Below are 144,179 nucleotides of genomic sequence, written 5' to 3'. Positions count from 1 at the left end.
ACCAGTGAGGCCAAATTAGGAGTTTACGCCCTTAATTTACAAGTGCTTGGAGAAAAAGAAATCTGCACACAGATTGTGAGCAAGTCACTTTATCTGACGTAATGAAACACAAGGCAATCTTTTATACCATTTACAACAATATGTAATTCTATGGAGCTGATGTGGCCTCCACCGTTTACCCGGGGTCATACCTTGTTTACCATGTACCCAGAACACATTGAGGCTGACTATTGAGAACATATATGATAAGAAGCATATTTTCCTCGAAGACGAGACAGGCAAAACTGCTGTGTCATAAGAATAAATTCTTTCAATGAAAGGCAAAAGGCAATTGAAGAATTAAAGGCAGTTAAAGGCATTTAAAGGCAAACCATTAACCCGTCTATATCAGAGTAAATATTAAAATTAATCCTGTTGTTTGCAGCTCTGTATTCTGGCTTATATATGGGGCTTCAGAGCAGGTAGCCCCCTCTCCAACATTTACATTTCCTGATTTTCCTGTTTTATTGTTCTCAAGTAATTTTGGTTGAACGGATTTCCTAAGTAAGACAGCAACAAGCCAAAGCTAACTCAATCAAATGCCAAGTTATTTTCATTATCAGCAAAAGGTCAGAAGTTTCCCAAAGGTTCATTAATCACTTATCTGTTGGGTAAAGGTTCATTAAAAGCATGCAATGGAGTTGGGAAAAGGTTGTAAGATATGAGTGTCTTTGCTATCATATCTCAAATTCTTGTAAGTGCAATAAAACTAAAAGACAATTTCTTCTAAGTGAAATTACATATTTCTTTCAAGTTACAGGAAAATATAGAACAGTTGTACATTGCAGCGATCTACTGTTACTCTGTTCTGATCCTAAGACCCCCCCAGGACTTGGTTGTCTACCTTGTCATTGTCACAACATCATCTCACTTTAACACCCCATGTCTTATTCTGTCCATCATAAATCCTAAAAGTTACAGGCATCCAAGAAATGTATGTATTTATGTCTTTACATGTACGGAGAAGAATCCCTTGCAGTACTACTGCCCCCAGTCATAGATAATACCGAAATAGAATACACACTGCCGACTGTATACCGGCAAAATGCTGACATTATATTAATATTGTAACACATACAGTGGGGCAAAAAAGTATTTAGTCAGTCAGCAATAGTGCAAGTTCCACCACTTAAAAAGATGAGAGGCGTCTGTAATTTACATCATAGGTAGACCTCAACTATGGGAGACAAACTGAGAAAAAAAAATCCAGAAAATCACATTGTCTGTTTTTTTTTCATTTTATTTGCATATTATGGTGGAAAATAAGTATTTGGTCAGAAACAAGCAATCAAGATTTCTGGCTCTCACAGACCTGTAACTTCTTCTTTAAGAGTCTCCTCTTTCCTCCACTCATTACCTGTAGTAATGGCACCTGTTTAAACTTGTTATCAGTATAAAAAGACACCTGTGCACAACCTCAAACAGTCTGACTCCAAACTCCACTATGGTGAAGACCAAAGAGCTGTCAAAGGACACCAGAAACAAAATTGTAGCCCTGCACCAGGCTGGGAAGACTGAATCTGCAATAGCCAACCAGCTTGGAGTGAAGAAATCAACTGTGGGAGCAATAATTAGAAAATGGAAGACATACAAGACCACTGATAATCTCCCTCGATCTGGTGCTCCACGCAAAATCCCACCCCGTGGGGTCAGAATGATCACAAGAACGGTGAGAAAAAATCCCAGAACCACGTGGGGGGGACCTAGTGAATGAACTGCAGAGAGCTGGGACCAATGTAACAAGGCCTACCATAAGTAACACACTACGCCACCATGGACTCAGATCCTGCAGTGCCAGACGTGTCCCACTGCTTAAGCCTGTACATGTCCGGGCCCGTCTGAAGTTTGCTAGAGAGCATTTGGATGATCCAGAGGAGTTTTGGGAGAATGTCCTATGGTCTGATGAAACCAAACTGGAACTGTTTGGTAGAAACACAACTTGTTGTGTTTGGAGGAAAAAGTATACTGAGTTGCATCCATCAAACACCATATCTACTGTAAAGCATGGTGGTGGAAACATCATGCTTTGGGGCTGTTTCTCTGCAAAGGGGCCAGGACGACTGATCCGGGTACATGAAAGAATGAATGGGGCCATGTATCGTGAGATTTTGAGTGCAAACCTCCTTCCATCAGCAAGGGCATTGAAGATGAAACGTGGCTGGGTCTTTCAACATGACAATGATCCAAAGCACACCGCCAGGGCAACGAAGGAGTGGCTTCGTAAGAAGCATTTCAAGGTCCTGGAGTGGCCTAGCCAGTCTCCAGATCTCAACCCTATAGAAAACCTTTGGAGGGAGTTGAAAGTCCGTGTTGCCAAGCGAAAAGCCAAAAACATCACTGCTCTAGAGGAGATCTGCATGGAGGAATGGGCCAACATACCAACAACAGTGTGTGGCAACCTTGTGAAGACTTACAGAAAACGTTTGACCTCTGTCATTGCCAACAAAGGATATATCACAAAGTATTGAGATGAAATTTTGTTTCTGACCAAATACTTATTTTCCACCATAATATGCAAATAAAATGAAAAAAAAAAACAGACAATGTGATTTTCTGGATTTTTTTTTCTCAGTTTGTCTCCCATAGTTGAGGTCTACCTATGATGTAAATTACAGACGCCTCTCATCTTTTTAAGTGGTGGAACTTGCACTATTGCTGACTGACTAAATACTTTTTTGCCCCACTGTATACAGCACCGAAAGTGCCAGTGAGCCAGAAGGACCTATACTACTATTCACTAGGAAGTGGATGCATATTAGGCATATCCAAAATTGGACCAAAAAAGATTTTTTTGCATATGTTCAATATTAGCAAGATCCACAAATAATGAAAACATGCCCACAGCAACCTAAACCACATATTATAAGAACACGAAGATTTCGTGTCAATACAAGGCAGAGTAGAACATGGTGGGAAGGCCTTACTACACATTGCAATACATTTATCAATGCATTTAATACGTCACTTTGTCAAGTAACGTATAAGTAATTGCTGCTGTAAGCAATAGCAGCAAATCACTATGAAATGTAATACAAACCTGGAGAGCACTGAGATTGATTACTGCTAACTGACAGGGCCAAACACAGAGAAAAGGGCCATTAACACAGCACACACAAAAGACGAGTCATTCTAGCACAGCTCACATATCAGAGTTGTCACTCTGGCACAGTGCACATGTAAGGGTCGGCCAGGACCGTAGTCGTAGCCGAGGACACCGGGGCTCTGTTGTCCTGGCCTCCCCTCACAGAAAAATCACATTCACTATTCAGCATACCTGTGTCTCCTGCTTCAGCTCCTTCAGGGTCCTCCCTCTGCCTTGGGAGACCGTGCCTGGATAAATCCCCATTAACTGAGACACACACTTTCTTAACTTTCACAAGAACGTCTTTACTTGGTTCGTTACACAGCACTTACAAAGACTTCACAACGTTTACAGCAGGTTTCACATTGCAAGGCTCTTTCCCTGCTCTTCCTTTACGGTTACGCAGCATGGGCCCAGGCCGGACTGTCCCTGACTGTTTCTCAGTTTTCTCTCCTTTTAGCTCCACTACGGTAAAGCATCCCTCGGTCTGTTTCGCCCCAGACTCAAGATCATTGGTAGCTGCAGTCAGTAGCCTCTGAGAGTGTGACCTGTTCTGATGTACTGTCCCCTGTGCTGGCACCGCATCTTCAATATCTGTACTCACTGCTTCCATGAGTTTCCATGGCCGTTCTGCCCCGGTAATAAGGGTTTGTGCCCAAGTGAACAGTTGCCACATTCTGGAACCACTGTTGGCCCCTAGCTTCACTGGTCTGCTGCTGTATTGTGCTATGCTATGACCTCTCGCTTAGAACGTTTCCTGACTGCTGCAGCATACTGGGCCTAAAGCCCATGTGGACCCTTCGGGCACCTCTGGCCCTCTGCCTAAACCTAACACTGTGCACTCTCTTACTATGTAGCAGCCCCTCCTACAATTAACCATGTATCCATGTATTTAATAACTATGAACCGTGTGAACTAGGATGTCCCCCATCTAGTGGCAAAACCTATGAACTGCACTTTCCCTATCATAACAGCACATAAATATATACATTACATATAATACAGTAAAGGTAGTACATCCAATGATGTAGCAGTACTAAGACGACATAGCTAAGAGTAATATACATGGTTATGGAGCAGTACCAATAACATATGCATAAATACAAGAGAAAAGACATGCAATAGAACATCAACATTCCTCTAACCCCTTACACACACAACACATGTCACATAAAATTTGTGAAAAATTGGTAAACACTTGTAACTCATTATTAACAATTTCAGCAATGTATTTCGCTAAAACTGAAAAATGGATGTCTAAAAAAAATTGGCACACTTTACTTAACCCCTTAAGCCCCAAGGGTGGTTTGCACGTTAATGACCAGGCCAATTTTTACAATTCTGACCACTGTCCCTTTATGAGGCAATAACTCTGAAACGCTTCCAAGGATCCTGGTGATTCTGACTTTGTTTTCTCGTGACATATTGTACTTCATGTTAGTGGTAAAATTTCATTTAAATAACTTGCGTTTATTTGTGAAAAAAACAGAAATTTGGTGAAAATTTTGAAAATTTCGCAATTTTCCAACTTTGAATTTTTATGCCCTTAAATCACAGAGATACGGCACACAAAAAACTTGATAAGTAACATTTCCCACATGTTTACTTTACATCAGCATTATTTTGAAACCAAAATTTTTTTTTATTAGGAAGTTATAAGGGTTAAAAATTGACCAGCGATTTCTCATTTTTGCAACACCATTTTATTTTTACGGACCACATCACATTTGAAGCCACTTTGAGGCGTCTATATGATAAAAAATACCCAAAAATGACACCATTCTAAAAACTGCACCCCTTAAGGTGCTCAAAACCACATTCAAGAAGTTTATTAACCCTTTAGGTGCGTCACAGGAATTTTTTTAATATTTAAAAAAAAATGAACATTTAACTTTTTTTTCACTAAAAAAATTCTTCAGGTTCAATTTATTTTATTTTACCAAGGGTAACAGGAGAAATTGGACTGCAAAAGTTATTGTTCAATTTGTCCTGAGTACGCTGATACCTGATATGTGGGGGGGAACCACTGTTTCGGCGCATGGCAGAGCTCAGCAGGGAAGGAGCGCCGTTTGACTTTTTCAATGCAAAATTGGCTGGAATTCAGATTGGACGCCATGTCGCGTTTGGAGAGCCCCTGATGTACCTAAACAGTGGAAACCCCCCAAAGTGACCCCATTTTGGAAACTAGACCCCCCAAGGAACTCATCTAGCTATGTGGTGAGAACTTTGAACCCACAAGGGCTTCACAGAAGTTTATAACGTACAGCGGTACAATTAAAAAATCATATTTTTTCCAAAAAAATGATCTTTTCACCCCCAATTTTTATTTTCCCAAGGATAACAGGTCCCTAAAAGTTATTGTGCAATTTGTCCTGAGTACACTGATTCCCCATATGTAGGTGTAAATGACTATTTGGGCGCATGGCAGAGCTCGGAAGGGAAGCAGCGCCATTTGACGTTTTTGGCTGGAATTGAGATCGGACACCATGTCGCGTTTGGAAAGCCCCTGATGTACCAAACAGTAGAAACCCCCCACAAATGACATCATTTTGGAAACTAGACCCCCTAAGGAACTTATCTAGATGTGTGGTGACCACTTTGAACCCCCCAGTGCTTCACAGAAGTTTATAACGACCGGGCGTGAAAATAAAAATATTGTATTTTTTCAACAAACATCATCTTAAAGTCCCCATTTTTTTTATTTTCCCAAGGGTAACAGGAGAAATTGGACTCCAAAAGTTGTTGTCCAATTTGTCCTGAGTACGCTGATACCTCATATGTGGGAGAAAACTACTGTATGGGCACACGTCGGGGCTCGGAAGTGAAGTAGTGACGTTTTGGAATGCAGACTTTGATTGAATGGTCTGCGGGTGTCATTTTGCTTTTGGAGAGCCCCTGATGTACCTAAACAGTGGAAACCCCCCACAAGTGACCCTATTTTAGAAACTAGACCCCCTATGGAACTTATCTAGATATGTGGTGAGCACTTTGAACCCCCCAGTGCTTCACAGAAGTTTATAACGACCGGGCGTGAAAATAAAAATATCGTATTTTTTCAACAAATATCATCTTTTAGTCCCCATTTTTTTTTATTTTCCCAAGGGTAACAGGAGAAATTGGACCCCAAAAGTTGTTGTCCAATTTGTCCTGAGTACGCTGACACCCCATATGTGGGAGAAAACTACTGTATGGGGACACGTCGGGGCTCGGAAGGGAAGTAGTGACGTTTTGGAATGCAGACATTGATCGAATGGTCTGCGGGTGTCATGTTGCCTTTGGAGAGCCCCTAATGTACCTAAACAGTGGAAACCCCCCACAAATAACCCCATTTTGGAAACTAGACCCCCTAAGGAACTTATCTAGATGTGTGGTGAGCACTTTGAACCCCCAAGGGCTTCACAGAAGTTTATAATGCCCAGGCATGAAAATAAAAAAATCGTATTTTTTCCACAAACATGATCAATTAGTCTCCAATTTTTTTATTTTCCCAAGGGTAACAGGAGAAATTGGACCCCAAAAGTTGTTGTCCAATTTGTCCTGAGTATGCTGATAACTCATATGTGGGAGAAAACTACTGTATGGGCACACGTCGGGGCTCGGAAGGGAAGTAGTGACGTTTTGGAATGCAGACTTTGATGGATTGGTCTGCAGGTGTCATGTGCGTTTGGAGAGCCCCTGATGTACCTAAACTATTGAAACTCCCCACAAGTGACCCCATTTTGGAAACTAGACCCCCCACGCAACTTATCTAGATGTGTGGTGAGCACTTTGAACCACCAAGTGCTTCACAGAAGTTTATAACGCCTGGGCGTGAAAATAAAAAAATCATTTTTTTCCACAAAAATGATATTTTTGCCCCCAATTTTATATTTTCCTAAGGGTAACAGGAGAAATTAGACCCAAAAGTTGTTTTGCAATTTGTCCTGAGTATGCTGATACCCTATATATGGGGGTAAAACACTGTTTGGGCGCATGGCAGAGCTTGGAAGGGAAGGCGCACCATTTGACTTTTTCAACGCAGAATTGGCTGGAATTGAAATCAGACGCCATGTTGCATTTGGAGAGCACCTGATGTGCCCAAACAGTGGAAACTCCCCAATTATAACTCCAACCCTAACCCCAACACACCCCTAACCCTAATCTGAGCCCTAACCGTAGCCCTAACCTTAGCGCTAACCCTAACCCTAGCCTTAACCCTAGCCCTAACCCTAGCCCTAACCCTAATGGGAAAATGGAAATAAATACATTTTTTTATTTTATTATTTTTCCCTAACTAAGGGGGTGATATGGGGGGTTTGATTTACTATTTATGGCGGTTTTTATTTTTGGCAGCTGTCACACGCTAAAAGACGCTTTTTATTGTAAAAATAGTTTTTGCATCACCACATTTTGAGAGCTATAATTTTTCCGTATTTTGACCCACTGAGTCATGTGAGGTCTTATTTTTTGCGGGACGAGTTGATGTTTTTATTGATACCATTTTCGGGCACGTGACAATTTTTGATCGCTTTTTATTCCGATTTTTGGGACGCAGAATGAACAAAAACCAGCGTTTCATGAATTTCTTTTGGGGGGGTGCGTTTACACCGTTCCGCGTGCGGTAAAATTGATAAAGTGGTTTTATTCTTCGGGTCGGTATGGTTACAGCGATACCTCATTTAGGTCGTTTTTTTATGTTCTGTTGGTTTTTTGCAATGAAAACAATTTTATATAAAAAAATAATTATTTTTGCATCGCTTTATTCTGCGAGCTATAACTTTTATTTTTTCGCTGATGATGCTGTGTGGCGGCTCGTTTTTTGCGGGACAAGATGACGTTTTCAGCGGTACCATGGATATTTATATGCATCTTTTTGATCGCGCGTTATTGCACTTTTTGTTCGGTGGTATGATAATAAATCATTATTTTTTGCTTCGTTTTTTACAGTATTTTTATTTTTTAAGGCGTTCGCTAAAGGGGTTATCTAATGGGACAGTTTTATAGGGGCGGGTCGCTACGGACGCGGCGATACCAAATATGTGTACTTTTATTTATTTATTTTTTTTATCTTCAAAAAATGAATTTATTGGGGAATATTTTTTTTTTTTACTAATTTATTGAGCGATTTTTTCAAAATTATTTTTACACTTTTTTTTTTTTTTACTTTATTACATAGTCCTAGGTGGGACATCACTGTCCTGTGACAGATCGCTGATCTGTCACATCACAGATCACTGTGACAGATCAGCAATCTGTCACAGGCAGTTCTGCAGACTTCCTCATGCCTGCGCTTTGCAGGCAGTGAGGAAGTCAGCTCCCTACAGGCCCCCGAAGGCCCCCGTCGCCATCTTGGATTCGGGGGCCTGTAGGGAAGGAGTCCACCGCAGCAGCGCTGCACATTGAGCTGCCGTGGGGGGCTCAGGGAAGCACGGAGGGAGCCCCCTCCCGCCGATGCTTCCCTTTAACCCCCGGTACACCGCAATCGTGTTTGATCGCGGTGTACAAGGGGTTAACGTGTCGGGGGCGGTCCGTGACTGCCCCTGACACATTGTGCCGGGTGTCAGCTGTGATAATCAGCTGACACCTGGCCGCGATCAGCGGCGCTCACCAAGTGGGCGCCGCTGATCGCATTAGACGTACTATCCCGTCCTTGGGAATTAAGTCCCAGGGCACATGAACGGGATAGTACGTCTAATGGCAGAAAGGGGTTAAATTCCAAGCTGTAAATGCTGGCCCAAACCCTGATACCCCATGTATGGCCCATGGCTGACTGCTGATGTGTAATAATCACAATTCTACTGTGGGTGAATTGTTGCCACTTTTCCAAATTTGAGCTTTTGGGGCAGCTTTTTACCCCCCCCGAAGGTGCTGTCTATGCGTTTGGTTTTGCCTCCGATTTAATTCAATGAGGTTCAGATATTTTCTATGAACTGTTCAGCGAACATCTGTCCGTTCGCCGAATCTGAACAGAACCTTGAAAGGTTTCGCACATCTCTACTCTTTAGTATTATCATGGGTTCCCATTGCTGTAAATACAAGTGTAAGGTATTGATCTAGCTCAAAGAACCTAAACCACCAATAATGAAAAAATGGAATACATGGAAAAAGGGTGCCATTCAAAAAGGAGTATGTAAATCTATAAATACATATAAGGTGCATGTGCTTTTTGTATCTATGTCTTACAGAGCTCCATTACTTTGATTAGAAATGCATATCAAATGTCAATAGTGCAAAGAGAGTCACGCAAGGAGAAGATACATGGTCTCCATACAGTGCACAGAAGGTATGCTCACGTATACTGCACTTTTCATCAAAGTTTAAAAGAGGTATTGCACGGTATTAGTGAGGATCCGTCTGCCTTGTAAGTAGTGTATATACCGTACACTGTAGGATTAATGCAATGTTCACAAGGACAGTTTTTCAGATTATGTTTCTGATCTATTTCTTTCTTTATCATTCCCCTGTTATTTCCATTTGACACTTATGTGAAGGGGTTTTCATATTTGGAAGTTCAGGTAAAATAATTAGAAGTTGAATACCAACATTTACCATATGCCAAACTATGTAATAGAGAAAGACATATATATACCTATAATGAAGAAGCACACACACAGGTTGTGTGCCCACCATATGAAATAACAATCTAAAGTTATTAGTATACCAAACTACACTTAGAAAAAATATTTGGAAGCTTTGCAATCTGATACTAAAAGGGAAAGATTTAAAAGAACTTTCTGTAATGCCTGCTGCAGCGCAGTAGCACACAACCCCCACCAGGGGGTGCGGGGGGAAGGAAAATAGGTACACTCACCGAGAAACCACAGAGCACCAGGCAGGAGCCACTAGGTGGCGGAAGAGTAGTCAGAAAAGCCAGGTCAGCAACAGTGAGGGAATGAAGTACCAGAGGTCACAGAGTCAAATACCAAGAGGTCACAACACAGAAAGTGAGTACAAGTGAAGTCATAGGGGGAAACAGGAACGGGACCTAGAAAAAAGGACAAAGGACAAATCAGGGTATAACAGGGTCAGCTGCTCAAGCCAGAGACTGGATCTATAACTGACAAAGCCTGGAGGTAACAGCGGACTTAAATAGCCAGGCAGACACCAAAACGAGGCAGGGAAGATTAACCCCCACATGACCATCCTGGGGGGAGAATAATCAGAAACAAACCCCGGACTGGATCATGACACTTTCCATCTTCCAATATAAATATATAATAAATTCCATTCTATAATTAAGAGTACAGTAGTTTGAACTTTACCCAGATGTCATCTGCCTTGGTTTTTGCACCATTACCCAATACCATGAAATATTCCATGTTATACAATGATATATTTATGTTGTAACTGTACATGGAATTTGACCATTGCTCACATGACTAACAAATAGGAATATTATTTTTACAGACTTCTCAATACTGTGTGTCTGGAAGAAGGGGAGGACAAATGTCTCAGGAACTGGTGAGTTATTTTACATTGTAGTATTTTTTCCCCATAAAAGAGTCAAGCGTATTTTTTTTTACAATAGAATAATACATTTTAATAGAAATTAGTTTAACATTTTTTCCATAATTACTTTTATTTAAAAAAAAATGACAATGCACCATTATTCATGCCAAAAACATGGTTTACATGTAAAAGTGAGCCATTTCCAATCTAAAAAAAATAGCTATAGTAGGTGCCAAAAACTATTTTTGGTTGATTTATATGGTTTTGAACCTATTGGAGATTGGAGCTGACTTTTATTGTCCTGTTGGGTCAGTAGTGGTGACCGCCTTGGGGTTCATGCATGGAGACCTTCAGTGTTTAGTAAGCACCTTCTTTTGTAAACTGAAACCTCGGGTCCTGCTGACACCAAATCTGCTACAAGTCTTTTGCAGTCCCTTGAGAGTTTTTGACCTCCAGATTCTTGAGGAGGAAGGTGGCAGCTGGTGATGGCTTCCTCTTTTTGCCACATCCATGTAGTGTAACCAGTGTTCTTATAACTTTGAACTTACAACTAGGTTTCAAAATTTATCTCTACGAATACTCAGTGTCCTTTTCTTTCTTTGTGCGAAGCAATGATCTCTTCTCTCACTTTTGTGGACCATTTTCTTGACACTCAAGAATATTAGTGAACTGGAGGTCATTGCCCATGAGTAATGAGTTAAGATTCTTCAGGAACTCTGTCTGTAGCTGGTCGTTCACTATGCATCATATTTGCCGGAGGTCATAACAGTCAGAGGTGCTCAACTAAGTACTAAAGATGCTGGTCATCGAGTAGTTGGATAATTCTGACACCTTGATGTGCCCAATTGCGGGAAGATGGAGCCCCTGATATGAATTCTGGAGTACGAAAGGGAAGCACTGCTGTAACTAGTATTAAAAAAGAGCAGATGTGATTATCAGGGAATAAGAGAAAGTTACTACTGCAACTACTTGGTGAAAAGTGGGATGAGGTCCCGCTTCGATAGCTGGCAACATGTGAAGAACCTTATAATTACAAACGGAAAGAGATATAATAAATATTGATGATAGAACACCGCTAAAATTATGATGGCAGCCTAGAAGGTAAGGGAGCCACTTTTGAGGAGGAGCATAACATTTCATGCTCTTTGGGTCCTGATTTGATGTCTTGAAGTGAGAGAAGGTAACTAGTTAATGATGGAAGGGAGAAGAGAAAACACTTGATGGAAGAATAGACACAGCTGTGACAATATGAGACCCAACTACCCGGACTATCGACATAGGAGCGAAGCTGCGTGGTGCTTCTGAATGAGGATGGAAATGATTTTATAAATTAAGTTTCAGTAATCTCGTTACCCTTCTAGGAAATTCTCGTAGAGTTATTTTCACAGATTCTCTGCTCCTTATTAAAAATGCAGGTGTTTCTTTAAAAAAAAAATAAAAATTAGAGGAATGAAAAATACCATTCTCTGCCTTCAGGCTCCTGAGATATAAGTCCTGCAATGGTCACAATTATTATTTAAAAATTGGTATCTAATATTTGAAAATACATTAATAATTACTATTTTTTTTAATTAAAGTCTCTTTGGAAAAATTATTTTAAACATCTGTTGGAAAAATGTTTATCGAGAGTGGCTATAGGTATTGGAAATCAATGATCCACATATTTTGTTACTTAACTAAACTTTATGTTTTTTTAATAGTTGGCAGGCACTTTAATTGCTTGCAGATTGGTGGGGATACGGGTTGTAAAACCCCTATTGATCACTAAATCAATAATGTGCAAACAGGAGTGCACACACAGAGTACAGGTATGGACTCAGTAGTTGGCAACTAAGCCTATACTTTAGATTACACCCATACTCTGCTTTGTGTGCACTCAGACAGTGGGTTTCAGGGTCTATTGAACAATCGGTGGGGGATCTCAGGACTCAGACACTCATTGATCTCTAACAGACAATTAACCCCTTCACCCCCAAGGGTGGTTTGCACGTTCATGACCGAGCCAATTTTTACAATTCTGACCACTGTCCCTTTATGAGGTTATAACTCTGGAATGCTTCAACGGATCTAGGCGATTCTGAGATTGTTTTCTCGTGACATATTGTACTTCACTTTAGTGGTAAAAATTTTTCGCTATAACTTGCGTTTATTTATGAAAAAAACAGAAATATGGCAAAAATTTTGAAAATGTTGCAATTTTCAAACTTTGAATTTGTATGCCCTTAAAACAGAGAAAGATGTGACACAAAATAGTTACTAAATAACATTTCCCACATGTCTACTTTACATCAGCACAATTTTGGAAACAAAATTTTTTTTTATTAGAAAGTTATAAGGGTTAAAAGTTGACCAGCGATTTCTCATTTTTACAACAAAACTTACAAAACCATTTTTTTTAGGGACCACCTCACATTTGAAGTCACTTTGAAGGGTCTATATGGCAGAAAATACCCAAAAGTGACACCATTCTAAAAACTGCACCCCTCAAGCTACTCAAAACTACATTCAAGAAGATTATTAACCCTTCAGGTGCTTCACAGGAGCAGAAGCAACGTGGAAGGAAAAAATGAACATTTAACTTTTTAGTCACAAAAATAATATTTTAGCAACAATTTTTTTATTTTCCCAAGGGTAACAGGAGAAATTGGACCCCAAAAGTTGTTGTCAAATTTATCCTGAGTACGCTGATACCCAATATATGGGGGGAACCACTGTTTGGGCACATGGCAGGACTCAGAAGGGAAGGAGCCCCGTTTGACTTTTTCAACCTAAAATTGGCTGGAATTGAGATCGGACACCATGTCGCGTTTGACGAGTGTCTGATGTGGCTAAACAGTGGAAACCCCCCACAAGTGACCCCATTTTGGAAACTAGACCCCCTAAGGAACTTCTCTAGATGTGTGGTGACCACTTTGAACCCCCAAGGGCTTCACAGAAGTTTATAACGCCCGGGCGTGAAAATAAAAAATCATATTTTTTCCACAAACATGATCATTTAGTCCCCAATATTTTGTTTTCCCAAGGGTAACAGGAGAAATTGGACCCCAATGGTTGTTGTCAAATTTGTCCTGAGTACACTGATACCCAATATGTGGGGGGGAACCATTGTTTGGGCACATGGCAGGACTCAGAAGGGAAGGAGCCCCGTTTGACTTTTTCAACCTAAAATTGGCTGGAATTGAGATCGGACGTCATGTCGCGTTTGACGAGCATCTGATGTGCCTAAACAGTGGAAACCCCCCACAAGTGACCCCATTTTGGAAACTAGACCCCCTAAGGAACTTATCTAGATGTGTGGTGAGCACTTTGAACCCCCAAGGGCTTCACAGAAGTTTATAACACTCGGGCGTGAAAATAAAAAATCATATTTTTTCCACAAACATGATTATTTAGTCCCCAATATTTTGTTTTCCCAAGGGTAACAGGAGAAATTGGACTCCAAAGGTTGTTGTCAAATTTGTCCTGAGTACGCTGATACCCAATATGTGGGGGTAAAACACTGTTTAGGCACATGGCAGGGCTCAGAAGGGAAGGAGCCCCGTTTGACTTTTTCAACCTAAAATTGGCTGGAATTGAGATCGGACGCCATGTCACGTTTGATGAGTGTCTGATGTGCCTAAACAGTGGAAACCCCCCACAAGTGACCCCATTTTGGAAACTAGACCCCCTAAGGAACTTATCTAGATGTGTGGTGACCACTTTGAACCCCCAAGGGCTTCACAGAAGTTTATAACACCCGGGCGCGAAAATAAAAAATCATATTTTTTCCACAAACATGATCATTTAGTCCCCAATATTTTGTTTTCCCAAGGGTAACAGGAGAAATTGGACCCCAAAAGTTGTTGTCAAATTTGTCCTGAGTACGCTGATACCCAATATATGGGGGGGAACCACTGTTTGGGCACATGGCAGGGCTCAGAAGGGAAGGAGCCCCGTTTGACTTTTTCAACCTAAAATTGGCTGGAATTGAGATCGGACACCATGTCGCGTTTGACGAGTGTCTGATGTGGCTAAACAGTGGAAACCCCCCACAAGTGACCCCATTTTGGAAACTAGACCCCCTAAGGAACTTCTCTAGATGTGTGGTGACCACTTTGAACCCCCAAGGGCTTCACAGAAGTTTATAACGCCCGGGCGTGAAAATAAAAAATCATATTTTTTCCACAAACATGATCATTTAGTCCCCAATATTTTGTTTTCCCAAGGGTAACAGGAGAAATTGGACCCCAATGGTTGTTGTCAAATTTGTCCTGAGTACACTGATACCCAATATGTGGGGGGGAACCATTGTTTGGGCACATGGCAGGACTCAGAAGGGAAGGAGCCCCGTTTGACTTTTTCAACCTAAAATTGGCTGGAATTGAGATCGGACGTCATGTCGCGTTTGACGAGCGTCTGATGTGCCTAAACAGTGGAAACCCCCCACAAGTGACCCCATTTTGGAAACTAGACCCCCTAAGGAACTTATCTAGATGTGTGGTGACCACTTTGAACCCCCAAGGGCTTCACAGAAGTTTATAACACTCGGGCGTGAAAATAAAAAATCATATTTTTTCCACAAACATGATCATTTAGTCCCCAATATTTTGTTTTCCCAAGGGTAACAGGAGAAATTGGACTCCAAAGGTTGTTGTCAAATTTGTCCTGAGTACGCTGATACCCAATATGTGGGGGGGAACCACTGTTTAGGCACATGGCAGGGCTCTGAAGGGAAGGAGCCCCGTTTGACTTTTTCAACCTAAAATTGGCTGGAATTGAGATTGGACGCCATGTCGCGTTTGACGAGTGTCTGATGTGCCTAAACAGTGGAAACCACCCACAAGTGACCCCATTTTGGAAACTAGACCCCCTAAGGAACTTATCTAGATGTGTGGTGACCACTTTGGACCCCCAAGGGCTTCACAGAAGTTTATAACACCCGGGCGTGAAAATAAAAAATCATATTTTTTCCACAAACATGATAATTTAGTGCCCAATATTTTGTTTTCCCAAGGGTAACAGGAGAAATTGGACTCCAAAGGTTGTTGTCAAATTTGTCCTGAGTACGCTGATACCCAATATGTGGGGGGGAACCACTGTTTAGGCACATGGCAGGGCTCTGAAGGGAAGGAGCCCCGTTTGACTTTTTCAACCTAAAATTGGCTGGAATTGAGATCGGATGCCATGTCGCGTTTGACGAGCGTCTGATGTGCCTAAACAGTGGAAACCCCCCACAAGTGACCCCATTTTGGAAACTAGACCCCCTAAGGAACTTATCTAGATGTGTGGTGACCACTTTGAACCCCCAAGGGCTTCACAGAAGTTTATAACACTCGGGCGTGAAAATAAAAAATCATATTTTTTCCACAAACATGATCATTTAGTCCCCAATATTTTGTTTTCCCAAGGGTAACAGGAGAAATTGGACTCCAAAGGTTGTTGTCAAATTTGTCCTGAGTACGCTGATACCCAATATGTGGGGGGAACCACTGTTTAGGCACATGGCAGGGCTCTGAAGGGAAGGAGCCCCGTTTGACTTTTTCAACCTAAAATTGGCTGGAATTGAGATTGGACGCCATGTCGCGTTTGACGAGTGTCTGATGTGCCTAAACAGTGGAAACCACCCACAAGTGACCCCATTTTGGAAACTAGACCCCCTAAGGAACTTATCTAGATGTGTGGTGACCACTTTGAACCCCCAAGGGCTTCACAGAAGTTTATAACACCCGGGCGTGAAAATAAAAAATCATATTTTTTCCACAAACATGATAATTTAGTGCCCAATATTTTGTTTTCCCAAGGGTAACAGGAGAAATTGGACCCCAAAGGTTGTTGTCAAATTTGTCCTGAGTACGCTGATACCCAATATGTGGGGGGGAACCACTGTTTAGGCACATGGCAGGGCTCTGAAGGGAAGGAGCCCCATTTGACTTTTTCAACCTAAAATTGGCTGGAATTGAGATCGGACGCCATATCGCGTTTGACGAGCGTCTGATGTGCCTAAACAGTGGAAACCCCCCACAATTGACCCCATTTTGGAAACTAGATCCCCTAAGGAACTTATCTAGATGTGTGGTGACCACTTTGAACCCCCAAGTGTTTCACTAAAGATTATAATGCCCAGGCGTGAAAATATAAAATCCTGTTTTGTTTCCACATAAATGATCATTTAGTCCCCAATTTTTAATTTTCCCAAGAGTAACAGGAGAAATTGGACCCCAAAAGTTGTTGTCCAATTTGTCCTGAGTACCCTGATACCCCACATGTGGGAGAAAACTACTGTTTGGGCACACGTCAGGGCTCGAAAGGGAAGTAATGACGTTTTGGAAAGCAGACTTTGATGGAATGGTCTGCGGGCGTCATGTTCCATTTGCAGAGCCCTTGATGTTCCTAAACAGTAGAAACCCCCCATAAGTGACCCCATTTTGTAAACTAGACCCCCTAAGGAACTTATCTAGATGTGTGGTGACCACTTTGAACCCCCAAGTGTTTCACTAAAGATTATAATGCCCAGGCGTGAAAATATAAAATCCTGTTTTGTTCCCACATAAATGATCATTTAGTCCCCAATTTTTAATTTTCCCAAGAGTAACAGGAGAAATTGGACCCCAAAAGTTGTTGTCCAATTTGTCCTGAGTACCCTGATACCCCACATGTGGGAGAAAACTGCTGTTTGGGCACACGTCAGGGCTCGAAAGGGAAGTAATGACGTTTTGGAAAGCAGACTTTGATGGAATGGTCTGCGGGCGTCATGTTCCATTTGCAGAGCCCTTGATGTTCCTAATCAGTAGAAACTCCCCATAAGTGACCCCATTTTGGAAACTAAACCCCCTAAGGAACTTATCTAGATGTGTGGTGACCACTTTGAACCCCCAAGTGTTTCACTAAAGATTATAATGCCCAGGCGTGAAAATATAAAATCCTGTTTTGTTCCCACATAAATGATCATTTAGTCCCCAATTTTTAATTTTCCCAAGAGTAACAGGAGAAATTGGACCCCAATAGTTGTTGTCCAATTTGTCCTGAGTACCCTGATACCCCACATGTGGGAGAAAACTACTGTTTGGGCACACGTCAGGGCTCGAAAGGAAAGTAATGACGTTTTGGAAAGCAGACTGATGGAATGGTCTGCGGGCGTCATGTTCCATTTGCAGAGCCCTTGATGTTCCTAAACAGTAGAAACCCCCCATAAGTGACCCCATTTTGGAAACTAGACCCCCTAAGGAACTTATCTAGATGTGTGGTGACCACTTTGAACCCCCAAGTGTTTCACTAAAGATTATAATGCCCAGGCGTGAAAATATAAAATCCTGTTTTGTTCCCACATAAATGATCATTTAATCCCCAATTTTTAATTTTCCCAAGAGTAACAGGAGAAATTGGACCCCAAAAGTCGTTGTCCAATTTGTCCTGGGTACTCTGGTACCCCACATGTGGGAAAAAACTGTTTAGGCACACGTCGGGGCTCGAAAGGGAAGTAGTGTTGTTTTGGAATGCAGACTTTGATGGTCTGCTGGCGTCATGTTCCATTTGCAGAGTCCCTGATGTGCCTAAACAGGAAAAAAACCCACATATGACATCATTTTGGATACTAGACCCCCAAAGAACAAATCTAGATGTGCCCCCAACTACTCTAATGTAAATTAGTGGTGCATGGAGGTGTGGTACAATTTGAAGCAATCCTTCATGCACAGGCCAGGTTTTTCGGGGCAGGTGTCGCATTGATAAGTGGTGTCCCTGCGTATTCCTTTTTTGTAACACACTTGACACCTTTTTTGCGGCTTACCTTTTTTTGGGGTTCGCGGGACCACCCCCGGAAAATGCTGACCTGGTACAATATGAGCACCTTCAGTTCCTGAAGTACTGGGGCCCGCTCCTTCCTGAGCTCCAAACATCATGGCCTTAACCACCACCTCCTGGAAATGAAGGTACGACGTATCGCTGGGGCATGCACATTGTGACAGCAGGAATGCGTTGAGCATTGCCATTTGGACGATGTGCTCGGCCAGCTTTTTGTACCACACCTTGGCCTTCCTCAATGCATTGTACGGTTGGAGGAGTTGATCGGAGAGATCAACTCCCCCCAGGTTTTTGTTGTACCCCAGTACACATGTCGGTTTGCGGACTTGTGTAGAGGTACCCCGTACAGTGCAGAGGGTACTGCCATCACCGTGTATGGTGGTCAAGAGATGGACATCTCTCTTGTCCTTGTACTTGACCACCAGCAGGTGGTCGCTACATTGGGCTCTGCTCTCACCTTTTCGGAGCATCTGCCCAAGTAGCGTCTTTGGGAGGCCTCTGATTTTTGCGGACAGTACCGCAGGCTGCGGTACGTCGCTCAGAGAGGGATTTGTAGAGTGGGATGCTGGTATAAAAGTTATCAGTGTAGAGGTGATAACCTTTATCCAGCAGTGGGTGCACCAAATCCCACACAATTTTACCACTCACTCCGAGGAAAGGAGGACACTCAGGGGGTTCAATCCGGGTGTCCTTCCCTTCGTAAACTCTAAACTTGTGGGTGTACCCTGAGGTACTCTCACACAACTTATAGAGTTTGATTCCGTACCTGGCCCTCTTACTGGGCAGGTATTGACGGAATCGCAGCCTTCCCTTGAAGTGAACCAAGGACTCATCCACGCAGATGTCCCTTTGGGGCACGTACACTTCAGCAAACTTTTTGTTGAAGTGTTCGATGACCGGCCGAACTTTGAACAGACGGTCAAAGTTGGGGTCATCTCGTGCGGGACACTCTGCATTATCAGTATAATGCAGAAACTTGTGGATGGCCTCAAAACGCGTCCGGGCCATGACCATTCGGAACACTGGAGTGTTGTATAAAATATCAACACTCCAATATTGCCGAATTTCCGGCTTCTTCAGTATCCCCATATGGAGGACCAGGCCCAAAAACTGCGTCATTTCAACTGCGTCTACAGGAGACCAGTTTGAAAATGTTGAACGCGGGTTTTACTCCAAAAATTGACGAGCATACAAATTAGTTTGCTCCACCATGAGGTTAACAAAATCCTCAGAGAAAAAGACTTTGAAAAAGTCAATTTCTGTGAGGCCGGTGGTGTCAAACTTGATTCCTGATTCTGCCACAAAATCAGGAATCAGTGGCTCGTAATTTTCAGGGGGCGAGGTCCATACGGGGAGCACTGGGTCAGCTGCGGGCATGGTGGGCGCTGCCTCATCTTCTGTCCTGGAGCGTCTGCGTGGCGGTTCCGCAGGACCCGAGGAGGAAGATGAGGAGGGGGAAGAGGAAGAAAAAGAGGATGAAGAATCCGAAAAATAAAGAAAAGTCGGATCGTCATCCAAATCGCTATCAGTGTCGGAGGCAAGTATAGCATATGCCTCCTCCATTGTATAGCGCTGTTGGGATGAATTTGATGACATTTTCGTGTAAATATGGTGCTTGGGTGTACACTTTATTGAAAACTGTATGTGTACGTGAGGGGGGGAGTGATTGGTGTAAACTTTCTGTAAAGAAAAAGCTGTGGAAAAAAGTCTAAAACAGCAGGCCCTAGCTGATAAGTGTCACTTATCAAAACTAGGCTGCTGGATGTGCGCACGGGGTGGCGCAAGGGGGGGGTGGAAAAAAAAAAAAGGAAAACGGCAGGCACAAACTCTGATAAGTGAACTGTGTCACTTATCCAAGTTTCGCAGCTGCGGGATGTGTGTACGGAGGGGCTAAGGAAAAAAAAGCGAGCTCGAGTGTTGATCGATGAACTGCGTCACCGATCAACGCTCGCTGGCTGCGCACGGAGGTGGCGCAAAAGTGGGGTGGAGGGGGGTAAAAGGGGGGTGAAGGGGAGTAAGAGGGGGGGTGGAGGGGGGATGGGGGGATGATGTCAAAAAATTTATCTCTTCAATATGACCCTTCCTACAGCTATTTTGTGTATCGAGATTGTATAGTTGCCTGATAGACTCTATGTACATTTCGGCATTAGGCGTGGCTTAAGTGCCTAAATCCATTAGTTAGATGAGATGTCACATACTTTTGACTACGTATAGCATGTGTCGTAGTCATGGGCCCACGCCAGCATACTGCAAACCCCGGGAAAGTGTCAGGACTTACCATTCTTGGTGGACCTGTTACACTGTAGGTATGAATTGAGCTCAGCAACTGAGCCAACTGCATACAGTGCAGTCACCAGCTGTGTCGTACAGAGGGCACTTGAGTCTAAAAGCTACAATTTAAAGGAAAACAATGGGAGGTATCACTCATGCATTGCTGAAATGGAATCCTTAAAATAAAGACATTTATTAGAACAGGTTTACAAGTCAACGCATTTCGAGGTCTCACTGGACCTCTTCATCAGGACAAACCTGATCAAGGAAAATGGTAAATCATAAAAAAGAATGTATACAAGATTTGAACTAATGAATGAACAATATGCTATACTGACTGACCATCAGGAGAACATGCTGCGATCCACTGCAGTGCATTGAAAACGATAAGTAAATGAACTGTTATGTGGATCCAGTTTAGCAGTATAAATAAGTAAAACTGTAATACAATTGAATATCCTATGGAGCTTAATTCATAAAAATAATAAAAGATAGTAAAAACTCTAGGACTCATAACAATTATCAATCCTATATGTGCTGGCTGGGAGTACTAAAATAATAAAATAAAATGTATGTAAAACTGTGAAGATTTATGAAAAAGTATAAAACATTTTTTCAAAAATTGTGGTTGTATGAATGTATGAGAAATATATTACTGAGGAAGATGCAGGAAGTAAAATATGAATATACGCAACCCAGTCTGGATTTATCATTTAAGTCCAGAAAACTAGGAAATCAAGTACCGTATATACTCGTGTCTAAGCCGACCCGAGTATAAGCCGACCCCCCTAATTTTGCCACAAAAAATTGGGAAAACTTATTGACTCACGTATAAGCCGAGGGTAGAAAATGCAGCAGCTACTGGTAAATTTCAAAAACAAAAATAGATACCAATAAAAGTAAAAATTGAGACATATAATGCTGCACAAAGGTTAATAATGGCCCCATAAAATGCTCAATAGGATATGCCCCATATGCTGCTCCATAAAGGTTATGGCCCCATAAGATGTTCCATAGATTATGCCCCATATGCTGCTCCAAATGATGCTCCATAGTTTTTGCCCCCATAAGATGCCCCATAAAATGCTCCATAGATTATGCCCAAATAAGATGCCCCATAAAATGCTCCATAGATTATGCCCCCCTAAGATGCTCCATAAGATGCTCCATAGATTATGCCCCCCATAAGATTCTCCATAAGGTGCTCCATAGATTATGCCCCTATAAGATGCTCCATAGATTATGCCCCCATCTGCTACCGCCGCTGCAAGTGAAAAAAGAAATGACATACTCACCTCTCGTCACTGGGTGCCAGGTGCCAGTTTGCTGAGCATGCGAGGACACTTGCGCGCTATTGGGGGACAGGTGCCACCGGTGTATTCCGGTGTCACCACTGGCTCAGGGCCCCAGCACCTGAGATATTCACCTGTCCCCGGTCCACCCCTGCGTGCCGCTCTGTCTTCTGGGTCCTCTGTCAGTTACTGTTCAGGCGCGGCGCGCACTAACCACGTCATTGCGCCTTCTGACCTGAACATCACAGCCAGAGGACGCGGAGGACAGAGCGTCTTGCAGCGATGGACCGGGGACAGGTGAATATCGCTATACTTACCCCCTATTGGCGCAGTCTCTGCAGCCACGCTTTTCCCATGGTCTCCCTTCCTTCAGCGGTCACGTGGTACCGCTCATTAAAGTCATGAATATGATCGGTACCACGTGACCGCTGAAGGAAGGCACCTGACACCATGGGAAAAACAGGGGGCTGCAGAGACGCACTGGGGGGGGTAAGTATGACTCGCGTATAAGCCAAGAGGGGGACTTTCAGACCAAAAAAATGGGCTGAAAATCTTGGCTTATACGTGAGTATATATGGTAGTTATTTTTGTGAGGCCTTCTAAAAAGATTACTGAAAAATTAATTATACGTGTATGGAGATATAAGAAGTATAATATATATATATATGAAATTTTTGGGAATCTGTGGCCCAGGGGTCTGTATAATCCTGGAGCTGCTCATGGTTGCAGCTACAGTCCATAATCCTTTTTATTCCTCACATTAGATTCCCTCTGAGTGAGAATCTCAGCATTTTTTGGTGACATTCACACATAATGACTTTTTAATTTAAATAGTTATATTGTAATGACTGACACGAAACAAACAGAACCTAGACTAAACTCTGCGCTTTCACTCTAACAGATCAATTCTCTGAACGCTGGAGACATTATTGAGATTCTCCAACCTGGTCATCATCACTGGGCGATATACGTAGGAGATGGGAATATTGTTCATATAACAGGTAATATCTGAATTGTGGGACAATGTTGTCCTGAGGATAACACCTCAACCACCGAACCCGGATTAGTAGAAAGATGGCGGTGGAGACTTCCAAAAAAAGTGTAGTTAATAGCATTGATCAAATTCATTATGTGATGGACACCATTACTCTTATTTAGATGTAAGGCCGGCGAAGAACAGATTATGCCCATATTATCACAGCCGGCATCATCAACGGGTCTCCTGACCTGAGCAAATTGCTTCATATACATGTCTGTGAGTTAGTTAGCTCAAGGCTGAGAGTTGATATTCATGTTTCACGATGGTTGAAGTCATCCTACGGCTGTGTAGACACAGTTTTTCGAGGAGTTTTGGACCAAAAATTCTCCAAATCCTGCTACAACTCAAAAATATTGAGTTTTTGCTCATTTTCTTCTCCAAAAACTCTGTAAAAAACTCAGTGTGCAGAAATCCTAAGGATATTTTTCACATAGTGCTTTTTTTGCATTGGGGTTCCCCTCCTCCATGAAAAATCCAGAGTTTTGGTGTACATCACATTTCTGGTGTCTTTTTCAAAAATTCAATTGACTGTATTGAAGGAATTGACAAGCTGCGATTTAAATAAGAACAAAAAAAAGTATTTTGTCTCAAAACATGCAACCCAACCCGCAACATGTGAATAAGATTTTAGAAATCTTATTTATTTTGCTGCCACTGTAAGGTGTTTTAGCTTTTTTTCCACATGAAAAAAATGCATGGAAAAAAGCTTTGTGTAAATGAGCACTAATAATTTTCATATATATCCAGAAAAAAGTGCCGTGGCTAAGATCAGGCAAAACATTGATGTAGAGTACACCAAATATGAGGTAGAATAAAACAAGTGTACCACATAGTAGGTTGTACCAATTTATTCACCTGGTGCTGTTTTGTTTCACTTTTTCCCCCCCTGCACAAATCTATACACCTATACAATATTGATAGATCTCCCCCCACTGTTGGAAAAAATTAAAGAACGTTTCTGGTGGGATAACTCTATCTGAAACAAAGAAAAAATAATTGTGAAACTTACTTTAAGGGTGCAGTCAGACGGCAACGATCGCATCTCAGTGCACGGACTGGCCAGCAGCTCCCCTGACCCGAGTGTGACAGCTGCATATAAATTCATGCTGTCATGTTTGGGTGAGGAGGGCCGGCAGCCAGTCCGAGCATTGAAATGAGATCTTTGTCCGTGTTATATGGCCGTCTGACTGCGCCTTATGGGTGGATTTGGGGCACTTAAAATGCCATAGTTCTGGGCAGCACAAGTCCTGTGTATACATGAAGATGCACTGCCGAGGACAATGAACGTATATGCTGCAGAAAAGATCATTTCACCCAATGAACGACTGCTTTGCTCGTTCTTGTGATCGCCAGCCTGTTTAGGGTGGTTTCACATTTGCGTTTAAGGCCGCGGCGTCGGCCTGCACACGGACGCCGCTAAGCCCCGCCCCTGCCGTGCCTCCGCCAGTAGCTCCGCCTACGGGCGCATGATGCTGCATGCATCCTGCGTCCCCTATCTTTAGCACTGGGGATGCAGGCCGTGTGCAGGTATGCGTTTGGCGGCGCATGCGTCCTTTTGATGCTGCGCCGACCGCACCAAATTGCAACAGGTTGCGTTTGGCGCTGATCGGCGCAGCGTCAAAAGAATGCATGCGCCGCCAAACGCATACCTGCGCACAGCCTGCGTCCCCAGTGCTAAAGATAGGGGACGCAGAATGCATGCAGCGTCATGCGCCCATAGGCGGAGCTACTGGTGGAGGCACGGCAGGGGGCGGGGCTTAGCGGCGACCGTGCGCAGGCCGACGCTGTGGCCTTAAACGCAAATGTGGAACCACCCTTACACGGCAAGATAACGTGAAATGTGTGTTTTTAACAACGTTCGTTCACGATTATCTTGTAGTGTAAATGCCCTTTAAAACTTTTTCTAGAGCTAACACGAAGATCACTGTAATGATGTAAGCAGGTCATTTTGTGGCAGGGTTGAAATTCATTGGAAATGTCTTTTTTTTGTGATTAATATTCATGGCAAGGAAGGACTTTGCTCCAAATCTAGATTGTTTTCAGGTGTAATCAGATGAACGGCAAAAAAATGCAAATATCCAAGATAAAAATGAAAGCATCAAACTTTGCCAGTCTCAAAACTTTTGTCCACAAGTGTACAGAAATGAAGAATTTGGTTGATACTAGCAGCTATTGTTCCCAGCGAGCTGTACTGACTTTCGGTTTTCGGAGGATATTCCGTGACCGTTACTACAATATATATGTCAGCAAATGTTTAACCACATGGTTTACCCTCGGTGTATCGTCTAGGACGTGATCATAAGCAGTCAATGTGAAATTTCTTTCACTTTCAGAAGTAATGATTTCACCTTCATGTAAAAGGCTGTTTGGTGTCAATATAGAAATCAAACTATATACGGAGGGTCAAATAAGTATTGAACACGTCACTAATTTTCTATGTAATTATAGAATTGACTTAGAAAATTGGTTACATAATCAATACTTATTTCACCCTCTGTATAAATATATTTCTTTGTACTTTGCCGTTCATCTACACAACAATAAAAAAATAACTAATATACACTGCTCAAAAAAATAAAGGGAACACTCAAATACCACATCCTAGATCTGAATGAATAAAATATTCTCTTTGAGTACTTTGTTCTGTACAAAGTTGAATGTGCTGTCAACAAAATCACACAAAAATCATCAATGGAAATCAAATTTATTAACCCATGGATGACTGGATTTGGAGTCCCACACAAAATTAAAGTGGAATGTTGAGAGTGTGTGGACCCCACCTGGAATGTAATGCCCTTAAAACAAGTCAAAATGATGTTCAATAGTGTGTGTGGCCTCCACGTACCTGTATGACCTCCCTACAATGCCTGGGCATGCTTTTGATGAGGTGACGGATGGCCTCCTGAGGGATCTCCTCCCAGACCTGGACTAAAGCATCCGCCAACTCCTGGACAGCCTGTGGTGCAACGTGACGTTGGTGGATGGAGCGAGACATGATGTCCCAGATGTGCTCAATCGGATCCAGGTCTGTGGAACGGGCGGGCCAGTCCATAGCTTCAATGCCTTCATCTTGCAGGAACTGCTGACACACTCCAGCCACATCAGGTCTGGCATTGTCCTGCATTAGAAGGAACCCAGGGCCAACCGCACCAGCATATGGTTTCACAAGGGGTCTGAGGATCTCATCTCGGTACCTAAAGGCAGTCAGGCTACCTCTGGCGTGCCCATGAAGGGCTGTGCGGCTCTCCAAAGAAATGCCACCCCACACCATTACTGACCCACTGCCAAACCGGTCATGCTGAAGGATGTTGCAGGCAGCAGATCGCTCTCCACGGCATCTCCAGACTGTCACGTCTGTCACATGTGCTCAGTGTGAACTTGCTTTCATCTGTGAAGAACACAGGTAATTTTACAGGGCTCTGACAGTGCTCCTCCTGTTCCTCCTTGCACAAAGGCTGAGGTAGTTGCTGCCCTCCTACGGCCCCCTCCACGTCTCCTGGTGTACTGGCCTGTCTCCTGGTAGAGCCTCCAGCCTCTGGACACTACGCTGACAGACACAGCAAACCTTCTTGCCACAGCTCGCATTGATGTGCCATCCTGGATGAGCTGCACTACCATAGCCACTTGTGTGGGTTGTAGAGTCCATCTCATGCTACCACAAATGTGAAAGCACAACCAACATTCAAAAGTGACCAAAACATCAGCCAGAAAGCATTGGTACTGAGATGTGGTCTCTGGTCCCCACCTGCAGAACTACTCCTTTATTGAGGGTGTCTTGATAATTGCCAATAATTTCCATCTGTTGTCTATTCCATTTCCACAACAGCATGTGAAATTGATGGTCAATCAGTGTTGCTTCCTAAGTGGACAGTTTGATTTCACAGAAGTTTGATTTATTTGGAGTTATATTCTGTTGTTTAAGTGTTCCCTTTATTTTTTGAGCAGTGTATATATATAGTGGTGCAGTGACCACTGTGACAGCTAGGGGGCGCTGTATGGGTCATGCACACACGCATATCCATTGTGGTAATGGAGATAGGATGAACAGCAGGATGCCAAATGACCGTTATGTATCCCAGGGGGGTGGCCCTGGGATGGAAGCTTGAACAAGTGTTGATCAGCAGAGGTACTGCTGAGGTTTTTGTTACAATGTATCAGGGAGAGCTTTCAGGTGGCTGGTGAGACGGGTGGGACCAGTCACCTACAAACCCACCCAGGGGCGTGTGTATGAAGTAAGTCCTATATGTGTGGTTGTGAGTCTGAAGGACCTGCAATGAGGTCATAGCTATGTGATGCTGTGGGTGTGGCTACGTACCATATAAGGTGACCAGGGTAGGTCACATGAGTGAGTGCCTGGATCCAATTGGTCCATGTGGAAAGGTCCCGGAAGGTTGTCGTACTGGAAGGTGTGCTACCTTCCTGAAGCGCACATGTGGACGCCGCTGAATGTGTGTGGCCTGTGTGTAATAGCTTGTGAGTACTGGACAATCCCTAGGAGGGAAGGGAAGTCAGGACTGAGAAGCAGCTAAGAGGTAACCCGGTCAGGGGGAATTAACTGAGACTGTAAAGCCTGGTTGCTGGACAAAGCACAGCCTGTGTGACCACAGGGCTAAGGGAGCGGTGCTCCACTATGAATCTTCATTTGGTCTGATGTAAGACTGTTGCTGCTATATGGTTTATGCTGCACAATAAACCAGATGGACTGATTTATGTGAACAACCCGTGCCTGACGTGATTAATCCGCTGCCGAATGAGTGTCTCCCAACATGAACAATAGGCGCTACCTTACAATATGTACCCACACAGTTGTGTGAAAAAGTGTTAGCCACCTTCCTGATTTCCTATTGTTTTACATGTTTGTCGCACTTAAATGTTTCAGATCATCAAACAAATTTAGATAATAGACAAAGATAACACAAGTAAGCACAAAATGCAGTTTTTAAATGAAGGTCTTTATTATTAAGGGACAAAGAAATCCAAACCTACAGGGCCCTGTGTAGATAATAAAAACTCTCAGCAATAGAATTATTGGAGTAAATCTTTGTAGAAGCGAGGTGTGGATGGTCTTCTGTGGTTGATTATTAGTGATACCTAAACTTTATTATTTGGTCTCGAATCTATACCTGAGTTAATGTGTGATTAACCTATTACAATTCATACAACCCGGTCACATTGCCATTTATGTCTACAGTATGTTAAATCTGTAACTTTTGTTCCAGTGACTTATTTCTGGTAAATATTTTAATCCACAAAAATATGACGATAAGACACCTTTTACTATAACATGGATTGAATCCTCAGGGACGATTGTGGGTGTTGGCGATGACAGTGTCCATGGAAATTCTGTTATGGTTGAAAAAAGTACATTGGAGGCTGAAGCAAAATGTGATGGATTCAAAGTGAACAATCTTTACAATGGAGATGTGATGCCCATACCCAAAGATGAAGTGGTCAGTTCAGCATTGCAAATTGTGGGTGAAAGTAAACCGTATGGCACCTGCTGCCGAAATTTTGTCCTTAAATTGAAATATGGAAGTGCAAACCTGGACATTGTAAGTATGTAGGAAGTATTGCCAAGCTAAACAGTCAGAAAATTATTCCACCAGCTGATTTTTTTTGGAATAAGAAGGGGTTCAATTATTTGAAATATCAAACTCTCTCAGTGAGATTGGATGTAGAGCGTCTGTGAACAGTAATTTTCAAGTCTTGCCACAGACTCTCAAAGGCATTTACAGTGGCTTGCGAAAGTATTTCGTGCCTCTTGGCATTTTTCGTATTTTGCTACCTCACAACTTGGAATGTCACTGTTTTTTTTTTTTTGAGGGTTTGCATGTATTGAACATGCCTACAACTGTGTTGTGTCCTGTCAGAAAAGGTGTACATGTACTGACAGACCATGTGACACTTAGATTGCATACATGTGGACGTCCTTCCACTAAATATGTAACTTATGGAAGTAACTGTTTGCAACAGAATTTTAAGGAGCTGGACACATATGCACATGACAATTTTTAGGTATTTGAATCCATAAATTTAATTTATGCCTATATTTTTCGCACTTCACCAACTAATACTATTTAGTGTTGATGTATCACACACAAATCGGATTTAAAAAATGTTTAAACATAGGTTGTAATGTAACATAATAGGTAAAAAGGCAAGGAGGTGAATACTTTTGCAATCCACTGTATATCTAGACTGTGAGAGGGCTGTTTATTCACATGAATATGCTTTGATGTAAGCGATTTCAGTGCAGTTCTGGCAGTATGTTTAGAGTTGCTATCTTTCTGGAAGGTGAACCTATGCCCCAGTCTCAAGTCTTTTTCAGCCTCTAACAGGTTTTCCTCCTGGATTGCTCCATCCATCTTCCCATCAAATGCAACCAGCTTAATTGTCTCTGCTGAAGAAAAGCCTCACGACAGCATGATGGTGCCTTTACCATGTTTGACGGTGGGGATGGTGTTTTCAGGGTGATGTACAGTGTTAGTTTTCCGTCACTCTTACCATTTTGCATCTAGGCTAAAAAGTTCTACTTTGTTTGGTCTCATCTGACCAAAGCACCTTCTTCCACATGACATATAAGGGACACGACTAGAATGTGGAAGAAATTGCTCTGGTCAGATGAAACCAAAGTAGACATTTTTGGGTTAAATGCAAAACGCTAAGTGTAGTGGAAATCTATTATACTGCACATCCCCCTGAAAACACCATCCCCTATATCAAACATTTTTTGGGAAATTACAGTAGAAGCTTTCCAGCACTGCTATTCATTGCAAGTTTATTTTCCATAAATTTGGGGAAAATTCCAAACAATTCTCTCATCTCTTGTGAACATTCAATTTAACGTTCTCCTATGTATAATTTTGTTGACCCTTCATGTTTATTCACCTTAAGCAAGAATAGGGGTAAAACAAAATTAAAAAAATCTGAAAATAAAACAGTTTCAAACCTAAAAGAGACTAATTTTATAGGTCAGACCTTTACTTACACCAAAAAGAATTTGGTTATTTTTCTACTCGACACCAATACAAGTGTATTTGGTCCCTATAGACTGGAAGTTGGGTTCACTGATCAGTATTTCATGATGTAATCTACTGACTGTAGGTTATTAATTATTCAACTAAATATGTTAATGATCATTTTTTTCTCATTTACAGATAATAAGGAACTTGATGCCAATTCCAGGAGAACTCACAGTTGCTGCAGCTAAAGGGGTCAAAATATTAGGTTCAACTGTTAGCTCCAATTCTGATATTGTGGGTTCAATTGCAGCCAAAGGAGTTGATCTTGCAGGTCAGGGACTGACAGCAGTGTCAGATGCGGTAGGCACAGCTGCCGGAAAGGGTGTAGCAGCTATTGGGAATATGCTTTCCATTGGTGCACAAACACTTGCTCCAGTAATTGCAGCTAAAGTGGATGCAATATCTGCTGGGTCAGGCAGCATGGTGTTGGCTGCAGCTGAATCTTTAGTGCCATTAGGAGAGTCATTAGCTGCACAATCTGGGGATGCAGAAGAAGCCGCAGCTCGTAATATTACACAGTTAGGATCCTCTGTTTCATCCAGTTCAACTGCTGTAGGGTCGGCAGTGGCTACAGGGTTGTCTTGGTTAGGGTCAGCATCAGCTGCAGGAGCCTCCAGTCTTATGGGATATTTCAGGTCACCTGCTGAGTTGTCAAATCAACCTGATAAATCAAGTAATCCTGAAGATTGCAATGAACAGAAACAATGAGATGTGATGTTCCATTTTTTATTCTGTAGCTTCAGTTTATTAATTTCACTTGTTAGTTTATAGCGCTAATGAGAAACCAGAGCTGGACCTGCGCTAACAGTAGATGAAGAACTACAAGTACAAAAAAATACGATTATGGGAATTTCAAGCTATGTTTTTGTGGTCATAATAAAATATTGGCAACTTAGTTTCTTTAATTGAAACATTTTGTTATCTCTTAAACCCAATCTGCTTCATTCTTATTAAAATATTAAACAATATGATGATTGAGTTTGGTTGGGATTGTAGTGGGGTCCTTCGGACTTCCAAAGTTTTGAACACTGTAAGTTGGTTTTAACCATTTTGTACCAAATAAAACATGATATTAAATATAATGCAACATTTTGAAAAAAACCTTAATTTATCTTTTCCAACTATATGACGACTTGCATTTCCTTATTTGATAATCCAAATTTTGTGACCTCTGAAAGAATTGAGTGTGAAGGCCAAAATTTCATCTATGCATGATTAGCTTTAGTTTATCGATGACTTATTATTTATTGTTAAAGCACCATAAATTCCTTGGAACTGTACGTGAGAAGAGGGTTTGCATACACACACACGGTTGCAATTTTAAATGGAGTCTGTCAGCACAGAATGACTGTTTAAACTAAAGGTACCGTTACACATAGCGACGCTCCAGCGATCCCGGCAACGATACGACCTGGTAAGGATCGCTGGTGCGCCGCTACATGGTCCCTTGTAAGCTGTCAAACAGGCAGATCTACTCAACGACGCAGCAACGATCCGGCGATCCATATAACGACCTCGGTGGTCGTTGGGACCTTGTCACACAGCAGCTTTTCTGACGACTCACGCCTGCGTCCCTGAGTTCTGAGTCGCCAACGAGGTCGCTCGTCGGCGTCAAACAAAACGATGCGCGCTGGCCAGCGGGACACCAACGATCAAAAAATGGCCCAGGACATTTGAGCATGATCAGTGACATTGCAGCGGGGGCCGGTCGCCACTATGTGTCACACGTAGTGAGATCGCTGGCGAGGTTGCTGTTGCGTCACAAAAATCAGTGACGTTTCAGCGATCTCGCTATGTGAGATGGGGCCTTAAGACAGGTGCTCGGTGCACCCTTGGTGTGGCCAAACAGTTCAGCAGTTGTGTCAGGAGTCAAAAAATAGAATGATAAATATAAGGACAAGAGACTTCCTGTTTCTACATAGAACAGGGAAAAAAAAATTAGCTTGGTAGAAAGGCAAAATGAAAAATTATAAGTACACAGTGCTATATAATATGATGACTGCAATACATTAATCCATTAATGACCGCCAATACGCATTAAAGCAGCGTCCGTTAAGGGGACTTAATCCTGATCGCCGTTTGAATGGTGGGTGGGAATAAGTGAAAAGCGTCCCACCGTGTGCGCAATTCCCACGAGTAACAGCTGTACATGACAGCTGACACCCTGTGGCATCAGCAGCCGATTGGGGCCGATTAACCCCTTTTAACACCTTATCTTAATCTTATCTAAGTGGTTAAAATGAGGTAAAAGACGCCCTATTGTAGAATCAACCTCCTGCAATCATAAAAATTATTTTTGCCATGGTACCATGAGGTCATCTTATGATCCTAGGGTACGGTGGTCTGTGAGATCCAGCTATAAGCCGGATCTCACAGGTACAGTCATTCAGTCATTTTGTCACTGACAGGTCTCATGCACTGCAGTACATGAGTATTGCAGTGCATGAGATCAGCAATCAAAGTAAAAATTATGTAAAAATTATACCTGTCCCACAGTGGGACTTAATGAAAAAGTGAAAAGGATAATATAAATGTGACTAAAAAACACAAAAAGTACACAAAAATCATGAAAAGCCATCTCACCAGTAAAATCACAGTCTTTGCGATAAAACAAAGATAAACAAATAAATAGTACACATAATTGGTAACGCCGAGTCCAGAACGATCCGATATATGAAACTGCCATGTTATTTATTCCGTATGGCGAACACTGTAAAAAAAAAAAAAAAAAGAAAAACACCAAAAATGTTCCTTTTTCATCACGCACACACAAAAAAAATGGTATAAATAAGAACGCTAAATCGTCACGCATAAAATAAGCTCTAATATGGCTCATTTGGGAAAAAATTAAAAATTTACAGCTCTCAGGATATGGTGATGGAAAAACAAATTCTTGATTGGAAAATGATGCTTTTAGTCTGTAAAAGCAGCAAAGAATAAAAAAGCAATATAAATCTAGTATCACTGTAATCGTACTGATCCGACAAACAAATTGGTCTTATAATTTTTACCAAACAGTGAACGGCGCAAAAAGAAAAGATAAAAACAATAACGGAACTGCTGGTTTTTGTTCATTCTGTGTCTGAAAAATCTGAATAACAAGCGATCAAATAATATTATGTACCGTATTTTTTGCTTTATAAGACGCACCTGATTATAAGAAGCACCTCCAAATTTGGTGAATAAAAAGAGAAAAAATGTTTTTTTATGTTAAATGGAGGTGTGTCTTATAATGCCAGTGTCCGTCTTTCAAATCAAATACCGTATATGTCCCTCATCCTGGTATCTATATAACCCCTATCCTGGCACATTGCCCCCTTGTGCTGGCACATAGCCCCCCCATCCCATCCTGGATATGGCCCCCAGTCACTATATGCCCCCCTGCTGGCACTCACATGGCCCCCCCCCCTCTATATGCCCCCCTGCTGGTACACACACGGCCCCCGCGTCCCTATATTCCCCCCTGCTGGCATTCACATGGCCCCCCGTCCCTATATTCTCCCTGCTGGCACCCATTGTCCCCCCTGTCCCTATATTCTCCCCTGCTGGCACAAATTGTCCCCGTCCATATATTCCCCCCTGCTGGCACACATTGTCCCCCCCGTCCCTATATTCCCCCCTGCTGACACACATGGCCCCTCATTCATATATTCCCCCCTGCTGACACACATTGTCCCCCCTCCCTATATTCTCCCCTGCTGGCACATATTGTCCCCCCATCCCTATATTCCCCCCTGCTGACACACATGGACCCTCGTTCATATATTCCCCCTTGCTGTCACACATGGCCCCCGTCCCTATATTTCCCCCCTGCTGGCAAGCACATGCTAAAATAATAAACAGATAACTCACCTACCGATGATCGCCCCTGCTCCCAGATCCCCCAGTGGCTTTCCTGTGTCTGCTGATATCCTCCTCCTGCAGGGCGCGCGCAGCTGCTGCTCATTCAGGCAGCTCATTGCAGCTACAGGACCTTCCATGATGTGACCAATAGGAACTGCAGTCACGTGACTCGCAGTGCACACTGGGAGTCACGTGACCGCAGGTACTATTGGTCACATCATTGAAGGTCCTGGAGCGATGAACTGTATGAATGAGCAGCTGCTGCCACGTTCCCGGCAGGAGGAGGATCTCAGCAGACACAGGAAAGCCAAGGGGGGAGATGGGAGCAGGAGCGATCATCGGTAGGTGACTATAGTGACGGTGGAGGGGGGGGGGTGGGGGAGTGCAGGCACATGTAATATGCACCGCTCCCCTGTCTACCAACTCGGCGCTGCTTCAGCACCGAGGTGATGGACAGCGGGTGCAGTGAATATTACAGGAGCCTAATGAGCGGGAGCACAGGACCTCCCGCTGTCTCTGCAGCCCGCAGCCAGCCCACCCCAGGCCCCTGACACAACGCCAGAGCCGCCCCCCCACTCTATTGCACAGCAGCACACAGATTCGCATTATAAGACGCACCCCCCACTTTACACCAAAATTTGGGGGAACAAAAGTGCATCTTATAAAGCAAAAAATGCGGTACTTCAAAATGGTATCAAAAAATTTCCAACAAAATAATTCCTCATACAACAATGTTTGCCAAAAAATAAAAAAGTTACTGCTCTTCAAATATGGAGAAGAAAAGATTTTTTTTTAATAAAAAAGCATTTCTACTGAGTGATAGCAGTAAAAAAAGAAAACGATATTAATCTGGTGTCACTGTAATCGCACCAACAATAAATATGCCTTATCAATTATACGGCATGGTGAAATGTGCAAAAATAAGAACTATTCTTGTACTGCTGTCTATTTGTTCATTCTGCCTCCCAAAAATCGGAACAAGGCTCGGCTCACATTTATCCTGTGCTCTCCTCTGAGCGCTTACGCAGGGGTTCCAGTGTAAATCCCCAAAAACACGATTCCTGACAAAAGCACTGATGGAACCACTCATTTACTAGGCAGATGGTGTCCCTTTGGACTCTGATTAGTCTCTGTTCTGGCAGTGTCCCATCAGTTTAGGCGTCTTTTTAGTGAATAAGTGAGGACAACCAGTTGTGTGAATGCCTAAAAAGATGGATACCACCGGAGGAGGCACTAAACGGTGTCCAAAGTGTCACCATCTGCCTCATTGTAGTGGGTGGTTCCATCGGGGGGACTGAATCACATTTTTGTGGGATTTACACGGAAGCTCTGACTTAAGTGCTCAGTGTAGCGCACAAGAATGTTATTGTCATGGGAAGCCTAGGTAACTTTAGGCAGAAACCCCGGGGCCCCTGCGGTGTCCCTCAGACTAGGGGAAACCCTGTCTGTCCCTCAACCCAGGGTTTACACTGAAGGTGTGCCTGCCTGGGCCTCCACCCTGTCCTTGTCTCCTGTCCAGCCCTAAGCTGAACCCACCACCCTCCACCCAGTGAGGAGACCAAACACCAGACCCCACAAATAAGTATGGACAGGGATAACGGAAATGCACCACACCGCGTACACACAGGGGAATACAGTAATGTGCAAGGGCAACCAAGTAATACAACACAGGGAGGCAAAATGGCAACAATGGAATATACTACACCAGCAACCGTATGCTCCTTAGACCACCACTCCAGACCGGTATCGCTTAGCACAAGGCAAGAGCTATAGTCGGCGACGCCCATAGTCACACAGGGCAATTTAAAGACAGAGGGCGTGGCTAAGCCCTCAGCCAGAATAACCTCCTGGTTAACCCAATCCAAGCCGGATCAGAAGAGCAACCAGCGCCGCTGAGAACCATGTGGTAGGATGGGGTATTACCGCTGTCTGCCGGACACCCTGGTGCGAACAGTGTCCGACATGACAGTACCCCGCCTTCTACGAGGGACCCCAGGAACCTCACAATGTCGAGGACCCGGCTTGTCCGGATGGCGGAGATGAAACACTGTAATCAGTCGGTCCGCATGTATGTCCGAGGCCGGCACCCAAGTCCTCTCCTCAGGACCATAGCCACGCCAGTGGACCAGGTACTGTAGAGTGCGACGCACTACCCGAGAGTCAACCACCTTGGACACCTCAAACTCCAACGTGCCATCCACCAAGACGGGAGGTGGTGGCACGGGAGAAACATCAACAGCACCCACGACTTTCTTAAGTAACGCCTTGTGAAACACATTATGTATCTTGTATACGGCAGGTAACGAAATGCCACAGGGTTGATAATTGCGGAGATCCTAAATGGACCAATGAACCTGGGCCCCAACTTAAGCGATGGTATTTTGAGCTTGATGTTCCTTGTAGACAACCACACCCAATCACACACACAGGTCCGGACCAGCACACGTCTACCGTCAGCCACACGTTTATACCTAGAACCTACATTCAGCAAGCGCTGCTTTACTCTCCTCCAAACGGATGACAATTGTGCTCCCAACTGGTCCTCCTCAGGGACGCCCGCAGAGCTCCCTTGGCGCAAGGTACAGAATTGGGGATGTTGACCATAAACACAAAAGAAAGGAGATTCCCCAGACGATTCCTGAAAATGATTGTTTATCGCGAATTTAGCCAGAGGAAGAAACGCCGACCACTCTTCCTGATTGTCAGACACAAAACAGCGTAAGTATGGTTCCAGGTTTTGGTTCATACAAAAAGCTCTCCAAAATTTTGCCACAAATTGTGTACCTCTATCAGATACAATGTCAGACGGGACACCATGAAGTCTGACCACCTCGCGAATAAATACCTGAGCAAGGGTCTTCGCATTGGGCAAAGATGGCAAAGCAACAAAATGTGTCATCTTAGAGAACCGATCAACTATTACCAGAATGACCGTGTTCCCAGCCGAGGAGGGCAAATCCGTAATGAAATCCATGGAAATCTCAGTCCATGGCTTACTGGGCACACAGAGAGGATGCAATGTGCCAACAGGACGGGAGCGTGGTGTCTTGGCCCTTGCGCACGTGGTACAGGCTGACACATATGAGGCCACGTCCTGCCGGATTTTGGGCCACCAAAAACGACGTGATACAAGTTCCAGAGTGCCCTTAACTCCTGGGTGACCCGCCAGGACAGTATCGTGATGTTCCCCTAACACTTTTAAGCATAGGTGTAGTGGCACAAACGATTTATTAGGAGGCAGATCCGGCGGTACCTCCTCCTGAGCATCAGCAATCTCTGCCTCAACCTCTGTCGTGAGAGCCGAGACCACAACTCCCTTTTGGAGAATAGGCACCGGATCCTCACGTGGCTCTCCACCCGGAAAACATCTGGACAAGGCGTCCGCCTTAGTATTCTTAGAACCTGGTCGGTATGTCACAAAAAAATTGAACCGGGTGAAGAATAACGCCCAGCGAGCCTGTCTGGGGGACAGGCGTTTAGCAGACTCTATATAAAGCAGATTCTTATGGTCTGTTATGACAGTAATCTGATGGACAGCCCCCTCCAAGAAGTGTCGCCATTCCTCAAATGCCAACTTGATGGCCAACAATTCCCTGTTACCAATATCGTAATTACGCTCGGCCGGCGACAGTTTCTTGGAGAAGTAGGCACACGGATGCAATTCGCCCAAGTATGGACCCTGAGACAGTACTGCCCCCACTCCAACCTCAGATGCATCCACCTCCACCGTAAAAGGTAGGGAGACATCAGGCTGAACCAGGATGGGAGCTGAAGCAAAACTGTTTTTGAGGAATTCAAACGTGCGCACAGCAGCCTCAGACCAGTCAGAAAAATTGGTACCTTTTTTAGTCATGTCGGTGAGCGGCTTAGCAATCATAGAAAAATTCTTAATAAATTTCCTATAATAGTTTGAAAAGCCCAGAAATCGCTGAAGCGCCTTGAGATTATCAGGCCGATCCCACTGCAGCACCGCTTGCACCTTAGCGGTGTCCATTTTAAACCCTGAGGCGGAAATTACATAACCCAAAAAAGGTAATTCTTGGACGACAAATACACATTTCTCAAGCTTGGCATAGAGCTTGTTTTCCCTGAGCAACTGCAACACCTGCCTAAGATGCTCTATGTGTGCATCACGGTCGCGTGAGTACAGTAAATAAGAATGTCATCAAGGTATATAATAACAAATTTCCCCAAGAGATGAGAAAAGACATCATTTATGAAATGTTGAAATACTGCTGGCGCTCTCGTCAACCCAAATGGCATCACCAAATTCTCAAAATGACCCTCAGGGGTATTAACTCTTATGAGATTGTACGCCACCCTGAGGTCAAGCTTGGAAAACCATTTGGAACCAGACACCTGGTTGAATAAATCGGGTATCAGTGGCATCGGGTAGGGGTCACGAACCGTAATCTGGTTGAGTTCCCTGAAATCCAGACACGGGCGTAATCCGCCATCTTTCTTCTTGACAGAAAAGAACCCCGCCGCCAATGGAGATGATGAAGGCCTGATGTGCCCTTTGCTTAGACTTTCTGCAATGTATTCTTTGAGAGCTTGCCTCTCAGGACCTGAGATATTAAACATCCTGGCTTTTGGTAACTTGGCCCCCGGTTTTAACCTAATAGCACAGTCATAGGGTCGGTGCGGTGGCAGCTCTGAACAACCTCTTTCAGAAAATACATCAGCAAAGTCCAGCAGTGGCTCCGGGATGCTGGGAGTAACAGCGGAGATACACGTGGCCAGACAACTCTCCTGGCAGTATCTGCTCCACTGAATTATGTCCTGGGTTTTCCAATCAATCACCGGATTGTGCATAGACAACCATGGAAACCCCAGAACTACCTGAGCAGGTAAATTACTGAGCACCTTACATGTTACCCGCTCAGAGTGTAGGACCCCAATGTGGAGTTTTACATCAGCCACAAGCTCTTTAATCTCCCCCTGTGAGAGAGGGGAGGCATTGATGGTAACCACCCGGATATGATTAGGCAGCGTCTCCACCTTAAATCCCGCAGTACGCGCAAACTTTTCATCAATGAGATTAGCGGCTGAACCACTTTCTACAAATACAGTTATTGACAGCTCTTGGCCCCCGATAACTACCTTGGCAGGAAGCATACACTGGGAGACCACCACGGAGGATATGCAAAGGCTCAGACTAGACTCCTCCAAACCCTCTGAGCCTAGCAGTTTTCCACTGGCATGTCTTTCTTAGGTACCAGGGGGCAAGCATTAATAAAATGTCCTTTTTTGCCACAAAAAACAGAACCCTTGCTTTCTGGGCAAGGGACATTTATGCTTGTTATTATGTGTATGTGATATACCAGCGATCTGCATAGGTTCCACGGATTCACCTGAGGCGACCTCATCAGAGACTGCCCCTCCCCCCACAGGCAATGTCTCCTGCGACCTCTGATGAAAGCGGCGATCAATGCGTACTACAAGCGCCATAGCAGCCTCCAGAGAGGCGGGAGTCTCATACATTAGCAGAGCTTGTTTAACCCTTCCAGAAACCCCATGCAAAAATTGACTCCTTAGTGCAGGGTCATTCCATTGCGTGTCCACAGCCCAGCGACGAAATTCCGTACAATAATCCTCCGCCAGTCGCTCACCCTGGAGTAGAGAGCGTATTTTAGACTCTGCTAACGCCAGTCTGTCAGGATCATCATAGATTAACCCCAGAGCAGAAAAAAAAAGGTCTACGGACTCAAATGCAGGTGAATCAGAAGGTAGTGAAAACGCCCATGCTTGTGGGTCACCACCCAGCAAGGAAACTACCAAGCCCACACGCTGAGCCTCATTTCCTGAGGAGAGAGGACGCATGCGAAAATACAATTTGCAGGATTCACGAAATACAACGAACTTACAGCGATCACCAGAAAATCGTTCAGGGAGAGGTAACTTAGGTTCAGCTGCCCTGACTGCTGCCTCAGTTTGCACAGCAGGAACTGAGAGGCCTTGTTGCTGGACCGCCCCCCTCAGTTCAGTGACCTGTATGGACAGAGCCTCCAGCTGCTTGGTTATGGAGACTATAGGATCCATGGTAAATAATTCCGATTTTTTTTTTTCTCTTTTTGGGCCGATTATAATGTCATGGGAAGCCTAGGTAACTAGGCTCAACCTAGGGTTTACACTGAAGGTGTGCCTGCCTGGGCCTCCACCCTGTCCTTGTCTCCTGTCCAGCCCTAAGCTGAACCCACCACCCTCCACCCAGTGAGGAGACCAAACACCAGACCCCACAAATAAGTATGGACAGGGATAACGGAAATGCACCACACCGCATACACACAGGGGAATACAGAAATGTGCAAGGGCAACCAAATAATACAACACAGGGAGGCAAAATGGAAACAATGGAATATACTACACCAGCAACCATATGCTCCTTTGACCACCACTCCAGACCGGTATCGCTTAGCACAAGGCAAGAGCTATAGTCGGCGACGCCCATAGTCACACAGGGCAATTTAAAGACAGAGGGCGTGGCTAAGCCCTCAGCCAGAATAACCTCCTGGTTAACCCAATCCAAGCCGGATCAGAAGAGCAACCTGCGCCGCTGAGAACCATGTGGTAGAATGGGGTATTACCGCTGTCTGCCGGACACCCTGGTGCGAACAGTGTCCGACATGACAGTTATACCAGCCTTATACTGAAAGCGATAAAAAACTGTTATGTAGGCCAAAATGTTACCCTTAAAAATCAAACTCATCCCGCACAAAACCAGCTCCCACTCAGGTCCGTCACCTGTCACTGGAATTATAGGGGGTTCCCACGTTACTCTGGAAAAGCGATACGGCTCCCACCCCCTCAAATAAAATCCAGTGAAATTCCAAAATCCAAATACCCCTCCTTCTGAGCCCCACTATGCCTAAAACACAGTAAGTAGCCACATGTTTGGCATTATTGTAGAGAGGAGAGCGCACTTAACAACTTATGGGGTGCGTGTTGGCAGAAACACAAGGTGGGCACAATGTACAGGGGTGCTACTCTGTATGGGAGCACAATGTATGGGCACTAAACTGGCATATTTGCAGTTCACCAGAATAAAGCACAGCATGAATGTTACAAAATAGTCATTGCAGCCATAAATAAATTCATTAAGAGGTGCAATTTCTACAATGAGGACACTTTTGGGGTTTTTCTGCAGCTCTGGCACCTTAGGGACTCCAACATTACCAATATACTCAGATGAATGGATCATCTAAACCAGGGGTCTCAAAAACGCTGTCCAGGGGCCACATGCGGCTCCTGAGGCTGCTTCATGCGGACCACAGGCACTGTAGACCCCTTGGTGATCCCTATTATCAGAAATGAAACAAATTGTATATAAAATTATTTGTCAAGCACAAATTAAGAAAAAAAACGTGCAATGAAGACAATAAAAGTATATTACATTATATCAAAATTTTATTGCATATACAAGATATTATTTATTAAACAAGGTAAAATTAGCTGAATAAAATGGAGCACGTTTTGAATAGTATTTATCATAAATTTCAACATCTATAATAATAAATGCCCTAAGCAGCTTCCGGTTGTAACAACTTCCGTCCAGTTGTAACTGGTGACGTCACCGCACACCTCTTTCCATGTTAACCCTCAACACACCACTCCTCCTCAACACACACACTCCTCTCACCTTTCACCATCTCCACTCACTCTTTCACTCCGCATACGACCCTTTTTCTCACTCCGTCTCTCATACTCACGCCGTCATCGCCGCTCATCCACGATCCCCGACATCTTATTCCGCCGGCGCCATCCTGGATCCAGACGTCCTCCACGCCGGCGACATGTTCTTGCGGCGATGCCATTTTGGATCGGCGAAATCCCGCGATAGTCAAGATGGCGTCACCGCAAGAACATGTCGCTGGCGTGGGGGACGTCGGGATCCAAAATGGCGTCGGCGAAATCTCGCGATTTTGGATCCCGACGGCATCCACGCCGGCGACATGTTCTTGCGGCGACGCTATTTTGGATCGGCAAAATCCCGCGATACTCAAGATGGCGTCGCCGCAAGAACATGTCGCCGGCGTGGACGACGTCGGGATCCAAAATGGCGTCGGCAAAATCTCGCGAGTTTTCGCCGACGCCATTTATAATCCCGACGTCGTCCTCGCCGGCGAAAACTCGCGAGATTTTGCCGACGCCATTTTGGATCCCGACGTCGTCCACGCCGGCGACATGTTCTTCCGGCGACGCCATCTTGATTATCGCGGGATTTCACGATACTCAAGATGGCGTCGCCGCAAGAACATGTCGCCGGCGTGGACAACATCAGGATCCAGGATGGCGCCGGCGGAAGATGATGTTGTTTGGTCATACAAAAAGGCGTTATGCATGCGCTGTATTGTGGACCGATGCACAGTGACACCATCTGCAGCAAGATGATGCTGCAGGTCTTTGGAGGTGGTCTGTGGATTGTCCTTGACTGTTCTCACCATTCTTCTTCTTTGCCTTTCTGATATTTTTCTTGGCCTGCCACTTCAGGGCTTAACAAGAACTGTACCTGTGTTCTTCCATTTCCTTACTATGTTCCTCTCAGTGGAAACTGACAGGTTAAATCTCTGAGACAACTTTTTGTATCCTTCCCCTGAAAAGCTATGTTGAATAATCTTTGTTTTCAGATCATTTGAGAGATGTTTTGAGGAGCCCATGATGCCGCTCTTCATAGGAGAATCAAATAAGAGAACTACTTGCAAGTGGCCACTTTAAATACCTTTTCTCATGATTTGATACACCTGGCTATGAAGTTCAAAGCTCAATGAGGTTACAAAACCAATTTAGTGCTTCAGGAAGTCAGTAAAAAGTAGTTAGGAGTGTTCAAATCAAGAAAATGATAAGGGTGCCCATACTTTTGCACCTGTCAAATTTTGTTTAAATGCAGATTGCACATTTTCTGTTAGTACAATAAACCTCATTTGAATCCAGAAATATAACTGAGTCCATCAGTTATTAGATATATGAAACTGAAATAGCAGTTGCAAAAAACAAAATTGTTGTAAAGAAAAAAGGTCAACATTAATAGGGGTGCCCAAACTTTTACATATGACTGTACAAAGGTTTGCACCAAAATTAATCAAATCCATAAAAATATACATTGAATATATATAACTAATGAAAAAGTGCTAAAATGCATAAAAATATGTGAAAAAAACTAATTCATAGAGCACTATAAACAGTGCTGCAGTGCAAAAATATTTGATTAAACAGAGCGCTATATAAAGTGTTGTAGTGCAAAAGGTTAATTAAACACAATAAAAAGTGCAGCAGTGCAAATAACCTAAATAATAAAAGGGACCCGGCAGCACGATTTTGACTCTGGTAATTTATGCCCTTTTATTATTTATTTCTACTGCAGCACTTTGCACTTTGGTTTCTTATATTTAGCACCTTCTATGGTGCTCTATACTGCAGCACTTTGCACTTTGGTTTCTTATATTTAGCACCTTCTATGGTGCTCTATACTGCAGCACTTTCCACAGTGTTTTGTTCAATTAGGTTATTTGCACTGCTGCACTTTTTATTGTGTTTAATTAACCTTTTGCACTACAGCACTTTATATAGCGCTCTGTTTAATCAAATATTTTTGCACTGCAGCACTGTTTATAGTGCTCTATGAATTCGTTTTTTTCACATATTTTTATGCACTTTTTCATTAGTTATATATACTGTATTGAATGTATATTTTTATGGATTTGATTAATTTTGGTGCACACCTTTGTATATTAGCTTTGATTGCTTTATATGCATTATCATAGTGTTTGCAGTAATTTATTGATATGAAATATTTTTTGGGGGCATATTTACTTGATTATATTTCTATGTTGAAATTTATGATAAATACCATTCAAAACGTGCTCCATTTTATTCAGCTAATTTTACCTTGTTTAATAAATAATATCTTGTATTCTCAATAAAATTTTGATATAATATACTTAGACGCACATTCAATTGAAATGTATTGCAGTGCAGAATCTCTCTACACAGTAATACCTATGCCAGCCGCCGGCCAATCAGAGGCCAGAAGCTGACATAGGCGTGGCAGTGTATGATATCACTGTCATGATCAAGCCTGTGGATGTCAGCTACTGGCCTCTGATTGGCCGGCAGTGTGCATTGGTATTGCTGTGCTCTGTGTGGCAACACATTCAACTGAAATAAACTGCCGCGATCGTCAAGTGAACTACATTGCCTGCGGCCACATGTACAGTAAGGACGCTGAGGGTACAGAGGACAGGTGAGAAAAATCTCTATTTTATTTTCTCTTTTATGGGTATTTGAAGAATGGCACAATAGGGAATATATCTAAAAATGGGGACATATGTAAATAAAGGGACCTAGATGGGGACATATCTACAATATGGGGACCTGGATATGGGGACATAACTACAATATGGGGACCTGGATGAGGACATGACTACAATATGGGGACATGACTACAATATGAGGACCTGGATGAGGACATAGCTACAATATGGGGACGTGGATGGGGACATAACTACAATATGGGGACATGACTACAATATGGGGACATATCTACAATATGAGGACCTGGATGAGGACATAGCTACAATATGGGGACGTGGATGAGGACATGACTACAATATGGGGACATAACTACAATATGAGGACCTGGATGAGGACATAGCTACAATATGGGGACGTGGATGCGGACATGACTACAATATGGGGACCTGGATGGGGACACATAACTACAATATTGGGACATAACTGCAATATGGGGCCTAGATGGGGACATAACTACAATATGAGCGCACAGTTGTTATCACCACATCCATAACGACCCAAGCTCTAAAATAATAAAATAAACACGTCAAAATATGAAAAAGGTGTATAAAAAAGGTGTATCAAAATATTCAAATGGTGTATAAAAGGTGTACAAAAAAATGGTATCACTACAAATATCACTTTTTCCTTCAAATAATGCGACCCCCCAAATTCAAATTTTTTTCTATATAGAGGCCATATACCCAACCGAGTTTGAGACCCCTGATCTAAGCCATCCACAAATAAAACAAGCCTATGTATCTACACAAAGTGATTCAGATATTCTGCCACTTTGACAAAGTCAAAAAACATCCTTTATTTTGTCACTCATGTACCCAATCTGATTCATCATATCTATATACCCTAATCAATATCACCTTGGAAAATATCAACATATGAGGCTAATCAGGGGCGTATCTAGGGGGGGCAGCCGGGGCAGTTGCCCCGGGTGCAGCCGGCAGGGGGCGCAGTCCGGGCCGCCTAATGCAGCGGTCCTCAGTGTCCTCCCTGGCGGCTGCGTTCTGCCACCCCCCCGGCCTGAGAGTCGGCGGTTCTCTGTGTCAGCTGTCAAGCTGACAGCTGGCGCAGAGAAGGTGCGCGTGCCGGCTCCCAGGGAACAATTGAACTGGCGTCTGTATAGACGCCAGTACAATTGCAGCTCTGACCGCCGGCCAGAGCGACGTCAGCAGCGTGACATGTCATGTGATCATGCTGCTGACGTCACTCCCCAGCACCCAGAGTGAACGCTCAGCCCTGGTGGTAAGTGTGCTCCAATGTGGAGCTGAAGAAACCACCGAAGATGGGGGGTGTTAATGTGTGGCGATGGGGGTTAATGAGTGGTGATGGGGTTAATGCGTGGGGGGGTTAATGAGTGGAGATGAGGTTAATGTGGGGATGGGGATTAATGTGTGGGGTGTTAATGAGTGGGGATGGGGGTTAATGAGTGGGGGGGGTTAATGAGTGGGGATGGGGTTAATGTGTAGTGGGGTTAATAAGTGGGGATGGGGGTTACTGTGTGGGGGGGTAAAGAGTGGGGATGGGGTTAATGTGTGGGGGGTTAATGAATGTGGATGGGGTTAATGTGTGGGGGGTTAATGAGTGGGGATGGGGTTAATGTGTGGGGGGTTAATGAGTGGGGATGGGGTTAATGTGTGGGGGGTTAATGAGTGGGGATGGGGGTTAATGTGTGGCGGGTTAATGAGTGGGGATGGGGGTTATTGAGTGGGGATGGGGGTTAATGTGTGGGGGATTTGGAGTGGGGGGTACATAATGTGTTGGGGGATTTGGGAGTATGGACGGGGGGTTAATGAGTGGGGATGGGGGTTAATGTTTGGGGGGGGTTAATGAGTAGGGATGGGGTTAATATGTGGGGGATTTGGAGTGGGGAGTACATGTGTGGGGGGGGATTTGGGAGTGGGGATGGGATTTGGAGTGGGGGGTACATAATGTGTGGGGGGATTTGGGAGTGGGGATGGGGGGTTATTTAATGTGTGTGAGGGATTTGGAGTGTGAATGGGGGGGTATTTAATGTGTGTGAGGGATTTGGAGTGTGGATGGGGGGTTATTTAATGTGTGTGAGGGATTTGGAGTGGGGATGGGGGATTTCATGTGTGTGGGGAGATTTGAGGACACAGTATGTATGAGGAAACAGTATGGGGGTTGGGTGCAGACAGTATGGGGAGCGAAAAGGTTAATGTATGTGGACACAGTATGGGGAGTCAGGGGTATGTGTGAGCAGGCAGTATAGAGAGTGAGGGGGTAAATATATGAGGAGACAGTATTGTGAACAGAGGGATGATAGAGGAGACAGTATGAGGAAGGAGGGGAATAGTGTGAAGTGACAGTATATTTCAGATATTTGTATTTAGGGGCATTATAATGACACTTCTATCTTTAAGGGGATCGGGTGGAGATTTGCTGCAGAAGACCAGAGAAGATGGAAGTCTGCAGAGACGACTGTGGATGAGAAAACTCATGGGCTTTGGACAAGAAGAAGAAAAGGAGAACGACTCCAGAGACGACGTCATCTATAAGGTACCTGGATGTAAATGTTATTTGTGCTACTGACTTGTTCTCATGTTTTTATTTGTTAGGAACATTAAAGGGGTTCTCCAGGTTTGTGCTGTGTCTGCAGACATTCTATGTGACTGCAGACTTCTGAATTCTCACAGTGCTCACTGAACGCTGTCAGGATTCTCTCGTGCCGGTAATTTACATACATGCGGTCACATGCTGACTAGACATGTGTGGCCTCACTCAATGAAAATGAACGGAACGAGGCCAGGCACGTCTAGTCGGAATGTGGCCAGAAGTATATAAATCACATACTTGTGCTGACATGACTGTACATCAGCAAGGGAGAATCCTAAAAGTGTGCAGTGCATTCGTTGTGAGAATTCAGAAGCTGCAATGTCAGGATTCAGCTCTGCAGGTTCCAGTAGTCATCACACGGACACTTCACTCATATGCGATTTTCATACTTGACAACAAGCTTCTCTTCCTGCTTTCAGTTTTTTACTGAACATTGAGAGCATTAGGGAGAGCAGCTCGTGAGTATATGGCTAAGAGTGCAAGTCACATATGTACTTGGGGGGGGGCGCCGAACCAAATTCTTGCCCCGGGTGCCAGGAAGCCTAGATACGCCTCTGAGGCTAATGGAGCCCTCAATCTATTCAAATGGAATCTGTGTTCTAAAAGCCAAGTAGCGCTCCTTCCCATTCGACCCCTGCCGGTTGCTCAAACAGTAAAAATTGCATAAAAAATATGGGGTCCATTTTCTCCTACTAACCCTAGTGGAAATGATAAATTTGGTGCTATAACAGTATTTTAGCGGAAAAAAATATACTTTTTTTGTTTGCACATCTAAAGGTTATAAAGTTTTGAGAATTACCTGTAGGTTAATGTTGCTCGAAACACCCCTAGATAAATTCTTTGAAGGGTCTAGTTTCCAAAATGTGGTCACTTGGGGGAATTTTGCTGTTTTGGCATGTCAAAGGTTCTGCAAATGTGACATGGCATTCACAATCTATGCCAAATAAATTTACACTCCAAAAATCCAATAGCGCTCTTTCCTTTCCGAGCCCTGTCATGTTCCCAAATAGCAGTTTTTGATCACATATGGGATATCTTATTGTTTGGAAGAAATTGCCTAACAAATTATGGGGTCTCTTTTATTTCTAGTATCCATTGTGAAAATTACAACTTTGGGGCTAAAACAACATTTTAGCAGAAAAAAAATAATTTTTGTTTCCACATCCACATTTTAAAAGTTATGTGAACCTAAAGGTTTAACAAGCTCAACACCACCCTCATGGGTCTAGTTTCCAAAATGCGGTCAGTTGTAGGAGCTTCTGCTGTTTTGGTACCTCAGGGCTCTGCAAATGAGACATGGTGTCTGCAATCTATTCCAGAAAATTTTACATTCCAAATTCCAAATGTCGCTTCTTCCCTTTTGATCCCTGCTGTGTGTACAAACAGAACTTTTTGACTACATATGAGGTATCAAGTAAAAAGAAAAATAGGTCCACAGCACATCATAGCATCACAGGGTTAACTTTACCCACAATAGGAGCGCACGTCAGATCCAAAGAGTCCCTCTTGGAATACGTTCAAACATCACAAATAGGGTAGAGACAGCGCTTCACAAGTTGGTGGATTTTACATCTCCTTTATTCTGTCTTCTGCGGCGACGTTTTGTTGACACAAGATCTTTTTAAGCCGTTAGGCCAGTTTCACATTTGCGTTTAAGGCCGCAGCGTCGGCCTGCGCACGGCCGCCACTAAGCCCCGCCCCCTGCAGCGCCTCCTCAGGTAGCTCCGCTTCTGGGCGCATGACGCTGCATGCGTCATGCGTCCCCTATCTTTATTACTGAGGACGCAGGCCGTGCGCAGTATGCGTTTGGCGGCACCTGCATCCTTTTGACGGTGCGCCGAGCGCAACCAAATTGCAACAGGTTGCGTTTGGCGCTGGTCGGCGCACCGTCAAAAGGACGCAGGCGCCGCCAAAACGCATACTGCGCACGGCCTGCGTCCTCAGTGATAAAGATAGGGGACGCATGATGCATGCAACCCGGAGGCGGAGCTACCGGCGGAGGTGTGGCAGGGGCAGGGCTTAGCGGCGGCCGTGCGCAGGCCGACGCTGCGGCCTTAAACGCAAATGTGAAACCGGCCTTAGCGGCGCTTCAGCTTCTCTTCTAGACTGCTCAGATATTTCAGAAAATTCCACAAAATTACTAAGTGAGAGCAGAAAGAAACCACCGGAGCAATAGTTGGAGGAGGGCATGACTTTGGGATGGGCGGATCTTTTACCTCCTGCAGTTTTGTGTGTATAGAGGTGTAGATTTTAAGCAAGAGTGATGTTGCTTTAAGACTGAAGGATATGTTTATGCCTGGTGTGCCATTGTGAGGAGGGTGGGACTTATTTAGGTGAGGTAACTGTCTCTTTTTGTGAGGATGGTGGGGGCTGGCCTCTCTCTGTGACAGGGGTGGGGGTTTATATAGAGGAGGTAAATTTGTCTTTCTACCTCTTTCTTTCACCAGATGAAATGGAGGAGGCATCACCCGCCCTCCCGCCCTCTTATAATCACTGTTACGTGGCTGGTCAGGAGCTGGAATCTCCAGGAGTGGACCCTCTGGGCCATGGCACCGAGGGGCCCTGGGCGAGCTGCCAGGTGGAACCGACACCTATACAGGGACCGTTAGGAGCAGGCCCAGGGGTTCGAGTACCATGGTAGCCAGTACCAAGAGGGGTGGCTCAGGATGGACTGGAGTAGGAGTGTGGGACTGAAGTGTAGATGACAGGACAGAGCTGGAACACAGGAGACAGGAGTGGAGTAAGACTGTAGACTGGAACGTGGAGAGATGGCTGGAGCAGGAACACGGGAGACAGGATTGGAGTAGGACGGAAGGACTGGAGCAGGATGGAACAGGAACACCGGAGGTAGGACTGGAGTAGGACGGAAGGACTGGAGCAGGAAGGAACAGGAACACCGGAGGCAGGACTGGAGTAGGACGGAAGGACTGGAGCAGGATGGAACAGGAACACCGGAGGCAGGACTGGAGTAGGACAGAAGGACTGGAGCAGGATGGAACAGGAACACCGGAGGCAGGACTGGAGTAGGACAGAAGGACTGGAGCAAGATGGAACAGGAACACCGGAGGCAGGACTGAAGTAGGACGGACACGGATAGCAGGACTGCGAGGCTGCTGCAGGGAGCACACGAGAATGGGACTGGGAGACTGCAGAGAGCACACGAAGAAGCGAGGCCCAGTGTGCTAGGAAACACAACGATCAGGCGCCTCCCTCAGGGGGAAGCGGCCTGATATGCCCCTGTCTGGTCTGCCATTGGTCAGGGCGTGCTTCCGGGTCAGGGCATAGCCGGAGCACAAGAAGCAGAAGGGAGGCGTGGCCGCGGCCTATGGCGCATGCGCATTGCATGCAGAGACGCCATTGGCCGCGCGCCTGTCAGAGGTGACTGCGGGGGGCTGCGGCGCGGGAGCGATGGCCGGGTGAGTATGCAGAGACGGCGTGGTGGGAGCGGAGGCCGGGTGAGTATGTCGGAACGGCGTAACAATCACGGTCCTAAAACATTTTAATTATTACTTGTATAATGATTAATGCTTTATTGTATTTTTTTGTTTTGAATTTGCTATTGTATATCTTTTACCAGGTCCAATTTTATCATGATTATAAAGAGTTAACATTGGCATTAACCTTCTAAGCCCAAGGGAAGGGCAATCCTTCAGCCATGGTTCCCTAGAGGTTTCCTCCACAGGGGGTTTTTCCTCTCCTGAGCGCTGTAGGATGACTCTTTGTGAGTCAGAGGTTTACCAAGTTTACTTCCCTTAATGCTTTTGCAGGAACTTTTAGTTTATAAGTTTACAAAAGTGATTTATATAAAAGTGTAAAAAAAAGAAAATGTACTTGGAATTTATAACTGTCACAACTTTGCGGTTTAGGAGTCAGGTGGAAGTTGCGGACAAGTTAAGGTGGACTCATTAACTAATGGAGGAGGTAAAAACCTCATGGTGGTGAACAGGCTCAGCTTTGGTGGCCAGCCTCAAGGACGTTGTAATGGTAATGTCAATCGGGGCGGGCACAGTGGTTAAGCACAGGAGGGAGGATAATAGGGTCATTGGTGCCCTGAAAGTTTACTTGCTATGCTTGAATGGAAAGTGAGGGCGTGCCGCCCCTTTATGGCTGTCTGTCTTGTGCTATATCTCAGACAGCTGGGGATATCACTTCACCTGACTCCTACTGTAATTGTTTTAATCTTGTGATTTAAATAAAGCTGTGGCCAGTTAGTGTGTTTTGTGTATTTATTCTAGTGCCTAGGTTTACTGTAGTTATGGTTGTTTTAAGATGCCCGCAGAGGCGTATCTAGGCTTCCTGGCACCCGGGGCAAGAATTTGGTTCGGCCCCCCCCCACCCCCCCCAAGTACATATGCGACTTGCACTCTTAGCCATGTACTCACGAGCTGCTCTCCCTAATGCTCTCAATGTTCAGTAAAAAACTGAAAGCAGGAAGAGAAGCTCGTTGTCAAGTATGAAAATTGCATATGAGTGAAGTGTCCGTGTGATGACTACTGGAACCTGCAGAGCTGAATCCTGACATTGCAGCTTCTGAATTCTCACAACTAATGCACTGCACACTTTTAGGATTTTCCCTTGCTGATGTACAGTCATGTCAGCACAAGTATGTGATTTATATACTTCTGGCCACATTCCGACTAGACGTGCCCGGCCTCGCTCCGTTCATTTTCATTGAGTGAGGCCACACATGTCTAGTCAGCATGTGACCACATGTATGTAAATTACCGGCACGAGAGAATCCTGACAGCGTTCAGTGAGCACTGTGAGAATTCAGAAGTCTGCAGTCACATACAGGGGTGGATTAAGGGTAGCCAGGGCCCGGGGCAGTTCAGACTCTGTGGGCCCCCCTCGTCACGTGACGGGGGTCACGAATTGTAGAGCCACACTCCACATAGAGAATAATGGAGCCTCCAGCACCGACCTCCACCCGCAGAGCCGCACTCCACATAGAGAATAATGGAGCCTCCAGCACCGACCTCCACCTGCAGAGCCGCACTCCACATAGAGAATAATGGGGCCTCCAGCACTGACCTCCACCCGCAGAGCCGCACTCCACATAGAGAATAATGGGGCCTCCAGCACTGACCTCCACCCGCAGAGCCGCACTCCACATAGAGAATAATGGAGCCTCCAGCACCGACCTCCACCCGCAGAGCCGCACTCCACATAGAGAATAATGGAGCCTCCAGCACCGACCTCCACCCGCAGAGCCGCACTCCACATAGAGAATAATGGAGCCTCCAGCACCGACCTCCACCTGCAGAGCCCCACTCCACATATAGAATAATGGAGCCTCCAGCACCGACCTCCACCCGCAGAGCCACACTCCACATAGAGAATAATGGAGCCTCTAGCACCGACCTCCACCCGCACTCCACATAGAGAATAATGGAGCCTCCAGCACCGACCTCCACCCACAGAGCCACACTCCACATAGAGAATAATGGGGCCTCCAGCACCGACCTCCACCCGCAGAGCCACACTCCACATAGAGAATAATGGGGCCTCCAGCACCGACCTCCACCCGCAGAGCCACACTCCACATAGAGAATAATGGAGCCTCCAGCACTGACCTCCACCCACAGAGCCGCACTCCACATAGAGAATAATGGAGCCTCCAGCACTGACCTCCACCCGCAGAGCCGCACTCCACATAGAGAATAATGGAGCCTCCAGCACTGACCTCCACCCGCAGAGCCGCACTCCACATAGAGAATAATGGAGCCTCCAGCACCGACCTCCACCTGCACTCCACATAGAGAATAATGGGGCCTCCAGCACCGACCTCCACCCGCAGAGCCGCACTCCACATAGAGAATAATGGAGCCTCCAGCACCGACCTCCACCCGCACTCCACATAGAGAATAATGGAGCCTCCAGCACCGACCTCCACCTGCAGAGCCCCACTCCACATAGATTATAATGGAGCCTCCAGCACCGACCTCCACCCGCAGAGCCGCACTCCACATAGAGAATAATGGAGCCTCCAGCACCGACCTCCACCCGCAGAGCCACACTCCACATAGAGAATAATGGGGCCTCCAGCACCGACCTCCACCCGCAGAGCCACACTCCACATAGAGAATAATGGGGCCTCCAGCACCGACCTCCACCCACAGAGCCACACTCCACATAGAGAATGGAGCCTCCAGCACCGACCTCCACATAGAGAATAATGGAGCCTCCAGCACCGACCTCCACCCGCAGAGCCACACTCCACATAGAGAATAATGGAGCCTCCAGCACCGACCTCCACCCGCAGAGCCGCACTCCACATAGAGAATAATGGAGCCTCCAGCACCGACCTCCACCCGCAGAGCCGCACTCCACATAGAGAATAATGGAGCCTCCGGCACCGACCTCCACCCGCAGAGCCGCACTCCACATAGAGAATAATGGAGCCTCCGGCACCGACCTCCACCCGCAGAGCCGCACTCCACATAGAGAATAATGGAGCCTCCAGCACCGACCTCCACCCGCAGAGCCGCACTCCACATAGAGAATAATGGAGCCTCCGGCACCGACCTCCACCCGCAGAGCCGCACTCCACATAGAGAATAATGGAGCCTCCAGCACTGACCTCCACCCGCAGAGCCTCACTCCACATAGAGAATAATGGAGCCTCCAGCACCGACCTCCACCCGCAGAGCCGCACTCCACATAGAGAATAATGGAGCCTCCAGCACCGACCTCCACCCGCACTCCACATAGAGAATAATGGAGCCTCCAGCACTGACCTCCACCCGCAGAGCCACACTCCACATAGAGAATAATGGGGCCTCCAGCACCGACCTCCACCCGCACTCCACATAGAGAATAATGGGGCCTCCAGCACCGACCTCCACCCGCAGAGCCGCACTCCACATAGAGAATAATGGAGCCTCCGGCACCGACCTCCACTCGCACTCCACATAGAGAATAATGGAGCCTCCAGCACCGACCTCCACCCGCAGAGCCGCACTCCACACAGAGAATAATGGAGCCTCCGGCACCGACCTCCACCCGCACTCCACATAGAGAATAATGGAGCCTCCAGCACTGACCTCCACCCGCAGAGCCACACTCCACATAGAGAATAATGGAGCCTCCGGCACCGACCTCCACCCGCAGAGCCGCACTCCACATAGAGAATAATGGAGCCTCCGGCACCGACCTCCACCCGCAGAGCCGCACTCCACATAGAGAATAATGGAGCCTCCAGCACCGACCTCCACCCGCAGAGCCGCACTCCACATAGAGAATAATGGAGCCTCCGGCACCGACCTCCACCCGCAGAGCCGCACTCCACATAGAGAATAATGGAGCCTCCAGCACTGACCTCCACCCGCAGAGCCTCACTCCACATAGAGAATAATGGAGCCTCCAGCACCGACCTCCACCCGCAGAGCCGCACTCCACATAGAGAATAATGGAGCCTCCAGCACCGACCTCCACCCGCACTCCACATAGAGAATAATGGAGCCTCCAGCACTGACCTCCACCCGCAGAGCCACACTCCACATAGAGAATAATGGGGCCTCCAGCACCGACCTCCACCCGCACTCCACATAGAGAATAATGGGGCCTCCAGCACCGACCTCCACCCGCAGAGCCGCACTCCACATAGAGAATAATGGAGCCTCCGGCACCGACCTCCACTCGCACTCCACATAGAGAATAATGGAGCCTCCAGCACCGACCTCCACCCGCAGAGCCGCACTCCACACAGAGAATAATGGAGCCTCCGGCACCGACCTCCACCCGCACTCCACATAGAGAATAATGGAGCCTCCAGCACTGACCTCCACCCGCAGAGCCACACTCCACATAGAGAATAATGGGGCCTCCAGCACCGACCTCCACCCGCAGAGCCGCACTCCACATAGAGAATAATGGAGCCTCCAGCACTGACCTCCACCCGCAGAGCCGCACTCCACATAGAGAATAATGGGGCCTCCAGCACCGACCTCCACCCGCAGAGCCACACTCCACACAGAGAATAATGGAGCCTCCGGCACCGACCTCCACCCGCACTCCACATAGAGAATAATGGAGCCTCCAGCACTGACCTCCACCCGCAGAGCCACACTCCACATAGAGAATAATGGGGCCTCCAGCACCGACCTCCACCCGCAGAGCCGCACTCCACATAGAGAATAATGGAGCCTCCAGCACTGACCTCCACCCGCAGAGCCGCACTCCACATAGAGAATAATGGGGCCTCCAGCACCGACCTCCACCCGCAGAGCCACACTCCACATAGAGAATAATGGGGCCTCCAGCACCGACCTCCACCCGCAGAGCCGCACTCCACATAGAGAATAATGGGGCCTCCAGCACCGACCTCCACCCGCACTCCACATAGAGAATAATGGAGCCTCCAGCACTGACCTCCACCCACAGAGCCGCACTCCACATAGAGAATAATGGAGCCTCCGGCACCGACCTCCACCCGCACTCCACATAGAGAATAATGGAGCCTCCAGCACTGACCTCCACCCGCAGAGCCGCACTCCACATAGAGAATAATGGGGCCTCCAGCACCGACCTCCACCCGCAGAGCCACACTCCACATAGAGAATAATGGGGCCTCCAGCACCGACCTCCACCCGCACTCCACATAGAGAATAATGGAGCCTCCAGCACTGACCTCCACCCGCAGAGCCGCACTCCACATAGAGAATAATGGAGCCTCCAGCACCGACCTCCACCCGCACTCCACATAGAGAATAATGGAGCCTCCAGCACCGACCTCCACCCGCAGAGCCGCACTCCACATAGAGAATAATGGAGCCTCCAGCACCGACCTCCACCCGCACTCCACATAGAGAATAATGGAGCCTCCAGCACCGACCTCCACCCGCAGAGCCGCACTCCACATAGAGAATAATGGAGCCTCCAGCACCGACCTCCACCCGCAGAGCCACACTCCACATAGAGAATAATGGAGCCTCCAGCACCGACCTCCACCCGCACTCCACATAGAGAATAATGGAGCCTCCAGCACCGACCTCCACCCGCAGAGCCGCACTCCACATAGAGAATAATGGAGCCTCCAGCACCGACCTCCACCCGCAGAGCCACACTCCACATAGAGAATAATGGAGCCTCCAGCACCGACCTCCACCCGCAGAGCCCCACTCCACATAGAGAATAATGGAGCCTCCAGCACCGACCTCCACCCGCAGAGCCGTACTCCACATAGAGAATAATGCAGCCTCCAGCACTGACCTCCACCCGCAGAGCCCCACTCCACATAGAGAATAATGGGGCCTCCAGCACCGACCTCCACCCGCAGAGCCGCACTCCACATAGAGAATAATGGAGCCTCCAGCACCGACCTCCACCCGCAGAGCCGCACTCCACATAGAGAATAATGGAGCCTCCAGCACCGACCTCCACCCGCACTCCACATACATGGCTGCTTTCAGTGCTCTGTGCTGTGCGCACAGGACCTGTGATGAGGTCACAGGAGGGGAGGAGTCAGGGGTCACATGATCGGGGGCCCTGACACCTTACCTCCTGTGATCTCATCACAAGCCTTTGCACGCTAACAGCAGCATCAGCGTTCACGCTACTTGTAGATGCTGCTGGTAGCAGAGCACATAATGCCGCCCCCACGGTCACTCACTTTTAGGTGGGGAGAAGATGGAGTGCCATTGCAGCAGCCAGCAGGAATGTGGTGGGGGCCCCCTTAGAAGCTCTTGTGGTGGGGGCCCCGGGGCTGAAGCCCCGCCTGCCCTGCCTGTAATCCGGCCCTGCGCGGTGGCGGATTATAATGGGGCAATTTACTGGCCTGGGCTGTGGGCCCCTTAACCCCACTGGGCCCGGGGCAACTGCCCAAATTGACCTCATTATAATCCGCCACTGGTCACATAGAATGTCTGCAGACACAGCACAAACCTGGTGAACCCCTTAAGGCTATGTGCACACGATGCGTTTTTGACGTGATTTTTTCCTGAGCAGAAACGCATGCCCTTGAAATGAATTCCATGCGTTTTTGCCCATATAATGGATGCTATGCGGAATCGCGGGCGATTCCGCAAAATTAATGAACATGCTGCGTTTTTTACCGCTAAGCGTTTCCGCAGCGGTAAAAAAACGCACCATTGGCACAACATGTGCGTTTTGTATTAGAAATCCATTGGATGCATTTTTTAAGCGTTTCCACGGCAGAATCGCGCGTTAAAAAACACCGCGGAAACGCTTAAAAAACGCATCGTGTGCACACAGCCTTAATGTTCCTAACAAATAAAAACATGAGAACAAGTCAGTAGCACAAATAACATTTACATCCAGGTACCTTATAGATGACGTTGTCTCTGGAGTCGTTCTCCTTTTCTTCTTCTTGTCCAAACCCCATGATGAGTTTTCTCATCCACAGCCGTCTCTGCAGACTTCCATCTTCTCCGGTCTTCTGCAGCAAATCTCCACCCGATCCCCTTAAAGATAGAAGTGTCATTATAATGCCCCTAAATACAAATATCTGCAATATACTGTCACCTCACACTATTCCCCTCCTTCCTCATACTGTCTCCTCTATCATCCCTCTGTTCACAATACTGTCTCCTCATATATTTACCCCCTCACTCTCTATACTGCCTGCTCACACATACCCCTGACTCCCCATACTGTGTCCACATACATTAACCTTTTCGCTCCCCATACTGTCTGCACCCAACCCCCATACTGTTTCCTCATACATACTCTGTGTCCTCAAATCTCCCCACACACATTAAATCCCCCATCCCCACTCTAAATCCCTCACACACATTAAATAACCCCCCATCCACACTCCAAATCCCTCACACACATTAAATACCCCCCATCCACACTCCAAATCCCTCACACACATTAAATAACCCCCATCCCCACTCCCAAATCCCCCCACACATTATGTACCCCCCACTCCAAATCCCCCACACATTAAATAACCCCCATCCCCACTCCCAAGTCCCCCCCACACATTATCTACTCCCCACTCCAAATCCCCCACATATTAACCCCATCCCTACTCATTAACCCCCCCAAACAATAACCCCCATCCCCACTTATTAACCCCCCGTCCATACTCCCAAATCCCCCCACACATTATGTACCCCCCACTCCAAATTCCCCCACACATTAAATTATCCCCATCCCCACTCCCAAATCCCCCCACACATTATGTACTCCCCACTCCAAATCCCCCACATATTAACCCCATCCCTACTCATTAACCCCCCAAACAATAACCCCCATCCCCACTCATTAACCCCCCATCCATACTCCCAAATCCCCCAACACATTATGTACCCTCCCACTCCAAATCCCCCACACATTAACCCCCATCCCCACTCATTAACCCCCACACATTAATTTCATCCCCACTCAATAACCCCCATCCCCACTCATTAACCTGCCACACATTAACCCCCATCCCCACTCATTAACCCCCACACATTAACCCCATCCCCACTCATTAACCCCCCACACATTAACCCCATCCCCATTCATTAACCCCCCACACATTAACCCCATCCACACTCTTTACCCCCACACAGTAACCCCCATCCCCACTTATTAACCCCACTACACATTAACCCCATCCCCACTCATTAACCCCCCACTCATTAACCCCTATCCCCACTCATTAACCCCCACTCATTAACCCCCCACACATTAATCCCCATCCCCACATTAACCTCATCTCCACTCATTAACCCCCCCACGCATTAACCCCATCCCCACTCATTAACCCCCATCGCCACACATTAACACCCCCCATCTTCGGTGGTTTCTTCAGCTCCACATTGGAGCACACTTACCACCAGGGCTGAGCGTTCACTCTGGGCGCCGGGGAGTGACGTCAGCAGCATGATCACATGACATGTCATGCTGCTGACGTCGCTCTGGCCGGCGGTCAGAGCTGCAATTGTACTGGCGTCTATACAGACGCCAGTACAATTGTTCCCTGGGAGCCGACATGCGCACCTTCTCTGCGCCAGCTGTCAGCTTGACAGCTGACACAGAGAACCGCCGACTCTCAGGCCGGGGGGGAGGCAGAACGCAGCCGCCAGGGAGGACACTGCGGACCGCTGCATTAGGCGGCCCGGACTGCGCCCCCTGCCGGCTGCGCCCGGGGCAACTGCCCCGGCTGCCCCCCCCTAGATACGCCCCTTTAAGATGGAGTGGGGGTCCATCCCATATCCAAAAGTCATGCAATTGGCAAAATGTGCACAGTGCTTGAGGACCTCCTACAAGAACTTTCTGATTATCCATTTTGAAATATAAGAGAATAGGGACCTGCTGAAGGCAAGACAAGAGCGCACTACACCGCGGAAATAATAGACCTACACACCGTGTGAATTGTTACTGTGTAATGCAACAAAAAGTAACACTCCCTCCTCCTGTAATTTGCCATCCAATACTTTTTGAATCAGGTTATAACAGCAGTTAAGAAGCTTAGTTGTAAAAAGATGGTGGGAAATACAGGATTTATATCTGTCCTGTCAATCACAAATATCACAGAGCCCCGACTCTAATAAAAAAAAAACCCATTGCATCTAGAAAAGATCTCTTGGACCGAGTGGATTCAAGGAATCAAAGGAATTGAGGAACAGGTGCATCGTTAGATTCCCTGATTGCCTGTTTGTTCGTCAAGCTGTTGGTATTTTAACCAGCCAAAACTAAGAAGGGATGAAAAAACAATTAAACAATGCTATACAGTACATGGAAATGGCCGAGAACTTTCAGGTCGTAGTTGGAATTACAGTACCACACCTCAAATCACTTGAGAGAAAAATGCCAATGAGCAGATAAAGGGAAACCCTTCTTAGGGCGGTAAATGACCAAGAGCCGAATGATTCAGCTGGCACTGAATACTAATATCACTGGCACACCTCCCTTTTCCATCCACTACACATGCCATTGCGTTCTCTTTGCAGTAAGAATATATCTATTTGCAGGAAGAAGTAAAGATTGAAATGACACCTCTTGTTTGCAGCTCTGCATTCTGTCCCATATAAGGGGCTCCAGAGCAGATAGCCCCCTCTCCAACATCTATAGTCTCTGATTTTCCTGTTTTATTGTTCTCGAGCAATTTTTGTTGAAAGGATTTCCAAAGCAAGAAAGCAACAAGCCAAATGTAGCTCAAATGCCAAGTTATTCTCATGATCTACTAAAGGTCAGAAGTTTCCCAAAGGTTCATTAATCACTTGTTAACTGTTGGGTAAAGGTTCATTAAAAGCATGCAATGGAGTTTGCAAAAGGTTGTAAGATATTGGTTTGTTTGCAATCATGCCTGGAATTCTTGTAAGAACAATAAAACTTAAAGACAATTTCTTTGAAATGAAAGTACATATAGTGGCTTGCAAAAGTATTCATCCCCTTGGCTTTTTAACCATTTTGTCACATTACAACCTGCGTTTAAATATTTTTGTAATCCAATTTGTGTGTAATCCATCAGCACTAAATAGTCTAAGTTCGTGACTTGAAGTGAGAAAAATATCGGCAGAAATTAAGTTTAGGAAATCAAATAACTAAAAATTGGCATGTGCATATGTATTCACCCCTTTTGCTATGAAGCCCCTAAAAATGTCTGGTGCCAGCAATTACCTTCAAAGGTCACATGCTTAGTGACAGGACATCCAAATGTGTGCATTCTAAGTGTCACATGTCGGTCACCTTTTCTGAAAGGCCACAGAGGCTGCAACACTATTAAGCAAGAGGCAGCACTGACCAAACACCACCATGAAGACCAAGGAGATCTGCAAACAAGTTAGGGACAAAGTTGTTGAAAAGTACAAGTCAGAGTTGGGTTATAAAAAATATTCCAAGCTTGGATGATCCCCTGGAGCAAATAATGAGACCAAATGTGAACTTTTTGGCCACCAAGGTGAACGTTATATCTGGCGCCAAACTAACAAAGCTCATCACCCCAAGAACACAATCCCCACAGTGAAACATGGTGGTGGCAGCATCTTCTTGTGGAATTTGTTTATTGGCAGCAGGTTCAGGAAATATGGTCTGAGTCAAGGGGAAGATGGATGGTGCGAAATACAGGGATATTCTTGAGCAAAACCTGTGTCAGTCTGTCAGTGACTGGGAACAGTGGCGTAACTACCGGGATAGCAGCTGAAGCGGTTGCTTTGGGGCCCAGCCCATATAGGGGCCTGGTCCCCGGCTCCAATCGGCGCTACCCGGGTAGTGTAATTAACTACAACTCCTCCCCTAGCAATGCATGGCTCTAGCACTTGCAGGCAGCCCGCCCTGTGCTTATTCCATCTTCAGTTCATCCGGTGTTCTTCCTGCTTTCAGCGTCCGCTCACTTCCTATGCGCATTAGTAATGAGCGGCTCATTACATATGCGCATATGTAATGAGCGGCACCACGTGGACGCTGAAAGCAGGAAGAACACCGCTGAGATGAGAAGATGGAACAAGCACTGGCCGGGGGCTGCAAGAGACAGAGAGAGAAGTGACTGAGTATAACGGAGGGAGGCTCAGGGGCAGGCTCTGTCTGGCCTGGCGGGCTACCCGGTAAATATACACCATGTGGTGCTGGGCGCTATGTACCATGTGGTGCTGGGCACTATATACCATGTGGTGCTGGGCACTATATACCATGTGGTGCTGGGCACTATATACCATGTGGTGCTGTGCACTATATACCATGTGGTGCTGGGCACTATACACCATGTGGTGCTGGGCACTATATACCATGTGGTGCTGGGCACTATATACCATGTGGTGCTGGGCGCTATATACCATGTGGTGCTGGGCGCTATATACCATGTGGTGCTGGGCGCTATGTACCATGTGGTGCTGGGCGCTATGTACCATGTGGTGCTGGGCGCTATATACCATGTGGTGCTGGGCGCTATATACCATGTGGTGCTGGGTGTTATATACCATGTGGTGCTGGGCGCTGTATACCATGTGGTGCTGGGCGCTGTATACCATGTGGTGCTGGGTGTTATATACCATGTGGTGCTGGGCGCTATATACCATGTGGTGCTGGGCGTTATATACCATGTGGTGCTGGGTGCTATATACCATGTGGTGCTGGGTGTTATATACCATGTGGTGCTGGGTGTTATATACCATGTGGTGCTGGGTGCTATATACCATGTGGTGCTGGGCGCTATATACCATGTGGTGCTGGGCACTATATACCAGGTGGTGCTGGGCGCTATATACCATGTGGTGCTGGGTGTTATATACTATGTGGTGCTAGGCGCTATATACACCATGTGGTGCTGGGCGCTATATATACCATGTGGTGCTGGGTGCTATATACCATGTGGTGCTGGGCGCTATATACCATGTGGTGCTGGGCGCTATATATACCATGTGGTGCTGGGTGCTATATACCATGTGGTGCTGGGCGCTATATACCATGTGGTGCTGGGTGCTATATACCATGTGGTGCTGGGTGCTATATACCATGTGGTGCTGGGTGCTATATACCATGTGGTGCTGGGCGCTATATATACCATGTGGTGCTGGGTGCTATATACCATGTGGTGCTGGGTGCTATATACCATGTGGTGCTGGGCGCTATATATACCATGTGGTGCTGGGCGCTATATATACAAGGTGGTGCTGGGCGCTATATACCAGGTGGTGCTGGGCGCTATATACCAGGTGGTGCTGGGCGCTATATACCATGTCTTGCTCGGCGCTATATATATCATGTGGTGCTGGGTGCTGTATACCATGTGTGGCTGGGCTATATACCATGTGGTGCTGGGGGCTATATACCATGTGGTGCTGGGCGCTATATACCAGGTGGTGCTGGGCGCTATATACCAGGTGATGCTGGGCGCTATATACCAGGTGATGCTGGGCGCTATATACCAGGTGGTGCTGGGCGCTATATACCAGGTGGTGCTGGGCGCTATATACCATGTCTTGCTGGGCGCTATATATATATCATGTGGTGCTGGGTGCTGTATACCATGTGTGGCTGGGCTATATACCATGTGGTGCTGGGTCAGCAACTTAAAATATAAAATTATCAATGCTTAACTACGGTAGTTTGATTGTATTGACTGAGTTACAGGATTAGGAATAATTGCGTTACATTATTTCTAATTCTGTTACTTAATGTGACTCTAGTATGCATTATCAGTAAGGGGGTGTGTCTTGAAGGGGGTGTGGTTTTGAGGGGGTGTGTCTTTAAGGGGGCTCCGTTTAAAAGTTTGCTATGGGGCCCAATCAGTTTTAGTTACGCCCCTGACTGGGAAGGAGGTTCACCTTCCAACAAGACAGTGACACAAGGCATACTTCTAAAGCAACACTTGTGTGGTTTAAGAGGAAATGTGTACATGTTTTTTGAGTGGCCTAGTCAGAGTCCAGACATTAATCCAATTGACAATCTGTGTTCAGACTTGAAGATTGCTGTTCACCAGAGGAAACCTTCTAACTTGAAGGAGCTGTAGCAGTTTCACCTTGAGGAATGGGTAAAAATCCCAGTGGCAAGATGTAGAAAGCTCATAGAGACTTATCCAAAGCGTCCAGTAGCTGTAATTGCCTAATATGAATAGGTAAATGGGTGTGGCCATAGCCACTACTCCACCCCCACTTCTCCCTCGAGTTCCAAGAATTACACCCAATTTTAAGTTTTGACCTCAACTCAAATTCTCCTTCACATTTCTTTGTTGCCTGATATGTCACTTCAGTGCAAATATAAATAAAATTTTGACAGATTAAATGAATTGTTAACTCAGCATGACAAATGTTTAATTCCACATTGCTCCATTGTGTCATCACTGTTCTATCACTAGCAGTGACTCAACATCTGACACAATAAATAAATTAGTTTTGCCCTTTTAGAACATCACCAGCCAACGACAAACTAAGATTGAATGCGTGCCAACATTGTACCCCATTTGTGATGTCACTCGTTAAGGACGGTTAAATGATGACCCATCACAAAAACTGTCTAAGGCCTCTTTCACACTTCAGTTTTTTACAATCAGTCACAATCCGCCAGGTTTTGAAAAAAACGGATCCGCAAATTTGTTTTGAGGATCTGTTTTTTTCCCCATTGACTTCCATTAGTGGCGGATCCTGACGGATTGCTGTCCGTTGCATCTGTTTTTTTTGCGGATCCGCCAAAAGTTGCTGTCCGTCACCATCCTCAAACATTTCAAAACGGAGCTTGCAACGTTTTTTTCTCTGGCGGATCCTCCAGACACTATTTTAACCCAAAATTCATATTCTCTCTCTCTCTCTTGGCCAGCGATTCCTTTAAATTTCATTCATCATTTTCAGGATCCGTCAAAAAACGGATCCTGTGCCATCCGTTCACATCAGTTGAGTACGGATCCGCTTCTCTGCCTTTTTGGCGGATTATAACTGATGACAAATAACTGAAGTGTGAAAGAGGCCTAACTGCACAAAGGGATGGATTTCATGGGCGAGAGGATAGGGTCATTGTACTAAGACTTCTTCGATTTTTTTAATTGCCGTCTCATTTCTAGTCTCTATATTCTGTCCTAGAAATTTTGTGGAAAGGTAAGTGCTTTGACCACAGTCAAAGAATTTTCATGATCACTAGCCAATTGCAAATTCATGTTTTTGACAAATTTTCGGGACCCAAAATTTAATTACCTAATTCTGTATTCTATACAATATAATGCACATATAGACAATAAATTACACATAAATTTTTATGCAAACCTGAAAAAGCGCTAAATGCTTCGAGGAATGAACATTTACAGTCTTTTGAGCGTCTTTTAACCACTACAGTTCTCCAAAGACCCTAATCGGTTAAATATAGTCACCGATCCAATCTCCTGCCGTTTGCCTTTCTTAAGATGCTCTATACTTTACAATAGAATTCAATGGCAAAGCTCAAAGAGCATCTTGCTGGTATTTTTGGTTGAAAAACTGCTAATGGTTTTTTCAGTGTTGATTGGGCTTTAAAGAAAACGTCCAGAAATTGGCTGTAAAGAGATGCCATAAAAATACTGAAAAAATGCTTAAAAAAAATCGAAAGGTCACAGATTGTGTTTTTTTAAATTAAATTTCATTTTAATAGTTTGTCTGCCAAATGATAAAGCTTTGACAGCATGAAAGGTGTACCTTAATTGTACTAAAATGCGGTGTATAAACAGGTTAGTTTTGTTTAGGGCGGAATTAGAGTTAAGTGCATCGATTCATAAAGAAAATTGTTATGACTTTCATGAATAATTTTGGTTCGTACAAATCAGTCAAATTGGTCCAGCCATTTTGCTGAATTCTTTCTCGGGACAGGAAAGGATTAAAAAAGGAATAAAATATATTCAGATGTTCTAGACCCTCCCCACGCTTGCCCTGTTGCCTCATTTCCCCTCTCAATTCCCCGGTCACTTTGAATCAATCAGTCTTTGAATCAATCTTTGCACTCACTAGGCAATGCAAGGCCACATAGAGTGCAATATGACCTGCGAGCAGGGCCTGCAATAGCAGCAGGCAGATTAGGCAGCTACCTAGGGCCCCCGCTTCCCCAGGGGCCCCCAGCCAGTGGCGTGCCGCTACTTGCGGCACACCACATGGCCTATATGGGGCCTTTGAGTCAGGAGGGCCTGCCCAGCACCAGCCGCTGCTTCCCGCCGTGTGCCTTATTCAACTGTATTGGCATCACAGATGCAGATACAGTTGAAAGCAATAATGGAGGAGAGAGCATCATGTGATGCTCCCTCTGTCATCATTCCCCTCTGCCTCTAACACTGCGGGTGCGCGATGACGTCACTTCATCACGTACCCGCAGTGTGCCGGGCAGTGCAGCTGCTGAGACCGGAGCATAGCCTGGAGCAGCGCAGGGAACAAGGAGAGGAGAGGATTGTATTTTTTTTTAATATATCAGTGAGGGAGTACTGGACTGTGGGGCTGTATTATATTCTATGAGGGGTGCTGCACCATACTGTATGAGGGGGCTACATTATATTCTATGAGGGGCAGCCTTATATTATATGAGAGGGCTACATTATATTATATGGGGGGCTGCATTATATTCTGTGGGGGTCTGCATTATACTATATGAGGGGTGCTGCCTTACATTCTATGGGGGAGCTCCATTATACCTTTTGAGGGGGCTACATTATATTCTATTATGGGGCTTTATTATACTCTGTGAGGGGGCTACATTATATTCTATGGGGGCTACATTATATTATATGGGGGTCTGCACTCTACTGTATAAAAAGTGTATTATGCTATAAGAAGAACTATGGGGAGAGCATTATACTATATGGAGTACTATGGGGCACATTATACTATATGGAGGACTATAGCATGTGCATTATAATATATGGAGGACTATGGGTTGTATTATACTAAACAAACAAAATGCTGCTTATTCATCGAGTAAGTGGCTTGTTTATGCCAGAAAAAAAATCATTGTTCTCAGCAGCACATCGCCTAGTGAAAACTGCAGAGATATGCTTCTGATATGATGATACTGTATGGGGGCAGAGATCTATTAGTGATTGTTCTGTCCCCATCATTATTACTCAGCCGGTGAAAAGATGCCAGGAAACAAGAGTCGATCTACTTCAATTCTGTCCATCACTCTCGTTTAGCGGCCTGAACTCAGCGCATGTAAATACAACCGAAATGCTTCTGGGTGAAGTGCAATATATGAGCATTTGGAGCCCGATTTTAAACTTTTGCCCAGGGCCACACTTTGCCCAAAACCTGTACTGCCTGCAAGTCTCATTATTGAGATTCCTGAGTGTTCCAGCAGTCAGATCCCCAATGATCAGTAGGTTATCCTTTATCCTATGGATGGAGGTTAACTTCAAATTATTGGAATCCCTTTCAATGTATGAAAAAGGAAATCTTGCAAGTGCAAGCTACTTTGCAATTTTTCTCTTACTAAAAATCCTCTCTGTTCTCCAAATGGATGGATTTTTAATTCTATTGTATACTGCTTGTTTCCTAGTCTACTAGCCATTTCTGCAGTCTATAAACGGTGGCCAGTTTTCTAGGCAAAGTGTGGTGGCTTCAAGCTCCTTTTTTTGATCCAGCCAGCTTCAGTGATCCTATGCTCCTCCCCTGCAAGAGCATTAAAAGTGAGTGGTGCAGCTGAAGCGATGGCCGGGGGACCACCACAATGCAGGGAGACTATGGTACACAAGATGAGGTGCAAGCAACAAAGGGTTAATTTATTTAAGGGCAAGGAATGCAGTGTTAGGAAAGTGTAAACAGGGGTATGCAATGACATAAAACAATTTACAAAAGTGATACTCTTTAGCTGGGCTGTACAAATGGCACGGAGCACCAACTATTACAGATCAGTGTATTTTGCAAAAGGCAAAACAATACAATAAAGTACAGTGTGCAGCTACTCTAACTATAGCCTGACTGGCTACTCCAGCCACACGGCTACCGTGCTCTGTCTATTGCAGCCTATCCTAAGCCCTAAACATGTGCGCACACGGGGTTAACACTCACAGTAGTTGGTATCTCAGTTCATTGGGGGGGGGGGGCTGAAGCTTTGCAAGATGGTGCGCACTTCTTCCTGGAAGCTCTGTTTTCCTTGTGTGCAAGTTCAATGATGCTCCTAGGGACGATGGATTCCTCCTCTGGGTTTCTTTCTTGTCCTTTCCTCGTGGCTTCTCACGGCAAGACAGGAAAGCCACCTTTTAATCCCCAGAATAGTTTACAAAGTCACAGTCGCAGACTAAACGTTCTTTTACTCACAGCTCAGGCAGGAACAACCTTCTTCCTGCAGAAATTTCGGGTCTGTTCAACACACAGAAAAGCAGCCCCTCCCCTCTGTAGTCTGCAGATGAAACCAAACAGCCTTTACAGCAGGGAAGCGCAGAATGTCCCACTGCTCTAACCAAGGGGGTGCTGTCTCTTAAAGGGGCAGCTTGTCTCTACTGTCCATAGCACTGCCACCCCCTTACACATCCATGCTGTTGGTCCTAACTGTCAATCATCAGGATGGCACCTCCCACTGGCAAACAGGAAGCTGGGATGCTAACAAGTGGTTTACTACTGAAGATGGAAGAAGAGAATAAACCTTTACTGTAAAGATTTACTGATAAACAATTATCCATATTTTTTCGTAAGGCTGGGTTTATCCTATGATCAGTGTCTGTCAAGGCTTATGTCCTAACTCCTGCAAAACGGGATTTGGGCATATGCGCCAACAGAAATATTGACCAAAATGATGCAGACGGAGTCACCATATTTTTGCCATATACGGTGCTTTACATCTATTGTAGATGGACAGCAAGACATAGTCGACTATGTCTTGCAGCCAGCCTCCAATAGGCATATACAGCCAAAAATGATTCAGGACAGAGCTCTCCTTCTGGAAAAGTTGGTCCTTGTGATCATTTAGGGCTATAATATAATGTGACACAGTTTAGCAATTTTTTTTAGTTTTCTTTGCTATTATTTAAATCTTGGTGCCCCATTACTTGCCCTCAGTGGCATAACTATAGTTCTATTACCTTGGTGAAAAATTTCATGTTGGTCAAATGTAAGGGCTTTTGTAGTGTTCTAGGTCCTATAAAGACATAAATGCAATAGTGTCCCCATCATGGTCCCTTCCTATGATAGTGTCTGCCATCCTGGGCCCTTTTGTGTAATAATGTCCTCCATCCAGGTCCCCATCCTGTAACAATGTCTCTCAAACTAAACCCCTTCCTGTTATAATATCCCCTTTTCTGAGTCTATTCCTGTTATAACGACCCCCATACTGGATCCTTTTTGCTATAATGACCACCATCTTGAGCTCTCTTCTTTGTATAATAATGAAGGAAAGAAGGTTCTCCAGCGTGGAAAAGGGAAAATTTTGTCTTTAATGAAGAATTCGCAAAAATAGGCAGAATGTGGATAACATATGGATCCCAGAGAGCTACCAACTGACGCGTTGCAACAATACTGTCTTAATCATTGGTTGGTAGCTCTCTGGGATCCATATGTTATCCACATTGTGCCTAATTTTACGAATTCTTCATTAAAGACAAAATGTTATCTTTTCCTCGCTGGAGAACCTTCTTTCCTTCATTTTCAGCATCTGCACACCTAAGCCCGGGCAGCTGCGTGCGTGGAAGTCATTCCCAGGAAGAAACTGCAAATGGTGAGCTGACTTTCCTTATCCCCATCTCCATCTATACTTCTTTGGATAATAGTCTTCCTTGTATAATGACCCTCATCCTGGACCCCATCCTTTGCCCCCTCCTTGTATAATGACCCCCATCCTGGACACCATTCTGGTATAATGATCCCCCCCATCCTGGGACCCTTCCTTATATAATGACCTCCATCCTGGACCCCATTCTGGTATAATACTTGTATAATGACCCCCATCCTGAGCCCCCTTCCATGTATAATGAACCCAATCCTGGATCCCTTACTGGTATGTCTAGTCTATTTTCTGAAAAATTTTTTTTTAAAAAAGAGCGGCACCCTCTTATGTAGCCGGCAGCTGACTTCACTGCTCTGCACAACTCGTGAGTGGCTTCCCGACGTCAGATGCTGGCTTTTGATTGGCCGGCGGCGGCTCCCTCTCCCACATGGGCCCATTTGCGGTTGCAGCTTCTGCGACCATGATCATTCTGCTGCTGCTTGTCCCTGTCAAGCCAGGCACTAGTTATTATTATTATTAATATTTATTTCTATAGCACCATTGATTCCATGGTGCTGTAAAGAGAAGGGGTTACATACAAATTACAGATATCACTTACAGTAAACAAACTAGCAATCACAGACTGATATAGAGGGGAGAGAGGACCCTGCCCTTTCGGGCTTACATTCTACAGGATGGTGGGGAAGGAGACAGTAGGTTGGGGGGTTGCAGCAGCTCCAGTGATGGTGAGGCAGTAGCTCCAGTAGTGGTGAGGGGGCAGCGGGGATCATTGCAGGCTGTAGGCTTTCCTGAAGAGATGGGTTTTCAGGTTCCGTTTGAAGGATCCGAGTGTGGTTGATAGCCGGACGTGTTGGGGCAAAGAATTCCAGAGGATGGGGGCTATTCGGGAGAAGTCTTGGAGGCGGTTGGGTGAGGAGCGAATAAGTGTGGAGGAGAGAAGGAGGTCTTGGGAAGATCGGAGATTACGTGAGGGAAGATATCGAGAGATTAATTCAGAGATATATGGAGGAGACAGGTTATAGATGGCCTTGTAGGTCAGTATTAGTAATTTGAACTGGATGAGCTGAGGGAATGGAAGCCAGTGAAGAGATTTGCAGAGGAGAAGTGGAGGAGTAGCGAGGAGAGAGATGAATTAGTCGGGCAGCAGAGTTAAGGATGGACTGGAGAGATGCGAGGGTGTTAGCAGGGAGGCCACAGAAAAGGATGTTGCAGTAGTCGAGACGGGAGATGATTAGGGCATGCACAAGCATTTTAGTAGAGTGATGGTTGAGGAAGGGATGGATTCTGGAAATATTTTTGAGCTGGAGGTGGCAGGAGGTGGAAAGAGCTTGGATGTGTGGTTTGAAGGACAGGACAGAGTCAAGGGTTACTCCGAGGCAGCGGACCTCCGGTACGGGGGAAAGCATGATGTCGTCAATTGTTATAGATAGGTCAGGTAAGGAGGATCTGTGAAATGGGGGAAAGATGATGAGTTCATATTTGTCCACATTCAGTTTGAGGAGAAGAAGGAGGATATGGCTGATAGACACTCCGGGATTCTGGACAGCAGAAAGGTGACGTCTGGACCAGAGAGGTAGATCTGAGTGTCATCAGCATAAAGATGGTACTGGAATCGGTGGGACTTTATGAGTTACCCCAGGCCAAGTGTATAGATTGAGAAGAGTAGGGGCCCTAGTTAGAACACAGTATTAGTTCAAAAGAGTCTGTGGCAAAATACAAAGTAACTGAAGCAATCCCTTCTGTGAAATAAAATTTTGCCTGCAGGAGTTTCAGCAAAGAGGAAACCCGACATGCCACGTGTAACTTTTTAGGAACATGCTTAATCCAGTAAGTATTTAACATCAGCTCATAGCAACTGTTTTATGCCTCTGCTGCTGTGTGTATTCTTATGGAAGTAATTTACTGGTACAGGAAATACTTTAAAAAAAACCAAAGTAAAAGAAACTGAAAGTACATACAAGATTCTCCGCAGAGCTCTGGGGGACAAGCTGTAGTGTAAGTAGTCTAATTATTCCTTAGGGTTACAGTGTAACGTTCACAATTGTTTTGCAATTTTCCTATAATCGTTCCACACTTATTATTTACATTTGCGGTTATTTTTGGCACCCTTGATGGCTTTTTTTACGCTAAACTAATAATGTCAGAAAGGAGTGAATATGTATCAGCCGTGAATCATTAGAATATTTTAATACAGTAGCATGTCCAAATACATTCAACTAAAAAGTAATAAGAAAGAAAGCTACTGACCAAGAACTGGGATCACCACAATAAATCACAAAAAATATCAAATTTTTATTAAGTGTCAAACAGACCAAAACATGATTAAAAACATTTAAAAGTCATTAAATGACAATACACCCAAAAAGGTTAATAATATAACCTATGAAGGTACCCCTATAACTATTGGTACAGGTATAATGAAGACAAATAATTGGTCCATGGAATCAATGATAATATCATGTAATTTAGACAATATAGATGTAATACAGAAACATACATGGAAAAAATGGACACAATAAGAACCCAATAGCAGGCTGCTATATACAATATATCATAGATCAAACTGCCCTAAATTGTAAGAGAAGGACATAATCTAGAGACGAGAGAAATATCTCAAGGTACATCTAAGCCCCGAAAAATGGTATACAGAGCCAAATGGCCATACTCCAGAATAGCGCATAACCTGTGCGCTTAAATGCATAGCAGCCGTACCATACCAAAGTTAGGGGGAGCCTGTGGAAAGTGCCCGACGCGTGTCGCTACCACAGAGGTAGCTTCGTCAGGGGCTGAGAGACTGGTCTGACCAACATGCAATATATATAATGCTCATAATACACAATAAGAAACAGCTGCGGTATGTACCTGCATGGTAGCGTGTAGAGAGGCGGAGCGCAATAATCAGTAACACACGAGTCACCGCGCCTGCGTCTCAGAAAACTCCCGGCGTCACTTCCGGCGGAAGAAGGTCACTTAGATCGCCATATCTAAAGTGGGACGGCGCATCCACACAACATGTACACCCTGCCATGGTGTCCCTTCCGGCGGAAGGAGGTCACTCAAACCGCCCTGTCCAGAATAGAATGGTGCGCCTGCGTAACAGTCATTCAATACTGAGAGCCCACGTACCTTCAAAAAGAAGGTCATTTCAGCCGGTTCTCCTAGGGCTGTTTATAAAATGTTATATTTGCTGGAGGAATCACATTACTACACATGAGTCCATCTAGGACAGTGAGAGTATCCAATCACTAATTTATTATAAATAAGTCCATGCACACTACCAGGTTATTACGCATACGTCTTTGCAAATATAGAATATCTCAAAAAAGAGAAAATCTCTCACATCATAAAAAAGAGTAACATAATTTGAACCAAGGTGGAATGAAACGCTTGCTCAACAAATATTCCATATTGAGGACCATAAAAAAACGGTCACTTCAACCATTTCTACTGCGGACACTGCACAACCTAAGAATAAATGCGTCGCTGCACATGCACCCAAACAAATGATGGAGATTTCACACTATACACAATATACCAAAAGATTTTATTAAATCCACGCATACGACCATTACGCATGCGTCTTACACAACTAAGGTGTTTATTGAAAACATTGAACAGCGAACCGCAAAAAGCAGATGCCGAAATAGAATTAATGCAAATATGCTATCTGGAATAGAGCTCATAAAAAATGTGCTGCAATACATAATGAGGGACATATTATTTATTCTAGTACCTGATGGTTATACGTACAATTAATAAACCGTCTTAATACAAATCATGCATCAGAGGCAATGTCTTAATGTCTCCTAATTATGGCTTATAGCTTATAGATGTCATTATATAGAGAAGTCGTAAAGCATAATACACAATTCATAATCAAAGCTGCAATTTTGAATATATAGCGACATATATCACAAATCAAATAATGGACAATCAGGGCGGATGATAATTACGGCCTGCCACACCAAAATATACAATAGTCCTGTATTAGAAGGTGATAATGTTAATTTGAGAACAAAGTATGTACATCCAAATAGATTGAAAAAATTCAAAAAAATTTTTTATTATTTATTATTACAGTGCATCAAAAATACTACCAGAGTGATCCTGGACTCCCTAAGGTTCCAGGTCACTATAATGGTCCATAAGCTACACCCTAAATGGTCTACAAGAAAACACGATGGACATAGGTAGTGTCCACTGAGAAATCCACCTAATGTGAATATGGAAGAGAACAATTTTTGAAAAAATTATTGATGAAAGACGACAATGGCTGGATATCCTTAAGGACAAAAATGTCCAGGAAGGATGGGAAATCTTGAAAAATGAAATTCTCAAAGCACAATTGTTAACAATTCCGAAAAGAGGGAAGAATAGGAAGCATTTAAGGAAGCCAGGATGGATGAACACAGAACTTAAGCACATGCTAAAAAGGAAGAAAAAAATGTTTATAAAATGGAAAGAGGGAGGCATATCTAAAGAAGAATATAATGCTGTCTGCAGAACCTGCAGGGCACAAATCAGATTATCTAAAGCTGACAATGAATTGAGGCTTGCAAGAGATGTCAAAAGCAATAATAAAGGATTTTGGGGATATGTCAAAAGTAAAAGAAAAGTCAAAGATGCTATAGGATTTTTACAGGATGAAAATGATGAAATGGTAAGACAGGATGTTGAGAAGGCCGAACTTTTAAATTCCTATTTTGCATCTGTTTTCTCTCAGAAAGGAAATGTGACATCAACTTTTCTTCACTGTCCTATTAAGGGAATAGAAGAATCCAGGATATCTATAAACAGAAAGATAGTGAGGAAACACTTAGCTAACCTAAATGAATTCAAGTCTCCAGGTCCAGATGAATTACACCCCAGAGTACTGAAGGAGATAGCAGAAGAAATTTTTGAACCCCTCTCCATAATATTTGAAAATTCTTGGAGAACAGGAGATGTCCCAGAAGACTGGAGAAGAGCAAATGTTGTTCCTATCTTCAAAAAGGGGAAGAAGGTGGACCCAGGCAACTATAGGCCGGTGAGTCTGACTTCTATACCAGGAAAGATCTTTGAACAAATTATTAAACAACATGTATGTCAGTACCTGGATAAGAATGAAGTGATTAAACAGAGTCAGCATGGGTTTGTAACTAATAAGTCATGTCAGACTAACTTAATTTCCTTCTATGACGGAATCACTGATTGGGTGGATCAAGGAAATGCTGTAGATATAGTATATCTTGACTTCAGCAAAGCATTTGACAAAGTATCTCATACAATCCTTATTGAAAAAATGACTAAGTATGGAATGGACAAGGCAACTGTTAGGTGGATTCATAACTGGCTTAGTGATCGGACCCAAAGAGTGGTCGTAAATGGCTGCACATCCAGTTGGAAGAATGTCTCAAGTGGGGTACCACAGGGCTCTGTCCTGGGCCCTTTATTGTTCAACATCTTTATCAACGATTTAGATGAAGGAATTGAGGGTAAACTGATTAAATTTGCTGATGACACAAAGCTAGGAGGGATAGCTAATACTATAGAAGAGAGAGAGAGGATTCAAAAAGATATAAATAAACTGGAGAAGTTGTCAGCAACTAACAGAATGGTTTTTAACAGGGAAAAATGCAAAGTACTACATCTGGGCAATAAAAATGAAAAAAGCATATACAGAATGGGAGGAATAGGCCTAAGCAACAGCACATGTGAAAAAGACTTGGGTATACTAATAGATCACAAACTGAATATGAGTCAACAGTGTGATGCAGCAGCAAAAAAAGCAAATGCAATTCTAGGATGTATTAACAGAAGCATACAGTCTAGATCACGTGAAGTCATTATTTCCCTCTACTCCTCTTTGGTCAGACCTCATCTGGAATATTGTGTCCAGTTTTGGGCACCACATTTTAAAAAAGACATTAACAAACTGGAGCAAGTTCAGAAAAGAGCAACCAGAATGGTGACCGGTCTGCAAACCCTGTCTTATGAGGAAAGGTTGCAGGATTTGGGATTGTTTAGTTTGCAAAAGAGAAGACTGAGAGGAGACTTAATAGCTGTCTACAAATATCTCAAGGGCTGTCACATTGTAGAAGGATCATCTTTATTCTCATTTGCACAAGGAAAGACTAGAAGCAATGGGATGAAACTGAATGGGAGGAGACACAGATTAGATATTAGAAAAAACTTTTTGACAGTTAGAGTGATCAATGAGTGGAACAAGCTGCCACGAGAAGTGGTGAGTTCTCCTTCAATGGATGTCTTCAAACAGAGGCTGGACAGACATCTGACTGGGATGATTTAGCGAATCCTGCTTTGAGCAGGGGGTTGGACCAGATGGCCCAGGAGGTCCCTTCCAACTCTACGATTCTATGATTCTATGATTCTAAACATGTCAAATAGAGATAATGCTAGCATTGTAAAGAAAGAATGACACAATGCCAATAAGGCATGTTCCAATGGCACCGATTAAACCTTTTTATGTATCCCTCAATCTGTACAAACATCAGCCCAATAACACAGGTGATGAACAGATATAAAATATACAGCCATATGTTAAAGTTTGGGCACCCCTATTAATGTTAACCTATTTTCTTTATAACAATTTTGGATTTTGCAACAGATATTTCAGTTTCATATATCTAATAAGTGATGGACTCAGTTATATTTCTGGATTCAAATGAGGTTTATTGTACTAACAGAAAATGTGCAATCTGCATTTAAACAAAATTTGACCGGTGCAAAAGTATGGGCACCCTTATCATTTTCTTGATTTGAACACTCCTAACTACTTTTTACTGACTTCCTGAAGCACTAAATTGGTTTTGTAACCTCATTGAGCTTTGAACTTCATAGCCAGGTGTATCAAATCATGAGAAAAGGTATTTAAGGTGGCCACTTGCAAGTAGTTCTCCTATTTGATTCTCCTATGAAGAGTGGCATCATGGGCTCCTCAAAACAGCTCTCAAATGATCTGAAAACAAAGATTATTCAACATAGCTTTTCAGGGGAAGGATACAAAAAGTTGTCTCAGAGATTTAACCTGTCAGTTTCCACTGTGAGGAACATAGTAAGGAAATGGAAGAACACAGGTACAGTTCTTGTTAAGCCCAGAAGTGGCAGGCCAAGAAAAATATCAGAAAGGCAGAGAAGAAGAATGGTGAGAACAGTCAAGGACAATCCACAGACCACCTCCAAAGACCTGCAGCATCATCTTGCTGCAGATGGTGTCACTGTGCATCGGTCAACAATACAGCGCACTTTGCACAAGGAGAAGCTGTATGGGAGAGTGATGCAAAAGAAGTCATTTCTGCAAGCACGTCACAAACAGAGTCGCCTGAGGTATGCAAAAGCACATTTGGACAAGCCAGTTACATTTTGGAAGAAGGTCCTGTGGACTGATGAAACAAAGATTGAGTTGCTTGGTCATACAAAAAGGCGTTATGCATGGAGGCTAAAAAACACAGCATTCCAAGAAAAACACTTGCTACCCACAGTAAAATTTGGTGGAGGTTCCATCATGCTTTGGGGCTGTGTGGCCAATGCCGGCACCGGGAATATTGTTAAAGTTGAGGGTCGCATGGATTCAACTCAGTATCAGCAGATTCTTGACAATAATGTGCAAGAATCAGTGACGAAGTTGAAGTTACGCAGGGGATGGATATTTCAGCAAGACAATGATCCAAAACACCGCTCCAAATCTACTCAGGCATTCATGCAGTGGAACAATTACAATGTTCTGGAATGGCCATCCCAGTCCCCAGACCTGAATATCATTGAACATCTGTGGGATGATTTGAAGCGGGCTGTCCATGCTAGGCGACCATCAAACTTAACTGAGCTGGAATTGTTTTGTAAACAGGAATGGTCACAAATACCTTCATCCAGGATCCAGGAACTATTAATAGCTACAGGAAGCGACTAGAGGCTGTTATTTTTGCAAAAGGAGGATCTACGAAATATTAATGTCACTTTTATGTTGAGGTGCCCATACTTTTGCACCGGTCAAATTTTGTTTAAATGCAGATTGCACATTTTCTGTTAGTACAATAAACCTCATTTGAATCCAGATATATAACTGAGTCCATCAGTTATTAGATATATGAAACTGAAATAGCTGTTGCAAAAACCAAAATTGTTATAAAGAAAAAAGGTTAACATTAATAAGGGTGCCCAAACTTTAACATATGACTGTATATATCCCATACCCACCAACATGGGGGCGGGAGGCCAAAGACAATCCAATGCCCATGTGGGGTCGTGGACAGAAGTATATTTCCACAAATAATACCCTGAGTATCTATAAGCTGTGCTGTATCAATAAAAAATAATAATTAATGATGCACAACCAGATGGTGCTCCAAGTTATAACCATGGACAAAAATAACTAGTTCAATTCACGAGCAAGGATTAAGTACAATATCCGGCATGACATCCTCAGAGCCTCAATAAATAGACAGATGCCAAACAATATTATAGTAAACATAAGGTGCCAGAAATTTATCATACATCCATCTCAAATATAAGGTGAACGCATTGTGAAATACACATATAAAATGATGAAACCAGAAAAAGTTATCAAATATCAAAACCGACAGAGTCGGATAGTGTCCATAAATGGTAAATAGACATAACAAAGTCCAAAATCCAAAGGAGTCAGGCAAGATCCACATTCAGGCGTTGTCCAATTATTCATCAGGCAGGTCATCAAAGTCCTCCGATAGAGAGTCCTGAGGGACAAGGTAAACTTGAAACCAATCCTCCAGAGTTGAAAACCCAATTCATACCGAGTGGGGGTTAATAGATTCTGCAAATAGAATATATGAAAAATCAAGAATCATCAAATCTGTTTATAAAAACCGGTAAAGAGGAGATCCTCATTCAGTCCCAGTGGTGTCTGACTCCTGAGGTTAAAAATCCATTTAGACTCTCGTTTCAATAACTCTAAAGAAATGTTTCCTCCACGGATATCTGATGGAATGGATTCAAGTCCCATCACTCGTATGCCAGTGTTACAACTATTATGCTCACGTAAAAAGTGTAGAGCCACTGAGGTTAAAGTTTTACCTTTTTCTTTGTCGGCCCTCGCCGTATTGATATTGGAGAGATGTTGCTGAATCCTTTTACGAAGTTCCTGCGTGGTTTGTCCAATGTAGATCTTAGGACAGCAACAAACCAAATCATACACCAAGTTTCTAGACCTGCAGTTGAAATACGTTTTAGAAAAAATTGGCGATTTTAAAGTAGGAAGAACGACCCCCTCCCTGCCCACTGTCAGGTGGCAGATGTTACAACCACCACAGGCAAAGGTACCTACCAGGCGAGTACCCCTGTTCAATCTGTGTGTGGGCCTCTTGTAATGACTGTGGCAGAGGGAATCTGTTGTGAGTTCACTACTGAGGGCCGGTGAACTCCCTCTTCTGGTGAAGAAAGGTAGTGAGCCTGATTATCAAACATCTGAGACTAATGATGATGACTGGCTGAGTGGAGTGGCTGACTGGATATAAGGCCGCCCACGCCTTTTTTGCCCTGCGGGTGATTTCTCTGTGGGATCCTTGGAGACCAGTCTGAATTCCTGCTCATCTAAAGCTAAGTTTTCTGCTCTGCCTGTTGCATTTTTGCTTTGCCTTTGTTTTGCGCTGTTTTTCTGGATTTCTGCCATTCCCTGCTGGGGTGAGCTGAATTCCTTTAGCTCTCTCTTCAGAACGTACCTGAGTGCTGATATAGCTTTTGAAGCGTAGCTGCTTCAGGGTCTTTTTTCCATATCAGCTTGTTGGCTTATTTTGTTGAGAGGGTTTTTTGCAGATTGCAGACAGCAACCGTCCTTTCCTTTCCTATTTAGTTAGTTTTGGGCCCCATCGTTTGCTCAGCCTATCTTTCTGCCTGTGTGAGTGTTTTTTTCATCTTGCTTCACCGTCATTATATGTTGGGGGCTGCCTTTTGCTTTGGGGTCTGCTCTGGGGCAGTTTAGATTTCCTTTTCTGTCTTTAGGCTATACAGTTCTCCGGCTGTGATCGAGGGGTCTAGGGCACCGTAGGAACCCCCCACGGCTACTGCTAGTTGTGTTGATAGGTTCAGGGGTCTGCAATCTGATAGTTGCCAACTTCTCTGGTTTTCTGGACGTAGCTTCTATTTTTGTGTCTGCCTCCTACGGTGACTCAATCATAACAGAATCACCCGCCATACCGCAGATCCTAGGGTACTCAATAGCAGGAAAGAATTGTTAAAAAAAAAAAAAAAAAAGTGTATATTTTTTCCTCTATATCTCTGAGGCCGTAGGGGGAATTTTTTTTTCTCTCAATGGAGATAAAGCAATTGTCTGATTGTGTGGAGCAGCTCGCTGCGGAAGTGCGGGGAATTTCCGCCTACCTTGCTGATTCACATGCTGCTGAACCAAAGATTCCTACACCTGATGTATTTTTTGGGGATCGGTCTAAATTTTTGAATTTCAAAAATAATTGTAAATTATTTTTTGCCTTGAAGCCTAACTCGTCAGGGAGCTCCGTGCAGCAGGTTAAAATTGTCATCTCCTTGCTGCGTGGCGATCCCCAGGATTGGGCGTTTTCTTTGAAACCAGATGATCCTATTCTGACTAATGTGAATGCATTTTTTCAAGCCTTAGGGTTATTGTATGACGAACCTAATGCCATTGATCAGGCAGAAAAGACCCTGCTGGCATTGAACCAGGGTCGAGATGCTGCAGAATTGTACTGTCAAAAATTACGAAAGTGGGCGGTCCTTACTACCTGGAATGATAGTGCCTTGGCTGCTCTCTTTCGGAAGGGTTTGTCAGAAGCCGTAAAAGATACTATGGTGGGATTTCCTGTTCCCTCTGGTCTTGACGATTCTATGTCATTAGCCATTCAGGTTGATCGGCGTTTGCGCGAACGCAAGACTACACGAGAGGTGTTGCCACCTGTTGAACAAATGTCTGAACCTATGCAATGTGATAGAGTTTTGTCCAGAGAGCAGCGTCAGGAGTTCAGAAGGTGTAATAAGTTGTTTTTTCTGTGGAGATGCCTCGCATATTATTTCTGCCTGTCCTAAACGAGAGAAACGCTTTGCACACACGTTTCTGTTGGTGGTGTTCAACCTAAGTTTCTTCTGGCTATTACTCTGATCTGCTCCCTGTCCACATTTTCCGCCAAGGCTTTTGTGGATTCGGGAGCAGCTCTAAACCTAATGGACTTGGATTTTGCTAAATGTTGTGGATTTCCGATGACACCTCTGCAGACGCCTATCCCTTTGAGAGGGATTGATGCTACTCCTTTGGCAAAAAATAAACCTCAGTTTTGGACCCAGGTGGTAATGCGGGTCGCCCCTGACCATCAAGAAAATTGCAGATTTTTGGTGTTGCATAATCTGCATGATACCATTGTTCTGGGGTTTCCATGGTTACAAATTCATAATCCAGTTTTGGATTGGAAATCTGTGTCTGTGGTGAGTTGGGGGTGTCGGTGTGCCTTTAGTGAGGCTCCGGTGTTTTCCACCTCTCCTCAGTCGCATGATGTTCCTGATTATTTGGCGGACTTTTATGATGTATTTAGTGAGAGTGAGTCTGCGTCTCTGCCTCCTCATAGGAGTTATGACTGTGCAATTGAACTGAGCCCGGGGTGTAAATTTCCCAAAGGTCGGCTCTTCAATTTGTCTGTACCCGAGCACGAGGCTATGCGATCCTATATTAAGGAGGCGTTGGAGAAGGGTCACATTAGACCATCCTCGTCACCCTTAGGTGCCGGTTTTTTTTTGTAGCCAAAAAGGATGGATCATTAAGACCTTGTATTGATTATCGTGCCCTCAACAAAATTACTGTTAAATATCAGTATCCGTTACCCCTGATTTCGGATCTATTTTCTAGAGTTAAAGGTGCTTGCTGGTTTACCAAGCTTGACCTCAGGGGGGCGTATAATCTTATTCACATTAAGCATGGAGATGAATGGAAGATGGCGTTTAATACTCCGGAGGGACATTTTGAGTACCTGGTGATGCCTTTTTGGCTCACTAATGCCCCTTCTGTCTTCCAGTGCTTCATAAACGATATTTTCCGAGATTTTGTCGATAAATTTTTGATTATCTATCTGGATGATATTTTGATCTTCTCCAAGGATTGGGATTCTCATGTGGAACATGTTCGGACTGTGTTCCGGATCTTGAGGGAGAATTCCCTGTATGTCAAAGGATCTAAATGTCTTTTTGGAGTACAGAGGATTTTTTTTGAGGATTTATTTTGTCTCCGTCTACTATTGAAATGGACCCGGCCAAGGTACAGGCCATTTATGATTGGGTTCAGCCCACTTCTTTGAAGGCCCTCCAGAAGTTTTTGGGTTTTGCTAATTTTTATCGGACATTTATAGCAAAATTTTCTAGTATTGCCAAGCCATTGACTGATTTGACTAAGAAGGGTGCTGATGTGTTAAATTGGTCTCCGGAGGCTGTTTCTTCCTTTCAGGAGCTGAAGCGAAGATTCACCTCTGCCCCGGTTTTGCGGCAACCTGATGTCTCACTCCCGTTCCAGGTAGAGGTGGATGCTTCTGAGATTGGTGCAGGAGCTGTTTTGTCCCAAAAGGATCCTGTAACATCTAAGATGAATCCTTGTGCCTTCTTTTCCCGAAAGTTCTCTCCATCTGAACGTAACTATGATGTGGGGAATCGTGAACTGTTGGCCATGAAATGGGCATTTGAGGAGTGGAGATTTTGGTTGGAGGGAGCTAAACATCAAGTCGTGGTCCTCACTGATCACAAGAATCTGATTTACCTTGAGTCGGCTAAGCGCTTGAACCCTAGACAGGCTAGGTGGGCCTTGTTTTTTTACACGTTTTGATTTTGTGGTTTCCTTTCTTCCTGGAACTAAGAATGTCAAGGCAGACGCCCTCTCTAGGAGCTTCTTTGTTGATTCTCCTGTGGTGACCAAGCCTGCTACCATCTTAGGCGAAGGGGTAGTTCTGTCTGCCATCTCGCCTGATTTGAGACGTGCTCTGGAGGAGTTCCAGGAGGACAAACCTGAGCGCTGTCCCAGTGGAAAGTTGTATTTTCCTGACCAGTGGAAGAAGAGAGTGATGTCTGAAGTTCATTGCTCTGCTTTGGCTGGTCATCCAGGTATTTTTGGTACTAGAGATCTGGTGAGTCGGTCTTTTTGGTGGCCCTCCTTGTCTCGTGATGTCAGGAATTTTGTGCAGTCCTGTGGGACTTGCTCCCGATCTAAATCGTGTTCTCGCTCTAGTGGATTGTTGATGCCTTTGCCTGTACCCAAGAGGCCATGGACCCATATTTCAATGGATTTCATCTCTGATATGCCTGTCTCTCAAAGGATGACTGCTATTTGGGTGATTTGTGATAGGTTCTCTAAGATGGTTCATCTTGTACCACTCCCTAAGTTGCCGTCTTCCTCTGAGTTGGTGCCCCTGTTTTTGCAACATGTGGTTCGCTTGCACGGGATTCCTGAGAACATTGTATCTGACAGAGGAGTTCAGTTTGTGTCTAGATTTTGGAGAACTTTCTGTTCCAAGCTGGGAATTCAGTTGTCCTTCTCCTCTGCTTTTCACCCTCAGACCAATGGGCAGACAGAGAGAACAAACCAGACCTTGGAGTCATATTTGAGATGTTTTATTTCCGCTGATCAGGATGATTGGGTTTCATTTTTTCCCTTGGCCGAATTTGCGTTAAACAATAGAGCTAGTTCTACCACTTTGATGTCACCTTTTTTTGTAACTTTGGGCTTCATCCTCGATTTTCTTCAGGGCAGGTGGAGCCCTCTGCCTGCCCAGGTGTTGACACTGTGGTTGTGAGAATGCACCAGATCTGGGACCAAGTGGTGGATAAGTTATCTCTCTCCCAGGAAAAGGCCCAGCGGTTTTCCAACCGACATAGGACCATCGGTCCCCAGTTTAAGGTTGGTGATATGGTGTGGTTATCATCAAAAAATATTCCTATGAAGGTGGCTTCTCCTAAGTTTAAGCCTAGATTTATTGGACCTTACAAGATTTTGGAGATTATTAATCCGGTCTCTTTTCGTTTGGCTCTTCCTGTCACTTTTAAAATCCATAATGTGTTCCACAAGTCTTTGTTGAAAAGGTTTGTTGAACCTGTTGTTCCGGGGGTGGCACCTCCAGACCCTGTATTGGTCGAAGGCAACATAGAATATGAGGTAGAGAAAATACTGGATTCCCGTCTGGCTAGGCGGAGACTCCAGTATTTGGTTAAGTGGAAGGGTTATGGTCAGGAGGATAATTCCTGGGTCTCCGCCTCTGATATTCATGCCAAAAGATTGGTGCGTGCCTTTCATCGGGCTCACCCTGATCGCCCTGGTGGCGTGGTTGAGGGTTCGGTGACCCCTCCTCAAGGGGGAAGTACTGTTGTGAGTTCACTACTGAGGGCCGGTGAACTCCCTCTTCTGGTGAAGAAAGGTAGTGAGCCTGATTATCAAACATCTGAGACTAATGATGATGACTGGCTGAGTGGAGTGGCTGACTGGATATAAGGCCGCCCACGCCCTTTTTGCCCTGCGGGTGATTTCTCTGTGGGATCCTTGGAGACCAGTCTGAATTCCTGCTCATCTAAAGCTAAGTTTTCTGCTCTGCCTGTTGCATTTTTGCTTTGCCTTTGTTTTGCGCTGTTTTTCTGGATTTCTGCCATTCCCTGCTGGGGTGAGCTGAATTCCTTTAGCTTTCTCTTCAGAAAGTACCTGAGTGCTGATATAGCTTTTGAAGTGTAGCTGCTTCAGGGTCTTTTTTCCATATCAGCTTGTTGGCTTATTTTGTTGAGAAGGTTTTTTGCAGATTGCAGACAGCAACCGTCCTTTCCTTTCCTATTTAGTTAGTTTTGGGCCCCATCGTTTGCTCAGCCTATCTTTCTGCCTGTGTGAGTGTTTTTTCATCTTGCTTCACCGTCATTATATGATGGGGGCTGCCTTTTGCTTTGGGGTCTGCTCTGGGGCAGTTTAGATTTCCTTTTCTGTCTTTAGGCTATACCGTTCTCCGGCTGTGATCGAGGGGTCTAGGGCACCGTAGGAACCCCCCACGGCTACTGCTAGTTGTGTTGATAGGTTCAGGGGTCTGCAATCTGATAGTTGCCAACTTCTCTGGTTTTCTGGACGTAGCTTCTATTTTTGTGTCTGCCTCCTACGGTGACTCAATCATAACAGGAATCCTTAAGGGAAGATGCCCTTCTTGCTATCAAAGTGGGTCTGGACTCGATATGAGGTGCTAGTCTGGGATCATTTGTTAACATATCCCAGTATTTGGACAAAATACCGCGTATGTTACGCCACTGTTTGTTGTAGGTAGTAACTAACCCAATGGGTTTCGTGGCGTTTCTAATTCTAGGAAGTAATAATTGTCTCCAATCACTACTCATGGCCGACTGGAAAGCTCTAGAGATTACTTTTTTAGGATAACCCCTATTCTTGAAACGATTTGTCAGATCATGTGCCTGCATGGCAAAATCATGTTGTTCAGAGCAGTTTCTCCTTACCCTATAAAATTGACCCTTCGGAATGCCATTTTTTAGGTGTATATTTTGGTGTGGCAGGCCGTAATTATCATCCGCCCTGATTGTCCATTATTTGATTTGTGATATATGTCGCTATATATTCAAAATTGCAGCTTTGATTATGAATTGTGTATTATGCTTTACGACTAGTGTTGAGCATTCCGATACCGCAAGTATCGGGTATCGGCCGATACTTGCTGTATCGGAATTCCGATACCGACTTCCGATATTTTTTCAATATCGGAATTCGGCATCGGAATCGGAAGTTCAAAGTTGATTGACAGACTGACGTCATCATGATGCGCGGTGTGTGCGCATCATGATGCGCCGTCATTTCGGGCCTTCCGGGGGTCTCTGCCGGCCTGCCGGGGGGCTGTGCCGTCCTGCCGGGGGGCTGTGTGGACTGCCCGGGGTCTGTACCGGCCTGCCGGGGGGCTGTGCCGGCCTGCCGGTGGTCTGTGCACCCTGTGGGGGTCTGTACCGGCCTGCCGGGGGGCTGTGCCGGCCTGCCTGTGGTCTGTGCACCCTGTGGGGGTCTGTACCGGCCTGCCGGGGGGCTGTGCCGGCCTGCCGGTGGTCTGTGCACACTGTGGGGGTCTGTACTGGCCTGCCGGGGGGCTGTGCCGGCCTGCCGGGGGGCTGTGCTGATGTCCGGGGGTCTGTGCAAGCATCGTCCGATGGGACTACAAGTCCCATCGGGCGATGCCTGCTACCATGACAGTGACTGACACATTAGCCAATGATGGGACAGTAGTAGTCCCATCATCCGGCTAATGTGTTAAATGTTAAAAAAAAAAAAAAAAATACTACATACATACTACATGCATGCTACATACATACTACATACATACTACATATATACTACATACATACTACATGCATGCTACATACATACTACATACATACTACATGCATGCTACATACATACTACATGCTACATACATACTACATATATACTACATACATACTACATATATACTACATACATACTACATACATACTACATACATGCTACATACATACTGCATGCTACATACATACTACATACATACTACATACATACTACATGCATGCTACATACATACTACATGCATGCTACATACATACTACATGCATGCTACATACATACTACATGCTACATACATACCACATATATACTACATACATACAATACATTCATACAATACATACATAGACATACAGTACATATAACATAGAGTAACATACTTACCAATACTTGTCACATTGTTCCCCGAAGCCATTGTCTTTTCCGGAATAAATATTAACATAACAAACCACAAAAATACTCACCCACGATCCGAAGCAGTCCACGAGTGTGTCCCACGACGATCTTGGGTAGAGAACGGCAGCATCAGATGATGCTGCCGTTCTCTACGGGCTGCAGGAATCCAATGACGGAAGGTAGGTATCCTTCCGCACTGTATTCCTCCGCCACTTAAAAAAAAAAAAGTCCATAGTCTCACTTTATGCCATTGCTGCGTGGGAAATTCCCACACAGCAATGGCATAAAGTGAGACTAGGGACTTTTTTTTTTTTAAGTGGCGGAGGAATACAGTGCGGAAGGATACCTACCTTCCGTCATTGGATTCCTGCAGCCCGTAGAGAACGGCAGCAACAGCTGATGCTGCAGTTCTCTACCCAAGATCGTCGTGGGACACACTCGTGGACTGCTTCGGATCGTGGGTGAGTATTTTTGTGGTTTGTTATGTTAATATTTATTCCGGAAAAGACAATGGCTTCGGGGAACAATGTGACAAGTATTGGTAAGTATGTTACTCTATGTTATATGTACTGTATGTCTATGTATGTATTGTATGAATGTATTGTATGTATGTAGTATATATGTGGTATGTATGTAGCATGTAGTATGTATGTAGTATGTATGTAGCATGCATGTAGCATGCAGTATGTATGTAGCATGCATGTAGTATATATGTAGTATGTATGTGGCATGTATGTAGCATGTAGTATGTATGTAGCATGCATGTAGTATGTATGTAGCATGCATGTAGTATATATGTAGTATGTATGTAGCATGTAGTATGTAGCATGCATGTAGTATATATGTAGTATGTATGTAGCATGTAGTATGTATGTAGCATGCATGTAGTATGTATGTAGTATGTATGTAGTATATATGTAGTATGTATGTAGTATGTATGTAGCATGCATGTAGCATGCAGTATGTATGTAGCATGCATGTAGTATATATGTAGTATGTATGTGGTATGTATGTAGCATGTAGTATGTATGTAGCATGCATGTAGTATGTATGTAGCATGCATGTAGTATATATGTAGTATGTATGTAGCATGTAGTATGTAGCATGCATGTAGTATATATGTAGTATGTATGTAGCATGTAGTATGTATGTAGCATGCATGTAGTATGTATGTAGTATGTATGTAGTATATATGTAGTATGTATGTAGCATGTAGTATGTATGTAGCATGCATGTAGTATATATGTAGTATGTATGTAGCATGTAGTATGTATGTAGCATGCATGTAGTATATATGTAGTATGTAGTATGTATGTAGCATGCATGTAGTATATATGTAGTATGTAGCATGTAGTATGTATGTAGCATGCATGTAGTATGTATGTATTATGTATGTAGCATGTAGCATGCATGTAGCATGCATGTAGTATGTATGTAGTATATATGTGGTATGTATGTAGCATGCAGTATGTATGTAGCATGCATGTAGTATATATGTAGTATGTATGTTGCATGTAGTATTTATGTAGTATGAATGTAGCATGTATGTAGTATGTAGTATGAATGTAGCATGTATGTAGTATGCATGTTGTATGTATGTAGCATGTAATTTTTTTTTTTTTTATTTTTTTTTTTTTTTACATTTAACACATTAGCCGGATGATGGGACTACTACTGTCCCATCATTGGCTAATGTGTCAATCACTGTCATGGTAGCAGGCATCGCCCGATGGGACTTGTAGTCCCATCGGACGATGCCTGCACAGACCCCCGGAGCCTGCACAGACCACCGGCAGGCCGGCACAGCCCCCCGGCAGGCCGGCACAGCCCCCCGGCAGGCCGGCACAGCCCCCCGGAGCCTGCACAGCCCCCCGGCAGGCCGGCACAGCCCCCCGGCAGGCCGGCACAGCCCCCCGGAGCCTGCACAGACCACCAGCAGGCCGGCACAGACCACCGGAGCCTGCACAGACCCCCTGGCAGGCCGGCACAGCCCCCCGAAAGGCCCGTACAGACCCCAGAGAGGCTGTACAAGGGCAGGAAAGGGTTTTTCTTATTCCGATACCGGAAGTCCCATAGACTTGAATGGGACTTCCGGTATCGGAATCGGCGATACCGATACTTTTTTTAAAGATCGGCCGATACCATCCGATACGATACTTTGAAGTATCGGACGGTATCGCTCAACTCTATTTACGACTTCTCTATATAATGACATCTATAAGCTATAAGCCATAATTAGGAGACATTAAGACATGATGCATGATTTGTATTAAGACGGTTTATTAATTGTACGTATAACCATCAGGTACTAGACTAAATAATATGTCCCTCATTATGTATTGCAGCACATTTTTTATGAGCTCTATTCCAGATAGCATATTTGCATTAATTCTATTTCGGCATCTGCTTTGTGCGGTTCGCTGTTCAATGTTTTCAATAAACACCTTAGTTGTGTAAGACGCATGTGTAATGGTCGTATGCGTGGATTTAATTAAATCTTTTGGCATATTGTGTATAGTGTGAAATCTCCACCATTTGTTTGGGTGCATGTGCAGCGACGCATTTATTCTTAGGTTGTGCAGTGTCCGCAGTAGAAATGGTTGAAGTGACCGTTTTTTATGGTCCTCAATATGGAATATTTGTTTTGCAAAGACGTATGCGTAATAACCTGGTAGTGTGCATGGACTTATTTATAATAAATTAGTGATTGGATACTCTCACTGTCCTAGATGGACTCATGTGTAGTAATGTGATTCCTCCAGCAAATATAACATTTTATAAACAGCCCTAGGAGAACCGGCTGAAATGACCTTCTTTTTGAAGGTACGTGGGCTCTCAGTATTGAATGACTGTTACGCAGGCGCACCATTCTATTCTGGACAGGGCGGTTTGAGTGACCTCCTTCCACCGGAAGGGACACCATGGCGGGGTGTACATGTTGTGTGGATGTGCCGTCCCACTTTAGATATGGCGATCTAAGTGACCTTCTTCCGCCGGAAGTGACGCCGGGAGTTTTCTGAGACGCAGGCGCGGTGTCCTGTTTTCTGATATGGGTGACCTTCTTCCGCCGGATGATTCATTCGAAATGCAAACTCGTGTGTTACTGATTATTGCGCTCTGCCTCTCTACACGCTACCATGCAGGTACATACTGCAGCTGTTTCTTATTGTGTATTATGAGCATTATATATATTGCATGTTGGTCAGACCAGTCTCTCAGCCCCTGACGAAGCTACCTCTGTGGTAGCGACACGCGTCGGGCACTTTCCACAGGCTCCCCCTAACTTTGGTATGGTACGGCTGCTATGCATTTAAGCGCACAGGTTATGCGCTATTCTGGAGTATGGCCATTTGGCTCTGTATACCATTTTTCGGGGCTTAGATGTACCTTGAGATATTTCTCTCGTCTCTAGATTATGTCCTTCTCTTACAATTTAGGGCAGTTTGATCTATGATATATTGTATATAGCAGCCTGCTATTGGGTTCTTATTGTGTCCATTTTTTCCATGTATGTTTCTGTATTACATCTATATTGTCTAAATTACATGATATTATCATTGATTCCATGGACCAATTATTTGTCTTCATTATACCTGTACCAATAGTTATAGGGGTACCTTCATAGGTTATATTATTAACCTTTTTGGGTGTATTGTCATTTAATGACTTTTAAATGTTTTTAATCATGTTTTGGTCTGTTTGACACTTAATAAAAATTTGATATTTTTTGTGATTTATTGTGGTGATCCCAGTTCTTGGTCAGTAGCTTTCTCTCTTATTACTTTTTAGTTGAATGTATTTGGACATGCTACTGTATTAAAATATTCTAATGATTCACGGCTGATACATATTCACTCCTTTCTGACATTATTAGTTTAGCGTAAAAAAAGCCATCAAGGGTGCCAAAAATAACTGCAAATGTAAATAATAAGTGTGGAACGATTATAGGAAAATTGCAAAACAATTGTGAACGTTACACTGTAATCCTAAGGAATAATTAGACTACTTACACTACAGCTTGTTCCCCAGAGCTCTGCGGAGAATCTTGTATGTACTTTCAGTTTCTTTTACTTTTGTTTTTTTTCAAGTATTTCCTGTACCAGTAAATTACTTCCATAAGAATACACACAGCAGCAGAGGCATAAAACAGTTGCTATGAGCTGATGTTAAATACTTACTGGATTAAGCATGTTCCTAAAAAGTTACACGTGGCATGTCGGGTTTCCTCTTTGCTGAAACTCCTGCAGGCAAAATTTCATTTCACAGAAGGGATTGCTTCAGTTACTTTGTATTTTGCCACAGACTCTTTTGAACTAATACTGTGTTCTAACTAGGGCCCCTACTCTTCTCAATCTATACACTTGGCCTGGGGTAACTCATAAAGTCCCACGGATTCCAGTACCATCTTTATGCCGATGACACTCAGATCTACCTCTCTGGCCCAGACGTCACCTTTCTGCTGTCCAGAATCCCGGAGTGTCTATCAGCCATATCCTCCTTCTTCTCCTCCCGCTTCCTCAAACTGAATGTGGACAAATCTGAACTCATCATCTTTCCCCCATTTCACAGATCCTCCTTACCTCACCTATCTATAACAATTGACGACATCATGCTTTCCCCCGTACCGGAGGTCCGCTGCCTCGGAGTAACCCTTGACTCTGTCCTGTCCTTCAAACCACACATCCAAGCTCTTTCCATCTCCTGCCGCCTCCAGCTCAAAAATATTTCCAGAATCCATCCCTTCCTCAACCCTCACTCTACTAAAATGCTTGTGCATGCCCTAATCATCTCCCGTCTCGACTACTGCAACATCCTTTTCTGTGGCCTCCCTGCTAACACCCTCGCATCTCTCCAGTCCATCCTTAACTCTGCTGCCCAACTAATTCATCTCTCTCCTCGCTACTCCTCCACTTCTCCTCTGCAAATCTCTTCACTGGCTTCCATTCCCTCAGCGCATCCAGTTCAAATTACTAATACTGACCTACAAGGCCATCTATAACCTGTCTCCTCCATATATCTCTGAATTAATCTCTCGATATCTTCCCTCACGTAATCTCCGATCTTCCCAAGACCTCCTTCTCTCCTCCACACTTATTCGCTCCTCACCCAACCGCCTCCAAGACTTCTCCCGAATAGCCCCCATCCTCTGGAATTCTTTGCCCCAACACGTCCGGCTATCAACCACACTCGGATCCTTCAAACGGAACCTGAAAACCCATCTCTTCAGGAAAGCCTACAGCCTGCAATGATCCCCGCTGCCCCCTCACCACTACTGGAGCTACCGCCTCACATCACTGGAGCTGCTGCAACCCCCCAACCTACTGTCTCCTTCCCCACCATCCTGTAGAATGTAAGCCCGAAAGGGCAGGGTCCTCTCTCCCCTCTATATCAGTCTGTGATTGCTAGTTTGTTTACTGTAAGTGATATCTGTAATTTGTATGTAACCCCTTCTCTTTACAGCACCATGGAATCAATGGTGCTATAGAAATAAATATTAATAATAATAACTAGTGCCTGGCTTGACAGGGACAAGCAGCAGCAGAATGATCATGGTCGCAGAAGCTGCAACCGCAAATGGGCCCATGTGGGAGAGGGAGCCGCCGCCGGCCAATCAAAAGCCAGCATCTGACGTCGGGAAGCCACTCACGAGTTGTGCAGAGCAGTGAAGTCAGCTGCCGGCTACATAAGAGGGTGCTGCTCTTTTTTAAAAATTTTTTTTTCAGAAAATAGACTAGACATACCAGTAAGGGATCCAGGATTGGGTTCATTATACATGGAAGGGGGCTCAGGATGGGGGTCATTATACAAGTATTATACCAGAATGGGGTCCAGGATGGAGGTCATTATATAAGGAAGGGTCCCAGGATGGGGGGGATCATTATACCAGAATGGTGTCCAGGATGGGGGTCATTATACAAGGAGGGGGCAAAGGATGGGGTCCAGGATGAGGGTCATTATACAAGGAAGACTATTATCCAAAGAAGTATAGATGGAGATGGGGATAAGGAAAGTCAGCTCACCATTTGCAGTTTCTTCCTGGGAATGACTTCCACGCACGCAGCTGCCCGGGCTTAGGTGTGCAGATGCTGAAAATGAAGGAAAGAAGGTTCTCCAGCGAGGAAAAGATAACATTTTGTCTTTAATGAAGAATTCGTAAAATTAGGCACAATGTGGATAACATATGGATCCCAGAGAGCTACCAACCAATGATTAAGACAGTATTGTTGCAACGCGTCAGTTGGTAGCTCTCTGGGATCCATATGTTATCCACATTCTGCCTATTTTTGCGAATTCTTCATTAAAGACAAAATTTTCCCTTTTCCACGCTGGAGAACCTTCTTTCCTTCATTATTATACAAAGAAGAGAGCTCAAGATGGTGGTCATTATAGCAAAAAGGATCCAGTATGGGGGTCGTTATAACAGGAATAGACTCAGAAAAGGGGATATTATAACAGGAAGGGGTTTAGTTTGAGAGACATTGTTACAGGATGGGGACCTGGATGGAGGACATTATTACACAAAAGGGCCCAGGATGGCAGACACTATCATAGGAAGGGACCATGATGGGGACACTATTGCATTTATGTCTTTATAGGACCTAGAACACTACAAAAGCCCTTACATTTGACCAACATGAAATTTTTCACCAAGGTAATAGAACTATAGTTATGCCACTGAGGGCAAGTAATGGGGCACCAAGATTTAAATAATAGCAAAGAAAACTAAAAAAAATTGCTAAACTGTGTCACATTATATTATAGCCCTAAATGATCACAAGGACCAACTTTTCCAGAAGGAGAGCTCTGTCCTGAATCATTTTTGGCTGTATATGCCTATTGGAGGCTGGCTGCAAGACATAGTCGACTATGTCTTGCTGTCCATCTACAATAGATGTAAAGCACCGTATATGGCAAAAATATGGTGACTCCGTCTGCATCATTTTGGTCAATATTTCTGTTGGCGCATATGCCCAAATCCCGTTTTGCAGGAGTTAGGACATAAGCCTTGACAGACACTGATCATAGGATAAACCCAGCCTTACGAAAAAATATGGATAATTGTTTATCAGTAAATCTTTACAGTAAAGGTTTATTCTCTTCTTCCATCTTCAGTAGTAAACCACTTGTTAGCATCCCAGCTTCCTGTTTGCCAGTGGGAGGTGCCCTCCTGATGATTGACAGTTAGGACCAACAGCATGGATGTGTAAGGGGGTGGCAGTGCTATGGACAGTAGAGACAAGCTGCCCCTTTAAGAGACAGCACCCCCTTGGTTAGAGCAGTGGGACATTCTGCGCTTCCCTGCTGTAAAGGCTGTTTGGTTTCATCTGCAGACTACAGAGGGGAGGGGCTGCTTTTCTGTGTGTTGAACAGACCCGAGATTTCTGCAGGAAGAAGGTTGTGCCTGCCTGAGCTGTGAGGAAAAGAATGTTTAGTCTGCGACTGTGACTTTGTAAACTATTCTGGGGATTAAAAGGTGGCTTTCCTGTCTTGCCATGAGAAGCCACGAGGAAAGGACAAGAAAGAAACCCAGAGGAGGAATCCATCGTCCCTAGGGGCATCATTGAACTTGCACACAAGGAAAACAGAGCTTCCAGGAAGAAGTGCGCACCATCTTGCAAAGCTTCAGGGCCCCCCCCCCAATGAACTGAGATACCAACTACTGTGAGTGTTAACCCTGTGTGCGCACATGTTTAGGGCTTAGGATAGGCTGCAATAGACAGAGCACGGTAGCCGTGTGGCTGGAGTAGCCAGTCAGGCTATAGTTAGAGTAGTTGCACACTGTACTTTATTGTATTGTTTTGCCTTTTGCAAAATACACTGATCTGTAATAGTTGGTGCTCCGTGCCATTTGTACAGCCCAGCTAAAGAGTATCACTTTTGTAAATTGTTTTATGTCATTGCATACCCCTGTTTACACTTTCCTAACACTGCATTCCTTGCCCTTAAATAAATTAACCCTTTGTTGCTTGCACCTCATCTTGTGTACCATAGTCTCCCTGCATTGTGGTGGTCCCCCGGCCATCGCTTCAGCTGCACCACTCACTTTTAATGCTCTTGCAGGGGAGGAGCATAGGATCACTGAAGCTGGCTGGATCAAAAAAAGGAGCTTGAAGCCACCACACTTTGCCTAGAAAACTGGCCACCGTTTATAGACTGCAGAAATGGCTAGTAGACTAGGAAACAAGCAGTATACAATAGAATTAAAAATCCATCCATTTGGAGAACAGAGAGGATTTTTAGTAAGAGAAAAATTGCAAAGTAGCTTGCACTTGCAAGATTTCCTTTTTCATACATTGAAAGGGATTCCAATAATTTGAAGTTAACCTCCATCCATAGGATAAAGGATAACCTACTGATCATTGGGGATCTGACTGCTGGAACACTCAGGAATCTCAATAATGAGACTTGCAGGCAGTACAGGTTTTGGGCAAAGTGTGGCCCTGGGCAAAAGTTTAAAATGGGGCTCCAAATGCTCATATATTGCACTTCACCCAGAAGCATTTCGGTTGTATTTACATGCGCTGAGTTCAGGCCGCTAAACGAGAGTGATGGACAGAATTGAAGTAGATCGACTCTTGTTTCCTGGCATCTTTTCACCGGCTGAGTAATAATGATGGGGACAGAACAATCACTAATAGATCTCTGCCCCCATACAGTATCATCATATCAGAAGCATATCTCTGCAGTTTTCACTAGGCGATGTGCTGCTGAGAACAATGATTTTTTTTCTGGCATAAACAAGCCACTTACTCGATGAATAAGCAGCATTTTGTTTGTTTAGTATAATACAACCCATAGTCCTCCATATATTATAATGCACATGCTATAGTCCTCCATATAGTATAATGTGCCCCATAGTACTCCATATAGTATAATGCTCTCCCCATAGTTCTTCTTATAGCATAATACACTTTTTATACAGTAGAGTGCAGACCCCCATATAATATAATGTAGCCCCCATAGAATATAATGTAGCCCCCTCACAGAGTATAATAAAGCCCCATAATAGAATATAATGTAGCCCCCTCAAAAGGTATAATGGAGCTCCCCCATAGAATGTAAGGCAGCACCCCTCATATAGTATAATGCAGACCCCCACAGAATATAATGCAGCCCCCCATATAATATAATGTAGCCCTCTCATATAATATAAGGCTGCCCCTCATAGAATATAATGTAGCCCCCTCATACAGTATGGTACAGCACCCCTCATAGAATATAATACAGCCCCACAGTCCAGTACTCACTGATATATTAAAAAAATACAATCCTCTCCTCCTCCTTGTTCCCTGCGCTGCTCCAGGCTATGCTCCGGTCTCAGCAGCTGCACTGCCCGGCACACTGCGGGTACGTGATGAAGTGACGTCATCGCGCACCCGCAGTGTTAGAGGCAGAGGGGAATGATGACAGAGGGAGCATCACATGATGCTCTCTCCTCCATTATTGCTTTCAACTGTATCGGCATCTGTGATGCCAATACAGTTGAATAAGGCACACGGGGGGAAGCAGCGGCTGGTGCTGGGCAGGCCCTCCTGACTCAAAGGCCCGATATAGGCCATGTGGTGTACCGCAAGTAGCGGCACGCCACTGGCTGGGGGCCCCTGGGGAAGCGGGGGCCCTAGGCAGCTGCCTAATCTGCCTGCTGCTATTGCAGGCCCTGCTCGCAGGTCATATTGCACTCTATGTGGCCTTGCATTGCCTAGTGAGTGCAAAGATTGATTCAAAGACTGATTGATTCAAAGTGACCGGGGAATTGAGAGGGGAAATGAGGCAACAGGGCAAGCGTGGGGAGGGTCTAGAACATCTGAATATATTTTATTCCTTTTTTAATCCTTTCCTGTCCCGAGAAAGAATTCAGCAGGGCCAAAACCGCTACGGATCCGCAGCAGAATCCGCAACGTGTGCACATACCCTTGTTTTGTGTGCAGATTTTTCTCATAGACTTGCATTAGAAAATTTGCAAGTTACAAACGCACAAGCACATGCGCCTTTTGCGCGGTTGAGACGCATGAAAAACACATGTAATTCGCACATGACTATATTCAGAAAGTTTTGTCAAAGCCAAATACTAGTAAGAATCAAAAACAAAGCAGTTTTTTTTATAACATGACATACCAACAAGAGATAAAAACGTAAGTAAAAAAAAATTATTTAACAACGCAAGTAACCTATTTTACTTAATAAGGGCAGAAAATCTACAACTAAAACTCAACAAAAGCTCATCGTGGTAACGTAGCTTAGGTTACTTATGTGACACATAGAGAAGAAACTACAATCAAAAAAGCCCACTTTTTTATATAAAAGTCAAAAATTTATTATTATTTAATCAAAAAAGAACACAAACATGGGAGAGACAAAGTGCATATGTGCATAGACAGACAGAATGCCAAAAGGTTACAGATTTATACAGGGCATCAAAGAATACTAAACACATCAAAATCCATATAGATAGTAAGGTGTGAATATTTGTCCATTATTGTCGGATACAATCTAATATGTACGAGCAGTATGAGGTGCAGTAGTGCGGTGGATGACGGGACCTACGTCACTGAGAGTTTACGCTATGCATGATGGTAATGATGTCAGTTACCGGAAGTTAGGCGACGGAGCAGTGTTTCCATACCGCAGTGGATGATGGGTTTGGTGGATCTTGGCCCGGGTTGATGTCACTTCCGGTTTCGGCGTCTATATGCTTATACCTATGTGCAGCGATGTGGGCGTTCTTTGTGTACTTCTGTATGACGTGGATGACGTTGGTTTCCGGTCTCGCCGTCTATGCGCCTTGGCTTTTACTATATGGGTGGTGCGTCACTTCTGGAATTATATTAGCGATATGGTTCAGCGCGTTCTTTGGTTGCCTGTTCATTTAAAAACCTTGTCCCTCTTCACTTGTTCACACCCCCTTACGAAGGCTAGGCCGAAACGCGTGTTAGGGTGGGTGCAGGTCTCAGGGCATCACCATTGTTATATAGGTAAGATCAGCTGTGCTGTGGCGGTCCTATGATTATTATATATACACATTTACCTTTATATGGGCCAGCGCATTGCATTAGCTCAATTTATATGGTGATATATATATATATTTAATGGATCCTTACTATCTATATGGATTTTGATGTGTTTAGTATTCTTTGATGCCCTATATAAATCTGTACCCTTTTGGTATTCTGTCTGTCTATGCACATTTGCACTTTATGTCTCTCCCATGTTTGTGTTCTTTTTTGATGAAATAATAAATTTTTGACTTTTATATATAAAAAAGTGGGCTTTTATGATCGTAGTTTCTTCTCTATGTGTCAGTTTTGTATACGATTAGCTCCATATATATAGTCCTATTTTTTGCACCAATATGTGCTATTATTATACATTGATTATTGATTTACTATAATGGTGCGTGGTTTATTGCTGTGTGTGTGTCTTACTAGGTTACTTATGTGTAGAGAAAAATAATGCAGCACTCACCAGATGGATTAAATATGCCAAAGTCCTTTTTATTTCATCCACGTGAACAAGAGACTTTGTATAGGATTTGCGGGTTAAGGAGGCATGCAGGGAACGTGCAGGTGGACGACGGCCGTTTCACGCAGCAAGCGCTTCAACGGGTCCATAAGGACCATTCTTCAGAGAAATGGTGAATGAACAAATCCTATAGTGCAGTTGCTTTGTTCTTGCTTTTGTAGCTTAGGTTACATTCACATGTTGAGTATTTGTAAGATAAAATCAGGGGTGAAAGTGTAATAGAAACACGTCACCACTAGGGATGAGCGAGTAGTGTAGTATTCGGACTCACTGTACTCGTTACAAGTACCTCCTAATACTCAGGTACTCGTAACGAGTAGCGAGTCCAATGTAAGTCTATGGGAAATGCAATTAATGGGCTGTGTGTGTGTGCTGGGCTGGGCGGGGACTGTGCGAAAACTGTGCCGTTCTGTGCGGGACTGTGCTGGCCTGTGTGAAGACTGTGCCGGGCTGTGCTGGCCTGTGCAAAGACTTTGCCGGGCTGTTCGGGACTGTGCTGGCCTGTGTGAAGACTGCGCCGGGCTGTGCGGGACTGTGCTGGCCTGTGTGTGAAGACTGCGCCGGGCTGTGTGGGACTTTGCTGGCCTGTGCGAAGACTGTGCAGGGTTGTGCAGGACTGTACTGGCCTGTGCGAAGACTGTGCCAGGCTGTGCAGGACTGTGCTGGCCTGGGCGAAGACTGTGCTGGGCTGTGCGGGACTGTGCTGGCCTGGGCGAAGACTGTGCTGGGCTGTGCGGGACTGTGCTGGACTTTGCAGGTACTGTGTGTGGACTATGCCAGGCTGTGTGGGACTGTGCTGGCCTGTGCGGGACTGTGCCGGGCTGTGCGGGACTGTGCTGGGCTTTGCAGGTACTGTGCGGGACTGTGCTGGGCTGTGCAGGTACTGTGTGGGGACTATGCTGGGCTGTGTGGGACTGTGCTGGGCTGTGTGGGACTGTGCCGCGCTGTGCGGGGCTTTGCAGGTACTATGCGGGACAGTGCTGGGCTGTGCAGGTACTGTGCGGGGACTATGCCGGGCTGTGTGGGACTGTGCTGGGCTGTGCGGGACTGTGCTGTGCTGTGCGAGACTGTGCTGGGCTTTGCAGGTACTGTGCGGAACTGTGCTGGGCTGTGCAGGCACTGTGCGGGGACTATGTCGGGCTGTGTGGGACTGTGCTGGGCTGTGCGGGACTGTGCCGGGCTGTGCGGGACTGTGCTGGGCTTTGCAGGTATTGTGCGGAACTGTGCTGCTCTGTGCAGGCACTGTGCGGGGATTATGTCGGGCTGTGTGGGACTGTGGTGGGCTGTGCGGGGACTGCTGGGCTGCGCGGGACTGTGCCGGGCTTTGCAGGTACTGTGCGGAACTGTGCTGGGCTGTGCAGGTACTGTGCAGGGACTGTGCCGGGCTGTGCAGGTACTGTGCTTGAATGTGCGGGGACTGTGCTGGGCTGTGTGGGGACTGTGCGGGCAGCGGGGCTGTGCGGGCACTGTGCGGGCTGTGCTGAATATTGCGAGGCGAGTAGTGAAATACTCACCAGGATTCGAGTACCACGAGTACCGAATCCTAACGAGTATACTCGCTCATCCCTAGTCACCATTTCTGTATTTATCATCCACTCCAGGTTTTTGCTTACAAACACTGATGTGAAGTACTTACCAAAATTCTGCGGTGATTTTGCAGGACGTCATTTTCTCATCAACGAACTCAAGACTAGTTTGCATTGCTGAAAAGCTCTGAGTTCAGTTTCTCTTTTTTTATGCCTTCCATTAAGCAGTGGGGTTCTCCTTTGTTATCACCCATGGTGCCCTGTTTTGTTCAGTGTACATTGTATAGTATTAGTTGAAACCATCATTCCATGTTTCCAGCTCAGCCTGAAGGTGTTGTTGTACGTGGTCTCTTTGCTCATTATTTTTTTTTTCTTTCCACCATATCCTGAAAGGTTCTTGACTTGTCCATGAGTGAAAAACTTCTTGAAGCGTTGAAGTAAGGAAAGCCAAAGGGTTTGATTCACCAAAGATTTTTTTCACCAGAATTCTAGGAAAAATAAAGCTGGGAAAAGTTGCAATTTTTTTTTACCCAACTCTGAGTTTTCACAAAACTATGTGACTTTTAGTGTGTTCAAGCCATTCTTATCCCAGATCCGACGAAGTAGGTGAAGCTGGGGCAGGACAGTGGTGTGACAACCCCTGCTAGTCAAATTCATGACGAGCTATGGCGGTCACCATGCTACAATATTACTCCATCAGGGACTGGAGTAAGATTTGTGGCAAGGCTTACATAGAGGTGCATGCCGCTATGTGCGCCTCACCTGATTCTTTAAGAGGTGTAAGCCTCTTAATGAATCGGGAGTGTCAGCTCCAAAACGCCCTCTCATCATCTTGAAGAATCTCTCCCAAAGTCTTTGTACATAATCATGTAACCTTTAGGCTGCATGTTCTTGGTGATAGTGGCATTTCTGGTCTGCACAGAAAAGATATAAAGTTCTGGGAACAGGCAATTATGATGGACATTTGATGCATTAATCCAACCATTCATTTGTTCTTTGTTTTAAGCAGAACATAAGGAGCCATTTTCGTGTCCCGGCATTATTTTCAATCTTGTATCATTTATTACGAGCCAATTTTGTTAATTTTTGTTTTTATTCTGACAACCAAGCAATTTCACTATGAAGCACTTTATTGCAGAAGACATTTTACATGGTGTTCAGTCAAAATATAATATAAGTACACCCTATTTGAACTATGTATTAGGACATTAAAAAACACCAACATCTCAACATATGGTCCTTAGAAGTTTTTAAAATGAGGTAATTACAACCAAAGATGAACAACTAAAGAGATCACAAGATGCAGATAAGAGCAAGGCGGAAGCAACCAAATTAACTGTTTATTTCCCAGACGAGGGGTGAGGGATGGGTTTAAAAGGAGGATATGATATATGAAACAGAATGAATACAGTATGAAATATACAATGTTGTTAACAGTACACTGTGATTGTTATAGCAAATTCTCTATGCTCTCTAGCTCATCACCAACACTGATAGTGTAAACAAAGATATAATATATCACAATACCTCCCGTGCCTCTTCTACGTCCTAGCGGAAGTCCTTTTTTTTTACCGCTAGGCCGAAAGTCCTTCTGACAAAGTCAAACAACACTTTCTGGGCCTTGGCTCTGGCCCGCCTGCTGTACTACCTCCATCTGCACCCTGTACCATATGTCAGTGCTGGAAGTAAGGGCCTGGCTCAATCGCACAACCGATTCAGCACCATGGACATCCACTTTAGGGTCGGGATCCTTGACGAATCTTTGGTGCTTGACCTGCAACCAACATCTATCGGGCCTGGACGAACAAGGGCTGGGTCCCAGAACTTGACTGGCGTGATCTGGTTCATGGACCTTGACCGACGTTGTCTGGACCTCGCTCACAGGCACACATGCTGGTTCAGGCCTCCTGGCTCATTCTGGAATCTATACCTCAGCATTTCACTGCACACATCATGTTCATCTCACCGGTTGGTGCCAAATCTCTTTCTGCCTTGCTGCTCTGGCCTTTTATATTGGCGAGTTGAGTCATCAAGGACCACATGACCTGATGCTCTGTCTAGACTCTTCCTCCCTGAAACTCTTCCTCTTCCTGTTGGTTCCGCAAGGTTCTGCTCAGGCAGCAGATAATAGTCTCCGGACACAAATAGCACTAGGGAATCTCATCGTTTGTGGCACACCCTCTTACACAACAACACATGACAAATTATACCATGTAATTTTTTAACAAAAACTAGAATGCAGAAGCAGTGTGTGAAAAATTTGAAATTAAAAGTAAATATCAGCCAGATGCTGCCAATAAAATGCTTTTAATTACTTGTTCATCAGCAAGTGTGACCACCTCCATAAAAGCAGAAGTTTTGGCAGTATGCTGGTCAGAGCATTCAGACATCTGTTAGCACAAAACCAAGGGGGAATGACATCAGTAACAATCTCAGAGCAGCAACTGTTGCTGCCCAAGCTGGAAAAGGGCCATTTCCAAGCAGTTTGGAGTCCACAGCACAAAACACCAACATTTCTATGTTTTTTCTAAACAGAATGTCCGCAAAAAAACAAACAAAATAAAAGTATTTTTTTAAATCTGGGTTACAAATCAAGCTGCCATACATGTTCCATCTGTGTGCTCTCCATTTTTTACTGTTTTATAAGAAGGAGAAGCTTGGAAATTTTTTATGATGATTATTTTGCCTACAAGAAAAACTGATGAAACTTGAATGGCAAAAACTGATACACTGACGTAACACTGATTAAAATCTGATCCACTGATGGAAATCGGTCCTTTTTTATCTTTCTTTCAAGTTCAAGGAAAAGTAACAGACGCCTGAATGATTCCTCAAACAAACATCAGCTGTAAGGATTTGGATGGATTTAGATGGCTGTAAAAATCGGACCGAGATTAGACCGCAATGCTTTGACTGGCCAGTGTGCCTCTTGAACTGGGCGTGACTGCTTGATAGAAATACATGAAGCCGTCACGCTTGGGTTGGGAGAGCCGCCGGCCGGCCCGAGCATTGAGTTCCGATCTTAGGCCGATTTATAAGCCTGTCTGAATGCACCTTTTGTCCGAGACTTCATTCTTATGTTCTCTGTGCAGATATTTTGTCTCATATGTGGGAGTATATATGATAAGTTAGATTAGCTTTGATATACGTAGTACTAGCAGTCAATTTGAGAGAAGTAAATAAGCTTAATGCCACTGGGAAACAAAATATTTTAATTATTCACATATTTTACAGGCAAATTTTCAAGTGATGGAAATACATAGAAAACAAGAGCCATGCCATTAGAGGTAAGTTTAGCTTTTCTATAGGACCATATCACAGTCAACATCTACTGAAGAATTTCTGAGTTGAAGGTTCATTACAACGCTTGCCACCTTTTACATACTTTTTAGTACATTTTAAATACGCGGTTCAGGTTTTTAAAAACTCCATCAACATGTAGCTGGAAAAATGAAGAAAAAAAAAATCCTGTAGAATTGAATGTTGTAATGCAAAGGGTGAAATCAGTACCAAAATCTGCTTAGAATTATGGTTTTGAAGAATTATGGGCTCATGATGTCTCTTTTTCACGTGGGCGAATCTACCAAGTTTTTCAAAAGAAAGATGCTTTAGATAATGTTGATTGTTTTCCCCCTTTTTTTTGCACTTTTTTGCTCCTTTCCTGTTGGTTATTTTGTCATTTTTGTCCTATCGCAAGTTTTTTTTTTTTAGTATTTTTCCATTGGTTTTGTGGTATCTTTTTACTGGCGTTGTTCCAGACTTTTTTTGTTTTAGTTTTAGCTCCATTCAACAATGAAGAAAGGAAAAAAGGCTGGAAAAACACTCAAAAAGATTCTCAGCTTGACTTCTGTTATAAAGCATAGAGTGTCATTATAGTAGAAATCACCAGAAGAATGGCTAGGTCACTTGTGGAAACCTGATGTGGTTTAAAGACTCAAAAGTTTGAACATATGAACAGCGAGTCCTTTTTACATAGAAATGCTTATGTTTAATCTTTTTAGTGTTTAGTTAGCACTTTTTCAGGTGGTTTTAAGAGCAGAATGAGTCTTAAAACGACATTAAGGGTAAGTTCACACTAGGTGGTTTTCAACTTTTTTTTCTGCAGCAAAACCTGATCTCTTTGCAGGAAAGAAGCTGCAGAAAAAGACACATTTTCCTTGCTTTTTGATGCATTTTTTTTACGGGTTTGGCATGCTAGATTTGTCTCTTGTGCATGCTGGTAAAGTTTAGTGTTGAAAAAAAAAGTCCTGTTCCATAGAATCAGGTTTTTGGCACAAAAAAACGCAGCAAAACCTGATACCTGAAATATCATAGGCTTTGCTGGTACTGTAAAAAGCAGCCGAAAATTAGCATTAAAAAAATGCAGCAAAAACACCTCTTGTGAACTTAGCCTAAAAATTCCTGGGATGACAGAGAGGAAAAACAGGAGCGCTATCTAAGCATAATATTAATTGTAAATAGAAAAACTTATAATAAATGCAAATTAGTTATGTGTCGGCTCATAAACAAAAAAACTAATTTTAAAAAGTTCTTTTATTCTCAATTTATTAAAAAACTTCTGGAAAACTCTTTGAACCAAAGGCACCTTAGATGCTAAACACACTCTATCATAATCCATTCTAGATTGTAGGCTGGATTATGACAGAGTGTGTTTAGCATCTAAGGTGCCTTTGGTTCTAAGAGTTTTCCAGAAGTTTTTTAATAAATTGAGAATAAAAGAATTTCATAATATTAAATGTAACATCAAAGTGGGTTGTGAGCGATTAACCTCACCTCACGGAGTTGTGCAAGCAGGCACAACTTTGAAACGAACGTGCCTCCAATTTGGATCCCTTTTGGGGTTGCTGCCAGCGTTGTTGCCATGGACAATTCCTGGGAATGGTTCCAATGAGGGATGGAGCAAAGAAACAGAAGGCTCTAAGGTGCTCGCTTCCACTCAGATGCATTGAAGATCCAGAGGTATGGATGGATGGAAATTTTAATTTTAAAAACCTGGTAAAGGGTAGTTAGATGACATATAACAAATTTTAAAAAACTTAATAAGCCATAAACACAACGTGTTTTGGCTATCTAGCCTTCATCAAGTGTAACACCTGATGAAGGCTAGACAGCTGAAAGGTGCTGTGTTTATGTTTTATTAAATGTTTTAAATTTGTCATTTAAAAATTAAAGGTTTTTAAAATTAAAAAATTCCATCCATCCATCACTCTGGATCCTCGATGCAAGTGGAAGCGAGAACCTTATAGCCTGGTCTTCTGTTTCTTTGCTCTAAAAAAGACAATGTGAGCACATAGAGTAAAAGTTTTCACTTTGATAGGCCCTGGGAGAGTTCGGTGCATGCTGTGATGTTGTGACCTACGCATGCTTGCACAGAACCCGAGCTCTAATTGAAGCTGGAATTCCCAGTCAAGTGTGAGAGACCTGGGAATTCCAGCTCGAGTGAAGGCGATCTGAAGATATAGTGACAACCAGAAGGGTGACGTTCAGAGGCCAGAGAGGGGAGTATAATTTTTTATATACTGTATATTGATGACCTTTTAACGGTTCAGAAAAATGGTGACAGAGTCCGCATGGAGGCAAACTACAAAAATGTCTGCATTTTGGTGAATGCAGATTTTTGTAAATTTCAAATAAAATTCAATTCCACTCAAATTTATTTGCTCATCTCTACAAATTAGGATTAGTTCCAGAGAAGGGAAATCTTAATGCTTTAGGATAAAGGACATTTCAGATAATTATATCTTCCAACGTTATTGGAACAGATCAGAGAAGATCATTTTCAGGGCACAAAGCAAGGTCTGTAAAGGCATGGTTGGGTGGGGGAGTTTTTTGTGGAAGAACCTGATCAGCTGCATAGAGCTCTGTCCTTAACCCCATCCAACATAGGCTGATCATTCAACTACCTGCAAATATTATATCACATTTCATGAATGCATTATTGCTTCCACTATATGAAAAAAGCTGCAAACTGCCCCACACCCTAAGCCTATGTGCGCTGAAATAGGATACCTAAAAAAATGTCGTCGTTAGAAACCGAAATTCAGAATGTAGAAGTTTTATGTCCATTGCTCTGAAGTTCTGTGACCACCACCACCACCAGAATAAAAAGAAAATTAGGCTTGATCCTTCATCCGAAATAGGAGTAAAAATGACTGTGGCGTTCTGGCCGATAACGCTTCTCCAGACACAGGATGCTAAGAAACTACCACTCTGATGTGAGTGATGTCACTCCCTAACTAGATCTCCTGAGGGCTCCAAAAAAACCCCAGAAAAGTTAGAACTTCCACATTCCAAATTTTGGTTCTAACTGTGAACTTCCACTGAAACGGAGACCCTTCTCGCTGAGGTACCTATTGAGTTAGTGAGATCACTTTGGTGGCTCCTATTCAGCATTGTACAGTTAATCAATTGTTCTATATATATATATCTCTTACCAGTTGTATATTAACATAGTAACATAGTAATTAAGGTTGACGGAAGACTTTAAGTCCATCTAGTTCAACCCATATCCTATCCTAACATGCCCTAACATGTAGATCCAGAGGAAGGCAAAAAACCCCATGTGGCAAACAGTAAGCTTCACATTGGGGAAAAAAATTCCTTCCCGACTCCACATACGGCAATCAGACTAGCTCCCTGGATCAACGCAATAGTAAGGAAACTAGTGTATATACCCTGTAATATTATATTTTTCAAGAAAGGCATCCAGCCCCTTCTTAAATTTTAGTAGGGAATCACTCATTACACCATCATATGGCAGAGAGTTCCATAGTCTCACTGCTCTTACAGTAAAGAATCCACGTCTGTGATTATGCTTAAACCTTCTTTCCTCCAGACGTAGAGGATGCCCCCTTGTCCCCGTCACAGGTCTAAGAGTAAAAAGATCATTAGAAAGGTCTTTGTACTGTCCCCGCATATATTTATACATTGTAATAAGATCACCCCTAAGCCTTCACGTTTCCAAACAAAATAACCCCAAGTGAAATAACCTATCTTGGTATTGCAGACCCCCCAGTTCCCTAATAACCTTGGTCGCTCTTCTCTGCACCGGCTCCAGTTCAGCTATGTCTTTCTTATACACCATATATATGAAAAAGAACCTCGGCACACAGTATAATGTCAATCTATTATTTTATTCATCCAAGGAAGGGCACAATTAAATGTGGTGAGACCAATGTTATGCAGACATATTATCGACGTTTCGGCTATTTAAAGCCTTTCTCAAGATTTTATCTGTATGAAAACATGGTCCATACATATGTTGCAATTTGGATTTCTCATGCATTCAATTCATGTAAGACATATATGAAAACCACCAAAGGAGTTACCGTCCAGGGGGCGCACACGCCGTTGCCAGTGAAAATCTTAGACCGCGATTTTCACTGGCAACGGCGTATGCGCCCCCTGGACGGTAACTCCTTTGGTGGTTTTCATATATGTCTTACATGAATTGAATGCATGAGAAATCCAAATTGCAACATATGTATGGACCATATTTTCATACAGATAAAATCTTGAGAAAGGCTTTAAATAGCCGAAACGTCGATAATATGTCTGTATAACATTGGTCTCACCACATTTAATTGTGCCCTTCCTTGGATGAATAAAATAATAGATTGACATTATACTGTGTGCCGAGGTTCTTTTTCATATATATTCTATTTTTTCCTCTGAGCACCAGATTAAAAGCAGTGAGCACCCCGTCTTCCATTATTGTAGATATTTCTTATACACCAGAGACCAGAACTGTACACAGTATTCTAAGTGTGGTCGCACTAGTGACTTATATACAGGTAAAGTTATGTTCTCCTTATGAGCATCTATGCCTCTTTTAATGCATCCCATTATTTTATTTGCCTTTGCAGCAGCTGCCTGACACTGGCCACTAAATGTGAGTTTGTCGTCCACCCATACACCCAGGTCTTTTTCAGTGACAGTTTTGCCCAGCATTTTACAATTAAGCTCGTAATTATACATCTTGTTCGTTCTACCCAAATGCATGACCTTACATTTTTCCCCATTAAAGCTCATTTGCCATTTATCAGCCCAAGCTTCTAGTTTACATAAATCCTCCTGTAATATAAAATTGTCCTCCTCTGTATTGATTACCCTGCAGAGTTTAGTGTCATCTGCAAATATTGAAATTCTATTCTCTATGCCCCCTACAAGGTCATTAATAAATATGTTAAAAAGCAGCGGGCCCAATACTGACCCCTGTGGTACCCCACTGCTAACTGTGACCCAGTTCGAGTGTGCACCATTAATAACCACCCTTTGCTTCCTATCCCTGAGCCAGCTCTTAACCCACTTACACAAATTTTCCCCTATCCCCATTGTTCTCATTTTATGTATCAACCTTTTATGTGGCACCGTATCAAAAGCTTTTGAGAAGTCCATGTACACCACGTCCACTGCATTCCCTTGGTCCAGTCCGGAACTTACCTCTTCATAAAAGCTTATCAGATTAGTCTGACAGGAACGGTCCCTCGTAAACCCATGAGGTTATTCTTCTTCAGATACTCCAGTATAGTATCTCTTAGAAAACCCTCCAGGATTTTACCCACAGTTGAGGTTAAACTAACTGGCCTATAATTTCCAAGTTCAGTTTTTGTCCCCTTTTTCAATATTGGCACCACATTTCCTATACGCCAGTCCTGTGGTACAGATCCTGTTATCATGGAATCTTTAAAGGTTAAAAATAATGGTCTATCTATGACTGTACCTAATTCCTGCAGTACTCGGGGGTGTATCCCATATTGGATTGAAAGATCAATTATGGTGGAAATTAACACAGCTCCTTTCTAAATATATTGTTTAAATATTACATCACCTTCATTCACAAATGTACCTATGCACCTATATAATAATAAATTGGTAATCTGGGTCATTTGTTAATTGAATGATGAGATCCTACCAATGTCTGTCAGGAAACAAGAAGCAAGTCACTACTTAACCGTGGCTTGATCTTACTGGCTTCTGGCAGATCTTAGCTTTCCAGCTCCTCAAAACACCAAGTTATTTACCCAAGGAGGGATTGAGAAATCGTTTGTATTGATAGAGATGCTTTAATACCTTAATAATATTCAGTACATCGTTGTTTTTTAAAGGGTCCTTCACCAAAACCAGGCGACTTGATAGAATTTATACGCCCATTTTACCAACATTGGGGAATATGCGTCGGAGAGGGAAAGGTGGTCCATTTAACAGGTAAGAAGAATGATGCCATGCAAATTAAATTATACCAACTCCATTCCTCAGACACCTTTGATCAATAGTACATTCTAATATTATAACTATTATAATCCAGCATCATTTATTATACATCAACTAAAAAAAAAAATTCAATATTGGGGTACGTGCACACAATATCTTTTTCGAGCAAGTCTGCCTGAAAACCGTCTGAAAAAGTGCTAAAAACCCCCCGTAAAGAATGAACATATTCACATCAATCTAAAAACAACTTGCTGTGCATACGTATAATCTTTTTTAACTTCTTTTAATCTCTTCAGGCTTCTGACAGCTACGAAGCGGTTAAAAGAAGTGAGTGGTCCATTCTTCTGGTGGCTTCTTTTCACATTTGAGACCATGACTGCACAAATGATGGAAAAAAAAAAAATGACAATTGTTTAACGTACCATAGCAAAGCTGATTGGTGGAATAAAAGTAGAAAATACATCATCTAATATCTGACAATATCCTGCTGGGCTTAGAAGCTGCTGATTGACATTGCAGACTGTTATTAGGGCATACTTATTAGTACACGGGCTAATGTACAGTAAAATCTCTTTGACTCAATCACCGAAACTTGCCTAGAAAAGTTGTCTTCTACACTGTGACTCTCCTCAAAAAGAAGGCCAGTATGCATGATATACGATGGAAGTGAAAGTATGTGACTAAAAATCCAGTTTTGGCAAAAGGATGGTCTTCTCATAGAGGTAGTTTTTGCAGAGGTTTCATTGCACTTTCATATACACAGATCAGCTATAAAATTAAAACCATTTGACTAATATTGTGCAGATTTCCATTGTGCCATCAAAATCGCACCTCCTGAGGCATGGACCCTACAAGTCTTAGGTTATCTGAAACCAGGATGTTCACAGCACACAAGTTATGAGTAGAGTTGAGCGAAACGGGTCGAAAAAATTCAAAAGTCGCCGACTTTTGGCAAAGTCGGGTTTCATGAAACGAAACCCGACCCTAGGATGAGGTCGGCCACGAGGTCGGCGACTTACGCGCCAAAGTCGCGTTTCAAAAGTTTGTTTTGCGCTCTTTTTCAGCCAATCAGGATCCACGGACACTGTGGGCAACGTGATGACATAGGCACGGGTCACCACCATCTTTCAGAAGGGCATGCAAGTGATTGGCTTGCTTTGGTGGACGTCACAGGGGGTATAAAAGGGCGTGCACGCCGACCGCCATCTTACTTCTGCCGATCTTAGTATAGGGAGAGGTTGCTGCTGATTCTGTAGGGAGAGCGTTAGGCAGGGAAGAAGACAAAAAAACTGCTTCTGCTGCTAGCGATTTGGCCTGCACAACACACCAGTCACTGTGTGTGCAGTGCAAGGGGAGGCTATATAGTGGTGTATCAGTGGTGTTGGTTGTTGGGCTGCCTTCTAAGGCTTCCTGACATTCCTGCATTGCTGTTTACCCACTGCTCCGCAAACTGCTTTTTTAAAAGCAATCCCAATTTTTTTTTTTTGTCCTGCTGAGAAGAAAAAAAAAATGCTTCTGCTGCTAGCAATTTGGCCTGCACAACACACCAGTCACTGTGTGTGCAGTGCAAGGGGAGGCTATATAGTGGTGTATCAGTGGTGTTGGTTGTTGGGCTGCCTTCTAAGGCTTCCTGACATTCCTGCATTGCTGTTTACCCACTGCTCCGCAAACTGCTTTTTTAAAAGCAATCCAATCTCCCTTATCCTCTAGTCACTTTTGTCACAGCTGTGCCATCGAGCCTGTCACATAGCGCTCAGATATTCATTGGGCCTCACACAATCAAAAAGTGTCCAGTGTCCAAAAGTGTGTGCAGAGATTCAAAATCTCCCTTATCCTCTAGTCACTTTGGTCACAGCTGTGCCATCGAGCCTGTCACATAGCGCTCAGATATCAGTGGGCCTCACACAATCCAAAAGTGTCCAGTGTCCAAAAGTGTGTGCAGAGATTCAAAATCTCCCTTATCCTCTAGTCACTTTGGTCACAGCTGTGCCATCGAGCCTGTCACATAGCGCTCAGATATCAGTGGGCCTCACACAATCCAAAAGTGTCCATCCAGTGTCCAAAAGTGTGTGCAGAGATTCAAAATCTCCCTTATCCTCTAGTCACTTTGGTCACAGCTGTGCCATCGAGCCTGTCACATAGCGCTCAGATATCAGTGGGCCTCACACAATCCAAAAGTGTCCATCCAGTGTCCAAAAGTGTGTGCAGAGATTCAAAATCTCCCTTATCCTCTAGTCACTTTGGTCACAGCTGTGCCATCGAGCCTGTCACATAGCGCTCAGATATCAGTGGGCCTCACACAATCCAAAAGTGTCCAGTGTCCAAAAGTGTGTGCAGAGATTCAAAATCTCCCTTATCCTCTAGTCACTTTGGTCACAGCTGTGCCATCGAGCCTGTCACATAGCGCTCAGATATCAGTGTGCCTCACACAATCCAAAAGTGTCCAGTGTCCAAAAGTGTGTGCAGAGATTCAAAATCTCCCTTATCCTCTAGTCACTTTTTGGTCACAGCTGTGCCATCGAGCCTGTCACATAGAGCTCAGATATCAGTGGGCCTCACACAATCCAAAAGTGTCCAGTGTCCAAAAGTGTGCGCAGAGATTCAAAATCTCCCTTATCCTCTAGTCACTTTGGTCACAGCTGTGCCATCGAGCCTGTCACATAGCGCTCAGATATCAGTGGGCCTCACACAATCCAAAAGTGTCCAGTGTCCAAAAGTGTGTGCAGCGATTCAAAATCTCCCTTATCCTCTAGTCACTTTGGTCACAGCTGTGCCATCGAGCCTGTCACATAGCGCTCAGATATCAGTGGGCCTCACACAATCCAAAAGTGTCCATCCAGTGTCCAAAAGTGTGTGCAGAGATTCAAAATCTCCCTTATCCTCTAGTCACTTTGGTCACAGCTGTGCCATCGAGCCTGTCACATAGCGCTCAGATATCAGTGGGCCTCACACAATCCAAAAGTGTCCAGTGTCCAAAAGTGTGTGCAGAGATTCAAAATCTACCTTATCCTCTAGTCACTTTGATCACAGCTGTGCCATCGAGCCTGTCACATAGCGCTCAGATATCAGTGGGCCTCACACAATCCAAAAGTGTCCAGTGTCCAAAAGTGTGTGCAGAGATTCAAAATCTCCCTTATCCTCTAGTCACTTTGGTCACAGCTGTGCCATCGAGCCTGTCACATAGCGCTCAGATATCAGTGGGCCTCACACAATCCAAAAGTGTCCATCCAGTGTCCAAAAGTGTGTGCAGAGATTCAAAATCTCCCTTATCCTCTAGTCACTTTTGTCACAGCTGTGCCATCGAGCCTGTCACATAGCGCTCAGATATTCATTGGGCCTCACACAATCCAAAAGTGTCCAGTGTCCAAAAGTGTGTGCAGAGATTCAAAATCTCCCTTATCCTCTAGTCACTTTGGTCACAGCTGTGCCATCGAGCCTGTCACATAGCGCTCAGATATCAGTGGGCCTCACACAATCCAAAAGTGTCCAGTGTCCACAAGTGTCTGCAGAAATTCAAAATCTCCCCTGTCCTATAGACACCTTGTACCTTGTTTTACATTACTATATAGTTTGTTGGATTTTGCCTACATTTCTACCAAAAATGAGGAAGGCTGGTGGAAGAGGCCGTGGAATTGGGCGGGGGTTGGCAGCTGGTAATGATGGTGTTGGTGGTGGATCTGATGGTAGTGGCAAGAGCAAAATAGGACCGAATGCAGGAGGTGCTGACCCTGCGTCATCGTCTGGCTACATAAGGCCTCGAACGCTTAGTTTTCTAGGAGTTGGCAAACCGCTTTTAAAGCCAGTGCATCAGGAAAAAGTTTTGTCTTACATTGCTGACTCAGCCTCCAGCTCTATCGCCTCCTCTTCTTCAGTTGTAAAAAGTAAAAGCACTGAGTCGTCATTGGAGGCTCATGTTCATGAACCACACCTTTCCTTGTGTCCTTCACCCCAACCAAGATTGAAGGATGACGCAGGCCATACTACTGATTACTCCATGGAGCTGTTTTCACATACCATGCCTGGATTATCAAGTGAAATGGTGAATTACCCAGGCCAAGATGAATCTGACATGGAGTGCACTGATGCACAGCCGCTGATGGATGATTCTGCTGGTACATTCACTCAGAGCACTACATTGTCCTCGCAGTGTACAGAGCCAGATTCTGACCCTGATGAGACTCAGGTGCCCCTTCCCGCACACTATACCACCATACACGGTGACACAGAGGAAGGTGCACATGACATAGAAGAGGAGGTGATGGATGACCCAGTTGTTGACCCAGATTGGCATCCATTGGGGGAAGAGGGTGCTGCTTCCAATAGCTCAGATGAGGAGCATCCACAGCAGACATCGACATCGCAACAGCTGTTATCTGGCAGGCCCGGAGCACTCCAAAGACAGGTTCCAAACATCAAAAGAGTTGCTGACAGCTTGTCCAGAGGGTCAAAAGATCACAGCGTGCTAGGCCGCAAAATGTCTGCCAAAGTAGGAAGAGTGCAGTGTGGCACTTTTTTGACCAAAATCCTCATGATCAGGCCAAGGTTATCTGTAAGAAGTGCGCAAAGACCTTTAGCCGAGGGAAAACTCTGAAAAATTTGAATACCAGTTGCATGCTTAGACATTTAACCAGCATGCACTTGCAAGCGTGGACACAACACCAAACCTCAAGTGCCACATGTGCAACTGATCACAACGAAGGTAGTCAGCAACGCTACATTGTTTCCCCCACTGTAAGCCCACCGGTTAGCACAGCAGCAAATGTTGAGGTGTCGTTGCAAGACCACAGCAGTCAGGGAATCCCACTGTTATATCAACGAAAGACTGATTCTAGGCCATCAGAAAGAACACCAACTCCATCACCATCATCAACCCTCTCTCAGTCCGCCCTGTCCACCGCTACTTCCACCATATGCAGCTCTCAAGTCCAGCTCACCCTCCCAGACACTATGAGTAGGTCAAGAAAGTACTCAGTCTCTCATCCGCGTACACTGGGTTTGAACGCCCACATTGCCAAACTAATCTCGTTTGAGATGATGCCCTTTCGGTTGGTGGAAAGCACAGCTTTCCGCGAACTCATGGCCTATGCAGTACCACGCTATGACCTACCCAGTCGCCACTTCTTCTCTCGCAAAGCCATCCCAGCCCTCCACCATCATGTGAAAGACCGCATTGTCCATGCACTCAAGCAGTCAGTGAGCGGAAAGGTGCACCTCACAACTGATGCATGGTCCAGTCGGCATGGCCAGGGCCGTTACGTGTCCATCACTGCGCACTGGTTTAATGTGGTGGATGCAGGGTCCACAGGGGACAGCGGTGGTGGGACAGTGCTGCCTAGCCCACGGTATAGGAAACAGTTGGCTGTAGGCGTTCGACCCTCCTCCTCCTCCTCCTCCAGAAGCGAAAGCTCGTCCACAGAGCGCAGTCGTACGAGCACTCCATCTGCAGCTGCCACTGTTGCACACAATGTGTCCCCCTATCGAGCAGCTAGTGGAAAGCGTCAGCAGGCTGTGTTGCAGATGATGTGTTTGGGCGACAGACACACCGCCGAGGTGCTGGCTGAGTACTTTCAGCGACAAACTGAGTCATGGCTGGGCAGTGTACATCTTGAGGCAGGCAAGGTAGTTAGTGATAACGGCCGTAATTTTGTGCCAGCCATAGCCCTTTCAAAACTCAGCCACATACCTTGCTTGGCTCACACCTTGAACCTGGTGGTGCAGTGCTTCCTCAAAAATTATCCAGAGTTAACAGCCCTGCTCCAGAAGGTGCGAAGACTGTGCGCGCACATCCGCCGGTCGCCTGTACACTCCGTTCGTATGCAGAAGCTGCAGCGATTGCTCCACCTTCCCAACCACCGCCTCATTATCGACATTGCAACAAGGTGGAACTCCACCCTGCACATGGTGGAGCGGCTGTGCGAGCAGAGGCAGGCCATAATGCATTTGTGGGAGGATACACGGCCAGGCACTTTGAGAGCAGACATGGAGTTGACAGGTGTGCAGTGGTCGAAGCTGAAAGACCTTTGTAAAGTCCTTCAGTGTTTTGAGGAATGCACACGGCTGGTAAGCGCAGACGACGCCATCCTAAGCATGAGCATCCCACTTATGCGTCTGCTCATGCAAACTTTGACGCACCTTAAGGAGCAGGCGTCTGCAGCCAATGTTGATGAGGAGGAAGAGGAGGAGGGAATCCTTGATGACATTCAGCCATTGTCTGCTCAGGGACCTCTCCTGGACGAGGTGGAGGAAGAAGAGGAGGAGGAGGATGATGATGGGGATGATTACTTTGGGGAGGAGGATGCATCTCGTGGGGCAAGTGAAAATGTTGGCGTGGCAAGGTCTGGTACAGGGTTTGTGCGTGACTGGAGGGATGTGGATTTGCCAGAAAGTGCTCCTCCACCCAGCACTCGCAGTGCATCATTGACACCGGGAACATTGGCCCACATGTCAGATTATGCCTTGCAGATCCTAAAAAGGGACCCCCGCATTGCCAAAATGATGAACGATGACGACTACTGGTTGGCCAGCATCCTGGATCCACGCTATAAAGGCAAATTACAAAACATCATGCCACAGGAGAACCTTGACCTAATATTGGCTAATAAACAAGCAACTCTGGTAAATTGGTTGCTTGAGGCATTCCCAGCACACAGCAGCGGTGATGGTTCTCACACGAGCCGTACGGGCCGGGGGCAGCTTGGCAGAGGTGTTCGTGGTGCACACAGCAGAAGTGGCGTTGGAGACAGGGGTTTCATGACAATGTTGTGGACTGATTTTTCAAATACCGCTCACACAACTGGTAATACTGCATCGATGGAAAGTGACAGGAGACAGCAGTTGTCAACTATGGTTACAAACTACTTTTCCTCCCATATCGATGTTCTCCCACACAGGTCATTCCCCTTTGACTATTGGGCCGCTAAACTGGACACCTGGCCTGAATTGGCCCAATATGCCTTACAGGAGCTCGCTTGCCCAGCTGCAAGTGTGCGAAAGAGTCTTCAGTGCAGCTGGATCAATCCTGACAGAAAAAAGGACCCGTCTGTCAACCCAAAATGTGGATGATCTAACCTTCATTAAAATGAACCACGCATGGGTTTCCAAGGATTTTGTCCCACCTTCCCCTGATGACACATAGGGTGACAGAAAAATGGCTTGCTTTGGTCCACCTCTTCCTGGTACTTCACCTATTTCGCCTTTTGCATCAGCTGAATGTCCAACATCAACATATGCCACTTTCTAAAACTCCCTAACTGTGCTGCCTCCCCCCCCATGGCCGGGGTCACCACCTAGCGCACGACACCGTGCGAGTGCCGTTGCCCTGGACAGGTGGGTAGGCCGACTCTTGGGCGCGGGCACTGGCACAGGGTCCCTCATAGTGCAATCAAGTGTCTCTGACGGTGGTGGTGCACACCCGCCGTCAGACACACCGCTGTACTATGAGGGGCCCAGTGCCAGTACCGACGCCCACGAGTGGGCCCCCCTTGCTTGGGCAGGGCCCCAGCATTTGCAATCTTTACCTCTCCCTGCTCCTCCACTGTGTAATCTGGGCCGTCAAATCCATACTGTGCCTGACACCGTCTGAGCCTGCCTCCTGATGTATAGACATATATTTTGAATGTGTACGCTATCCATACATGTTATCCGGGGAAACGGTACCCTTTCTAACCTTTGTGCAATCACGTGCAATCCATACTGGGCCTAACACCGTCTGAGCCTGCCTCCTGAGACATATATTTTGAATGTGTACGCTATCCATACATGTTATCTGGGGATACGGTACCCTTTCTAACCTTTGTGCAATCCATACTGGGCCTAACACCGTCTGAGCCTGCCTCCTGAGACATATATTTTGAATGTGTACGCTATCCATACATGTTATCTGGGGATACGGTACCCTTTCTAACCTTTGTGCAATCACGTGCAATCCATACTGGGCCTAACACCGTCTGAGCCTGCCTCCTGAGACATATATTTTGAATGTGTACGCAATCCATACATGTTATCCGGGGATACGGTACCCTTTCTAACCTTTGTGCAATCACGTGCAATCCATACTGGGCCTAACACCGTCTGAGCCTGCCTCCTGAGACATATATTTTGAATGTGTACGCTATCCATACATGTTATCTGGGGATACGGTACCCTTTCTAACCTTTGTGCAATCACGTGCAATCCATACTGGGCCTAACACCGTCTGAGCCTGCCTCCTGAGACATATATTTTGAATGTGTACGCTATCCATACATGTTATCTGGGGATACGGTACCCTTTCTAACCTTTGTGCAATCACGTGCAATCCATACTGGGCCTAACACCGTCTGAGCCTGCCTCCTGAGACATATATTTTGAATGTGTACGCTATCCATACATGTTATCTGGGGATACGGTACCCTTTCTAACCTTTGTGCAATCACGTGCAATCCATACTGGGCCTAACACCGTCTGAGCCTGCCTCCTGAGACATATATTTTGAATGTGTACGCTATCCATACATGTTATCTGGGGATACGGTACCCTTTCTAACCTTTGTGCAATCACGTGCAATCCATACTGGGCCTAACACCGCCTGAGCCTGCCTCCTGAGACATATATTTTGAATGTGTACGCTATCCATACATGTTATCTGGGGATACGGTACCCTTTCTAACCTTTGTGCAATCACGTGTAATCCATACTGGGCGTGAGAATGGCTGGCGAGCTGTTAAGCAAGCTACAGCACCTGTGGTTTGCACACGTAAGTTTTTCATTTTTTCAGGAATGACGGTTAGGCCTAATTCCGGAACTGCGGTTGACCTGCACTTACTGGGAAATCATTGTTCGCGAGTAATAATTGTAATCAGTCATCCCCATCACTAACGTTGTTCAGCGGGTTATCTGCACCTGTAAGCGACAAACGCTGGCCTTTTCAGTGTAGCGCACATGCAGCCACGGACATGTAAGGGCATGACACACCAGTTATTGGCCAATCTCATGTGCCAGAGCCTCACGTGTCCCTCTAGTAAGCCTGACTCGGACCGCGGGGCATGATGGAGTCTCGTTCGTTAACGGAATTAAGCTTGCAATGTGTGCATCTGTTCTGTAGCTGGCATGGTTGAGGTTTCCCAGGTGGAGTAGAATTTAACCGTAGGCTCCACTCCTGGTGGTGCCCTTCTGGACATTCCTTTAAGGTTCAGCTTTGCAACCATACTGCCCACGTAAAACAAACACTTTGCCTTCATGAACGCTGTTTGGAGGGTCATGACTCGTGGGAATAACGCCGCCCAATCAGTTAACCTGCTAGAGAGATCCTTCGTTGCTCCCAAGCATGACATCACACTCCCTAGGAATAAGGTAATGCCACTGTGGCGACCGTATTCCTGGGGGCGACACAAGTGCACTGATGCCCAGCCACTGCTCGATGAATCTGCTGGTACATTGACCCAGACCACTACATTCCCCTCGCATGCTACACGACCTGAATCTGACCCTGATGAAACTCAGGTTACCCTTCCCATATACAGTTCCATCTTACACGGTGACAAAGAGGAAGCTGCAGATGAAAGTGCAGGTTCGGCCCACCCGCCATCAGACACACCACCGTACTATCAGGGGCCCTGTGCCAGTGCCGTCGCCAACGAGTGGGCCCCCCCTGCTTGCCCAGGATCACAGCACTTGCAAAGTTGAAATACTGTGCAGTGAGATGGAAGATGGGGACGACGAGGAGTCCAGACAAGTACAGGGATTCCCTAGCGAGGAGACTTATTTGATTGTTTTCAATGTTGGGACAGCAATTTTTGGGGAGCACTATACTCTGGAGAATGATAGATGGGGCCCACCATACACTGGAACATTCCAAAGGTGGACATCAGACACTGGAGCAGCATTTACAGGGCCCATTATACACTAGAGCATTAGAAATGGGGCCCATTATGTTTGGAGCATTATTTGGGCCCATAAGACAGTGGAGCTTCATCCATGGGGACCAACATATACTGTAGCATTATGTGGAGCTCATCATATACTGTTTCAAACATTATATGGGACCAATGATTCTGTATGGAGAAATAGATGGGCCTCGTCATGAGATGTAAAAACTGAGGTATTTTTCATTGTACTATACCGCTATTTCTCTGCCGTATCGGAGCATGATGAGTTGTGGTATGTGTTAAAGGGGCGCTCTTTCGCCCAGGGCACATGAAAACCTGGAGCCAGCCCTCCCCCCCCCACAGTCTGTAGCCAAATAACCCCCATTTTTCAGTGCGTAACTTGTATTATGAAGTTAATTAAGGTTGACAAGCTTAAGTAAGAAGAATTGATGCTTTTGGCATTCAAATGGGCACTGTTGGTGTGTTTCCTGTGCTCCTCTCACTGCCGACTTTTATTCCCCATTGACTTACATTGGGTTTCGTGTTTCGGGACGACCCCGACTTTTCCCTATAATCGGACGATCTTGCTCGACCCGACTTTTGGAAAAGTCGGGTTTCACGAAACGAAACACGACCCTAAAAAACCAAAAGTCGCTCAACTCTAGTTATTAGACTTTGTCAGGTCCCGGAAAGCTGCAAGGGTGTCCTAGACACTGTTCTTGCTAAATACAGTGATTGCTTCCTTCCCAGTTAGACCAAGGTTGGATTGTAGACCCTGAGCTGATCTTGAGGACATATCTCCCGTAATGTACTAACCAATATTTCTCTATGCATATAATTGCTTGTTCTTGTGCGATTTATCTGTGAAAATAATCTTTCCCGCATTTAACCCTGTTAAGTGTATATAGTAGAAGTAGATTGTTGATCCCGCCTGTTGTCTCCGCTGTGGCATTCAGACAACCTGCATTACATAACCAACCCAAAGACCCTGTAAAATGCATAATATAGAATATCTGAGTAGCAGTGATAGCAGTAGTGCCTCCATAGCAATGCTAGTCACAGTTCACAGTTGCATCGTTAAGTGGTCGCTAGTGAGCTGCCAAACAGGCAGATCTCACCAGCGACATAGCAGCGGTCGGCGGTCGCTACTTATCTGTCATACGAGGCAATGAAGACGTCCTCCCGCCCACATCCACGCGTTGCCCGTCGCCACAGCAGGAAGCTGACGACGAGAAACGGCCCAGGCCGTTGTCGCGCGATCAGCGATAACCAGCGGGGGAGCCGGTCGGAGGTAAGTATCACAAATAGCGATATCGCTAGCAATATCGCTGCTACGTCACAAAACCAGTGACATTATAGCGATATTGCTAGCGATATCGCTTAGCGTGACAGGCCCTTTAGACATTATCGCCTCTAGTATGCAACCTTTTCAGCAACTCTGCGACAGTGCTCCTAAATGGGTCAGCCTCAATTCCCTTATTAGTGCCATCAATCACTGTACCCCATATTATTGCTATCAGTCAATGTACTGACGGTTGCAGTCTGCACAAGATGACCTGTGGATTGTTTACCCATGTACTGCTGAGACCAGTGAGTCACTGAAATGTACAGCTGCAACCAAGAATGCAAAGGTCAATGAGAACCACTATAAGGGCGACACTGGAGCAACTGGGACCCGGCAGGTGAAAAACAGTTGACTCAAATACTTTATAATTTCCAGATCAAGATGATTTTTCCAGTTTATCCTCGGCCTTTGGACGTACCATTGTGGTGAGAGAAGACTCAATAGAGTTGGTTGCTGATGGCTGCACCTATAGAGTCAACAACAAGTATGACCGAAAAAGAGACCCTTACCCACCAGGAAGAATTGTCAATGCAGCTCGAAGAGAAGTTGGGAAGAAAATGTACTATAGAGTCACCAGTGCCAACTGTGAACATTTTGTGACGGTACTGCGATATGGTATTGGCTATTCTGACCAGGTAATTTATGGGTTCTTTTTATTTTTTCAGAGGTTCATAGAATATAGGGACAAATTAATTATTGTGATTGTGCGTTGATTTTTTCAGAACATTTTTCAAACTTTGGAGCAAATTGTGACATTTACTTTTAGGCCTATTTACTGTATGTTTAAAGGGAACCTGTCATGTGATACATACAGTCCAATCTGTGGACTGCTCGTATAGAGAAGGAGAAGCTGAGCAGAATGATATATCAGATTGTTGGAAAAGATTCAGTAAAAGGCCGGGGTCACACTTGCGAGTCTCTCGCCTCAGTACCTGGCACGGCTGCCGGCACTCGGGACTGGAGTGTGCGGCTGCATGTCTTTCTATGCAGCCGCACACTCTGCTCCCGAGTGCCGGCTGCAGTGCCGGGTATTGATGCGAGAGACTCGTGCGAGTTTCTCGTATTGCACACGCAAGTGTGACCCCGGCCTAACTTGTATTTTATTCATTGAAATCATGGAGTCTGTATACACAGGAGTCCTACTAGTGATCATTCACAAATGCAAAGCATTATATATGTCCCATACAGATGAACTAATAATTGGTGAATGAGCATTTGTAAGCAAAATTCTCGTTTGTTGGGTGATCAGATCATTTATGCTGCCATAAAATTATTATTGTTATCAACAGCATATAAGACAAAGCAAAGTTCCATTGTTTAGACCTGTGTTTGCTGGGACTTTACTGGTAGAAATCTGCAATATTTGTTTTATTGTACCCAATAGGTTGACAATGCGAAAATGTATGCAACTGGAGGGCTTGGAATGGCAGTGATTGCCGCTGTGGCATTATTTGCTCTGCAATGAAACCATCAAAACAAATATTGAGATAATTGGATGTCGGGAAGACTCACTGCTGAAGACTGACACCGTTAAATACAATCTGCTGTGCATTTCAGAAACAGGTTCAATAAAGCAAAAGCAAAAAGATAGGAACTGCAAGGTTTCTTTATATTCTAGAAAAATGAATGTGTTCATTGGGTTATGATTGGAAGCGGTGTTCAGGACACCGTGGCTCCTCAGGTTACTACATTTTCAATAAACAATGATCTTTCTTGGGTCATTGAAACCAGCAACTGGCTGGTTGGATCTGCAAATCAGCATGGGCATCTCACTGGTATATCTGTATTACTACACTGCACATGCTCATTAGCTTTTTCCAGGACATTTTGGTACTATATGTATTGCATTGCCCTTTACTTCTTCCAGGAGAGCCGCTTCTTTGGACAGTAGGTCAGAATGGCACAATTTTTTTTGTACAAAGTGGGACCGTTCATCTAGCTTGGTGTAAAGCACCCTCCGGCTACACCAGTCATGCTGGGTACAAGCTGCCAAATTCATTGGGAGGCGCATGTGCTTAATAATTTTGGCACATCTTAGTACTGTGCGCCTTTGTTCAGCAAAAATTCTACTAGTAGCATGGTCACACTTCCTATCCACTGGTCACACCTCCTATCCGCTTCGGGTTCATTTGTTTCGGTGGAACTGATTTAAACTAGGGTGAGAACTGCAAAGGTTATTTCTTCATTCTATAAACAGAATGTCCAAACGCAGATGTGAATGTAGCCTTCATCTATATTCTGTGTAGTTCATGCCTTACGATGTTGACTTCAAGTGCACTTCACGCGTAGAGAGCGCAAGAAATAAGGGAGTTCTATTCACCATCGGTTTCTTCCCATTTCCCTTCGCTAAAAACTTAGGTGGTTACTGTTAACTTTACCCTTATAAATCTCCTTAACATTTTCTCTTGATGTCTTAATCCATTGTGAGCGGAAAAAAATATACACAGTTAATATTTAAAGAGAACCTGTTACATGAAAAAAATGCTATTAGATATGGGGTAAATCTGAAGGTTAATAGCATTCAGAATCTGCCCGACGCTGGCACTTAGACTCCCGCTGCCGGGAGGAAATCAACTTTATTCCTCCAGATAGCATTTGGCGTTCAGTCACTGGGGTGATGTCGGCGCAGGTTCAATCACCGCTCTGTGTATAGAACGTGGTGGCTGTAACCACAGAACCCGACATTGACTGACAGCCGGCCCTATTTCTGAGCTGCTGTCATTCAGTACTGGGGCGCGGTTACAGCCACCGCTCTCTATGCACAGAGCGGTGACTGATCCCGTACCAGCACCACCACTGTGACTGAATACTGAACACTGCTGGAAGGAATAAAGTTAATTTCCCCCTTGCAGCGGAGCTCTCAGTGCCGGCGCCAAGCAGGTTCAGAATCGTATTAACCTGCAGATTAACACCATATCTGCAGGTTAATAGCATGTCTTCACTTGGCAGGTTCCCTCTAAAGGGTGGACTTTGCCTGCAGTTCTGGTCAACTTGGTTTGGATGCCCAATTATGATGTTATTAACAATGCTGGTTCAAGGATAACTGTGCAGTGAAAACTGGTTGACAATCACAGGACCAAACCTAGCCCGATCAAAATGCTTGTTTGTCAGGTGAAATCATCTTTTGGTTTGCCTAAACGGTCATCGTTGTCGGCAGCAGAACTACCTGCCTGAACAGGACTCCCGCTGTCTACGTGCACGGAACAATATATTACAGATTGTTCTGTGTAAACATTATTATGAGGACAGCCTTTCTGAACAGGTTGTTAAATGACCACTGACAGACAAATATGTGATGATCAGAGGTTGTTGAATGCCACAGAATGTACAATGTAAAGAGACATATCTGAGCTTGATCTCTTGTATTTAACTTTTTCGTTCTGGTTAAATGCCAGTATATACTCGGTGTGTACTGGTGTGCATGCGCACCATTGGCAGACCCAGGCAGAAGAAGGTATATGGATCCTTTGCGGTTCAAGAGCTAATCATAATGCACAATTCCACTTACTTTGGACGTGATAGTGGCCCTTTTACCTCTAGGGCCCCTGTTCAGCCCCACAGGTTGCACCAAGGATATGTCTGCTACCGATGAGCACATGATCCTACATCCGCCTGACCTCTTACCCTGGATCTATTTCCTTTACATGGCTTGCTTATGTGATCCTGAGCGCTGTACCGGGCTGGTCTTTCAAGAGCCATTAGGTTAATATAAGCACCTGCAGATGAGAGTGTATGAAAAATTGGGTAATTTTCATCCAGAAAACTAGGACGATTTTTTTTTTCAATTGTCATTAGATTTTCATCCATATGTCTGAGTGGTGTCCGTGTATAATCCATTTTCACACAATTACATTAAAACATCTACATGATCACATACAGTTTCCTAGGTTTATAATAGAAATCTATCCATAAAAATCGGATGCCATTCTGATCGTCCTTATGTTATCTCATTTTTTTCCTGCATTTTCGGATCTAAGTAGTGTATTCTGCGATTTTTTTTTTCTCATGGACACCCAGACTGAGAAAAAAAAGATCATTCATATGAACAGCCCTATTGAAGAACATGGGTCAGTGATAAAAAATGGATATCTCCCATCCATGTTATATGCTGGTCTCCATGACCCCGAGCCCGCTGTTTGGTAAGCCCCCTCATTATTATAAGCCTACACCTGTGCTGTTCACATATTAGTGAAATTCGTTGATTATTGCCTATATGCATATTTTACTGTGGTTTTGTAGTCAATCATACAATTATCTTACACGGTTGATATTATGCACAGTACCTTCTGCACACTTTTTGAATTGCGTAGCTTTTATATCTTTAATATATGCTTAGAAAATCCATCAATTTACATAGATTAGCAATCATATATGCCTATATAAACCATCATTATCTACTGTGTTATTGCTTGGCAAAGGCTCAGTTATGTATGAACATGAAGCATTGTAATCTATTCTTACAGAGCAATAAAACACAAATGTTTTGCATCCAACATATCTTGGAGTGATACACTTTGCAACGTAATTTTAAAGTGAATGTGCAACAAAAAGCTAATTTATAGTTTAAATAAATAAATGCTAAGTGGATTTACTATTCTTATTGACTAGCAAGTATATATCTTTAAAACTAATTCAGGAGGCACCATATAGCACTTGTATGAAGCACTCACTTATTTAAAACAGACTATTAAGGTTATTCTAGAAGTTATCGGAACACAACAAGGAGGGTATGGGCAGCCCTGGTGGGTTATAAACATGACGCACTAGGTCCTGCACCTTGGGCACAATTATGCACTCAAATGTATAAATAACCTCCATAACTAGAGGTACAGATCTGTGTGGTCTTTAAATAATGCATCCCAGAAAAACTACTGCCTCAGAACCCAATACTAGGCTGATCTCACACTTATTATCTCAACGTACAAAATTAACAAGTCCCAACATGTCATCATCACAATCAACCTCTGGGCTCCAGAAGCCCTTCCCAGAGGGTGCAACAGGCTGACGGCTCTCCATCAACAAACATGATACCGATGTCTATGGAAGAACTTTTCACAACCATGCAGAAAACATTTAAGGTCAAATTGTCAACGCGCTGTGGACAACCTCACACAACAGATTCAAGATATTGCACAAAGAACCAATGATCTAGAGAAAAGGATGGATGACACTGCTGACGCCATTGAATATAACAGACAACAATTGCAGGAGCAGGATGACAGGATCGAGTTTCTGGAGCGTAAATGTGGGGATCTGGAGAACCGATCACGTTGAGGCAACATCAGGGTCAGGGGACTGCCGGAGAGCAATTCCAATCTAAGGGAGCTGATCTCAAACCTTTTTGGTACTCTTTTGCCTCAGGCAGACCCCAACACTCTATGTATAACGAGGATCCACAGGGCCCTGGGAGGGCCCAAACCAGATGCATCACCATGGGACGTTGTTCTTAAACTACATTACGAAGAATCAAGAGATTTGATCCTAGCAGCAGCTCGCAACAAAACTAATCTACCAGGGGTTTCAGACACTGTTTTTCTATTCCCTGACATCTGTCAGGCGACTTTAATGAGAAGAGCTATGAAAGATATAACAATGGCATTAATCAAAGCAAACATCAACTATAGATGGGGATTTCCCCATGCGCTAATCTTCTCACACAACAACTCCACCTACTCGCCAAAAAACCAAGAAGAAGGCAGAAGGGTGCTTGAAAAAGCAGGCATTCCGATGCCTGAATCTGGAATATCACCACAGAAACAAAGACCACGCAGGGACTGGATAGAGGTTCGCCGTACAAGGCCCAATAAAACACAGCCATTAGACAAACGGATCCCTTAAACCCTATCTGACAGTTTTCCTAGTTCATTAGATGATGGGTTGAATAAAAAAAAAATTTGAAAAGCTAGAAACTTAACTAAAATGATACTTCAGTTGGATATAATTTACAACATGCTGTAAACTGGGCCATTCTCTTTCATTTAGAGGGTGCCGTGCCTATGGAGGAATAATGCCACTCCATTCCGAGCTACTACTGTTAATGGTCCCTCTGTTAATGGACCAAAGCTCCTTAGCTCACAAATTGGTTGTTTGTTGTAACCGTTTTTTATTTTCCTGCTCCTTCTTACCCTTGTTCCCCACTCCCACTAAACTGATTGTTGACGAGACTTAAACTTATAAACAGATAATGGATATGAATCTGTTCTTCACACACGCCATTATACTAGTTGACTTTATTAGATTTTCTTTGATATCTTCAAATGTATAGAATATTATCACATAATGTGCGGGGATTCAATTCTCCGTTATAAAGAAAACGCGCCTTTATAGATGATTTAAAACATTCTCCTGATGTGTTATTTCTACAAGAAACTCATTTTTCTAAAAATTCATCTCCCAAGTACTTTCACAAATCATACTCGAGATTTCTTCTAGCATCCCACGCTAAAAAAACGAGAGGAGTTGCTCTTTTGCTCCATAATTCTTTTTCCGTTTATACAAGAGGGTACGATCTCGGATAACGAGGGCAGATATATACGATAATACTTTGGGGAACAGTACAAATGAAACGAGTCTGCCTAATCAGTAGCTATGCGCCCCCGACGATGCAAATGAAAACCATCAAGGCAATTACGAGTACTAAATTCCATTTCATACGACGTTATTATATGGGGGGGGGGGGGAGATTTTAACCTAACCATGGATGCAGCACTTGACAGTTCTTATAATAAACGATCTGATATAGCTAAGAGAGAAAAGCCCCCGTTACACACTGCGATATCGCTAGCAATATCGCTGTAAAGTCACAGATTTTGTGACGTTGCAGCGATATTGCTAGCGATATCGCTGCATGTGATACTTACCTCCGACCGGCTCCCCCGCTGGTTATCGCTGATCGCGCGAGAAGCTACTGGACCATTTCTCGTCGGTCACTTCCTGCTGGGCTTCCTGTGGCGCCGACGAGCGACGTGTGGAGCCGGGCGGGAGGATGCAGGATCGCCGCGTCTGACAGGTAAGTAGCGATCCCCGACCCCAGCGATGTCGCTGGTGAGATCTGCCTGTGTGGCAGCTCACTAGCGACCACCTAGCGATGCACCAGCGATCCTGACCGCGTCATATCGCTGGTCGGGATCGCTGGTGCATCGCTAGGTGTAACGGTACCCAAAAAATGTACTACAAACAATTTTGAAATCTCATTGCCTGGTTGACACGTGGAGAGAAACGCATTGTCAATCGAGAGGTTATACGTATTTTTCTAGAATTCATCGTTCATACTCTAGAATAGATTGGATACCTACTAATGCAGAAAATACACCATCTCTGTTATATTGCAGACACATCCCCTCATCATGGTCAGATCATGATAGCGTGTTATCAGTATTTAAACTAGAAATAGCAACATTATGTTTATACAAATGGTGATTGAATGAATCATTGCTGACTGATCTCCAAACAAGAATGATGGTAGAACAAGAACTAAAAACTTTCTTCCGCTCGAACAACACCTCTGATACCTCTTTAGGAAATATATGGATGGCCCATAAAAAGTATATAACGGGTGTTCTCATTAGGATTGCTTCCAAAAAAGAGGGACAAATTACATGAGCAATCAACATTAGAAAACGAACTTTATAAGGTAGAATTAGCAAATACTATCGGGGTCCCGCAGGGCTCAGTCCTAGGCCCCCTCCTCTTCTCTTTATACACTGCCCCTATTGGACAATCAATCAGCAGATTTGGGTTCCAGTATCATCTCTATGTCGATGACACCCAATTATACACTTCTTCCCCTGACATCACCCCTACCCTAATTCAAAATACCAAGGATTGTCTGTCTGCTGTCTCTAGCATCATGTCCTCCCTCTATCTGAAACTAAATCTCTCCAAAACTGAACTTCTTGTGTTTCTCCCCTCTACTAACCTCACTCTACCTAACATCGAAATAACCCTGGAGGGTTCAACCATAACTCCCAAGCAGCATGCCCGCTGTCTTGGGGTCATATTCGACACTGAACTTTCCTTTACTCCCTACATCCGATCACTCAGTCGCTCTTGTCACCTGCATCTTAAAAACATCTCCAGAATCCGACCTTTTATCACCATTGAAACTGCTAAGACTCTTACTGTCGCTCTTATTCATTCTCGTCTGGACTACTGCAACTCTCTTCTGATCGGTCTCCCTCTTACCAAACTCTCCTCTCCAATCCATCTTGAACGCGGCAGCCAGGGTCATATTTCTGTCCAGCCGCTTCACCGATGCCTCCATCTTGTGCCAGTCATTACACTGGCTACCTATTCGCTACAGGGTCCAGTATAAACTCACCTCTCTCACCCACAAAGCTCTCCACTCTTCTGCACCGCCTTATATCTCCTCTCTCATCTCTGTCTATCACCCTACACATGCCCTCTGTTCTACAAATGACCTAAGACTAACATCCCCCGTAATTCGAACCTCGCACCTCCGTCTCCAAGACTTCTCTCATGCTGCTCCAGCTCTCTGGAATGCACTTCCCCAGACGATCAGACTAATACCTAGCCCTGACCTATTCAAGCGCGCTTTGAAAGCCCATCTCTTCAAACAAGCCTACGACATCAACTACTCAGCAAACTAACTTTGCCCTGTTCCCTCCTTCCAAATATTATTCTGAATCTGCACCCTACTATTCATCTGTCTCCACACCCTCCATGCACACGATAACTGCACTTGATATTTGTCTATTGCACTTAAACACACGGGCTGATGACCGGATCATGCAGCTTTATATGAAAATCCCTATTTATTATAATTGCCAGACCTGAATTAACAAGCACTTCTCACCTACTGTGTCCCCCCCCATTTCCTTGTAGATTGTAAGCTTGCGAGCAGGGACCTCACTCCTAATGTCACTGTTTGAATTGTCTTAACTTGTATTGAATTTATTGTCTGTACATGTCCCCGCTTAATTGTAAAGTGCTGCGGAATATGTTGGCGCTATATAAATAAAAATTATTATTATTATTATTAAATCAAACACACAATTCTTCATATCTAACTAAGCGAATTTTTGATTTAATGTTACAATTAAATACTCTATTGACCACCCGCACCGAACGGGCAATTAGGTGGACTCAAGCGACATTCTATCAGTTTTCTAGTAAAATGGATTGAATGCTTGCTCACAAACTAAAAAATAAAGAACGATTAAATTCCATTTTTTCTATAAAAGATGAACAGTCTCAAACTACTTATAATCCAAGCAAAAATATACAAAATATTCCAAAATTATTATCAAAAATTATACACCGATAATACGAATTTCTCTTTGGCTAAATTAGATTACTTTTTAGCTAATGATCCTCTACCATCTCTGACCTCAGAATTTGCTACAACTCTACACTCCCCCATTACTGAGGAAGAAATCATGTCTGTAATCAACCGATTGAAAAATAGGGAAAGCCCCAGGCCCAGATGGGCTGACCGTCTTATATTATAAAAAATTTTTGGCTATCTTAACTAAGCACATCAAAGCATAATGCAACAATATGTTGAAAGGTCAGGCAATGCCCCCAGAATTTTATACAGCACATATAGCCATCATCCCAAAACCAAAAAGGGACCCCTTACTTACGAAAAATTACAGGCCCATATCCTTATAAAATCTGGATCTTAAAATTTTTTAGGCTATTATAGCAAATAGGATCAATAAGTGTTTGCCTAGCTTGGTCCATAAAGATCAAGTGGGGTTCATACCAACTAGACAAGCCTCCGGACAATATACGCAAAAACCTTAACTTTATTCATGCTGCCAATAAGCGTAAAACACCCTTAATTCTTTTAGCTCTAGATATAAAAAAGACATTTGACACTGTCATCTGGCATTACCTGTTCGCCATCTTGAATAAAATGGGAATATCACAACAATTAATCGAATCACTTAAACTCCTCTATAACAACCCGGTGGCCTACTTAAAATTACCTTCAACTACACCTGAACCAATAGTTATCAAAAGAGGAACTAGACAAGGGTGTCCTCTCTCTCCTGCTCTATTCGCTATGGTCATGGAACCTCTAGCCCAAAAGATTCGATTACACCCAGATATTTCAGGTCAGTCAGTTGGCAAACATGAGTACAAAATTAGCTTGCTTGCCGAAAATCTTTTACTAACAATAACGAATCCTCATGTATCTCTGCCAAATCTCACTAATATAATGAGAAGCTGCAACAAAGCGGTCTATAGGGACTCTAAAGGAGGAAGGCACTGGAGGAAGAATAAAAGCTGAGTTTTAAATCCCTTCTTTGGTTTCTGCCTCTCCTTTAGCGCTCCTATAGACCGCTTTGTTGCAGCTTCTCATTAAATTTCCTCTTTTGAGGATTAGCGGCAGGAGCAGCTTGGAGGGCAGTTGTCTGCGGGAGCACCTGCGGTTGCTGGGCGTCACTGAGAAGCTCCAGGATCTTTGGTGTCGCGCTCACGGCTGGGGTCGGTCACGGGATCACTTCGGGAAGCCGTGAGAGACGGACAGAACAGGAGAGCAGAGATTGCTGACAGCGTGTGTAGTGCCCTCCCAGGGTGAGAGGATACGCTCCCTACCCATCATTAACGTTCACACCGTGGTTGTGCAAGGGTGGCACAACCCTTAATGGTGAGCACTCTGCTTATGTAGTTAGGGAAATCTATTCAACACAGGTACACTCATTGCGCCTCTCTTTTCATTATTTTTAAATTTCATTAATATTCTCAAACACTTTGAGGAAATTTCTGGACTAAAGGTCAATGTTGATAAATCACAGATTATGTATCTCAATTCCCCACCTACATTCCAAAATTCTGTTCTAACTAATTTCCATTTCCAACATGCTAACCAATACATAACCTATCTAGGAATCAATCTCACAACATCTAAAGCTACATTATTTAAACATAACTATACTCCTCTATTACAAAAACTATCACAAACTCTATCCAAGTGGTCTTCCCCGTCTCTTTCCTTTTTGGGAAGTGTCCACTCAATAAAAATGGTAACACTGCCTCAATTTCTGTATTTGTTTTGTTCACTTCCAATCCCGATACCCTCAATGACATTCAAAATGATTCATTCCCAAATATTGCATTTTATTTGGAGTAACAAAAAAACACGTATCTCACAACAAATCCTATTTAGACACAAACGACAAGGGGGTGTTTCTTTACCGAATTTTACTTATTATTACAAGGCGGCTCAGATTGCACAACTCGCCTTAGCAAATTCAGACCAGCTCGCACCCTTCTGGCCTCAAAGAGAAAGTTCCCACATAGCACCTTATTCCCTGGAGAGTTTAATTTGGGCCACTGGACCAGTACCGAAAGATCTAGCTACGCACTCTCCATACACATTTCATTCACTACATCTATGGAGAGCTAATAGGTTCCAATTCGCCTTACATTCTCATCCATCACCGCTTTTGGGACTGTTTGATAATCCCATGTTTCTCCCGGGTGTAGCATCTAAGAATCATACTTGGTGGAAGCAAAACAAGATAACTAGATTACAGCGCTTAACTACGCATTTTAAATTATTGTCGAAACAAACATTTATCATGAAACACCAAGTTCCAAGATCAGAAAATTTCAGATTAGGACAAATATTTGATTTTTTTACAAGCCTTAGTTATCAATTTGCCAAATCAAAAACCAACTGATTATGAACTGAAATGCTTATATGACCCACTGGGTAACGGTCTCATATCTCAATTATACACTACATTTAATCAACCCAGAGATAGCTCTAAACTAAAAACCATGGAACAATGGGAAGCAGATCTACAAATTGCCCTTTCACCTTAGAGATGGTATAAATTTTATGAAAACATTTTTAAAGGAAGTAACCAGGTCTCACTTACCGAAACGTCTCTTAAACTATTCCATAGAACTCATTAGGTTCCCAGTTACTTACACAATATCTATCATACAGTTTCAGATAAATGCTTTAGTGGTTGTGTTGATGTAGGCGATACACTTCACAACTGGTGGACAAGTCCCATAGTGAAATCCCTTTGGAAGGATGTAATAAAATTAATTAACGTAGTCCTGAAGAAGAAATTACCCCTTACACTGACAGTACTCCTTTTAGGTGACAGGCCAGTCAGCGCCAATAATAAAATATGTCGTCTTCTTGATTTTATTACCATGGCAACTAGAAATTACATAGCTGGACAATGGAAAACTAATACATTGTCGATAAACCAAGTGAAAAGACAGATAAATCAAATAATGTTATATGAAAAAATTGAAGCCACTAGATCCGATTCTCTTGAAATTTTTCGAGATTTCTGGGACCCATGGATTCAATCACAGACCAATGGTGACGTCACCAGAACAATGTCATTATCCATATAAAATGTTACACTGACATTACTAATTGATGAATATGACTTTTGATCTATACAAATTTAGATTAAGTCAACTTTATTCTCATTGCTAATATCTAAGGTACTATACCCCCTTTTCTTTCCTTCCCCTTCCTTTAATGATTATAACAGTTGAATTTACATTTCTATGTTTCTTTGTTTTGTACAACTAGACTCAGTAAGTCAAGGATATTGTATTTCCCCTTTGTAATTTGATATATTTCCACCTACGAGAGGACCCTTGTACTATATATTCTATGCTTTTTTGTAATTTTCATGTTATCTGCAATAAAACCGTTGAAATTAAATAAATAAAAGCAATTCTATCGTACAACCTGACAATTATCTGACATCAGGACTGCTCCAGGAATTTCAGGACCCCATAGTGACAAAATTTTGGGCCCGCCCAGGCGCTACCCCAGCTCTGCCTTCGAACTTTCCAAAGTCCCACCACCCACGCCTGGAAAAATTCCACTTCTGCAACAGTTCCCATTGAAAACCATATCACATATATAGCCAGCAGCTTTTGTTTTGGCCAAAAGATTTTTTAGGATGCCATCACAGGAAAGGTAGACTCTTTGGGCAGGGCCCTACTCTCCTGTAATCTTTTAAAAATTTCTTAACATACCCAATACTCTTTTTAGGTATATTTTTCTTTAAGGGAATGTGTCACATACCTTTTTTAGAAATTGTATTCACTAAAAGGTTGAAACAAGAGCGCAATAGGGTCTTATCCGGGTTAAAATGTACAAATACTGAAAGTATTATACTCACCTTCTCAAAGAGAAAGTAAAGCCTGCATAGTATGTCAGCCTGCTGCACGTCCAACGGTCCACAGCGGAACCGCACCACAGATCAATAAGGAATAAATTCTTGGACTTTAAGTGCGCTGCCAGACAGATTCCATAACCACACAAGGTTAAAAAAAGTTAACCCTTTAATCCCTACGCGTTTCAAAGCATAACGCTTCTTCAGGGGTTGACACATGAATACAGAGAGCTGTCATCGCATTTATACATACAAGATTCAAATTAGGCGCCAGCAAAGACACGAGGTGCGCCGCAAAGGTCAAAGATCAAAGTAATTCAAGCGTCTTGAAGAGTTCATAAAGGTTAAACATTCCCTAATTAAAAAACAAATAAATCTTTATTATATTTTGCAGATATCTGCAAATATCTGCAAAATATAATAAAGATTTGTTTTTTAATTAGGGAATGTTTAACCTTTATGAACTCTTCAAGACGCTTGAATTACTTTGATCTTTGACCTTTGCGGCGCACCTCGTGTCTTTGATGGCGCCTAATTTGAATCTTGTATGTATAAATGCGATGACAGCTCTCTGTATTCATGTGTCAACCCCTGAAGAAGAAGCGTTATGCTTCGAAACGCGTAAGGATTAAAGGGTTAACTTTTTTTAACCTTGTGTGGTTATGGAATCTGTCTGGCAGCGCACTTAAAGTCCAAGAATTTATTCCTTATTGACATACCTTTTTTAAAATGATTACTAATAATGTATACAAGGGAATACTGACCGAATACTACAATACTGATCATTAATGAAAAAGCACAATACTAATATTACCATAAGTGTAATTATACACAGGAGCTCTGTATATAGTATACCATGTATAGTGTGAAGCGGGCAGGCGAACTCCTGAAGGTAGTTAAGTGGGGAATAGCACAGGAATAGACAAGGATGTGTACTGTGATGTTCCCTGTGATAAATACCAACATGTCTGACAAACCCACATGGTTAATTAACCATACAATGGTAGGATTACAATGGCCTATCATCAATTACCACATAGAATACATATAAAAAAGATGATCAAAAGGCAATATATATATATATATATATATATATATATATATATATATATATATGTATATATATACAGTCATATGTAAAAGTTTGGGCACCCCTATTAATGTTAACCTTTTTTCTTTATAACAATTTTGGTTTTTGCAACAGGTATTTCAGTTTCATATATCTAATAACTGATGGACTCAGTTATATTTCTTGATTCAAATGAGGTTTATTGTACTAACAGAAAATGTGCAATCTGCATTTAAACAAAATTTGACCGGTGCAAAAGTATGGGCACCCTTATCATTTTCTTGATTTGAACACTCCTAACTACTTTTTACTGACTTCCTGAAGCACTAAATTGGTTTTGTAACCTCATCGAGCTTTGAACTTCATAGCCAGGTGTATCAAATCATGATAAAAGGTATTTAAGGTGGCCACTTGCAAGTAGTTCTCCTAGTTGATTCTCCTATGAAGAGTGGCATCATGGGCTCCTCAAAACAACTCTCAAATGATCTGAAAACAAAGATTATTCAACATAGCTTTTCAGGGGAAGGATACAAAAAGTTGTCTCAGGGATTTAACCTGTCAGTTTCCACTGTGAGGAACATAGTAAGGAAATGGAAGAACACAGGTACAGTTCTTGTTAAGCCCAGAAGTGGCAGGCCAAGAAAAATATCAGAAAGGCAGAGAAGAAGAATGGTGAGAACAGTCAAGGACAATCCACAGACCACCTCCAAAGACCTGCAGCATCATCTTGCTGCAGATGGTGTCACTGTGCATCGGTCAACAATACAGCGCATGCATAACGCCTTTTTGTATGACCAAACAACCCAATCTTTGTTTCATCAGTTCACAGGACCTTCTTCCAAAATGTAACTGGCTTGTCCAAATGTGCTTTTGCAGACCTCAGGCGACTCTGTTTGTGGCGTGCTTGCAGAAACGGCTTCTTTCGCATCACTCTCCCATACAGCTTCTCCTTGTGCAAAGTGCGCTGTATTGTTGACCGATGCACAGTGACACCATCTGCAGCAAGATGATGCTGCAGGTCTTTGGAGGTGGTCTGTGGATTGTCCTTGACTGTTCTCACCATTCTTCTTCTCTGCCTTTCTGATATTTTTCTTGGCCTGCCACTTCTGGGCTTAACAAGAACTGTACCTGTGTTCTTCCATTTCCTTACTATGTTCCTCAAAGTGGAAACTGACAGGTTAAATCTCTGAGACAACTTTTTGTATCCTTCCCCTGAAAAGCTGTGTTGAATAATCTTTGTTTTCAGATCATTTGAGAGTTGTTTTGAGGAGCCCATGATGCCACTCTTCATAGGAGAATCAAATAGGAGAACTACTTGCAAGTGGCCACCTTAAATACCTTTTCTCATGATTTGATACACCTGGCTATGAAGTTCAAAGCTCAATGAGGTTACAAAACCAATTTAGTGCTTCAGGAAGTCAGTAAAAAGTAGTTAGGAGTGTTCAAATCAAGAAAATGATAAGGGTGCCCATACTTTTGCACCGGTCAAATTTTGTTTAAATGCAGATTGCACATTTTCTGTTAGTACAATAAACCTCATTTGAATCCAGAAATATAACGGAGTCCATCAGTTATTAGATATATGAAACTGAAATACCTGTTGCAAAAACAAAAATTGTTATAAAGAAAAAAGGTTAACATTAATAGGGGTGCCCAAACTTTTACATATGACTGTATATATATATATATATATATATATATATAAAAATACAATTGTTATTATGCAAAATTAAAATCACATAACCAAATAATAATAATAATAATACATTTTATTTTTATAGCGCTGACATATTCCGCAGCACTTTACACTGCAGAGGGGATTTGTACAGACAATAGACATTACAGCATAACAATAATCACATAGATTATAACTAATACCAAGAGGAATGAGGGCCCTGCTCCCAAGCTTACAGTCTATGAGGAAAGAGGTAGACACGAAAGGTGGGTGGTAACAGTTGCCCTGATTGTATGGACCAGCCATAATGTTAAGTGTGTGACAGTACAGACACAGAGGGCTAATGGATGCATGGTGTAGGGTGGTGCAGTGGGGGAGGGAGGACAGTGCATGGTATGAGGTGATTGGGAGATAATTTCCTGTCGAATCTGGTCAATTTTTTCTTTGAAGTAATTGGCCAGATCGTCAGCTCGGAGCTCCATGGTTGGGGCCTGTACTCTTGGATTGAGTAGAGAATGAAAAGTGTCAAAGAGACGTTTCGGGTTATTGGACAGTGAGGTGATGAGGGTGTTGAAATAGGTTTGTTTGGAGAGGTGAAGGGCAGTGTTGTATGTTCTAAGCATAAACTTAAAATGGATGAAATCTTTGTGTAGATTGGATTTTCTCCACAGACGTTTGGCGCACCTTGAGCCCCGCTGCAGGAAAGGTGTTTGCAGGGTGTGCCAGGGTTGTCGCCGTCTGCATTGTGGTGTTCTATTTATAGGGGGTGCAAATTCATCCAGGGCACTTTGAAGTGTTTCATTGTAATGCTTCAATGCAGAATCAGGACATGAGAGGGAGGAGATAGGGGCCAATGAAGACTGCAAGTTCTTCATAAGTTTCTGGTGTTAATGGCCTGTATGTTTCTATAAGTCTGGACAGTGGGGGTGACCTGAGCAGCCTGGCAGTTCTTTATAGAGAATGAAAGAAGATTGTGGTCAGAGAGCGGGAGAGGGGAGTTTGCAAAATCATCCACTGCACAAAGCAGAGAGAAGACCAAGTTGAGGGAGTTTCCGTCTTCATGCGTTGGCGAATTAGTAAGCTGCGAAAGGCCAAATGAGGAGGTTAGAGATAAAAGGTGAGTAGCAGATGGTGAGAGGGGAAGAGCAATGGGGATGTTGAAATCTCCCATGATGAGGGTAGGGATGTCACAGGAGAGAAAATGTGGAAGCCAAGTGGCAAAATGATCCAGGAACTGATGGGAGGGGCCGGGAGGACGATACACCACCGCCACTCGCATGGAGAAGGGGGTGTAGAGTCTGACGGCATGGACCACAAAAGAAGGGAAGACTAGTGAGGGTATTTGAGGGATAACCTGAAAGGTACATTTGGGTGATAGGAGCAGACCAACGCCTCCACCTGCTCTACTGTCTGATCTTGGGGTATGAGAGAAATGTAGCCCCCCGTATGAAAGAGCAGCAGCAGCGGTAGTGTCTGACTGCTGGATCCAGGTTTCAGTAAGAGCCAGGAGGTTAAGAGAATTAGAGAGGAAGAAATCATGGATGAAGGAGAGTTTGCTACACACTGAGCGAGAATTCCAAAGTGCACAATTAAGAGAGACAGATGGCAGGCAGGGAATATTAATCAGATTAGAGGGGTTTCTAAGTGTAGCAGTCGCAGAGGTGTATCTAGGCTTTCTGGCACCCGGGGCAAGAATTTGGTTCGGCTCCCCCCCCACACAAGCGATTTCCACACTTAGCCATACTCTCCCTAATGCTCTCAATGTTCAGTGAAAAACTGAAAAAAGCAGGATGAGAAGCTCGCTGTCACAGGACTATAAGTATTAAAATCGCACATGAGTGAAGTGTCCATGTGATGACTACTGGAACCTGCAGAGCTGAATCCTGACACTGCAGCTTCTGATCTCTCACAATGAATGCACTGCACATATTTAGGATTCTCCCGTACTGGTGGCAAGAGTACACGGTCATGTCAGCACAAGCATGTGATTTATATACTTCTAGCCACATTCCGACTAGACGTGCCCGGCCTCGCTCCGTTCATTTTCATTGAGTGAGGCCACACATGTCTAGTCAGCATGTGATCGCATGTATGTAAATTACCAGCATGCTAGAATCCTAACAGCGTTCAGTGAGCACTGTGAGAATTCAGAAGTCTGAAGTCACATAGAATTACTGCAGACTCAGCACAAACCTGGACAACCCCTTTATTGCTCCTAACATGAATAAAAGCATGAGAATTAGTCAGTATCACAAATAATATTTACATCCAGGCACCTTATAGATGACGCCATCTCTGGAGTCGTTCTTCTTTTCTTCTTCTTGTCCAGAACCCATGATAAGTTTTCTCATCCACATCTCATCTCTGCAGACTTCCATCTTCTCCGGTCTTCTGCACCAACTCTCCACACGACGTCCTTAAAGATAGAAGTGTCATTATAATGCTCCTGAATAAAAATATCTGCAATATAATGTCGCCTGAAAATATTCCCCTCCCTCCTCATACTGTCTCCTCTAACATCCACCTGTTCACCATACTGTCTCCTCATATATTTACCCCCTCACTCTCTATACTGTCTGCTCACACATACCCCCGACTCTCCATACTGTGTCTGCACACATCCCATCACCCTCACTCCCCATACTGTGTTCACATACATTTTTCCCATCGCTACTCATACTGTGTCCACAAACATTTACCCGTTTGCTCCCCATACTGTCTGCACCCATCCCCTCATACATACTCTTCATTTTGTGTCCTCAAATCTCCCCACACACATTAAGTACCCCTCATCCCCACTCCAAATACCACCACACATTAAATCCTCCCATCCCCATGCCAAATCCCCCACACACATTAAGTACCCCTCATCCCCACTCCAAATCCCCCCAGACATGAAATCCCCCCAATCCCCACTCCAATTCTTCCCACACATTAAGTAACCTCCCATCCCCACTCCAAATCCTTCAAACACATTATATATCCCCTCACTCCAAATCTCCCCACACATTATGTACCCCCCCACTCCAAATCCCACCCCCCATCTTCAGTGGTTTCTTCAGCTCCTCAGTGGAGCACACTTAGGGCTCACTCTCACTTGCGAGAGACTCGCACGAAAACCCGGCACTGCCACTGGGACCGGAGCGTGCGACTACATAGAAATACATGTAGCCGCTCACTCTGGTCTGAGTGCGGGCGGCAGTCCCAGGTTTCATGCGAGAGATTCGCACAAGAATCGTGCGAGTCTCTCGCAAGTGAGTATGAGCCCTTACCATCAGTGTTCGCTCTGTGTGCCAGCGAGTGACGTCAGCAGCGTGATCAAATGACATGATCACGTTGCTGGCGTCGCTCTGACCTGGCTGTCAGAGCTTCAATTGTACTGGCGTCTGTACAGACGCCAGTACAATTGATCCCTGGGAGCCGGCGCACTGTAGCTTCTCTGCGCCAGCTGTCAGCTTGACAACCGACACAAAGAGCGGCCGACTCCCAGGCTGCGGGGCTGCAGAATGCAGCCGCCAGGGGAGACACTGGTGGCCCGAATGTGCCTCTCTGCCTGTTGCCCCCCCCAGAAATGCCTCTGGCCCCAATAATGTCCTCAGATTTCTGCCCCCATATGTTCCTCATATTTCTCCCCCCTCGCCCCCCGATATATTCCTCATATTTCTCCCCCTCACTCCCATATGTTCCTCATATTTCTCCCCCCTCGCCCCCCGATATATTCCTCATATTTCTCCCCCCTCGCCCCCCGATATATTCCTCATATTTCTCCCCCCTCGCCCCCATATGTTCCTCATATTTCTCCCCCCTCACCCCCCATATGATCCTCATATTTCTCCACCACACACATCTGTCTGCACTCTGACCTTGCTCCTCACACTGTCCTCAATTTAATTCCCCTGCTCCCTCCCTATCCATGAGACTGCACCCATCCCCCAATCTCACACATTCCCTTGCGCTGACTCCATATAGTATCCCTGACCCCAACCATCCCTTCCTAGCCCCTAGGCCATGTCCTTACATTTCTTAAATCTTTGGTGTCTTCAGCTCCATTGCCCTGTATGGGGCTGGAGCACTTACCACCAACCACAATGCTGCCTCACTGCTTGCCTGCCCTGTTGTCTTCGCCTCTGAAGAGCCGGCGAGTGACGTCAGCAGCGTGATCATGTGACCTGATCACGCTGCTGGCGCTTCACTGATGCGGAAGTGCCGGCGGCGTCAGGGCTTAGGGATCAGCAAGTGAGTGTACTAGCGTCTGAAGACGCTAGTACAATCCTTGAGAACCGATGAGCAGCACTTTCTCTGAGCTGGCTGTCAGTTTGACAGCCGGCTTAGAGAACGGGAGAATCCAAGTGTGGGGGGGCGACAGAATGCCACCAACGGGGAGCCTCCTTCTGGACCGCCGCATCAGACAGCCCGATGGCGCCCCTCTGTGGGCTGCGCCCGGAGCAAATGCCCCGGCTGCCCCCCTGGATACGCCCCTGAGCAGTCAGGGGGGGTTGACTTTCTATAACATGGGGGACCAGGGTTGGGAGCAATGTCTCCTGCGACTAGGAGAAGGAGGATAGAAAGAGTGAGCAGATGGTTAAGTGATTTGTGAGAGCGTCTCTGATGTTGAATGGTGGGACTGACTGGTTCTGTGCAATTTAACAACGTGAAAAGAGCGTGAGTGCTATACATAGGAGAGGAAAGAAGCGAGGGGCCAATATGGATGGAGTGTAGAGAGTTAATGCCAGGGCGGTGGATGTGTGTGAATGCAGCGGCCAGGATTAAAATTACACAAATGCATATGGTATATATTTGTTGTACTCCTAATGTACAGGGAGTAGATGTATATAAATGTCTTACCTGTTTCCTGCCCTGTCTAACTGCCATGTTATAACTGCCAGTAGTACTTTGATACATGTACTTCGATTACATGTGCATTAATGCCACCCCTGCATAAATGCTCCCCCTAGCTAGGTCTGAATATATAGGAGGTTAAGGTTAAGTTTTTTTTGTTTTTTTTTTGTTGGCTCTCTCTCTTCTCGTTAATCACACTAAATTGAGACACCAGGACCCAATAAAATGTTGTGGTCAAATAAACACATGTCCAGCACTACATGGATCATAAAGCACTTTGAAAAGCTTCTTGACCTCACAACATAATACTAATGAGAAACAGAAAAGTGCAAGGTGTTTACCACTCATAACTCTCAAGGACGCACAGGTCCAGGAAGGACATCACAGATGGATTATTCAGACCATGAAGATATTAATACCCAAAATATTTCCCCATGGTAAGTAGAGAAGAATATAAATAGTAGACATACATGTATAGGCCTATAAAACATTATTTACCTAGCGCCACCTAGTGTGCCGCATGTGTCTCTATTTTAGAGCGGCAAGATAACATCAAGTAAATTACTAGCAATCCCCTTTACTGGGGTTAGTGCCACAACTGTATATACCAATACAACAAGCATTGTTTATCTGGCGCCACCTAGTGTGCCACATATGTCACCATTCTAAGATGGCAGAATAACACCAAATAGGTTACTAGTAATCCCCTATAATGGGGTTAGTGTCACAGCAGTATAACCTAATAATGTCTGTTAACACTGCCCATACTACTTAGCACACATCCATAGTCCCAACATTACCCAGACAAATCCCTCATACCAGTGACCAAAAAGTATTTCATAATATAATCCATAGTGATTACCTATTGACGTCAGTGGTACCGGGTGGTGTGATTCCTGGGCCAGCGCGTCCACCCTGATGCACGTTTCGGACTCCTTCCTCAAGGGATCCCTGGCTTTAAAGAAGGTACACTGCAAAGGGGATATTGCATGCATGTGGCGGGAGACCAGGGCGTGATTGAGCACTCTATGTCAGCCACGACTACGGCCCTGGCACCCCTCCCTCACAATTACAATGATATGCAGGTAGATCTCTAAGATACCCTAAAGGCTATGTTCACATGATAACTTTTTGGTGAGTTTTTAATGCTTCATGTTTTTTGAAAAAATGCAAGTGTCTTATTTTACTTAGTGGGTGCAGAAAGTCTGCAACATCAAAAACTCAACAAAAGCTCATTGTGGTAACCTTACCTAAGTGTTGGAGATTTTCCCGTGACATACACCTGCAAAAATGAGACAAATTAGTGAGATAACCCCTTTAACAGTGGAGACTGTTATGAGCTCATTTTCTGCTCCACCAGCTGGGAGTTCTCCTTCCGTTCTCCCTCTGGTGGTGACAGGAGGTAGTGAGGTTGGTTTAATTGGTAATGGTCTGCCACCTGACGAGGAGGATAATGATTGGATCTCTGGAGTATCAGACTGGATATAAGACAGCCGACGCCCTATCCAGTTGCTGGTGATTCAGCCTACTTCTCAGGTCTTGGACTTCAGCTCTGCTCCAGTCTTCTCAAGTTAAGTTTGTTTTTGCTAATGTTCACACTTGCTCTTGTTGGTCAACTCAGTTTTTTCGTGGTCAGCCAGCCCGGCTGGGCTGTGCTGAACTTCCACTTTTATTTATCTGTATTTGCCAATTTGCCTTTTTGTCCTTTATTAGATTGACCTCTTTTTTGCTCTTTCTCAGAATATTTCAGAGTGCTGATATAGTGGGAGAAGTCTAGTGACTTCAGGGTTAATTTTGTTATCAGAAGTGTTGGACATTATTTTGGGTAGGTTTTTTGGCAGATTGCAGACAGTATCTTTCCTTTCCTGTCCTTTCAAGTTAGTTTGGCCCCATCGTTTGCTCAGCCTATTTTTTGCTTTTGTTTGTGTTTTCATCTTGCTTCACCGTCAATACATGTGGGGGGCTGTCTTTCCTTTGGGGTCTGCTCTGGGGGAGTTAGTTTTCCTCTTTTCTTACTTTAGGCTTATTTAGCTCTCTGGTTGTGACGAGGCGTCCAGGACCATCGTAGGCACGCTCCACGACTGCTGCTAGTTGTGTGTTAAGATCAGGGATCTGCAATCTGCATAGTTACCAACCTCTCTGGTTTTCTGAGACTTAGCGTGTGTTGCTTTTTTTCTCCTCAGCGACCCATTCATAACAGAGTCACCAGCCATACTGCAGATTCTAGGGTACTCAAGAGCAGGAAAAAATTGTTTATAAAAAAAAAGTGTCAGAATTTTTTTTTTAATATTTTTTCCTCTTTTTCTCTGGGGCCGTAGGAGGATTTTTTTTTCTCTCCTAATGGAGATTAAGCAACTGTCTGATCATGTGGAGCAACTTGCTGCTGTAGTGCAGGGAATTTCTACCTACCTCATTCAGTCACATGTTGCTGAGCCCAAGATCCCTACTCCTGATGTGTTTTCTGGGGATCGGTCTAAATTTCTGAATTTTAAGAATAACTGTAAATTATTTCTTGCCTTGAAGCCTAACTCATCGGGGAGCTCTGTGCAGCATGTTAAAATTGTCATCTCCTTGATGCGCGGCGATCCCCAGGATTGGGCTTTTTCTCTGACACCTGAAAATCCTATCCTGACTAATGTGGATGCATTTTTCAAGCCTTGGGGTTGTTGAATGATGAAACTAATGCCGTTGATTAAGCTGAGAGAACCCTGTTGGCATTAAACCAGGGTCAGGATCCTGCAGAGTTATACTGTCAAAAATTCCGAAAGTGGGCGGTCCTTACTACATGGAATGTAGATGTTATGGTGGAATTTCCTGTTCCCTCTAGTCTGGATGGCTCTATGTCATTAGCCATTCAAGTTGATCGGCGTTTACGTGAACGTAAAACTACACGGGAGGCGCTGCCACCTTCTGAACAAATGTCTGAACCTATGCAATGTGATGGGGTATTGTCTAGGGCGCAACGTCAGGAGTTTAGAAGGCGTAATAAGCTGTGTTTTTTCTGTGGAGACGCCTCTCATACTATTTCTGTCTGCCCTAAATGAGAGAAATGTTTTGCACACACATTTGCTGTGGGCAGTGTACAACCTAAGTTCCTTTTGGCAATTACTTTGATCTGCTCCTTGTCAACGTTTTCCACTAAGGCTTTTGTGAATTCAGGAGCAGCTCTGAATCTGATGGATTTGGACTTTGCCAAACGTTGTGGTTTGTCCATGACGCCTCTGCAGACACCTATTCCTTTGAGGGGTATTGATGCCACTCCTTTGGCAGAGAATAAACCTCAGTTTTGGACCCAGGTGATAATGCGAGTTGCCCCAGACCACCAAGAAAATTGTAAATTTTTGGTGCTGCATAATTTGCATGATACTATTGTTCTGGGGTTCCCCTGGTTGCAAACTCATATCCCAGTTTTGGATTGGAAATCTGTGTCTGTGGTGAGTTGGGGTTGTCTGTGTGTTCTTAGGGACGCTCCTGTTTTCTCCACCTGTCCTCAGTCTCATGATATTCATGATTATCTGGCTGATTTCTCTGATGTATTTAGTGAGAGTAAGTCTGCATCTTTGCCTCCTCATAGGAGTTATGACTGTGCAATTGATGCCTTGGTGCAAATTTCCCAAGGGTCGGCTTTTCAACTTATCTGTACCCGAACATGATGCTATGCGATCCTATATTAAGGAGTCGTTGGAGAAAGGTCATATTAGACCATCCTCGTCACCTTTAGGCGCTGGTTTTTTTTGTGGCCAAGAAAGATGGTTCATTAAGACCGTGTATTGATTATCGTTCCCTTAACAAGGTGACGGTTAAATATCAGTACCCGTTACCTCTGATGTCTGATTTATTCTCCAGAGTTAAGAGTGCCTGCTGGTTTACTAAGCTTGACCTCAGGGGGGCGTATAATCTTATTTGCATCAAGCATGGGGATGAACGGAAGACGGCGTTTAATACTCCGGAGGGACATTTTGAGTACCTGGTAATGCCTTTTGGGCTCTCTAATGCCCCTTCTGTCTTCCAGTCCTTTTTGAATGATATTTTTCGAGACTTTGTAGATAAGTTTTTGATCATCTATCTGGATGATATTTTGATCTTTTCTAGTGATTGGGATTCCCATGTGGAACATGTCCGGACTGTGTTCCGGATTTTGAGGGAGAATTCCCTGTTTGTTAAGGGATCGAAATGCCTCTTTGGTGTACAGAGGATTTCATTTTTGGGATTTATCTTGTCTCCATTGACTATTGAAATGGACCCGGCCAAGGTACGGCCATTTATGATTGGGTTCAGCCTACTTCTTTGAAGGCTCTCCAGAAGTTTTTGGGTTTTGCTAATTTCTATCGTAAATTTATAGGTAATTTTTCTAGTATTGTCAAACCACTGACTGATCTGACCAAGAAGGGAGCAGATGTGCTGAATTGGTCTCCTGAGGCTGTCTCAGCATTTCAGGAGCTTAAGCGGAGATTTACTTCAGCTCCAGTTCTACGGCAACCTGATGTCTCACTTCCATTTCAAGTGGAGGTAGACGCTTCTGAGATTGGTGCAGGAGCGGTTTTGTCCCAAAAAGACCCTGTGACTTCTATGA

At 44.3% G+C, this 144,179-nt stretch overlaps 2 protein-coding genes across 6 annotated transcripts in view; both read left to right on the top strand.

The window, feature by feature from the left end:
• Positions 1–31,034, top strand: part of LOC141058325 (uncharacterized) — a 229,487-nt gene extending 198,453 nt beyond the window's left edge. For all 5 annotated transcript variants that reach the window (XM_073554537.1, XM_073554538.1, XM_073554535.1 and 2 more), the window contains 4 exons: positions 10,508–10,561; positions 22,793–22,892; positions 28,232–28,482; positions 30,088–31,034. In XM_073554537.1, coding sequence (XP_073410638.1) covers positions 10,508–10,561; positions 22,793–22,892; positions 28,232–28,482; positions 30,088–30,660 — 978 coding nt within the window. In that variant the 3' untranslated portion in view covers positions 30,661–31,034. The remainder of the gene's footprint in view (positions 1–10,507; positions 10,562–22,792; positions 22,893–28,231; positions 28,483–30,087) is intronic.
• A 30,012-nt stretch (positions 31,035–61,046) lies between these two features.
• LOC141058167 (phospholipase A and acyltransferase 3-like) lies at positions 61,047–120,475 on the top strand. The gene is made up of 5 exons (XM_073554310.1): positions 61,047–61,175; positions 101,725–101,777; positions 107,598–107,697; positions 119,269–119,528; positions 120,278–120,475. Exons 2-5 carry the CDS (start codon positions 101,766–101,768, stop codon positions 120,356–120,358), a joined length of 453 nt encoding a protein of 150 aa, XP_073410411.1. The 5' UTR covers positions 61,047–61,175; positions 101,725–101,765; the 3' UTR covers positions 120,359–120,475.
• The last annotated feature ends 23,704 nt before the right edge of the window (positions 120,476–144,179 follow it).

This window comes from Dendrobates tinctorius, unplaced genomic scaffold (assembly GCF_039654945.1).
Source record: "Dendrobates tinctorius isolate UK_male_01 unplaced genomic scaffold, ASM3965494v1 ptg000211l, whole genome shotgun sequence".
NCBI classification, from domain to species: domain Eukaryota; kingdom Metazoa; phylum Chordata; class Amphibia; order Anura; family Dendrobatidae; genus Dendrobates; species Dendrobates tinctorius.
This window is presented reverse-complemented; position numbering and strand designations above follow the sequence as displayed.

Excerpts from the sequence above, each read along its gene's own strand:
- LOC141058167 (XM_073554310.1), top strand. Across the intron at positions 107,698-119,268 it reads AAAGGTGGTCCATTTAACAG|ATCAAGATGATTTTTCCAGT; the intron begins GTAAGAAGAATG and ends TATAATTTCCAG. Across the intron at positions 119,529-120,277 it reads GTATTGGCTATTCTGACCAG|GTTGACAATGCGAAAATGTA; the intron begins GTAATTTATGGG and ends TGTACCCAATAG.